The sequence below is a fragment of the Boleophthalmus pectinirostris genome, unplaced genomic scaffold (assembly GCF_026225935.1).
Source record: "Boleophthalmus pectinirostris isolate CB_2022bp ecotype Guang Dong unplaced genomic scaffold, ASM2622593v1 HiC_scaffold_4, whole genome shotgun sequence".
Taxonomy (NCBI): Eukaryota; Metazoa; Chordata; class Actinopteri; order Gobiiformes; family Gobiidae; genus Boleophthalmus; species Boleophthalmus pectinirostris.
The window spans coordinates 153405-297583 of record NW_026571353.1 but is presented as its reverse complement, the minus strand read 5'-3'; the positions used below and the strand labels follow the sequence as shown (position 1 = coordinate 297583).

At 40.6% G+C, this 144179-nt stretch overlaps 4 protein-coding genes and 1 long non-coding RNA gene across 13 annotated transcripts in view; 1 reads left to right on the top strand and 4 right to left on the bottom strand.

Moving 5' to 3' along the window:
• Positions 1-29679: 29679 nt before the first annotated feature.
• On the bottom strand, positions 29680-57346 carry LOC110172467 (SEC14-like protein 2). Of its 2 annotated transcripts, XM_020938339.2 has the most exons (12): positions 57203-57346; positions 54639-54714; positions 52544-52587; positions 46364-46426; positions 43266-43454; positions 42754-42849; positions 41100-41160; positions 40939-41022; positions 40308-40414; positions 32267-32406; positions 31235-31404; positions 29680-30261 (listed from the first exon to the last, which is right to left on the bottom strand). In XM_020938339.2, exons 1-12 carry the CDS (start codon positions 57254-57256, stop codon positions 30164-30166), a joined length of 1182 nt encoding a protein of 393 aa, XP_020793998.1. In that variant the 5' UTR covers positions 57257-57346; the 3' UTR covers positions 29680-30163. The 2 variants fall into 2 exon arrangements, with proteins under 2 accessions (XP_020793998.1, XP_055017784.1); XM_055161809.1 differs by lacking the exon at positions 52544-52587 and having other exon boundaries at positions 57203-57344.
• Positions 57347-60217: 2871 nt separating this feature from the next.
• On the top strand, positions 60218-79032 carry rnf215 (ring finger protein 215). Of its 6 annotated transcripts, none has more exons than XM_055161417.1 (10): positions 60218-60572; positions 61596-61763; positions 66626-66697; positions 66876-66961; positions 67331-67385; positions 67546-67650; positions 67756-67872; positions 75624-75740; positions 78234-78336; positions 78709-79032. In XM_055161417.1, the coding sequence occupies exons 1-10, from the start codon at positions 60354-60356 to the stop codon at positions 78729-78731; spliced, it is 1065 nt and encodes a 354-aa protein (XP_055017392.1). In that variant the 5' UTR covers positions 60218-60353; the 3' UTR covers positions 78732-79032. The 6 variants fall into 6 exon arrangements, with proteins under 6 accessions (XP_055017392.1, XP_055017390.1, XP_055017388.1 ...); XM_055161415.1 differs by having other exon boundaries at positions 78234-78414; XM_055161413.1 differs by having other exon boundaries at positions 67546-67644; positions 78234-79032.
• A 935-nt stretch (positions 79033-79967) lies between these two features.
• Positions 79968-81900, bottom strand: LOC129411233 (uncharacterized). 2 transcript variants are annotated; one of them, XR_008633213.1, is made up of 3 exons: positions 81787-81900; positions 80836-81532; positions 79968-80710 (listed from the first exon to the last, which is right to left on the bottom strand). It is a non-coding gene; the product is annotated as an uncharacterized LOC129411233 (long non-coding RNA). The 2 variants fall into 2 exon arrangements; XR_008633212.1 differs by having other exon boundaries at positions 79968-81212; positions 81415-81532.
• A 1346-nt stretch (positions 81901-83246) lies between these two features.
• ascc2 (activating signal cointegrator 1 complex subunit 2) lies at positions 83247-102464 on the bottom strand. The gene is given in 20 exon segments (XM_020938320.2): positions 83247-83658; positions 84411-84502; positions 84913-85006; positions 85544-85750; positions 86367-86486; positions 92383-92573; positions 93002-93221; positions 94032-94106; positions 94180-94248; positions 94944-95048; positions 96010-96084; positions 96159-96271; positions 97834-97947; positions 98656-98723; positions 98805-98934; positions 99416-99589; positions 100136-100252; positions 100254-100295; positions 100628-100736; positions 102355-102464. Coding segments are annotated over 19 exon segments (2262 nt in total). The 5' UTR covers positions 100712-100736; positions 102355-102464; the 3' UTR covers positions 83247-83486.
• A 22423-nt stretch (positions 102465-124887) lies between these two features.
• The window catches only part of slc39a14 (solute carrier family 39 member 14), a 46069-nt gene continuing 26777 nt past the window's right edge, over positions 124888-144179 (bottom strand). For both annotated transcript variants that reach the window (XM_055161764.1, XM_055161763.1), the window contains one exon: positions 124888-129699. In XM_055161764.1, the coding sequence (XP_055017739.1) occupies positions 129547-129699 (153 nt within the window). In that variant the 3' untranslated portion in view covers positions 124888-129546. The remainder of the gene's footprint in view (positions 129700-144179) is intronic.

The window sequence follows — 144179 nt, the reverse complement described above, 5'->3', positions numbered from 1 at the left end:
GCTTCTATTGTAGCCACAACTGCCCTGGAGCAGACTGACAGAAGTGAGGCTGTCAGTCTGTGCCTTTTTAATGTAACCCTCCAATTTAAAGCTGTGTACATTTATACAAAAGCCAGAGTCATGAAGACTTTTAGAAAAACAAATACACTAAATAATAAACTCTGTACTGTCCCCTTTAGCCCTGTGTCCTCATGAACAACATCCAGCAGGTGCGGGTGCTCCTAGAGAAGATGTTTGAGTGGATGGGAGCCAAGCAGGTCAGTCCACATATACACACATACACACACATAGAGAAACATAAAGAAATACAATAAATCATATTTTACCTTATGGAACTTACAGATTAACTGTAACCCTCTATTATATTTATATATTTAAGTGTATTTATAAACAAATAGGCATAAATATTAGCATGTACATGGTCAGAGTGTGTTTGTGTGTGTATGAACATCGACGTATATTTTATTTTGTTCTGTATTGTGTACATGTGTACTAAAAGATTTAGGGACATATTCTTTCCCGCTCTCATAAAAGCACATACATACACTCAAAGGCACATATACACATACGCACACATACTCATACACGCATACGCATACACATATACATACACTCAAAGGCACATATACACATACGCACACATACTCATACACGCATACACACATACATACACTCAAAGGCACATATACACATACGCACACATACTCATACACGCATACACACATACATACACTCAAAGGCACATATACACATACGCACACATACTCATACACGCATACACATATACATATACATACACACACATCAACAGAGGGGACATGTGCACCAGTGTCCTGCATTAGAAACGTGTATGAGAAACACAGAGGGGGTGTGGTCTATGTGTATTAGACAGAGGGGGTGTGGTCTATGTGCATTAGTCACAGAGGGGGTGTGGTCTATGTACATTAGTCACAGAGGGGGTGTGGTCTATGTACATTAGACACAGAGGGGGTGTGGTCTATGTACATTAGACACACAGGGGGTGTGGTCTATGTACATTAGACACAGAGGGGGTGTGGCCTATGTACATTAGACACAGAGGGGGTGTGGTCTATGTACTATGTACATTAGACACACAGGGGGTGTGGTCTATGTGTATTCGAGACACACAGGGGGTGTGGTCTATGTACAGTCGCGACACAGAGGGGGTGTGGTCTATGTGCATTAGACACAGAGGGGATGTGGTCTATGTGCATTAGTCACAGAGGGGGTGTGGTCTATGTGCATTAGACACACAGGGGGTGTGGTCTATGTACATTAGACACACAGGGGGTGTGGTCTATGTGTATTCAAGACACAGAGGGGGTGTGGTCTATGTACATTCATGACACGGAGGGGGTGTGGTTTATGTGCATTAGACACAGAGTGTACTGCAGCTATTTGTGACTCTGATGGCAGAGCAGCTGCCCTTTAACCAGAGGGTTTGCAAATGGCATCCAGCTCGTCTCAGTGGATAGTGATGATGTGTCCATGGGCATAACCCTTTACCCTTTCAGTCTCTTGAGTGGTGTTCGGAAGGGGGCACGTTGGCTCAGAATGGTCAGGGTAGTGCCCATCACGAGTTTCACAGAGGAGTGAATGAGCCATGGTCTACTGCAGCGCTGTGAGACCCGCATCTAGTGCAAGGGTGTTATCATAAATAATAAATCGTAGTTGAGAAAGTTAAATAAAATATAAAATTTACATAGATTAAAAAAATATGTCTTTATCAACGCGGGGGTTTACCCAGTGAAAATAAAACACTTCCAGTACTTGCTAACCATAATTCATGACAAGCTCAGGCTGTTTGTTGTTATTCTAAAGACTTTTAGACACATTAATTTTGTGAATATTGCGTATGTACATACTTAACATTGGTGTTGGGGTGAGGTGGAGGTTTGAGAGATAAGCCCCACCAGCCTCAGCTGCTCCACACACACTGTTCTGAAGTGCTCCTCTGTGTGTGCAGCTCACAGCTGAGGAGGAGAAGGTATGTGTGCTCACCTGCTCCTCACCTGCTCCTCACCTGCTCCTCACCTGCCCCTACACCTCTGTACCACAGACTGTATACACAAGTGGACTGAGTGAGTGTGACATCACCCACAGTGTTTGGTTCCAGTCAAATGAAGCTCACTGAAGTTAGGGGAATGAATTTGGAGCAGAGTTCCATATTAAGAATTTATTTACAGATAAAATAGCAAAACAAAAAAAACAGGATCAAGTCGAACACATTAATATGAACATTATAAGAACAAAAGGAGGAGGCACGTTGCAGTTTTTCACTGTAAAGTGATTTGGAAACTGAGTTGATGGAGCCAAAAGCACATCCAGGCTCACTTCCTATTTGGAATGTGCCGGTTAGAGGGTTAGTTTCGTCCATCGATGTATACAGTCTGTGTTCTGTACAGCTGTTACGTTCTGATGTCACTTCTGCACATTTCTGTCTGTAACCCGGACCCAGGAGTGACATCACACTCTGTGCTCCACTCTTGTGTACACCAAGTTTGTTGTGGGTAGGCCCTTGAATAGAAGCAAAAAAGTAGTGTTACCTTACTACTACTACTACAAGTAGAAGTAAAAAGTAGTGACTAGGATAATTAGTAAGTGATGAACTGTATGAACATGGATTTTGTTATTGAAATGTGACAAAAATATGAAATAATGTAATGTGATTAGAGCCCGACCGACTTGCTGATAGGGGCCGATATTTCATGTGGGCATGTTAAACGTCGTTATAAAGCTTAGACGCTCTACATTATGTTCATTTAATCAAATTTACAAATATATAAATGTCCAAATATGTGGCTCCGCATCAGTATTTATCTGCGGAGTCATTTGTCTGCGTGTGTTCGTACTGCCCCTGAACACACTCCCAGAGTCACGTGCGTTTGTTTACATCCACAGATATTTATCCAAACACTGAGATTATATTCTTTTTATGGACAATCGGTTTGAGTCTGGATTATAAGGACATTTATTAGTGCAGACTTGTGATGTGAGGAGGAGCCTGTGTGAGCGCTGAGTGTTGGAAATACATCGACTTTGAAGCTAGTTTTTGGTTAGCATTTAGCTGCTGTAGCTCTCACACATAAACAGGCTGTTTTCTATTGGTCTATTGTAAAGTGACTATATTGGCCGTATATTTGTTACTGGACCTGCATTGATATGTAAATGAGCTATGAATAGAGGTGTGAATGATGAAATTTGCGCATAATTAATTACCGCGGCGCACAGCATTTACGGCTAAAGGCTAATAGCGATTGTTTATTTACTAGCTAGGAGTTATGAGTCGGTCGCGAACGAAGCGGCTCTTAGAGTCGGCTCTTTGAAGCGAACGATGGGAGCCTGATCCTTATTGGGAGCCGTGTTTTCTCTTTCTCTCACTTTTTTCTCTTCACGCCGCGTGCAGACTCGTGGTAGTTTGACGGCGGCTAAAAACGAAACTTTCAGAAATCTGCGTGTGCATAGGATAAAAAAAACGTGCATAAATATATTCAGGATAAAATAAATAAACCAGGACTAATCTTGGGGTCAAGAGAGATAGAGACCGAGTCCCGACACTCAGTCCTGGTTAAGTTCTGGTTTAGTCCTGTTTTACACATAGTTTAGATCTGTTTTAGTCCTGGTTTAGTCCTTTTTCAGTCCTGGTTCAGTTCTGGTTTAGTCTTGCTTTAGACCTGTGTTAGACCTGCTTTAGTCCTATGACATATCATGTAAAGAGTCAGAATAACAATAAATGTTGCCTAAATAAACCCAGTTTAAAATCCACCAGAGCCAAACCTAAGTTTTTTTTTAAATAATTCAAGATTTACAGTGAATTTTTACATCACTAAATATATCGGCGATTATATCGGCTATTGGCAGCTCCAACTTCCATTATATCGGTATCATATCGGTAACAACAAAATCCATATCGGTCGGGCTCTAAATGTGATTATATAAACTATAAAAAAGGAGGAGAAAATGCACATAACATTTAACAGGTGCTTCTTGATTTGTCAAGACAAGAAGAGTAACACACAGTTCACGGCAGGAGTTTCCAATGAAAACACCCCACAAATAGCTCATCATTTGCACTTGTAACTGGCTTAGCCCCTTACTCACAGTGACAGGTCTAACCAAACTCTTTCCATTTATAATATGGTTACTTACGTTCAGAGGTGGTTAGAGTAGCCAAAAATTGCTCTCAACTAAGTGTAATATTTCTTCAAAATTATATTACTTGAGTACAAGTACAAAGTAGCAGTCCAAGAAATTACTCAAGTAAGAGTAAAAATGTATTTGGGTTATATATAAATGGAAGGACAAAACATTTAATGATGCACAAAATCCTTTTCAAAGAATAAACCCAAAAATGAGACAAACTAAATTATATCTGAAGGAGCAACAAGAAACAAATGTTCAAATCATTTCAGATTGTCACAGAAAGCTTTTGTCACTTGTAGATTTATTCAGAGTGGGAAGAGTCGCCATTTTTTTTCCTTTTTTTTTTTTTTTACATTAGTAAAATATTACTTAAATAGGAGTAAAAACATTCGGCTAAAAGCAAAATTTCTTTTAAAAAAGGCTACTCAGGTAAATGTAACTGAGTATTACCAACTTTTGGTTTACTATTATGTGAAAGTAAGCACTCTGGTCTACAATTAGTTCACTGTCCCCTTCCTTCTGAGCTCTCCCCTTCCCTTTATCTCTCGGGCACATGAAGATGCTCTTGTAATCATCTACTGCTGTTGTTGCTCAGATGGAGGAGGAGGAGGAGGAGGAGGAAGACGAAGAAGAGGTGGGTCTATTGAACTTCATGAAAGGCTCAGAATGTACAGGACATCAGAGGAAACTGGCTTTCTTTATGATGCTCATACAAACAAATCTTTTCTTTAAATGTCTTTGAGAACTAACAGCAGTGAACTAACAGCTAGAGCAATTCATTCAATGGATAGAATAGAAAGAGTGACAGAGATGTCCTGTAGAGGGAGCCCTCTACATGAAGCAGGTCAGATTCAGACTGTGTGTTCCATAATTGTTCACCTTCCCCCTGTCCTCATAGCTTTATTAGCTCAGTTTAGAGCATTTGGATTCTGATCCAACAGGTTGGCACAACCACAAGTGAGACACCTCAGCTGCTTGCCTGTGGACAGTGGTGGTGGTGGTGATTATTGGCTCCTTGATATAAAGTGCATTAAGTTACGGCTGTGTGATAAATCTTGAACATCTTAACTGAATGTAACTTTTGTCTCCATGGAGATGTTATTGCTTTGCTTCGAATGTCCTACAGTGTGGCATCAGAGTTAATATGTGCAGCTGTTTTCTTGGTTAAAAATACTTTGAAGATATGTGAGCTCACTGTGAGCTGAGTATCCACAGGTCTGATTTGTAACCTGATTTAGTGACGTCACCTCAAGTTCTCTCTCTCTCCTGTGTCCTCTAAGACCCCTCCCAGTGTTCTTCGGAGTAAGTGAAGGGGCTGTGCAGCCAGTACTTCCTTTTTCTGTTCTGTTCTGCTTTCTGCTTGTTGCTTGTTTCTGTTTGAGGTCAACTCTGAGATGAATCTATTACATTTTGGTCTGTCACATATTTATTTTCCATATGATCGTATTCTGTGATTCCTTCATCGCTGCAGGCTGCTAGTGATCAACAAGAGGATGGAGACAAGGACATGGTGAATGTCCCCACATTGTCCCCTTCACTGCCAGTGTCCTCTTGTGTTCTCTACTATCCTTAGTCTCCTGCATTGTTCCCACTAGTCTCCTGTGAAATGTTTCTCCAGTGTCCTTTAAACGCCACCTCTAGAGACCTGTAAATGTCCTCCAATAAAATATCCTATAATTGCCCTTTCACTGTCCGGTATTTGTCTCCCCAGTAACCTGGAAATGTCCCTCTACCATTTACAGTCACCTATTGATGTCCCCTCCACTGTTCTAAATGCCTCTCCACTGTCTCATAGCTGACTGTCCTGAATGTCCCTCCACTACCAGTAGTCTCCTGCAGACGTCCCCTCCGCCATCTACACGTCACCTCCCACGTCCTAAACGTCCCCTCCCCTGTCCAATAGCCATCCCTCTTGCAGGTCCTCTGTCTGACTCCAGATCTTTGTGTCTGTCTCACGCTGTAGCAGAGTGGCTCAGACTCGGAGGACTCGGAGGTGAGTCATGTGGAGATGTTTCAGGGGAGGATTTGGTGGAGGTGTTTAGTTGTAGAGGGTTTTCAGTTTTCATACATCTGAGCACTTTTCTTCTTTAGACTGACAACAAGGAAAAGGAGGAGCAGGTTTGGTCATCACACTAGATATTTGTCTTGTGTTGTGGTACAAGATGTTAGTTGCTGTGGGAATAGGTTGCATTCATATTTTACAACTTGATGTTATCATTTCAGAGTGAGGACAGGGATAATACAAAATCATAGGGGACTGTTTTTGAAAGAAATCTTCAAACATCTGATCCACAAATATTGAACCAATGGGAAATTTTTATATTCATTTTGGCCCTTCAACTGTCAACAATCACATCTTTGGGGTTGAATAATGGCACCACTTTCTGAAGCAATTTTGAAAAAATAAAATAAAATTTAAAAAAGTTGTCTATTTGCTGACAGAGAGATGAGCTTATCCACATGAAACAAAAATGGGAAAAGAGATAGAACCAGGTCAGTAAATTTGACAGGTAAACAGCCCATTCCGTAAACACCGTAGAGTTTTGATCTGTCCTCCAGATCCATTTAAAAAGCCACATGAAGCTGTTTTCTGATCTCTGTAGTAAATCAAAAACAAACCTGGGGTTGTGTTTTGTTTCATTCACATGTTTAACACCCTGCAAACCCTGCAGATTTAGTTCTCTTCTAAACTGGACGCACTCTGTTCCACTTTGTGATGTCATGCGATAAAACAGGAAGTGTTCCACTGTGTTTTTAAACTCCATGCACCTTGACTAGAGTCATTTGGATAATTTCAGCCCTGGAATTGCCCATCTGTAATCAACAAAATATAAAAAGTAGCTGTTGAAAACCATTTCATGACATCAAAATATGGAACATATAGATTTTGAGCTTTGCAGGTGTAGCCAAAGTAATAATAAAGTGTTACTCAATGAAACAAAACACTAATATAGGATCTTTAAACTATAGGGATTCTACAATATTGTAATGTGAACGCAACCTCATGATCACTGTGGTTGGCTAATGTTGGCTAATTTTTATTTCTAAGTATTAACCTACCACTGATCATGCCACTTTACAGCTTGTACTATTATCTGGAGTGGTCCTCCAATACGAAGGTGCATTTGCAGCAGTAACTCAGTTGGTAGAGTGCATGTCCTCTGATCTGAGGGTTAGTGGTTGAAATCCTGCCCTCTGCATAAGCATAATTTGTAAATCTGACTGATCCACCGTTGTGTGTTGTGTGTTGTGTGTTGTGTTCTTGGGCAAGACACTAACTCAGTCCAGGTGTGTGTACACTGGTGTGTGAATGGGTGAGTGGCTTCTTGGTGTAGAGTTCTTTGAGTGCCTTGAAGGTAGAAACGCTGCTCTTGAAATATAACCAGTGACTTTGGACCCACTTTGTGTCCCCAAGTCCGGTATCTGAGACACAATTCTACACAATCCTGTAAAGTGTGTGTGTGTGTGTGTGTGCGTGTGTGTGTGTGTGTGCGTGTGTGTGTGTGTGCATGTGTGTGTGTGTGTGTGTGTGTGTGTGTGTGTGTGTGTGTGTGTGTGTGTGTGTGTGTGTGTGTGTGTAAGCAGGAGGAGAAGGAGACCAGGGACATACAGGAGAAGACTGAGCTCGAGAAGCAGGTGGGTTCAGATCAAAGTGCCTCAGGGAGCATTCCACTGTCACAGTGGTGCAAAGACAACAGTAGAGCTGTAGAGCTGTAGTCCTTTTAGTAGTTTAGTGAATTACTTTACCAAAATGTATATTAGTTGACTAATTATTATAATGATTTTATGTAGATTCTGACTAAATGTATGAAATAACAGCAGAAAACTGGAGGAATGGAGTTAGTTGAAGATTTTCGAGTGCAGTTTAAGTCAGATATTCTGTGACTACAGGGTTCCAGGAGACAAATCAGAATATTTGACACACATTTCCTTTTTTAAAGGTCCTATATTACACTAAATTTACTCTTGTCAACTAAGCCATGTATATATGTTCTCCTCAAAAACAGACTTGGAGTTGTGTTTTGTTTCATTCACGTAAGTTTGAGTAACTCTTTATTATTAGTCTGTCTACATCTCCAAAACTCAAAATGCTCTATTCCACCTTGTGATGTCATGAAGCGGAGTTTTCACGTTAACCAGCTGCCTTTTAGCTTTAGTTCAGTAGCGATGGGAAATTCCAGAGCTAAAATGATTTAAATGATTCTAGTGAAGGTGAAAGGAGTTTAAAAAGACAATAGAGCACTTCCTGTATTGTCACATGACAACAGAATTACCACACGGTGGTGTTTTCTGTTTGAGAGAAGAATTGCAGGGTTTATGTGTTAAACATGTGTGAATGATACAAACACATCTGCAGGTCTGTTTGTGCTAAGGAAACAACATTATAGACCAGAACATAGAGTCATATGGACCCTTTAAGTTCATTCATGTGTACTGCCTTGTGTCTTCCTCTGCTTCTCTGGACCACAGGACGGTAAAAGTCATCAGGTATGTGGTCAGCTCGCATATCAAACTTCAACTTAAAAACAACAATAAAACAGAAGATAATTTGCTGGTAACTATGAAGAGCTGGGCCTCTTCTGGGTTATTTTTTCTCAAAGGGTCTTTGTTGGATCAGCTCAGACATACCTGGAGCTATGGTTTCTACTAACACTTTCTTGAAGGATTTGGGGTCAGCAGTGTAAAGCAATGTACGATATTGAATATGTTTGCATATAACTAGTTGGTTGGTGATGAAATAGTTCATTCCCTCAAAGTGCTTCCTTCCTCTGGAAGATTTGAAAGAGAAGGTCAGGTGGATTAGAGGAGAGGATCAGATGGAACAGAGGCCTTTTGGAGCAGCATGTTTCTTCCTTTGTCCCTAATGACCTCTGAATGTGTGTCACAGATGGACCAGGATGCCGCCAATGTTCTGAACCAGCTGCAGCTCCAGCTGAGCACAGTCTTGGACAACTTCAGCATCATCTTCACCAAAAGGTACTCTTTTGGTGTGAACCTGAATTTTGTCTTAAAATCCTGAAAAGCAGAACTAGTTTATTTTAAACTCTTTGCAATGGTCCAAAGTTATTCTTCGCTTACTTTATGCATTCTGAACATCCTAATTATTCACCACAATGAGTTTATGAGCACTGGCAGTATAACAACAGCTAGCATGCTAACATGCACTTCTTGATTACTGGACAATCATCCATATGAGCTCCACATTTATTTGTCCAAAGGGACGTGCAGTTTAACGGCTCTAAAGTTTAATGGCTGTGATACTAAAAGTCTTGTAAACCATTGGCTGAGCAAAGTTAATATGAAACCCCCATTTCAATCAACAAAACTGTGACTATGTCAAATGTGTTGCATAGACAAGTGTCCTTCCTCTAAACAAGCAGCAAAAATGTATAGCTTTCACAAAATAGTTGTGTAAAATATAAAAAACTTTTGGTGATATAGATGTCTGTAGCATACAGGCACATTTGCTGTTGCTCCCCGTTTCCCCTGTGCTGTATGAACCAACCTGAGCAATCAACAGCTAAACAGCTAAAGTTCACATATAGGCTGAGTTATATTATATTTATATTATATTAGGCCCAATTTTTCTCTATGTATTTGAGCAAAATGTATATTGCCCCAGAGCAGACATATTGCAAAAGTTATAAAAAGTTACCAGCACCTGGCTTAATGCTTCTTTTATTGCATACAGAAAGGTCCAGCTGAAGAGAAGACATAACTCTCCCTAAAACAGTTCCTCAGAAGCACTTTGGCTAGAAGCTGAACTCACCATAACACAGAGCATTATACTTCTCCATTCATTAGCCTAAACTAGTCAAATTCTGGGCTGTTGGGGCTGGGTGGGAGAGAGCGAGCAGGCTGAATTAAAATAGGTCAGGCGTGCGATAAAGGAGGAATTTCCCTCCAGACCTACGCCCCTCAAGATGTCCTTCAGGACTGCAATGTAAAGGAACTGGGGAGAAGCGTTGGATTTGATGTTAAAAAAAAAATTTAATTTCAGGTTCTTCCCTAAAACTCTATTGTGTTCGCTCCAACCATGGATCTATAGTAAGAAGTGGATGAGACAATTGAAAAAGAGATTGATTAGTGGCTGCTCTATAGGTACTGCAGCTCCCAGGAGCTCCAGCCCAGAAAGTGTGTGTGTGTGTGTGTGTGTGTGTGTGTGTGTGTGTGTGTGTGTGTGTGTGTGTGTGTGTGTGTGTGTGTGTGTGTGTGTGTGTGTGTGTGTGTGTGTGTGTGTGTGTGTGTGTGTGTGTGTGTGTGTGTGTGTGTGTGTGTGTGTGTGTGTGTGTGAGAGAGAGTGGTTTCTTGATGTGAAGTGCTTTGAAGGTGGAAAAGCACCATATAGTCCATGGACAAAATTTCAGTATCACTCAAGGTGGAAAGGTCTACCAGTGATTTTTGAAAAGTTACATATCTAAGCTTTATATTTTGGTGTGATAGACCGCTGCAACTCAGAAAAGTCAGATTTTGCCCATTGTAAGTGAGGAATAAATTTGGACCACTGCAATGTGTTTAAAATCAAATCTGTTTTTAATTTTTTTTTTTTAACTGCTATAAATAGACTAAGATGTTGTGTGCTCAGCTTCCAGGGCCGCCTTACTGGCTGCATGAGGCAAATGGCTGAAGTCCTATACCAGATGAGGGGCCCTCCAAACCCCAGCACCCTGGAGGCAGACGCTGACACTGCCCTCCGGCCCGTCATGGAGTTCCTTGACAGAAAGTAAGTGCTGCCCCCGGTGTAGAGAGCATGTGGCTGTGGGAGTGTTTCTGACAGCAGTGTCTGTTCTCCTGTAGTCTGAGTGTGTTTGCAGATGTGTGTGAGAAGGCCGTGCTCAAGAGGATTCTCAAGGACCTGTGGAAGCTGGTGCTGAGCTGTCTGGAGAAGACCATCATCCTGCCCCAGAGCAGCGATAGCCTGGTACACCACACAGAGCTTCTACACTCTGCTTACAGGAGACAGATTATGCAAACAACAGTTAGCAGCTTTTTATCTTGTAATGTTTCCCTTATCATTCGCACACTCTGACTTGTATTTTGAGTGGTTCATGTGGTTATGTCTGAGCATTTTTGATTTTGTACTGTATTGTTTTATTGTTGTACTGTCATTAGAGACTAATATTGGAGTTTAATATGAACTAAATATTTAAAGTCACAATCTACATATTAAAGTACACTTTATTAGGAAATGTGTCATGTGCATTTGACCCATCAATTTGGGTGAGGAGCAGTGAGCTACTGCAGTACAGAGCTTGGGGATCCATCCCCAGATCTTGCCTTGAAGAAACCCACCCAGACAGAACATGCAAACTCCACAGACTATACAGTCACTGTGCCGCTATTACATATGTAAAAGGTTATCACCAAATAAAACATAATATGTCTTATATAGACAGAAATTATTTAGAAAACAAAAGTCTGTTGAAAAGTCACTTTTGTTTCCACTGTGTGCAGGGTGCTCAGCTTCTCACAGCAGCTAAAGGACTGTCCAACCTCAAGGTAAGTGCCCTGCTCTGGCCTGAGCTGGTGTGGTCAGCAGCTGAGCAGATGGCTGAGTGTGCGTGTGTTCACAGGGCGGAGCAGAGCCCAGGATGCTGACGCCCAAACAGTGCCAGATCATTGATGCCAGCCTGGAGACCCTCAAGGTGCGAGTTTAGTGAGGGAATGTTCATAGCATTTGTGTCCCTGTGTTCAGCATTTATTTTTTGTCCACTGCACTAAAGTGTTGGCCAGTTACTCCCTGTTCATTACCCATCTTAACACATTCGATTTGATATGCGTAGGATGCATAGGGTAGCAAGTATATGGTTAGTTGTGTATGTGTCATGCGTGTGTGTGTGTGTGTGTGTGTGTGTGTGTGTGTGGTGGTGTGTGTGTGTGTGTGGTGTGTGTGTGTCTGCAGAGCTTCTTCCACGCAGGGGGCAGTGGGTTGAAGAGGACTTTTGTGGAGAAGAGTCCAGAGTTGGCCTCACTGCAGTATGCCCTGTCCCTGTACTCTCAAAGCACTGACGCACTCATCCGGAACTTTGTTAGCACCCAGAGGTCACAAGGTACTACTAGTATTCACACAACTACTCTCGCTACTACTCACACTGCTATTCTACTCACACCACTACTCACATCAGCTTTTCCATCAGAATTCTATTTCTACTCACTGTACTCCTCACAGCAGTTTCACTCTGGTTTGTTTGTGTCCCCAGTTCATGACGGCATGGGCATCCGGATCACCACCAATGAGAAGACCAGGCCAGAGCGAGGTGAGCCTGACCCCTCACCCCCCAGGCCAGAGCCAGTTGAGTTTGACCCTTCACCCTTCAGGCCAGAGCGAGTTGAGTTTGACCCCTCACCCTTCAGGCCAGAGCGAGTTGAGTCTGACCCCTCACCCTCCAGGCCAGAGCGAGTTGACTTGACCCCTCACCTTCCAGGCCAGAGCGAGTTGAGTTGACCCCTCACCTTCGAGTCCAGAGCGAGTTGAGTCTGACCCCTCACCCTCCAGGCCAGATCGAGTTGAGTTGACCCCTCACCTTCCAGGCCAGAGCAAGTTGAGTTGACCCCTCACCTTCTAGTCCAGCGTGAGTTGACTTGACCCCTCACCCTCCAGGCCAGAGCGAGTTGAGTTTGACCCCTCACCCCCTAGGTCACAGCGAGGTGAGCCTGACCCCTCACCCCCTAGGTCAGAGCGAGGTGAGTCTGACCCCTCACCCCCCAGGCCAGAGCGAGTTGAGTTTGAACCCTCACCCTCGAAGGCTAAAGCGAGTTGAGTTTGACCCCTCACCCTCCAAGGCCAGAGCGAGTTGAGTTTGACCCCCCACCCTCCAAGGCCAAAGCGAGTTGAGTTTGACCCCTCACCCCCCAGGCCAGAGCGAGTTGAGTTTGACCCCCCACCCTCCAAGGCCAAAGCGAATTGAGTTTGACCCCTCACCCCCCAGGCCAGAGCGAGTTGAGTTTGACCCCTCACTCTCCAAGGCTAAAGCGAGTTGAGTTTGACCCCTCACCCTCCAAGGCCAGAGCGAGTTGAGTTTGACCCCCCACCCTCCAAGGCCAGAGCGAGTTGAGTTTGACCCCCCACCCTCCAAGGCCAAAGCGAGTTGAGTTTGACCCCCCACCCTCCAGGCCAGAGCGAGGTGAGCCTGACCTCTCACCCCCCAGGCCAGAGCGAGTTGAGTTTGACCCCTCACCCTTCAGGCCAGAGCGAGTTGAGTTTGACCCCTCACCCTTTAGGCCAGAGTGAGTTGAGTTTGACCCCTCACCTTCCAGGCCAGAACGAGTTGAGTTGACCCCTCATCACCTTCCAGTCCAGCGCGAGTTGAGTTTGACCCCTCACCCTGCAGGCCAGAGCGAGTTGAGTTTGACCCCTCACCCTTCAGGCCAAAGCGAATTAAGTCTGGCCCCTCACCCTCCAGGCCAGAGCGAGTTGAGTTTGACCCCTCACCCTCCAGGCCAGAGCGAGTTGAGTTTGACCCCTCACCCCCTAGGTCAGAACGAGGTGAGCCTGACCCCTCACCCCCCAGACCAGAGCAAGGTGAGTCTGACCCCTCACCCTACAGGCCAGAGCGAGTTGAGTTTGTTCCCTCACCCTCCAGGCCAGAGCGAGGTCAGTCTGACCTCAGAGCGAGGTAAATCTTAAAATGTACTAGTTCTTTTTTTTGGGTATGTTTTGAAGACAGTAAAAATCAGGTATGGCACCGTAAATGTGACATAAAGCAGATAAAATGTATAGATTGTACTGAAATTACTTAATTAATTGATTTTGCTTCTAAAATGCTCCAGATTATTTGAATTCTTATAATTCCACTGTGATTTGAAAAATCCTGACTATGGATTCCGTTACTTTGATTCTTACTTTGATGTCCTGACCGAGGCCTGTTGTGTTGTGTGCAGGTTCTGGTGTGGAGAAGCCCATTGGAGAGGTGAATCTGCAGATTGACATCCTCAGCAAAGAACGCAAGCTCAACGTCAAAGGTTGTCCATTCTGAGCACACTGCACAAATATCATTTTAAAGGTCCTGTATTACACAAAATTGACTCTTGTGAGCTTTAAGACATATTATAATGTTGTTACCTCCTCAAACATATACCTGGAGTTGTGTTTTGTTCCATTCACACATTTGAGTAATCCTGCTTTATTAGTCTGTCTGCATCTCCAAAGCTCAACATGCTCTATTCCACCTTGTGATGTGATGAAGCAGTAGTTTTCAGAGATTAGCAATTCCAGGACTGAAATTACTAAATGATTCTAGTGAAGAAGTGAATGGCGTTTTAAAGCACCATCCAGCACTTGCTGTATTACCACATCACAAGATGGAAGAGAGTGTTTTCTGTTTGAGAGAAGAACCTAAATATGCAGGGTTTGTGTGTGAATGAAACAAACCACAACTCACAATGTTTGTGATGAGGAAACTACATTATAACATAGATCACAAAATAGGCCCTTCAATTTAAAAAAAAAAAAAAATTAAATTTGTTATGTGCTGTCCTTATGACACACTACTATGTGAAGCTAGACAGCGAGCTAATAAAGAAATCTCTGTGCACAAGGCATACTTTTCTTGTTTTTATGGAGATCTCTTTTATAAATTTGTAACTGAAACATCCAGAAAAAAGAAGACCATGTAATACAACAGTAGTTAGCTCCGTGAAACAACTACAAATTTACAATTTACATGTCCAAAATAAAATGCAATATGTGAGCTCAAAGTGCTTGTGAACATATAATACTTATAAAGATGAAAGTTATCTGAGGTTCAGATGTTTCAAACACAATCAACACGAACAAGACTGATATTCTCACTTCATTTGCCATGGAACTAGCTTAACGTTTTTCTGGAGTAGCAGCGGTGGACAGTCTTACCTCAGGTGATAGATGCGGGAGCGGAACTGGGACAGATGGGAGCGGGTGCGACCAGCGGGAGAGCAGCGACCAGCGTGTCTGCTGTGGGATGGGGAATGCATGAGATAGACACTGGTCTGCTGCATAATGGGAGGAAAATGAAATAAGGAACGCAGAGAAATCTAAAAGGGTTTACATTCTGTCACGGCCCATCCAGAATTCTATATTCCTGGTGCCTCTGCTGGTGCATACTTGCATCGTGAGGCTGTGGAGCTGTTTGATTGTGCCCACATATCATTTTTTCCTCACACTGCTCTGTGCTGCCTGTAATGAGGCAAAGACTGCAGACTTTACCCACACTGGCAGTGCTTTCATATGCCTCAGAGGTCACAGACTGGTTCAGATGCCATCACCGTATATGTACTTGTACCATCCCACTCCAGCCTCCCCTTACTCTCTGCACTGAGTCACTCCCCCATCTGATATAACTTGTTAGTTTAAGGTAGCACTTCCCCTTGATCTGCCACCTTGCCCTGGTGGGGGAGTTTGCAAACTTGAATGATCCTAGAAGCTACATTGCCTGGGGCATTATGACTTTGCACAGTCATTCACAGCAAAAAGGTCAGTCAAGTCAGAACCGACAGTGAACAGTGTAATAACAAGGACCGTGTTGCTATGGTGCAGGTTGGGCCCCATTCTGAAGCCAGGCCTGAATCACCATCTGCAAAGGGGTTCATAGGAGATGGGTGCAGTGGGCAATGGGCAGATATAGAACATCACCATGCTGGGGGAAAAGGAGCCTGAGCTTGTGCACGAGGTTGAGTGGTAGATATAGTCGAGCTCACCTCCACACACAGCTTGGGCCTCGAGAGGGGTTTGACTCTCCATTTCTCTGGCGGTGCCCGTGGGGACAGTTGTGTGAGTTCAACCCAGTGAACAAGAGGGTTGCATCCTTGTGTCTTTGGGTCACATCCCCGACTTTTGTGTTATTTCAAGCACCAGGATGTCCATCAGTGCATGTGGTACGAGGACACCCTAGGCTAGAGAACTAGGAGTAGAGCCGCTGCAGTGTCCAGGAGGCATCTGCTCCAGATGCTCCCTGGTTGCCTCCCTGGGGAGGTGTTCCAGGCATGTTCTGTTGGAAGGAGGCCCTGTGTAAGACCCAGGACACTCTGGAGGGACTATGTCTCTCAGCTGGCATGGGAATGCCCCAGGATCCCCCCGGCAGAGCTGGAGGAAGTGTACAGCTGTTAGGGAAGTCTGGACCTCTCTGCTCAACTGTTGCCTCCACGAGGCCAGTCTGGGATAAAGCAGAAGAAAATGGATGGATGGAGTGATGGATGGAGTTTAAAGTGCACTATATTTTTGGGGGGGACTCCTGCTTGTCTCCATGAAAATGTTTGTTTGTTCTTTGGCCTTATGACATTAAACATGCTCAAAACACTTTGAAAACCTTACTCTGACTGTGAGTAAGCCCATCACTCCACAGATCTGATGGAATGGTGCAAGAAACACAAATCTTCAGACAATTTCATATTGTCAACATAAAGCTTTTGTCACTTTTAGACTTAATCCAAACTCTAGTGGGTAACAGGAGCAGTTGGTAGTGTTGGTAAAGGAGTGTAAAGTAGAGCACTCTGGTGTATGAATGTGTGTGTGAATGGCTGAGTGGTTTGTTCCACTGTACAATATATTATTGCTGTAAGTGTAAAAGTATGGTGTATGAAAACTACTCCAAGATGTACAATTTGATTAAGTTACTGTAGTAAAAGTAGACTAAATGTACCTAACTGAATATGGTATCTTTGTGAAGCTGCTGTTTGTGCAGTGGTTGCCAGAGCCAGTGACCCTTGTGTTCTGGTTGTACGTCTCTTTCAGTGATTGCTGTGACTGACCTGAAGTGGCAGACGTCAGGCATGTTCAGACCCTTTGTGGAGGTGACTCTGGTGGGACCCCTCCTCTCTGACAAGAAGCGAAAATTCACCACAAAATCCAAAAACAACAGCTGGACAGCCAAGTTCAATGAGTCCTTCCAGTTGTAAGTCCTCCACTAGAGTTCCATTCTCTATGGCCAGGGATGATGAACCTTTATCTCGACGTTTTGAGGAGATTAGGATGATTTTGAATAGTCTTGACTTTGGATTTGCCATTTTTCCCACACATTTTAAGGGCTCATATCAGGCTATTTTCTCATCACTGTTCTACTGCTGTTTCCTCATTACAAACATGAGTTGTGTTTTGTTTTATTCATGCAAAATCCTGCATATTTTGGCTGATAGAGAAATATACTGTATGTAGTTTAAGAACACACTAGAATCATTTGAATAATTTCAGCCCTGGAATTGCCAGTCTCTACTGAACAAAGGTAAAAGGACCTGTTAACATAAAAACTATCTATTCACTATTCATGACATGATAAGGTGGAACAGAGCATTTTGAGCTTGACTAACTACAAAGTGTTACTAAAACGTGTGAAGGAAGCAAAACACATGCAACATGCACTGGGACAGTTTGCAGCAGAGTGTGAAGTGGCTGGGATGAAGTTCATCTCCTTTAAATCCAAGGCCATGGTTCTTGGTCAGAAAAAGGTGGTACTGGAGACTCTCTGCCTCAAATGGAGGAGTTCAAGTATCTCAGGATCTTGTTCATGAGTGAGAGGAGGATGGAGCATGAGACTGAAAGGTGGATCAGTGCAGCATCTGCAGTGATGAGGTCACTGCATTGGACTGTTGTGGTGAAGAAGGAGCTGAGTGGAAAATGGATGGAAAGATAGTTGATTTCTAAAAATAATTGTGAGCTGCAGTCCTATTCATAGTACTACTCCACAGTTCCCCTCTACAATACTGCTCTACAGTCCTGTTATTCACAGGGCTCCACTCAAAATACCAATACAGCAATCAATGTGTTGTGATCATTTTAAACCAGAAAAATCTATTATAAATTAAACACTTGTACACTTTTAAGCCTGCTGACAACTGCATGAACACCAGTTTTATGTGATATCAGTGTATCAGGATGAGGGTTGTCAAAAGTATCAGATACTAGTATCAAAACTAGATACTTGATCAAGCATCAACCCTAAAAAGTCCCATTCACAGGACAGAAATGAACCTTTACTGAATGTGTTTAGAATGATGTTGAGTTGTATCAGAACACGTATAAGAGCACATAGACTAGTACACACACATGGACCAACATGAACCTACTGCACCACTGAGGGATTACACACATTATTGATTACAAGGCCTCATGGGAATAGAAAAGAAAGTGCTACAATTTAATGTGGAAAAACATATTCTGTTGTCTAAAGAAAGAGCATTTTTTTGTTTTTTTTTGTTTTTTTGTTTGTGTTTGTTTTTGTTTTTTGATCATTGTGGTATCAGAATTGATATTGAGTTTTGAGTCTGTTCCTTAGTATTAGAGCCCGACCGATATGGATTTTGCTGTGGCCGATATGAAACTGATATAATGGGAGTTGGAGCCGATATAATCGCCGATATATTTAGTGATGTAAAAATTCACTGTAAATGTTGAATTGTTTAAAAAAACTTTGGTTTGGCTCTGGTGGATTTTAAATTGGGTTTATTTAGGCAACATTTATTGTTATTCTGCCTCTTTACATCATATTTACAGACAGTAGGTTGGTTTAATGGCATTTTTGCATCACATTCTAGACACTCGTGATGGGTATTCCAGTTCTTTTTAGAGAACCGGCTCTTTTGGCTCGGCTCACTAAAAGCTGCTGGTTCTTTTGGCTCCCAAGCGGCTCTTCAGATTGTTTTGTTGCAAGCAGGTCTAAAGCACGTCTAAAGCAGGACTGAATCAGGACTGAACCAGGTCTAAACCAGGACTGAAAAAGGACTAAACCGGGACTTATTTATTTTATGCTAAACTACAGCCAAATATGCTCCTTTTTTTATCCTATGTACACGCAAATTTCTCAAAGTTTCGTTTTCAGCCGCTGCCACTGTCAAACCACGAGTCTGCACGTGGTGTGAAGAGAAAAAAAAGTGAGAGAAAGAGAAAACACGACTCCCAGTAAGGATCAGGCTCCCGTCGTTCGCTTCAAAGAGTCGGCTCTAAGAGTCATTTCGTTCGCGACCGACCCATAACTAGTAAAGAAACAATCACTATTAGCCTTTAGCCGTAAATACGTGCGTGCCATGGTAATTAATTATATGCGCAAATGTCATAATTCACACCTCTATTCACAGCTCATTTACATATCAATGCAGGTCCAGTAACAAATATACGGCCAATATAGTCACTTTACAATATGCCAATAGAAAACAGCCTGTTTATGTGCGAGAGCTACAGCAGCTAACCCATAACAAATGACCAAAACTAGCTTCAAAGTCGACATATTTCCAACACTCACCGCTCACACAGGCTCCTCCTCACATCACAAGTCTGCACTAATAAATGTCCTTTTAATCCAGACTCAAACCGATTGTCCGTAAAAAGAATATAATCTCAGTGTTGCGCACCGCTGCGGGTGTAAACAAACACACGTGAATGGACGAGACTCTGTGGTGTGTTCAGGGACAGTATGGACACACACAGACAAATGACTCCGTAGATAAATACTGATGCGGAGCCACATATTAGGACATTTATCTGTCTGTAAATTGGATTAAATGAACAGAATGTAGAGAGTCTAAGATTTTTAAGGATGTATCACATGCCCACGTGAAATATCGGCCCCTATCAGCCTCCAGGTGCCCATATCAGCCGATAATATCGGCCAACCGATATATCGGTCGGGCTCTACTTTGTATCGATATCAAGTTTGAAATTTTTGTATCATGACACTATACTACTCATAGTACTATTCCCTTTATACCACTCATTGTCCTGTTCTCTGTCTCAGTGTTCTGGGGAAGGAGAGCCTGGACTGCTACGAGCTGCAGGTGGCGGTGAAGGACTACTGCTTTGGGCGAGCAGACCGCGTGGTGGGACTGGCCGTGGTGCAGCTGAGGGACCTGGCTGAGCGCCGTAGCTGTGTTTGCTGGTGTCCCCTCGGAGCACGCATCACCACTGACCAAACCGGGACCACCGTCATACGCATCCTGTCCCAGAGGCCCACTGACGAGGTGGCCAAGGAGTTTGTCCGCCTCAAGTCTGAGAGTCGCCCAGCTGAAGAGGGACGATGAGGAGGAAGAGGAGGAGAAGGAGGAGGGGCAATGAGGCGGAAGGATGATGAGGAGGAAGAGAGATAATGAAGAGGAGGTCAATGAACGTGTGCCAAAAGGAACGTGCAGCACATGATCAGTTCTAACCACTCAGAGTGAAGAGCTAGAGAGAGAGGATTTAAACATTTTAAAATGATGTGAAAATAGAGAACAATCCTACAAAACCTGCCCTTTGTGAAAGCTGTGGATGCCCTGTCTGAGCACGAGCAGTTTGATTTACACAAAAATGCATTATGCACTAGAGTTAGGTACCCTAACCCTCTGTTACACTGTGCTCTATGGTCAGCTCAGAGATCAGGTACCCTAACACTAACCCTCTGTTACACTGTGCTCCGGATTCTGTGGAGGTCAGAGCTCCTGGGAGCTGAAGTACCTGGAGAAGCCACTAGGGGTGCAACGTGACACAATTTTCACAAGATTGGGTGCGGCTTGGGTTCCCGAGAATGAGACCAGACAACATTATTTACAATGAGTAACGAATAATGCAGTTAACGAATTTGAGCCTGTAGCTCTGCTATTTGGAATTTCAGCTTCTGAAAGCTTCTGGGGGGGGGGCACAGGGGGGCTGATGAAGCCACAACTGCTGCTCCATCATATACATGACCTCAGAGTTTCTGTCTGTGTTTGCATCACTAGTATTTTTGCTAATGAAAACTCATAAAAAAATCTAAAAATATCAATCAAAAAATAAGTATGTAATAAATATATTTTTTTTTATCATAAAGTAATAAATTGGTCAGGTGAGAACAAGACCCAAGGTAAACAATATAATTTGAATTTTTATTTTACTCATACAAACTTGAATGAAAGATTCTGTTACACCGAGTAGAAGGTCTTTAAAGAGGGGGAGTTATAACAAATAAATATATATCATAAAAAATCCATTTTGTACAATGTTGCTTCCTCGTCAGAAACATGCCTGAAGAGGTTTCAGATGCATGTCAGAGTAATCCAGCGATCTCACTGGCCCTGTAGGGTTTCTCCTGACAGTTAGCTGTAAGATTGTGTGCAATGCTCCGTACACACACTCTTACACACTGTACATTTATCCATAAGGTTTGAGTTCAGAAGAATGGATAAAACTAAGAGCACTTTAAAACGTGTTAATCATTTTGAAGAGTTTTTTTTTTTTTTTTGTATTGTTAGGTATTAAAATCAAAAAGAATTTATTCCCTAAACAATACAATTCTAATACAGAGCTCTGGGTCAGATAGTTGTCCCTAACTGCCTATGGTTACAGAGGTCATAAATCAGGCAACCTGACTGCCTCTGGAATAACTTAACCCAGTTTTTATAAGACAGCCATATGAATATGCAAATAATATACTGAACAGGTAACGCCTTGAATCTTCCCTGGAGTAGCTCTGCATTCCTTTAGGTTTAGGGGGTTGACAGCCGCCCAATGTAAATCACCAGATTTTTTGGATTCGCCCCCGGCCGAACCATCCCCACAGCTGCTGCTCTGCAATGAAATTCCTTAAAAGGACACAACCTATATCTGCAAAGGATTACCTCAAAAGCATACATGTTTCACATAGTGGTACCTTTAAACATACATAAGATTTCAGTGGTTAAACAACTCGATGTGTAATAGTCAAACAAATATATAAATTCAGTGTTTAATATGCCCATGTGATGCACTCAAGAAACTTCACCACTTGGTACAGCCTTCAGTATAAAAGGAATTAAATGTATAAATGTCGCCTACTGATCTGATCGAATGATGAAACTAGGACTGTAGCCGTGTCCTCGACTTTTACTTCAACTATGAACTCTCATCTTTTGAAACTGTAACTGTCACATTTGCTGCCATACAGACTAAATAAATTAAACTGGATCTCATGTTTTTCATTCAGTACTTAGGTTGGTGGAACACATGGTAATATGTATCACAGCTTTACACTACCCAAGCAGGTGTTCGAAGAGAAAATATGAAAACAATTTTTAGCCCGTTTTCTAGAAGTTATCCAATCTATGTAAAATTGCAAGGTCTAAGCATTATTTTTAACAAAATGAATGTGGTGTTACATTTTTTACTTGTGAAATAATAACTACTGTAAAATAAGAAAAGTGTTGACCCTTGTTTAAAGTTTGGTGAATGACTGGAATGATGATTTTTCTGTCATATCTTCTGTTTATGTCCAAGCAGGAAATAAAGTTATGTGTGATGTCACCAGGTACATTTCACACACAAAGCTGTACCTAGGTTGTACTAAAATGACCACACAAAAAAAAGACTAGGAACAGTCTTGAATAGTATTGTTCAATATTATTCAAACACCATGTTCACAGTTGTGGATTTAGTGTTTAGAAACCCATAAAACTTCTAAATTCTGCATTATTCATTGGCACTGAATCAAGATGAAGGTGTGTGGCCTTTATCACAGCGAAGCTTCATGGAGATCTGACATATATACAAGGAGGGCAAGGACTTTGACAGAGATGGAAAAAAGAGTTTACTGAAACAGCCATTAATGACATGTTTTTGTATGAAAATAATAATAATTTTAAAAAATAACTCGGCATACATACTCCACATTTTTTACTTAACAACTTCTTTTACTGGAGCTGTAAATGTCACGTATTGGTCAAAAACTGAGTCTGAGCTACTGTAAGTTCAATTAAAGGGTGTGTTTTTGACAGTGAATATTTGTGTTGTGCAGTTATTCAAACTAGAGTGGAGTCAGTACTTCCCATACATTATTATTATTATTCATTATGATGATGATGATGATTATTATTATTATTATATATATTACACTATTTTCTGATCTATGTTATGAAGTTGTTCATCACAAACACTCACGGAGTTATCTTTTGTTTCATTTAACACTCAAACCCTGTGAGTTCTTTTCTCCAACAGAAAAAATAGAGCAGCTCTTTTCCACCTTGTGATGTTGTGTGTAATACAGGAAGTGCTCCAATGCTTTTTAATCTTCATTCACCTTTACTAGAATCATTTGGATCATTTCAGCCCTGGACCTGAAAAAAAGGTAAAAGTTCATTTGAAAACTACAACTTAATGACATCACAAGATTGAACAGAGCATTTTGAGCTTTGGGGATGTAGACAGATTAAAAAGGGTTACTTAAATATTTGTGGATGAAACAAAACAACTCCAGGTATATTTTAGATGAGTAACAACATTCTAACTCTGCTAAAAGCTCACAAGAGTCAGTTTTGCATAATGTAAGACCATTAAAGGGGTGCTGTTTATGTTCAGGATGGAGGGCAAAGGCCAATGTAACTCTGGAATGAAAAATACACTACTGTTATATTTGTCTGTGATTGGGTCCATTAACTGCTGTGACGTACCATCTGATGTATCATTTGAAGTTTATATCATAGGAAGGACAAAGCATTAACCTCCTAAGGCCTAAGAGGTTTTTTATGTGCATTTTTAATTTCTCTTTGCTATTTGGGATTATTGGAACCTAATTAGAATAAAAACTAAGTATCAGATTTTGATATTGTGTACTTTTGGAGAAAATTAATGTCCACATATGTGGACTCTTGGTCCGAATCTCCATAAAACACAAGAAAGTCCCCTTTGAGTAATGGAAGGAAAAACTCTTTATTTTCAGTTTTGTTTTGTTTTTTCCTGATTGATTTTGCATGTATTTTTAATATACATACATAACATTAGAGCATTCTGCAATCATTGCCATCAAATCTCTGTCTAGTTCTGACCATAGTCTCGTGGGGTCCCGTCATGTCTGTCTAGATCAGTTTCGTCCTGATGCTGATACTCTGCAATGTTTGCGGTCAATGGAGTTGCCTTCCAGCTAATTCCATGTCCTGCACAACCTGATTTAGGATAAAATATATGTATTTTTATATTTATTTATGTATTTATTTATTTATTTATTTATGAATGTATTTATTTATGCATTTATATTTATTTATTTAGTTATAAAAATATATGTATTGTGTAAATAATACTCAATTAAATTAATGATAATAAATACTTAAAATAAATACTAAAAGACAAAAATAATAATGATTACCCTGTTTGGACACTCCCTTTTTCTTGGTTTGGCTTGGTCCTGGTGTTTGCTTGCCCAAATCTTCTGAGCTATCAGTGTCAATCTTTTGAGTTTGACAGTGACATTTGCAAGTGCAGGATGAACCTGTAGCTGTCTCTGCCCCTGTTTCTGTCCCTAACCATGAACCTGTCAACAAGTGTTGTTAATTTGCATTTGCTGCCAGTTCTTCATGTAGCCCTGAGGCCCTAACTACATCAAATCAAAATATATACTGGGTCTTGGCTAACCATTATCTGCAACACACAAACGTTTAGGTCTGCTGTGCTGAGTGGGCTCAGGATTGGGGTCCTCATCTTCACTGCTGCTTTGCTCCTGTGATGGTGTTTGGTAATTTTCATCCATGATATAATCATCATTGTCAGACAAGTCCAAATCCAAGTTCTCTCCATCAAGTAACCCAAGTAGCTCTAGTGCTCTTTGTACAGAAAAACGCTCTAGAAATAAAAACATAACCCTAACCCTAACCAGATGAAATGTCATTTATGTATGTAGTTATGCATTATTTATATCAATGGTACAATGTACAGTGTTTTATCTGCATCAGAGTTAGCTGTAAATTAGTAAGTAATTGAACTAACATTTTTTTACTACCGTATAAAATTTTCAAGCCAACTAATCTATGTATATATGTATGTATTTAGTGATTTGATTGTTATTTATTTCACTGGGACAATGTACAGATTTTTTGTTGCAAGAGAGATAGCATTTTACTTATTGTACAAATGTAAATGTGGATTAGCATTTTAGTGTTTTCAAGGAGCTTCAGTCCCTAAGTACACATATGTGTACATCATGTTACCTCACATACTAAGCTGATATTTTTACAATATTTTTTTTCAAATTTGCATGTCATGACAGATGTACAACACTTTCATAAATATCAAAATCAGAATAAGCCATAAAATATGACAGCACCTCGAACCTGATCGATGTTTGTGTATGGAGGTGCCACTTGAATATTACCATGTGTTCGCCGCTATATTGAATTTTGACAATAGTAAGTTAGGCTCTTCTGACACGACTGGATGGCAGAGTCACTGTCCACACATGTCTATAATACCCCCAGTTCATCACTGAACATGATTGTGGACATAAGAGGTAAAAAGTGCTGTCCACGTATGTAAGAGGTTAAATAATGCACAAAATCTAATATGTTCAAAGGATAGACACAAAACTACTTTATATCTGAAGGAGCAGCGCAAGAAGCTCAGACATTCAAATCATTTCATATTGTTAACTTAGTCTTCCAGTGGGACTATAGTAAGCTTTTTTTTTTTTAAGTTAACTCAAGTAAATGTAACTGTGTACTATCCGCCTCTGGAATTCCCATGTTAGAACAGTGAGATAGATCAGAAGAGGTGGCAAAATGCTGTTTTCAAGCCTAAAAGTAGAACTTGTACCTCATCAAAAATATCAGACAAATGTGCCATCCATCCATTTTCTCTTCCATCTGGGGCCAGGCCATGGAGGCAGCAGTGTCAGCAGGAGGTCCCAACCTTCCTTTCCACACACGTCCTCCAGCACATCCAGGAAAAGGCCAGCGCAGCGTGTCCAGAACATTTATGATGAAGTTAGACACTTGGCTTATAAACTACTCGCATAACATCTGCCCCCATCTGAGATGTGGTGTTTTGCTAAATGACACAATGACACCATTAGGGCCAACTCCAACACTAATGCCCAGTCATCATTACACATAAACTCACATATACAGTGGAAGAGTAATTTGACTCAAAAGTCAGAGCCAAAGCATTACAGAACACAAAACACACATTGGTATCTTGCCAAATGACACTATTAGGGCTGTAGCTAATGATTACTGTAGATGTCAACTATTACTACCACAGTTATTTCTGTTGTACATTGGGTCACTGGGTCATGTGTCAAACCAACAGCAGGTGGAGACACAGAGTCTCTTGTAATGTTCCACACCAACAGCGTCAGCTCAGCTGTGCAATACAATGTCATTACAACACTCTGAGGTTACTTAATGTGTTACAAGTCTGAGAAAACAAGCCTACACTATAACCAACTTCCAGTTCATTATAGGCCTGATCAAACTAGATGAGGTTTACATGTGGGCTAGCGGCTACATTTCTTAGGCCCTAAACAGTGTTTAAAACCTAAAAGTCTATTTTTATGGCTTTTCTCCTTGTATATCCAGCTTCTTTCAGTTAAGGCTCCTCACTAAAGTAAAGCCCTACCTCCCACTGGCAGAGTTCGAAAAAGCGATCCATGCTTTCGTGACATCACGTCTGGACTATTGTAATTCTTTGTATGTAGGGTTAGACCAGAGCTCCTGTCAACAACATGTCCAGAACGCTGCAGCTCGTCTGCTGACAAATACTAAAAAACGTGAAAACATTACACCTGTTCTGTGTGACCTGCACTGGCTCCCTGTCTTATATCGGGTGCAATTTAAAATGTTATTGTTTTCAAATGTTTGCACTCTATAGGTCCAGTCTATTTGAGGGAGTTACTGCAGCCCTGTCCTCCGCCCAAGAGCCCTGAGATCAGCTGACCAACTCCTGCTGGTCGAGCCCAAAACTCGGCTCAAGACAAGAGGTGACAGAGCTTTTTCTGTGGCAGCGCCCAGACTGTGGAACAGCCTTCCTCTTCCTGTCAGATCCTCTCAGTCTGTAACGCAGTTTAAGGCGAGACTGAAAATTCACCTCTTCTCCCTGGCATTTAGTACGAGCTAGTCAGGTTATCTTGGTGTTTTTATTGTAGTTTTCACATGTTTTCTGTATATATGTGTATATGTAACTGTTTCTTCTATGTTGTTGACTTGTATGTGAAGCACTTTGGTCAACTGAAGTTATTTTAAATGTGCTATATAAATAAACTTGAATTGAATTGAATATGCTCACAATAGTTCCTCTCAGTGGCCTGTTACCTCCTGCAGATGGAGTGCTTGTATTTGGTCTCATGTGAAGGATATAAGGAGCACAAGAGCGCACATGTATTTAAATAAACTTACTTTAAACATGATTTAGACTTTAATAAAAGACAGTTTAACTTAACTAGTCATCCCACATGGACTGATAACAACAGTCAAATCATTTTTTCCTCACCAAAGTAATAGTAGTGGAAGTGAGCGGGTGCTCACAAATCTGAACTGATGTGTCTGTTGTGGTGCTGGAAATATGTGCTAGGCAACAGGTTGGCCACTCCTGATCACCTACAAAGCCCTCCACATCCCTCTTCGTACCTCACAAACCCCAGGGCCCCTCCCACTGCCTCTGATCAGTCGACTCCAACCTCCTCACTCCCACAGTCAAATCAAAGCACCAGACTTTACAGGTCTGAGCAATCACCACTGCTGCCCCGACCCTCTGGAACTCTCTCCCACTCCACATCTGAAACTCAGACTCACGTAACACCTTCAAAAACAGCTCAAAATTCACCTGTTCCTCAGTCTATAAACCCCACACATGACTGCTTTCTCAAGATTTGCTTTGTTTGTCGTGTCTTAGTTTTTATTGTAAAGCATCTTTGAGTAATTGTGAAATCACTATATAAAAACAATCTATAATTATTAGTAATATAATCAATAATAATAATAATAATAATAATGATGATAATAATAATAATAATAATAATAATATCAGCAGCAGCGCACACACACACACACACACACAGAGCTTTACATACTTTAAAAATCATGTAATAAAACATGAAAGCAAGCATTAGTCTATATTAGGCCTTTAATAATAAAAAAAAAAAAAAGAAAAGTCGCTGGTGGGGACGAGGGGTTAGACTTGAACACTCTTTACAGTATAGACCTATAGACCCTCTACACACGTCTTTTTATTTTAAATGTCATGTCTATGTTACACAAAATTGACTATTGTGAGCTTTGACCCATGTTAGAATGGTGTTACCTCCTACAAACAGAGCTGGAGTTGTGTTTGTTTCATTCACACACGTTTCACACACCTTTATTATTGTGATGCAATGTAGCAGTATTTTTCATATGTATAGCTCCTTTTAGTTCAGCAGAGATCAGTCATTCCAAGTCTGAAATAATCCAAATTCTTCAGAAGGTGTATGGAGTTTAAAAATACATATCACAAGGTGGAACAGTGTGTTTTCTATTTGAGAGAAGAACTTAATATTCAGGGTTTGTGTGTTAAACATGTGTGAATGAAACAAAACACAACTCCAGGTCTGTTTGTGATGAAGAAAAAACATTATAACATGGATCAGAACAATAGCGCCATATGGGCCCTTTAAGCAGTTTCCCCCCCAAAAAACTACCACTTAACTGATGTAAAATATGTGTATCGCTAGTAGATCTATATCAGAACCAGCAGAGCACCTAACATCAGGATATGGAATGCATAAGTGAGGAATAACTTTGAAGCTCTGCAAACCGTTGAATTTGATCAGTGAACTAGTTTTGTTTCACATTTTTAAGGCTGTAAAAATCAGGCACTGAACAGTGTTTTAAAGACGCTTGCATTCCGTTGTCTACCATTCTATGTTCTTATAATCAGTGAAGCCTTTCTCTTTGGATCAAAATCAAGTGAGATTTAACTGACAGGCACACAGTGTTGGGGAGTAACAGATTACATGTACCAGAGTTACGTAATCAGAGTACAAATTATGAGTATCTGTATTCAATTACAGTTACTGTTTCAGTGAGTGGTAATTGGATTACAGTTACTTTGTTGAAATAAATGGATTACAGGCGGTATTTTCCTGTTTTTACATTTTGGACTAAATCCAGGATTGAAACCAGGACTAAACCAGGACTAAAAGTAGGATTAAAATCAGGGCTAAACCACAACTAAACCAGGCCTAAATCAGGACTAAACCAGGACTAAAACCAGAACTGAAACCAGGATTAAAACCAGGACTAAATCAGGACTAAAACTAGGTTTAAAACCAGGACTAAACCAGGGCTAAACCACAACTAAACCAGGACTAAATCAGGACTAAAACTAGGATTAAAACCAGGACTAAACCAGGGCTAAACCACAACTAAACCAGGACTAAACCAGGGCTAAACCAAGATTAAATCAGGACTAAATCAGGACAAAACCAGGACTAAAACCAGAACTGAAACCAGGATTAAAACCAGGACTAAAACTAGGATTAAAACCAGGACTAAATCAGGACTAAAACCAGGACTAAAACTAGGATTAAAACCAGGACTAAACCAGGGCTAAACCACAACTAAACCAGGACTAAACTGGGACTAAACCAGGGCTAAACCAAGACTAAATCAGGACTAAATCAGGACTAAACCAGGACTAAAACCAGAACTGAAACCAGGATTAAAACCAGGACTAAATCAGGACTGAACCAGGTCTAAACCCGGACTAAACTAGGACTAAAATCAGGTCTAAACAATATGACACTAATAATAGGTGGACACAATTGAAGGCAGCAGTGATCTCATATAAAAATCATTTCTCCATCAATAATATTTTTAATACGGTTAAGTAAAGACTGGGCTTTTTATTTTTCTTTTAACAGACAAAACATCTTATGTTAAAATATTCTAGACTTTGCTTCTCTACAGCAAACAGTTACCTGTTCATGGAGATTTGGGCTCAACAGACAGTTTGAAGAGAACAAAAAACAATTTTCAGGATGTGGTTGTTACATTCATGTCATTTTAAAAAGTGTGACGATATCAAGTAATCCAAAGTATTCAGATTACGTTACTCACCTTAAGAAATTTAATGGATTACGTTACAAACTACATTTTGGGGTATGTAATCTGTAATCTGTAGGGGAATACATTTTAAAAGTAACCTTCCTAACACTGACAGGCACAGTCATAACAGAGATAGACAGTGGAAGAGTGACTGAGTGTACTAGTGTGCAAACATGAGTGGAGTAAGGCATCAGACACATGGGGCACATTCATCGCTTTCCTTCTGAGGCACAGTGGGTTGAGGGTTTATCAGATGCGTTGCTCATGGGCCGGGGCAGTTGTCTGGAAGTAGAACTTCAACAGTGAGACGGATGGTTTTGGGCTGCAGGAGGCTATAGGTGTTGTCGAAGCGCAAAACATCTGTGAATGGAGCAGGTTACAGAGTGATTACACAGATTATTCTCATACTTTATGGTGCATTAACTGCTAACACATCACATATGTTACCTTTTCTATATTTGCTGAAAACTACATATTAACATGTTTAATAAGTTTTAGTTTTGTTTTTGATGATGCCCCTCTTTGCTCCCCATGCGAAGTTACTCCCCTTCAGAGCACTATCACAACACAATTAGTGTGTGTCTCAGTAATGAAACTACTGCACATCACATCAGGTTTGTCAAGTTGCAGTGTACAATTTTGTATCATGTTTTGTATATTTATGGAGAATGGTAGTGTGGGAGCATGGGGGACATAGGCTTGTGGGCGGAGCATTGGAGGGAATGCTGTAATTCCAGTTAAACCAGCCAACTGTGAGGAGGGTTGGAAATGGGCCCGAGAGAGATCACTAGATTACTGAAATATGCCTGTATAACATGTAAAACCTCTTCAGGCATGATTTTGATGAACATGGCCACATTATAACAAGGTAGAAAGCTTTAAAAAGTCAATGAATATTAATTATTAATAATCTCCATGGAGATAAGCAGGTGATGAAGCATTCACAAGAAAGATTACAGTGTTAATTTTGATAAGATAACAGCATTATAACATGGCATAAAGTTATGTTAAAATAATGAGTCAATTCTGAGTAATACTGGACCTTTAAAGCTCGTTGCATTGTTTACTTGTCAGTCACATGAACATTGTACATTTGACATAAAGCAACCTACTTTATATCACATTTTAGATGTTTTTTTTCTTCAAATTCTCCACTGAAATTGAAATGTTAAATGGACCACAAAGAAAACATGGTTTAGTAGCATTTATAGGCAAAAATGGGTGGGCTGGATAAGGTTAATAGTTCAAAGTACTCAAGTTCAGATTCTACATTCAAGCCACTGAACTTGGTTCAGTGGCTTGAATGTAGAAATGCCCGAGACACAGTACTCACAGACTCCAGGCACTTCACACGTCAGAGATCCATCCTCGGGCACCAGGTGGGCATTGTAGCGCTGGCTGACCACCACTTCCCTCATCTGGGATGCTTTCTGACGATCAGCCTTTTGACTCTTCAGGAAGACACCAAAGCCAATGTCACCACTGTCACTGCAAAACTGCCACCTGCACACAGCACTGGCTTCAGGGCTACCATCATGGTTCATTATGGAAAGTAAAGACGCCAGAGTACTGCGTTCTGAAGACTTGGAACACATATGGAACAGACTGAGTTGCATTATATTAAGAGGCATATACAGTATACAGTTGATGTATGCTAGATTAAAAATTTCATAAACATGACCTGTGCCCAGAGCTACGTTGGATTTGGATATTTACTGTATTTTCTATTTTCAAACTGTTTTCACAAATAAACCGCACTGGACTTTAAAGGAAACACAACAGTGTGATGGGTGAGTGGTTTTGTTTGTTTGGCACGTTCACGGTGACTCTAAGCTTTGTTCAGTTGTGGTGTGTAGGGAGGGTGCTGTCTGGGGCCGCTGGATTGTCGGCGTGTTCACAGTGACTCAGTTGTTCAGTCATGTCTAGAAGTGGCACACTGCACTCGCTTTTTCGGTTCGTTCCTCCGTTCCGTTCCTCGTCGGCGTGGAGTGATGAGTGTGTCTGTGGGTGTTTTTGGCTGTGCGGTCGCTGTCTGCTCCGTGTGTGTTTGTGTGTTCTGCAGGGTGGTGCAGCTTTGTAGTTTACTGAAGTTGTGCTGGGACACTCGTGTGGATTCTTGTATAGGGCGCTCTGAATTGTGGCGTGCATTCGTTTTTTGATGGGGTTAGAGGCTTAAGCCCGGAAAATACGGTAAATCCAGTAAGACCCTCTTTGATCTGAATGGTCAGTACCTAAACCTCAGCACCTGCACCAATCATGAGTCAGTGCTACTGCAGCCTCTGCGGCTCAGGGAGGGAATTCTGGAAGTTCTGAACTTATGCATATCTGTGTGTGTGTGTGCATGTGTGCGTGGGCAAGTGCATACCTGAGCACACAGCCGGGCAGCAGGATGTCGTAGTCAAGCTGTCGTGTGGAGCGGCGGCTCACACTCAGGCTCTGCTCGTACTCCACCTTCACATGGTCTCTGACGTAGTAGGAGCGTGGCACAGGGCCCACGTGGTTAATCTACAGAGAGAGGAAGAGGAAGAGGCCTATTAATACTTTGTAGTGACATCATGCTGAGGGTGTTCTGCATGTATATCTAAGGTGGAATGTTCAGCAGTTACCATGGTGGCACAATGCAAACACAATTAACAAACACTCTCTGAAATGTTTTAGAAGAAAAAAATACAGCTGTGATTGAATTCATTTTCAGGAGCCTGTGATCAGTCCAAAGTGTTCATGGTCCAGTTTAGGAATTTGATTTTCAACAAAAAGGTGATAGCGACTCACTGAAAAAAACTGTTGGCTAATGTTAGCTAGCTTGTGACGGTAGTCTTACTCGAGGGACTTGTTTAAAAGCACAAATCAGATCACCTGCTGTAATTCCAGCTAAGTCAGTCCAAAGCCTCAGACGCTTCAGTGCTTACAGTTAGCATCACACTCCCAGCATCACGAGGACGTCAGATGTGTTCAAAAGTATCAAAATGATGCCATTTTCTGATCTGTTATGTTTATCCATGTTTCCTCCTCACACACACACACAGACACACACACACACGCACACACGCACACACACACGCACACACACACACACGCGCACACACGCACACACGCGCACACACGCACACACACACAGACACACACACCGACTTGTGTTTTGTTTCATTAGGATGACCAAACGTCCGTATTTCCCCGGACATGTCCGTATTTTGGGTCATGTCCGGGGCGTCCGGGTTTTTTTTTTTTTTTTTTTTTTTTTTTTTTTTATAAAGTGATGCAAATGTCCGGGTTTTCATTACCGCTCATTAAACTGAGCGTCTCTTGTACCGTCTGTGACTCAGAAGGAGCGAGACACAAACAGTCGGTGAGCCTGCAACATGCCGAAGCACAAATGCGCATTAACAATGACTTGTACAAGAAATTCTCCGTTTTCCGTCCTGGTCGAGACAAGTGGGAGGTCATGTGCACAGGTTGTGAGTGAGAGTACAGTGTCCCTTGTTTATCGTGGGGGTTACGTTCTAAAAAATAACCCGCGATAGGTGAAATCCACGAAGTAGTCATCTTTATATTTGACAGTTATTCTATCTGTGTTAAGGCTGTAAAACCCCTCACCACAAACTTTATACACTTTTCTCAGAAAGGACAGCTACAACCCTTTTTACTTCCTTCTTAAAACTTATTGCTGCTGTCGTCTTTGTGTTATTTTCCTCCTTCTTTATGTAACAAACTGAAGATTCATTTATTCCATAATGGAGCCCAACAGCGCAGAGTCCCGCACGGGTCCATTTTTGGAGACCCCCAGTACAACACCGCACCCGCCAGTACAGGACCGCACCTGCCGGTTAACCCGAGATTATATCAAATTTTTGCGCTGCCTACGCCACGGATTGAACCAATACTAAACCAGGACTAACCCAGGACTGATTCCAGGACTGAAGAGGAGGACTAATCCACGACTGAACTAGGACTAAAACAGGACTAAACCAGAACTGAAACAGGACTCACCGTCAGGACGGGCTTTGAAGTGACTCAGGAGAATGGACCGGCTCAGCTCCGCACCTCACGGAGGTAAGTGCCCGATCGCGCTTTGCGGACAAACTGCTCGGCGTTTTCTCTTAAGTCCAAGATTAGTCCTGGTTTAGACCTGGTTTAGTCCTGACCCACCCGTGTGTCATTACTACCCGCCTGTAATACACAATACGCGTTCATACGCTGTAAAAAATTGCACACACAAAAAAAAAATCCGAGAAACGCTGAGACCCCCCTTACACCCTTGTCATCAGAAAGCCCCCTAGTCAGAAGGCCCTGTAGTGAGAAGGTCCACTAGTCAGAAAATCATTCCCTCTTCTATTGGTTTGTCAGCAACATATCTCTTGAACAACTGAATGTATATTTGATGAAAGCAACAGGGAATAATTCCTGGATATCAGGGAAGAATTTGTAAACTTTTGGATGTATACCAATTAAAAATGGCTGCAACATCAACATTTTTTGAGATATTGACAGGAAAACGCATAATCATGCTTAACAGCATTAGCTAAGGCCAGCATGACTTAATTTGTTGGTTTACAAACCCACTAATGCTATATTAAAAGAAAAAGATTTAAAATAAAATTGAAATGAAGGTTGTAGAGCTCCAATTACTGAACATTTTGCAAGTTGTTGCCTGAAAATCAGACAATTATTAACCCTGTTACATTTAAGACAGACATTTGCTGTATTTTAAGGGTTTAATATATTTATTATTTTTAATATTTACTTTTTTAAATATTTAAAACTTGAAATACAATTTCATTTGTAACAATTTGTAACACTACAGTACCTGAACATGGATTTGTTTTGACTAGAGGGCCTTATGATGATAAGGCTGACTCCGGTAATACAGCAAGTGCTCCACTGTGTTTTTAAACTTTATACACCTTCACAAAAATCATTATAATAATAACAACAACAACAAATTCAGACCTAGAAATTCCAATCTATACTGAATTTAAGGTAAAAGTTAACTTCAGAACTTTAACAGTATTTGAGTATTTTGAGCTTTGAGGAAGCCTAATAATAAAAGATTATTAAGAAATGAATAATCTTATGAATGAAACAAAACTCACCTCCTGGTATGTTTGAACTTAACAACATTCTAACCATGGCCTTAAAGCTCACTAGTCAGTTTTGCATAATATATAACCTGTAAAGTGGAACTAAACACTACTAAACTGTGTATATCGTTTTAACAGCATTGTGCTGCCTTAAGAGACCACTGCAGTTTCAAGTAGTTGATGACATCACAGAAGACTGCCCTAATTACAGCCAAGCCTTCCTGAAATATGTATACTTGTTAGACCAGTCATACTGTTCTTTATAACACCGTCAGACTCCGCTCCTCCTCCTCCGTCACTCTCACTTTTAGTCCTCCAGGTACTGCTCAATTAAGCAGCTCTGTCTGAAGAATTGCTATGTGACATTTTACCAAGTGCATGACTCTAGGTTTGAATATACTGAAAAAGCAAGTTACAGTCCAGTGGGCAGGGACAGGGGGTACGGGGACACTTCAAGAAGCACTCAAGCTGAAACAATGCAGGATTACTCAAACATACAAGAAAGTGATAAAACAGAAATCAGACTAAGCTAATGATAAGTTAACATTGATCTAACATATTTAATATAATGCTCCCTTTTGGCTGTAAACACTGTGATAAAATTACTGTAGGTTAAATTGTTAGTCTTTTTTGAGACTTGTTTCAGTATTGATTATTGATCTAATGAGTATGCAGTTTAAATATATTAGTATGTGAATTTACACTACATTATTATTTATTATCTTTTATTTTATTTATATGCCTGAGAAAGAACTGAAACAAGCCAAAAAACAACTTACCTCAGTCAGTGCCACACACCAGCACATTTCACCACTCACTTCAACAAACATTCAGCAAGCAGCCAGCAGAGGGAGCTGCACTTCCCCCTCTGGCTTCAGGGCTGACAGCCGACATCACAAGTAACACTTTCACAAACATTTTATTGAAGACCATACAAAAGGAGCAGCCCCAAAGGCAAACACACACATTTCTCTAAACATCACGAATTCTATCCTGTCACATTCTAGAATGTGATGATGTCATCATTTTAGATGGAGGGCAGGAGCTTAAATGTATGTAACTCTATGAGAGATTCAGTTTGGAAAAACAAAAAACAAAAAACACATCTGATCTACAAATGTAGTTTGATCTTGCCATATTGATCTTATGGCTTAAAGTCCTTTCAGCTGACAACAGTTATGTCTTTGGGGTGGAGTAATGGCACCACTTTTATTGCTGATATCTCTGTGTATATCTTATACAGAGATAGTGGAACAGAGTGTGGGCCCTACGCCCTGTCACGTCTCGAACCAAAACCGAACATGAGCGTTCAGGTGGCTCATCTATCATTCTGAACAAAAACCTTTCTCTCCTCAGCTCAGATTAACAGAGTTTAGTGCTTTGCTCATTGATTCTGCCCCATGTTATTTCTTCTCTTTTTTCCTTGTAAGCAGCCATATTTGTTTTAATACTGACAAACTATATGTGTCCCTGACCAGATAATTCACCTGTTAATCACGCCCATATGAACTCAGGGAGACTCACATTTTCACTAAGTACTGAAAAATAGTGCATACTGGAACATTCTTTCAAGCAACAAAATAACATATTGCTGAAGATGATTTTGTGGATAGGCCATGTAATTACACAGATATGAAGATACAGCCATGTCATTAGCAGATTATAAATATATACACGCGGCAACCGCAGAGCCAGAGACTGGACCAGGTCTAAACCAGGACCAAACCAGGACTACACTAGCTCTCCTTGGGGTCACATTGACCCGAAGAAAACATTTTTCCTTCCCTTCCTTTCCTGTCCTTCTTGGGGTGGGTCAATCAGACCCAAAAATTAATTTTGAAATAAATTTTTGCCAGGCAAAAAAATACATTTTTGGATCTGATTAATCCAAGAGAGCGGGAAGGATATATATTTTTTCTTTTCTGTCAATGTGACCCCGAGGACAGCGTGAGGGCTAAGAGCGCAGCTGCCAAGCCGATCACCTCCACTGATGGTTTTATGTAATAAATACACTAAAGTCTCTCTCAGCCAGGTCTCTCATCGTTCCCGGGAAACCGCCGCAAAATGAGTGCGTCTACGTGCACATCAGTATCCCGGTTATGATCGGATTTTTGAGTATCCCGCTCCTGGTTTAGACCTGATCCTGTCCTGGTCCAGTCCTGGTGTAGTCCTGGTGTAGTCCTGGCGATCGGCTCTGTGCCCCCCCCCCCCCATCCCTACCCCCAGCATCTCTACTGTGTGTGTAAGGTCGGACTAATGGGCTTTTCGGACCAACAGGCTGATCCCGCAGTGATGTGTACGACATTTTAGCTATAGAAAGTTGCAACGATTTAGCTAAAACATGTGAACGAATGAACTAAAACGTGGTGTAGCGACAATTTTACTCCTAACCTTTTGTCGTTTCTGGGTGCAGAGGATCCAGGCCTAACGCACTACCAGGTTGGTACAATACATTATAAAGCAGAAAGGAGTAGAGTGGGTGGATAGATGCAAAGTAATATTATCTAGTTGAATAGTGAAAGTTTGACCACCAACCAGAAAGAGAGCAGTAAAAACCATGTGACCTCCTGTCACCCATACACCCAGTACAGTGGCACCTGTGAGTTCATGGGGTTTGACTCCACCCTGCCCTCTTGTGGCCAAGCCGAATATAGGTCACCCTGTGCCCAGACATAAACAGCGACCCAAATTAACCCCAGTCTAAACGAAAGAAGAACACGTGGCAACGATTTAGCTAAATCGTGGGAACAAATTAAATAAACGTAGGAACGAAATAATCATTTGAGGTCGATTTAGTATCTTATGTACGTTATCAGGAGAGCTCCAGAGAATTCTGCCAGTGCAATGTCATCACCATGTTTAACTCTACTTCCTCTAATTCTCTACATATTTTTCAACTTTTCTCCACAAATTGCTTCTTAATTGGTGTACATTTATAATTTAAATATAAATAACATTATCAACAGAGAATTAAGTCAAAATGAGACAATCATCAAACCCTGTCATCTACACTTTTAACTCCATTTGAATAAAATATGTTGTCCAATCTCAAGTCATGTGCACTTTAAGCTCTAGAGCAGGGGTGTCAAACTCATTTTGGTCCGGGGGCCATATCCAACCTACTTTGATCCCAAAGGGGCCGGATCAGAAAACTCATGGCATATAAACCCCAGAAATAACAATAAGTACAAATATTTGTGCAGAGAAATGCAAATCTATTACAGAAATCTTTTTTTTTTATTGATGAACTCTTTCTTTTACAAAATATTATAATATTAAGAACAACCTGAAACTTTAAGAAAAATGCAATTTCAACATTAACAATGTTTTAACATTAACTTGTATGTAAATAGGAATAAGTCAAATTTTCTTGGAAAATCCTGCACTTGGTGTCCACTTTTCTAATTTTTGACATTTTGCTGATGAGGGTGTCACGGTTAAAAGTCCAAACGATCGTCCTTTAAGAGCGTTTGGAAAGAGGTAAGTCTTCATTTGTGCTGCTCTGGTGGGAGGGGCCACGCACAGAGGCGCTGGAGACGCTGATATGCTAAGCAGTGCGGAAAATTACCAATATTTTAATAGAAAATATAATTAAAATATTTTTGTAGAAAATCAGCTGAGGGCCAGATTAAAGGTCTTGAAGGACCGGATCTGGCCCCCGGACCATATGTGTGACACCTGTGCTCTAGAGATTGTACATTGTGCTGTAAGATGTGATTTCCTCGGGTCTTCCACACAACACAGCCCAGGAGAGTGCACCTGCATGGGCCACACTCTACAGCAGAGGCTGGCTCTCTCTGGGACAGTGCTGGAACTCCTTTGTCTCCTGGGGCCAGTTAATCTGAGGAGACGCCACAGGGAGAGTCAGTTTGAGGGGTAAACCCAGAGCAGGGCTGAGGTAGAGGGTAGTGTAAGGGCATCCTATATATATCCTATAGGGTCTCTGCAGGCAACCAGAGGTGGGTAGAGTAGCTAAAAAATTTAGTCGGCTCAAGCAAGAGTAATGCTACTTTGAATATTATTACTCAGTATCATGTGTAGTGGAATGAGAAGAGTAAGCAAATTGTATTCAAGTAACACTACCTACTGTTACTTCATTACCCATGTAGTTAAAATCATGATTTCCAAAAAGCACTCCTGGAAGTACAATTTCTTTCAAAACTTACTCAAGTAAATGTAAGTAAGTACTACCCACCTCTGTACATGACAACAGGCTCCATTCTCACTTGGGGGCTGGGTCTCTACAATGTATCAGCTCATATTGTTGTATACTGTTTGTTGCCATTTTGATCATTAGGATAACAACTCTCATGGCTGCAGTATTTGAAGTTTTATAATTTTCTACACAAACAGCAAAATATCCTGTCTTTTTTGCTGCATAAAGGCTGCAAACCCTGTAGTTTAGAGCTGCACAATATGTTCTGAAATGCGATTCTTGTATTGGTTTGTTAGTTCAGATTTTAGTCTTTTTTTGTCAGTTCTTCTGGGTGCATCTAAAATGTGAATTTTGAACAGAATTCTCTAATTAAAACATACATTGCAAATCTGATCACAAACACAATGCTTGTCAGAAAACTCACAATTAGATATTTTTTTCCCAGATCATTCAGCCCTAAAGTCTCTCCGTTTTGGCTCTCAGACACAGAGCCATATTGTTGAACATTCAGGCCATTTACCTACATATATCTACATCTATATATCTACATAGATCACACCTGCTGCTTGTGTCCAACCAGAAAGTTACAAGATTTGTAATTAAAATCTTAAATGGGATCATGTTTTAGTGAAATTAGTAGACTAAGCTGTCATATGCACTTTACTGTCAGTACCCAGCCCCACACAGCAAAAAGGGACATAACTACTTCAGCTACTGCAATTACAACAACTACTACTAAAACTATTGCAATTACAACAACTACTACTAAAACTACTGCAATTACAACTACTACTACTAAAACTACTGCAATTACAACAACTACTACTAAAACTACTCCAATTACAACTACTACTACTAAAACTACTGCAATTACAACAACTACTACTAAAACTACTGCAATTACAACTACTACTACTAAAACTACTACAATTACAACAACTACTACTAAAACTACTGCAATTACAACAACTACTACTAAAACTACTGCAATTACAACAACTACTACAACACCATCCAAAGGTTTAAAAAGAGAGAATGGCAGAGTTGCAGTCACATAAGATAATTAATTTCATTTGCAAAAAAAGAGGAGATGCCTTTTAAACCTTCTTGTTGTGATTCAAACTGTTCTGTGTCTCTGTTACATTATGGAGGGGGCCAAGCCACACACTCACCCATGTGCGGCAACGGGGGTCTCCGTCAGGGTCCGTCCTCGTGCCTCCGTAGATGGCAGGGAGCTCTTCTACATCAATGTATTTCAGCAGCACTTCCTGCCAATTTGCTAAACCAACAAACATCATCAGAGCAGTAGAAGGTAACCTGGCGTATATTACAAATTGGACTGTCAGCATTGAAAAGCAAATAATAATCTATACTAAAAGTAGTATTGAAACTAAGTACTAATTTGAGCAGCTATCAATACAGCTATCAAAACAATGTTTTGTTTTGTTTTTGAACAAAATGATCTTTCACTCCCCTCAGATGAACAGAGTTTAGTGCTTTCATCATAGTACTCTTTTCTATTCCCATGTGTCTTTATATGTGTGTAATCCCTCAGTGGTCCAGTAGGTTCCATAGTGTCCATGGGCGTGTACTAGTCTATGTGCTCTTCTACTTGCTCTGATAGAGCCCCAGATCATTCTAAAGCTGTTCAGGAAAGACTCATTGCTCAAATGAGTATCTAGTTTCAATATTAGTTTTAATATTGATTAGTATCAGATTTTCGATACATTTAACAACCGTATTCACAAGCAATGTCAATGTATACATTGTAAGAATTGTGAACAGAAACAGCGTGGCGCTCACCTCCGAGGATGTGGATCTTGTGACGCGTGTTCTCGCTCAGGAAGTGTTTAACCAGGTTGTAGGCCACAGGGAAGAGCTTGGGCGCTGAGCAGACAAAACACTCATGCTTCATCCCAATGTCTGAATCCTATCTTATTTCAGACTAAACCATCTGAACCCACCTTTGATGACGAACAGACGCTTCAGACCCTCTGGGTAGTTGTCCTCAAACATCTGCAGGATCTACTCACAAGAGAGCAAAAGTGGGTAGTACTCAGCTACATTTACTCATTACATTTAATGAAGTAACATTTTAAAAGGAAAATGTGCTTTTAAGAGTACCATTCTTCAAACATACTTTTACTTTTATCCAAGGAACTCTGACTGCATTTAAAGTCCTTTAATATATAAAAAGGGACTAGCCTAGGTGTTTCAGCAGCATGGGCCTTTTTCAGGCCATACAAGAAAGAAAGGTGCCAGGTGCATTTAAACAGAACCGGCAACCAGCACTGTGACCATTGAGGGAAGCCACAGCACAGTGGGAAACATGTCACGCCCTTGCCTGAGACCTGAGTCTTCATTGTTGTGTGTGTGGACGTGGGCAGAGTCTGCTGGGAGGACCTGCTCTCACTCTGCACTCAGGCCCCATGCTGCCGAAACACACTGGCTAGTCCTGTTTTATATACAGTATTAAAGGACTCTGAACGCAGTCAGAGTGCTTCGGATTTTTTCTTTTTAATGTTTGTAAATGAAGTTTTTCCACTGTGATCTTGATGAGCATCTGACCTGAGCATTAATTGACCCACTCAAGCACTCATCTTTCTCTCTTATACTTTTACTCCCATTGAGTAAAATTTATTTTTGAAGAACATTTACTCAAAATGCTGTGGTTCCTCTTCCCACTGTGACTAAGTCTACAAATGACAAAAGCTTTATATTGACAATATGAAATTGAATGTTTGTGTTCCTTACAGCACTCCTTCAGTTATGATGTAGTTTGTCTCATTTTTGTGTCTGCCCTTTGGAAAGACCAGATTTTGTGACTTATTTAATTCATGTTTTGTCCTTTCAATGACATTAAAGAGAGGGTATTAACTTCTATGATGAATTTACTGCTAACACATAACATATCACCATGTCACCTTTTATTGTTTTTAAAATGTTTTTAAAATGTGTGTATCACACTAATGAACTACTGCACATTCCATCAGGTCAAGTTGTTGCGTACAATTCTTTATCATGTTTTTGTATAATTATGGAGAATTGTCGTGTGGGAGCATGGGTGATGTAGACTTGAGGGCGGAGCCTTGTACTCTTACAGGTAACTGTAAACAGAACATGTTTTTGATGAGGAAACAATGTGACATGGTAGAAAACTCCAAAAATCAATTGCATAATACTCCCTCTTTAGGCAATAAGATTAATGTAAGATTTGGGGTGACATTGACTCAGTGGTTAGCGCAATTGTCCCCCCAACCCGAAGGTCACAGGATCAATTCCCGTTCAGACCAAGTCTTTAGGCAAGACACTTACCCCACATTGGCCATGAATGTAGTGTGTGTGAGTGTTGGTGGGGGAAGGGCGATGGCTGGGCCCAGGGCAGCTGTGTCTACAATAGTATCTTAACACCATGAAGTGTGAAGTGAATGAATAACACTGTGCTTTGGGTGTCTTGAAAAGCACTACTGTATGTATGTATCCATTACATTATAGTGAGAGAGAGAGAGCTCAGGTTGGCATACGCCCCAAAACTATTTGTTACCATGGAAATCCCTCATGTTTGAGGTGGAGGCACCTGGATAGTGCTCAGTATTTCTCTCTACATAAGTGACATACCTCTCCATATGTTTCTATGGCTGGTTTCCATAGATGCTTCAGCCCCAGACCCTCCACATCATAGATCATAGTGATGGACTCCACGTTTCTGTTGAGCTGTGCACAGACACATGTGAGCCCTATATGAACACAAGTGTGATGTGTAGACGCTTTAAGAGTGTGAATATTCAATAGAGCAGGATGGAAGCAACTCGAGGCAAAATTACTATAACACATTTTCAATAATTACCTGACAATACTACTGGCTTTTAGTGTCAGTTTTCTTTTCTGTTACAAGGCATGGAAAATAGGCTATGCTAAAAAATAGTATTATATGTGGTTAAGTATGTATTAGTTAGTACTAATTCTACCTAATACATAGTTAGAGTTAGGGTTACACTACATTCAAATTACACTACTAAATATAATGTTCAGTCAATGGTAAAAGTCTTTAAACCTTGCTCTGATATCAGTGTTTTTAGCCTTTGCAGAGTGACTTGACTCTGACAGACAGTGCTGTGTATGTGGCTCACTCTCTCAGACTGCCGGTCGCACTCTTGCTGCAGCTGCTCACAATCGCGGATCTTGGACCTGATGAAGTCCTGTTTTGAGGCAGACAGGAAGAGGCCCTTGGGGTCCATGGGGCCGATCACATCGTACCACACCGGGCTGCCCTCGCGGTCGTAGCCACACATGCCTCCAGACAGATACTTCTCTATCACCTGGGACCACAGAGGGAAAGCTGGTCATTACAAGTACTCATGTTACTGTAGTACATTTTGAAACGTGATGTTGCGATAACAAACAATAACGAACCATAATATTGAAACTCATTTGTGCCACTGAAACAATAAGCCTAAAGCAGATTAAAACTTCAAAAAACTGTTCTTAATGTACAATACTGTTAAAAAATAAGAATGGGCTGCAATAGATAAACACTTACTAACTAGAAATTACTTTGCATCTGTAATGAGTCATAAAAGTTAATTAAAGCTTTTACGGAGTAAATCTTGTATAGCAAAAAAATAATCAAAAATTCTTCCAGTAAAATAAAAATATTGTTTCATATATTGAATGATAAGTCAAGAGTAATTATCATGACAGGTTTTTGTTATTGTAAATGAGTAAAATTAAGTCCATTTGTCTCATCTTGTCATTGCTAAGTAGTCTATATCATCCAGTGTTTGAATAAAAGTTTTTATGTTATGGTTGATGTGTGCCTGTATTCTGTTTTGTGCTTCTGTTTTATGCTGCCTCTTGGCCAGGTCATCATTGCAAATGAAAAGATGTTCTCAACTGACTTACCTGGTAAAATATTGAAGAAATAATATAAATAAATAAATGTTCTACACAGACTACTAGTTACTAGTTAAATTTTAACCGATTTATTAGTATTAGTTTGGAACTGTATATATAAATTAAATAGTTTAAAGATGAATTTAGTCATTTCAAACCATAATCTGCATCAGTGCAGGTGATGCTGTTACACGTTATTTATCTGTTTGGAGAAGAGCAGAGGCAGCCATCAGCAGCCTATGTCTGTTTGGATCGCCATCACCATTCTGTCAGTCTGTATCTGGAAGTCCCACAGGATCTTGGCTCGGTCGTTCTCCACAATCTTTGGAGGTGTTTCCCACCGTGACCTTGGGGTCTCCAGCTCGTACTCTGCACAGATGTTTCTGTATACTATGCCTGCCACTTAGTTATGTCGCTCCATGTATGCGTGCCCTGCAGCATCTTACACCCTGCAGTTATGTGCTGGATTGTCTCAGGAGCCTCTTTGCACAGTCTACACCGTGGGTCTTGTCTGGTGTGGTAGCTCTGGGCCTCTATTGCTTGAGTGCCCATGACCTGCTCCTCAGCAGCCAGGATGAGAGCTTCTGTGTGTCCTTCAGACCAGCCCTCTTAAGCCATTGGTAGGATTTCTTGATATCAGCCACTTCAGTTATGTTCCGGTGGTACGCCCCGTGTAGGGTCATGTCCTGCTGATGATGGTCCCTCCAGCACCTCTTCCTCTGGACCCCACTGTCTGAGACATTCTCTGAGCACCTCATCTGTCGGGGCCTTGTCCTTGGTGTACTCAAGGAGCTTGGATGTTTCATCCTGAACAGTGGTTCCCACAGTCACTAGTCTTCGGCCTCCTTCCTTCCGGCTTGTGTACAATCTCAGGGTGCTGGATTTGGGATGGAACCCTCATGGTCAGGAGCTTTCATGTCTTAACATCTGTGGTCTGTATCTCCTCCTTTGGCCAGTTTACGATTCCTGCGGGGATCTGATCACTGGCAAGGGCGTAGCTGTTGATTGACCTGGCCTTAGGACTTGCCTCACTCTTTGCAGGTATTTGGCCGTAGCCGCTTTCCTTGTTGCCTCTTCGAGGTTGCCATTTGCTTGTGGGATACCAAGGTACTTGTAACTGTCCTCAACGTCTGCTATTGTTCCCTCTGGGAGTGAGACCCCCTCTGTGTGGACTACCTTCCCTCTCTTTGTCACCATCCTGCTGCATTTCTCAAGCCCGAATGACATTCCAATGTCTGTACTGTAGACTGGTGGGGTGGATCAGTGAGTCGATGTCTCGCTCACTCTTAGCATACAGCTTGATGTCATCCATGTAGAGAAGTGAGTGATGGTGGCCCCGTTTCTGAGTCAGTATCCGTAGTCAGTGTGGTCGATGATTTGGCTGAGGGGGTTCAGACCTATGCAGAACAGCAGTGGGGACAGTGAGTCTCCTTGGTATATGCCACATTTGATTGACACTTGTGTAAGTGGCTTCCCATTGGCTTCAATGGTGGTTTTCCACAACCACATCAAGTTTGCAATGAAGGCCCTTAGAGCTGTGTTGATATTGTACAGCTCCAAGCACTCAGTGATCCACGTGTGTGGCATTGAGTAGGCTTTCTTGTAATCAATCCAGGCAGTGCACAGGTTGATCTTACAGGTTCTGCAGTCACAGGCATCTGTTCAGTCAACCAGGAGTTGGTGTTTGGCTCCCCTGGTGTTTTTGTTGATGCCTTTCTGTGCTGCGCTCATGTATTGATCCATGTGCCCATTTATCTTAGCCGCGATGATGCCTGACATGGGCTTCCATGTTGTGGAGAGACAGGTTATTGGCTGATAGTTGGATGGGACTGCACCTTTTGAGGGGTCCTTCAGGAGGAGCTACTAGTTGTTAGTTAGCTTGGACTGTGAGTATCGTAATAACCATTTCTTCCACATCCTGTTCATGTAACCCCTCTGACTCAGGTTACTGTAGTAGTATTCCAACAGAGCCTTGTTCTTGCATCTCGCCCATTTCCTCCATGTTCCAGTAGCCCATTTTTCATCAATGTGCTCTGGTTCCCCAGCACCTGATGCAGACCTTGTCTGGCCGGGCGACGCCTGAGCCGGCATCTTGTAAGTTTCATTGTCTCTCATTGTTGTATTTGAACCCTGGTCCCCCAAGTGAAAGTCCAGTGACTTACCAGTTTAGCTAACCAGATAGATAGATATATCTAGATAGATAGATAGATAGATAGATAGATAGATAGATAGATAGATAGATAGATAGATAGATAGAGAGAGAGAGAGAGAGAGAGAGAGAGAGAGAGAGAGAGAGAGAGAGAGAGAGAGAGAGAGAGAGAGCGAGCAGTTTTACCTCGGGGGGGCGCCACTCTGTGAGAATAACGTCTACACCCATTTGCCTTCTGAAATCCAGATGCTGCAAACACAAGTACAAAACATGAGGCCTCATTCATGAAACATTCTTACAAACAAATTGGTACTTAAGTCCTTCTTACAAACAATTCTGGCATTCACAAAACTTTTTCTTAACTAAAAATGTTCTTTTGTAAGAACAAATCCTACGAACAGACAAGAAAACTCATAAGAACAAAAATTCTACTGTTTTTGAATATTATTAGTCTCATAATGCAAAAAAAAAAAACTGAAATTCCTCCATGATTGTAAGTTATATATTTTATTTATTTTATTAAATGAGTTCCTTTAAGCATATTACTCCAATAACATTTATGAGGGGTTTCTGTTGGGTCTAACCAACTTTCTCCAGGCTGCAGTGAGCCTCACTCTGTCCAGTGTCCCAGTGCCTCCATATGGGCCTCTGTCACAGCTCTGCGCCTGGTCACCCCGCTGGACTCAACACCCCCATCACTCCCATCACCCCCATTCACCCCCCATCACCCTGCCTGTCTCCCCCTGACCCGAGCGCACTTTGAGGTGCCCCATTCCAGCCCCCCTTCCTCGCTATTTACCACAGGTCTGCGGTCACAGAAAGCGTGATAAATATGATAAAAGCGACCTCTTATTTCAATAAATGTGTGACTTAAATCTTCCCTCCCTCAGTGTATTCATGTGAGTTTGGACATTAATTAATTAATTAATTCATTCATGACTGGACCTCTTTATTATTAGCTTAAAGGGCCCATATTAGGCTATTTTCTAATCTATGTTATAATGTTTCCTCATCACAAACAGACCAGGGGCCTCATTTATAAAAAACTGCGTACGAGTTGTCGTAAGCTCGAACGTACGCCTAGTGGTCAAGAGACACGTGCGGCACGCAAACTCCATATTTAGGAAACCCACCGCACGAACTAAACCACGCAATCTTTGCTTTATAAATCCCACCTACAGCTAGAATCAGCGCACATAAACTACGTCACGTCACGCCTTCTCCACACCTCCACCTCACCATAAAGGAGCAGGTAAAGTGACTGGTGAATGATATTTCCCTAAACATGAGCCGATAATCAGTGGGTTTGACGGACACACGCAGGACAGAGGGAGGAGGACGCACCACGCAGCACCACGTGATCACGACAAAGCCTTAAATAAGGTTGAACAAATAAACACAAAAGTGAAAGTGACAACAACGACTCACCTTTTCATTTAATAATATTTCATAATATTTAGGCAGCACATCTTTGCAGTAAAGCTCATGTGTTTTCTTGCTGTTTAAAGAGTTTTACTGTTATATTTTTAAGTCTGTCTATGACGTGTGTGGGGACTGACCTTGCATATATGTGTATAAAACGCGCTGTTGTAGTCGCCATTTGGACTGCCCCATGTTCCCTCTAGTGGCCACTATAATGGTTCGGTCTTTTTTGCGAGCATGTTTGGTCTAGTCCTGCCCAGTATTATGTTGAGCGGCTGTTTCGAGTGTGATGTGTTGGACAAGTACTACTGTGTGCGTAAATAATGTGTTGCCGTGTATTTCTGTTTATAATATGTATATCCTTATTATGTGTATTTGTTCAGGCATCCAAATGTAGCCAATATTTTGAGTTCAGTTTAATAATATAATCCTGTTTGTGATTTATACCTGGTGTTTATCCTTATGTAAGTATGCAAGCTAGTATTATTGTTTTCACCTTCATATCTTACTTCTACATCAAATGTTATAATCTTAAGTCTTAAGTTTTTTTCTTTGTTCAAACCTTGCAGTACATTTTTCTAACCAAAAGAGGGCGCTGTTCAGTCACTTTTAATCTTTGTTACTGTCACATTATTTACCTGTGTATTTACCTGTATAATATTTGATTTTAATTATTTCCTTTATGCTGTTTTTGTTACAGAAAGCCACACACAGACAAATCAACACATGTATGCACATGCTGCTACTGTTCATGTTTAAATTGGATTAAAGTTCATTGTCACTTATCAAGTCTCCTGTGCCTTCTAACCAAGGATAGGAAAATCTAGCTGCAACCCCTCAGTACTTTGCACACATACATGTTCCCAACAAGTGGTCCTTCAAGCCAAGAGGGTTGACAGCTTTTCCTAATGGAGACATCAAGGCAGTATGAAGAAGACAAGCAAGTTATCCGTCCAAGGAGGCTCCATTGGCTCCTGGGACATCTGGAGGACTTTGTTCTGGCCTATCCTGTCCATCAGCCTGATGCAGTAGTTTCAGAGGCTAATATGAACATTTCGAGCAGTAACATGGTACCGGCATATCCAACATCCACTCCAGTACATCCAGAAGTCGGAATCGATAGGACACCAGAGATGGAGAAATTGAGAAGGATGGAACGGTGTGTATCACAAGTGCAAGACCAAGTGAGGGAGTTACAGAGCACATTGTGAGCATCTCTAAATCTTGGCAGAGTGAGATCACAAGTGCCGCTGTTCCCACCAGCATGGAGCTCTATTATGCCTCTACTAACTGTTGATGATGCTCCTTCTATCAAAGAATCTGCTATGGGCAGTCTGGAGAACATTGCCCCTCTTCCTTCATTATCACCTGGTCCTGAGCAGACAAACTGTACAGCAAGCCTCTCCTCCCACAGCTGTGCCTCCCACTCCTCAGTTCACAGCGCCTGCTTTCAGTGGAGTGGGAGCTACAGCTCAGCAGCCTGTTTATATTATCTCTTCTATGCAGTCTACAGCTAGATCAGCACCAGTGGTATCCTGGCCTGCAGTGCCAGCCGCAGACCAACCACATCTGCCCTGGCAGCAGCAGCAGCAGCTAAGAGACTTAAACTGCCCCCCCCTGCTATTCTGCCTGGTCTACACAACCCAGTGCTGGACAGTACAGTTACCCGAGACCAATGCAGAGCCAGCCTTCTGTATCTTTCCCTTCTCCCATGCCAGCTCCAGGCTTATTACCCTGGACGTCAGGCCCTGATGTGCCTCTTCCCACTATGAGCTCACAGTACATGTACCAGAATCCTGCTCCCTCCCTGCAGCCTCCTGTCAGCTCACAGCCTGCTGTTCCCCAAAGCACATCTTCCTTCCTGCCAGCAGCTCCTTTGAGCTCCTAACCTGATGGAAATGGCTATATCCTCCTCCTATGGTATTTCTAAGCCTAAATTAGTCACTTTCACCACAGGGAAGGAGAGCGACTTTCTGTTATTGAAGAAGGGACTGGATGGAGTATTTGGGCCCACATCCACATCTTTCTGAGGACTATAAATTCCAAGTACTGTTGGATCATCTTAAGTTTCCAGCTGCATTTGAAATTGCAAAGAGGTACGTTCATGACCCCATGCCATACACCAAAGCTATGCAGGCTCTACAGCAGCACTATGGCCAGCCACGACAACAAGTCCAAAGTGAGATTAACAGCATTCTGAGAGCACCTACATTGAGAGCAGGAGATGCACAAGGGTTTGAGGACTTTGCTCTATCAGTCAGTAACTTGGTGGGACTGTTAAACTCCCTTGAGGGAGCTGCAAAGAGTGAACTGGTGTGTGGCTGCTGAGTAACTCCCTGCTTCATATCAGGACAGTTTTGCTCAAGATTGCCTGACAAGGGGCATCCTGCAGAGTGACTCAGCTGACACGTACACACTACCTGACTTTGCCAGATGGTTAGAGAGGAAATCACAAGCCACTCAGATCTCAAGACAAGCCACTGATAGCTATACGGCCGATAAACCTCGCTTAGACCACAGAGAGAAACAATCTAAGCAGCAAAGGTTACCCTCCTCATCCATCTACTATGACAATGACAAATCTCCCGCACCTGCTGTCATTAACACCTCTGCTCCTACAGAGAAAAAAGATGTTCTTAAAGGAAAGAAAAGGGAGAAATTCAAGCCGTGTTATAAAAGGCTTAGGGAATGTGCAATTAAAACTGCACATAGGCTTAAGGAATGTGCAATTAAAACTGCACATAGGCTTAGGGAATGTGCAATAATTATAATTAAAACTGCACATAGGTTTAGGGAATGTGCAATAATTAGAATTAAAACTGCACATAGGCTTAGGTAATGTGCAATAATTATAATTAAAACTGCACATAGGCTTAGGGAATGTGCAATCAAAACTGCACATAGGCTTAGGGAATGTGCAATAATTAATAGAACAGAAGAATGCAAGGGCTTGCCTGTTAAGGATAATTTAAGGGTCCTGTTGGTGCATCACTCGTGGTCAGACTTGGCCTCATATTTACTTTGTTTTATGGTGTTTGTTGATGTGGTGCTTTGTGTTGTGTTGTTGTCCTGTTTTTTGATAAAGCATGTTACCCCCTGTCCCAAGACAAATTTCTCCCATGGGAGACAATAAAGGATTATCTTATCTTATCTTATTATTTGAGTTTCTGCCCTGACTTCACCAAGCTGACTACCCTACCATCAGATTGTTAGCTGGATAAATGACAATAAAAGATGCTGGAGATGTGGTAGGGGACACCAGCCTGACAGCTGCACTCTAAAAAAGCCCTGTGTCACCTGTGGAGGGCAACACAGATCCTCCATGAGGCCTCCTCCTGCACCAACAGGAGTGTTCTGACTGTGAGTACAGCATCCAGCATGTTGTATCTAGATTAGGCTACACACTCAGGCAGAGTCATGCTCAAAGTAGTCCCAGTTACACTCCATAGTGAGGATACATCTCTCACTACACATGCCATTCTTGACAATGGCTCAGAAAGAACTATTGTTCTGTCTGCAGCAGTTATTACCTGCAATTAAACAAGACTGTAGAATCCCTCAAACTAAGGACTATTAGACAAGAAGTCTTAGAGTTACAGGAAGCATCTGTAACCTTTGACACAAGTGCACCCAGATGCCCAGAACTAAACATCACATCAGCAAAGCTTTTACTGCTAAAGAGCTGAGTCTAGCCAAACAATCCTGCCCTATGGGCACTCTCGCCAGAAATATCCTTGGTGATGTCCCATTTAAAGCATTCAAAGATGTGCAACCCATGCTGCTTATAGGCTCAGACAATGCCCATCTTATTACTCCACTGTCACCTGTCAAAGCTGGTCCTCTGGGCAGCCCTGTCACTGTGAACACATATACATATACAGGGTCCTGCCACCTTTTTGCACCAAACAACTGAGGCCTCGTGCCTGCACATGTCGCTGCTCCCAACTCCATTTCAAGTGTTAATGCACAATGTAGAAAAGCTAGGGCAGTTAGATTTTCTTCCCTGTTGGTCAGAGAAGGAGATCACTTGGTCCAAGCAGGATAAAGAGGCACTGGAACTACTGCAGAACAGAACTGAGCATGTACAAGTAGACATCCAAGTGAGTGTGGGCCTGGGTTTGGGAGGGCACGCGCATTATTCTGTTCTTCGTATTATCAGAGGGCAGCTCTCATGTGCAAGAGCTCTCCTTTACACAAAAATGTAGGGAATATTTTGGTTCGGGTCAGGTTCGGACAGCAGGGTTTGTGTCGTGCGCAGACTCGGGTCACTCTGACGCTTGGTGCGTAAAGACTAAAGTGTTAAAGTTGCGTTCATTAAATCAAAAGCCTGGCTCCTGCAGCGTCCAAGGGAAGAGTTTTGTCTCAGGTCGGGTCATTATTTCATCCTCTGTGTTGGTCACAGAGTGTGTTCTATAGAAGTCTATAGTCACGGTGGAATAAACAGCCCTTCTCCAGGTTTTGGCGAACTAAACACTTAAATGCACAAATCTGAAGGTAATTTTTTATATATGTGGATTTTCTGTTAAGCTCCTGAACAAACACTTCCTCAAACTCTGTTCACTTCTGCTCTTTTCCACGAGTTTCGCTTTTTCCCTGTGTCTCCAGACTTTGCATAGAGCTTACAGGAGGTCCCAAGTTGGTGTAGAGATAAGCAAAGCGCCACACTTAAGACGAGTTTCATAAGTCCTGTGGTTAGCATAGAGAGGATTTGTGTGTAAGCAAGCTTTATAAATGAGGCCTCAGAACAGTAAATTATGGGTAATATATGGTCTTTAAGATTAGGCTATCTGGAATTCCTCCACTGTGGGACAAATAAAGGTTGTCTTATAGTTACGTTAGATTAAGGCAAGAATCTAAGTCCTAGTAATGTTCCCAAAAAGCGTGTAAAGTCCAGGTGTGAGTGCGTGTTTGGGAGGGTGGGGGTAGGGTCTGGTTCTCTGTTACCTTTCGCAGCATGGCCTCAGACTTCTGAACACTGAAGTTTCTGGCTGGAACAGATGAAAGACAAACAAACATGTGCTTTGAGCAGTCAGAGATTGGGCCTGTGTGCTACTGTGTGACTGGCCTGCACAAGAACAGTATTGTTTAATAGTGTGTCTAATGTGCTTAGCTCTGGTGCACATAGCCCTACTCAACAGTGTCACAACACCAGTGTGGATTACAGCTAAAGCCCCAGGGCCCACACTCCAGACGGGGACTTCAGCTCAGAAACATGAGGCCTGCTTTGACTCCAACGCTTAGTTGCAAATAAAAGTCTTCTTTAATAGCTGACTAATGTGTGACAGATCATGTGAACAGGGACGTAGGCCATGGAATGAGGTTATTGGAATCAGATACTAATCAATATTAAAATTAATATTGGAACTACATCTACATTTGAGTAGGGATTGGTACTTAAAAAGTCCTATTCACAGGACAGAAATGCACCTTCCCTAACTAGTTTTAGAGTGATTTTGAAATGTAGTACTTTCTTTTCTGTTCCCCTGTGTCCTTAAATCTGTGTAATCCCTCAGTGGTCCAGTAGGTTCCATCTGGTCTGTGGGCATATACTAGTCTATGTGCTCTTATACTTGTTCCCATACAGCTCATTCTAAAGTTATTCCAGAAAATGCTCATTTCTGTCCTGTGAACGGGACTTTTTTAGTATCAACATCCACTCAAATGAGTATCCAGTTATGTTGAAAATTCAATTGTCTAAATAGAAAGTGTTTTTTATTAGCAATGTGATATCGGAATTGTATCGAGTTTATCAAAATCGAGTTTTAAATCTGAGTATCATGATAACACTAATGACCATGTAATACAACAGTCTTCCCCACACGGAGGAGAGTGTGGGCCTGGTGCATCTTTAATACGATTAGTCACATATGGATTAGGCTGATGCATGGTGAGCTGAAGCAGAGCAGTACTCAGCAGTGTATCTGGTATGGCATGTTTTTATTTGTACATGGGCAGTGCACAACAATACATTAAAGGTGCAATGTGTAACTTTATAGGTGGGGGTCTGTCACCTGCTTGTCTTCATGGAAATATGATTCCTTTACCTGGAATATTCCACAACATAAAGTAAAACTTTAATTTTTTGCATTTACTCAATTAGCCATGCTTTTTATCGCTGCATTACTGCATTTTTATGTAAGCATAGTAACCTATGAACAGATATGAATTTTAACTTGGCCTGTGCATCACCTGCTTGTCTCCATAGATATATATAAGTGTAATTCCATGCTGTGAGGAACATTACCGACAAAGCAATAATATTGCCATCCCTGTGTAATCTGGTAGAAATACTGAAAATACTAAAAATATTGTTCTAAAAACAACATACAGCCATACACATGAGCACATACATTCTCATCTTCTCCCCTTAGTCCCTCCATCAAGTAGAACTGGGAATCACAGGGTCCCTCACAATTCAATACAATACACGATACTTGGTTGACGATATGATATTATTGCGATATGGCAATCCGTGTGATATTTGATATGATGCACATGTTACTCTGGGATATATTGCTATTTTTGTAAGAAGTGAAAACATTTTAGTAACAATATTTCTTTGTTAAACCACTGCTTCTGCCAAGTCAATATGACTATTTAATCATCAAAACAGTGAATATGTCAAGTGCATTGTGCATAAATAAGTTCCCTTCCGCTAAATAAGGAACAAAATTATAGTGCAGTAATAAAATCGTTACTAAAAGATGCAGAAAATGCTCTTGACAATACATTGAAACAGCAGTTAATGATAATGATACTGTATCACCAAATTCACTATTACAATATATATCAGTATTCAGTATTTATTATATTTATGAATTCTTTTGCACACCCCTACCATCAAGGCTCTACATATGCACATGTACATTCCACTTATCAGTCAAATCACACTTATGCCTAATGTGTAGATATCTTTAGGTATCTTTTTACTTTTTTGGTTAGCCATGCAAACATTTGAAAACCTGTACAGGTTAGAATGGGGGGCCATTTCTCAAGGAGCGTGCATTGGCTCACTTCCTTTCTGTCATCACAGACCCACCTCGCAGCCAGCGTAACAGGAAGTGGTCATGCTGGGCGGGAAGGCAGGACAGGATGTCCTGGATTCTCTCTCGAAACTGAAAAAGACATAGAGACAGCACAGATGACATGAAAACATCCACAACAGTCCTGCTAAAACACCACTGATACAGGCCTAAACCAGAGCTAAGCATAGACTAAAATGACTATGAAAGTCATTCTAAATCATCAAAAGATCAGGAGGTTTACATGTATTTAGGGGCAACAAGCTGTACACACATTCAGCAGGGTATTAACTGTTATCACAAAACATATTTAGATCACAATTTTACCTTTTATTGTTTTGAAAATGCTATATTGGCCAAAAACAACCCCTCCCCCCAATGGCAGAGTCAGTCATTTGGGGACCCTAGGCGAACTTTAGTTTGGGGCTCTCATTATAATGCACAATTCTTTTTTTTTTTTTTTAATCTATATTTTTATTGTCTGTTTTCCCCATTGTTCTTGACACATGCACATCTTTATTTATTTGAATTAGGGTGAACTGGAAACTCATCTTATTAGTTCCGTAGCCTATTAGCCAGAACTGAAAGTAGTTTTATTTTTTTGCTAGTACAATTACATTTTTGTTTCCATTACATATGATTATGATTATGATTTATTTTAATGATTATTGTTTAAAAGTAAACTACTCTCATTTAATGTCATATTGAGAGAAAATCAAATTGCTTTGAGGCCTCGGCCATTAATGGCACTGAGGGCAAATTGGTTGGGGGCCCCTCCAGGTTTGGAGGACCTAAGCAGCCGTCTACTTTTGCCTTATAGCAGAGTACATTACAAAAGACAAGTATTTCACTAATGAATCTACTGCACATCATATTAACTTTTTTGAAGTTGTAATTCACACATCTCATATACTAATGGTCCTTATTTAAACTGTGCACTTCACACACTCTCTTCACATGCAGCAGTAAGAAGGTTGTGTCAGTATTGCACCTGTAATTCAACATGTTCAGAGTGCGTGGCTCAGTGGTTTGAGTGCAGGGGCAGACTGGGACCAAAAAACGTCCCTGGACTTTTCCCCCACAAATCAGTCCACAGCAGAAACTGAGGAAAAGTCCAGAACCAGTCTGACCATACAGATTGCCAGTCTGCCCCTGTTACAGTGTTGAGTCAGCACAAATATATAGGGAAGTATCAAAAATCTGATAATAGTTTAGATACTAAACTAGACAGGCCTACTTATTTGAACAAGTATCCATTCACAAAACAGAAACAAACCTTTCCTGAATAGCTTTAAAATGATCTTGGCCAAAACATAAGGACACATGGTCAGATCAAAGAAACTATTATTTAATTGTATTTTATTGTCTGTTTCTATGATTGTGGCATCAGAAATTCTGAATAGATATTGATTATCATGACTACTCCTTTTAGTATCGTGACAACACTAGTGTGGTGCTTAGAGAGAAAACCAGTGTACACCATTATTACTGCACTACAGATGTGTACTCATCCAACATTGTTAATAAGACATTGTGAAATCAAGTCCAGAGTTTTGCAACCTTTATGAAAAGTGTTTATATACTAATATGGTTTATAAAGATGTGATAGATAGAACACTAATGATTTCAAAATATTGGAAGCATGCAGCGTTCTAGTTTGGAGCTCTTGGGAACCACTGTGAAGCTTTGTGGACTTTGGGAATCAGTAATGGCAACATCAGAGAGAACTTTATGCTTCAACACAATTCAGTAATAAACAGTAAATGTGGGCAGTACTCAATTACATTCACTTGAATAGCATAATGTCACACCTACCTGAGTAACATTTTCATTGAAGTAACAGTACTTTTACGTGAGTAAATGTTTTGGTGACTCTTTTACTACTTGTCTGCAAGTGACAAAAGCTTTATTATGTTGACAATATGAAATGATTTGAAGTTTTGTGGTTCTTGCACTGCTCCTTCTGATATGATTTAGTTTGTCTATTGTGTTTGGGTTTTTTTGTTTTTGTTTGTTTGTTTGTTTTTCAAACTGTAAGTCAAATGTTAGGTCCCAACACTCTCTACTCTTTAAGTTAGTCTAAGGCTACTGGAGTAGAACTTTTTTAGTTTTATTTGAGTAATTTCTGGTACTTTGTATTATATTTTTGTAATATTATTTTTAAGTAATGTTACTCTCATTTGAGTACATTTTATATATATATTATATATTATCCATCTACTCTTTATAGACAGATCTTTAGGCCTAGCAGCTTGTGAATTAAATCTATGTTACTGAGATGAAGAATATTTTCAAACGAAAATAATTTCAAGACAGGTCAGCTGGGTGTCAGTGGAATTCTTGTGCATTCCAGCTGTAGTTAGTTGGTCCATTTCAGCACACTGGACAGCACTCCATTTCTCCTGTTTCACACATCGCCTGATCATAAGGCTTTAAGAACCGTGCCTATGGCCAAATCTAACAGTGTGACTGTCTCGGATCAGCTGACCCATGACGTGCTGTTATGGTGAATAGCGGCAGACTGACAGCTCCAGCGGAGGAGTAGCCTACATATCTTACATAGGTGAAGGAGAGTACAGACCTGCTCCAGCGCCTCGGCCTGTCGCGGGCTCAGATCCCCCACTCTCCCGCTCATGTCTGCGCTCAGAACCCGGCTCAGCACTGCTCGGTGTGGGGTGATGATGAAGCGCGCATTGACCACTGCCCTCACGGCGCTGGCGATACGGATTATGTCACTCGATATGAGCACAAGCCCCGCCCATTATCTACGGACAGCCAATCAGTTCCGTGCGCTTCATTTGGCTCCTATGTTAATCTCATAAATTTATCACATTACATTATTTTTTAATCTATGTTATATTGTTGTTTCCTCATCAGAAATATTAGTGGAGTTGTCTTTTGTTTCATTCACACATGTCTGAGTAACTCTATTATTAGACTGTCGATATCTCCTCAGCTCAGAACACCTTGTGATGTCATGAAGCGGTAATTTTCGAGCGAAATGTTTAATTTGCTTTTAGATCTATAGAAACTGTCAATTTCAAGGCTGTAAATAACCAGATGATTCTAGTGACAGTGTATGGAGTTTAAAATCACAGTGGAGCACTCTCTGTATTACCACATGACAACAGCTGAGTGTTTTCTGCTTGAGAGAAGAACTCGGTGTAAATGTGCAGGGTTTGTGTGTTAAACATGTGTGAATGAAACAAAACATAACTCCAGGTCTGTTTGTGCTGATGACATAACATTATGACATACATCGACATCAGTGCAATATAGGCCTTTTAAAACTCACAAGAATCCATTTTGTGCAATGTAATACCTTTAACATCAACATTCCTTCCATAATGACATGTAGCAGACTGAGTGATTGTGGTAAGCCTAAAGTTGAACTCAGAGTTCAAAGTTCAAAGTTAGCTTTATTGTCAATTTCTTCACATGAACTAGACATACAAAGGAACTGAAATCACATTTCTCTCTATCCAAGACAGGACAACATTTATATGCACAATGAACAAATAACATAATCTCTAACTAAATAAATGAAGCTAAAAACAGTAGTGTATAGTTCTGGTGGATGAAGCTCTTAGTCAGTCTGGTGGTGCGGGAAAGGAGGCTCTGAACTGAACTGATTATTAAACCCTAATCTAATCTTATCTGTCTTCAGTTATTGCTTTGCGTGTAATATTCCTGGGTATTTCTGGCGTGACATTTTCTAGGTAATAAAACCTCCATTAGAGACAAGCAGTTGGCATGGCCCACTGCCACCAGAAAATTACATTTTAGTGTCTTTATGAGAGGAATGAGGCACCACCAAATGTTCTTTTTTGAATAAAGTAAGCTCAGTGTGTGTGTGCTTAACTACACACAATCACAACATATCCAGAGTTGTGTTTTGGTTCATTCACACATGTTTAAAAAACAAACTCTACATATGTAGGCTGTAGGCTTAAACAGAAAACACCCTCCTCCACCTTGTGATGTCATGTGGTAATACAGGAAGTGCTCCACTGTGTTTTTAAACTCCATACACCTTCATTAGAATCATTTGGAATTTCGAATCTCTACTGAACTAAAGGTAAAAGGTAGCTGTTAACTACCACTTCATGACATCACAAGGTGGAACAGTGTATTTTGATCTTTGGAGATGTAGGCAGACTAATAATAAACGCTTACTCAAACATGTGTGAATGAAACAAAAAACAACTCCAGGTCTGTTTTTGAGGAGGTAACAACATTCTAACATGGCTTAAAGCTTAAGAGTCAATTTTGCATAATATCTTTTAATGCTCCGCAGGAATGTGGTGGAGTAACATTAGGCTACTTCAAAATAATATTACTCAAGCAGAAGTACAATGTAGTGGTCCAATAAATGACTTAAGTAAGAGTAAATTTCAGGAAACTACTACTCATGTAAAAGTAACTTTAAGGATAACTGTTGGGACGTATCTGATTATAAGGTTAAAGTTAATGTAGGCTACTTGGAAGGAGAAAACATTAAATAGCCTAAAGCATAAAATCTGGTATTTAGGATAGGCACAAAAATTTGACATTATCTAAAGGTGCAAGAAAAACAAGTAAAAGTACTTTTACTTCAATAGAAACATTATTCAAGAAGGAGTACAAGTATATTGCTAGAAAAGTTAAGATGATGTTTTGTTAAAAGTCCTATATTACACAAAATGGATTCTTGTTAGCTTTAAGCCAGGTTATATACCTTTCCTAAAAGCATTCCTGGAGCTGTGTTTTGTTTCATTCACACATGTTTGAGCAATGTAGACATCTCCCAAGTCTCAAAATACCACCTTGTGATGTCATGAAGGGGTCGTTTTAAAGTTAACTGCTCCTTTTACCTTTTGTTTAGTAGAGATTGGAAATTCCAGGGTCGAAATCATAAGAATAATTCTAGTGAAGGTGTCTAAAGTTTAAGTACACAGTGGACTACGTCTGTAGCCTATTACCACATGACATCACAAGGTGGGGTGTTTTCTGTCTGAAAGAAGAACCCATCCTAAATATACAGGGTTTGTGTGTTAAACATCATAACATAGATCATAAATAAGTAATATGGGCGCTATGAGTATAAGCATCAGACTTCAGCATTTGCATGCGAGTGAACATTTAAAACATTCCAGGGCCTTTTATTTTAGGGCTTTGTCATTATTTGAATAGATCCATGGGCTCGGGCTTGGCGCGACCTCTACTGGACATTTTGTGTAACTACAGGTTAACACATCCTGCTAACACTTAGGACGGACAGAAAGAATAGTGCAATATAAGGCGTCTGTGAATATACAAAAGGGCCACGTTTGTTTAACTGACATTTTTGGAGCAAATACAACAGACAGCTATCGCATATGTGATGTATCCGCATCCTCTGCCTCTCCATGTGACGCTGACCTGAGCATCTATACAGATTCATTATGGCATGCATTCATTAAGCCTAAGTTTCTTATGTCCGTATTTAAGTAAACACAATTTAATCAATGTATTATGTTGTAATGGTGTATTTATATTTATACAACAAAATATTATGAAGAAGACTTATCGAAGCCTTGCCTGCCTGATGTGTTTTGTTTCCGGGACAGAGCGGAAGTGGAATGTGCTTGTTTACATCCTCACTTGATGGAGGCTCGGGACCATGGAGGGCTGAGACTGTGGCGATCTAAAGCTCCCACAATCACACATGTACACAGATTTTAGTGCAGTGTACTTGCGTCCGGGAGCGGGGCATGACTGAGGCTGCCCGCTGGTACTCCCTCTGCCCGCTGCTGGGGCTTCTGTGCGGAATGTGTGGGGTGCTGGCGGCCGCAGAGCAGCTCGCCCTGCTGGAGGTATTGGTGGAGCAACGGCCTGGGATCAGCACCCTCCAGGGACAGCTGCTGCACCCGCGGAAAGGCTCTGAGCAACAGGGACGTGAGGCGGAGGGGCTGGAGGGCGCGTTGGTGTTGGTAAGAATCGGAAGCCGCATGATGGTGCGGATGAGTCATTGTGTTCAGTATAATGAGCTCAGCCTTTGGTTTGGTGTCTGCCTACTATCTGAGACTACAACTAGTGATGGGAAGAAAATACTTGTAAAATATATTTAGTTCCACAATACTGAATACCCCAATTAAAATGTATTTTGTAACATATATCTGTTCTGAATATTTAAAATACTTTTACATCGAGTCGCACTTTATCTGTCTGTCTGTCTGTCTGTCTCTATTTGTATCTGTCTATACTGTTGTCCCTGTCCTGTCTGGACGTCCTTTGTTTTACATGCTTGTTTGTACAACGTAACTATGAATTACTGTTTATTATTATTATTATTATTATTATTATTATTATTATTATGTTTCGTATCTCTGTCTATCTATTTTTATATCTGTGACATTGGAATGTCATTCGGGCTTGAGAAATGTAGTAGGAGGGTGACAAAGGGAGGGAAGGTAGTGACACAGAACAAGACACAAGTACCTTTGTATCACGCAAGCAAATGGCAACCTCGAAGAGGCAACAACCCTGCCAGTGATCAGATATCCAGCAGGAATCATGCACTGGCCAAAGGAGGAGATACAGACCACAGATGTTTAGTCATGAAAGCTTCTGACCATGTATGAAGGGTTCCATCCCAAATCCAGCACCCTGAGACTGTACACAAGTTGGAAAGGAGGACTAGTGAGTGTGGGAACCACTGTCCAGGATGAACCAAGAGATGGGAACAGGAAAAGAGGAACATGACAAACTAGAGAAATACCAGGGCTCAAGAAAAAGCTGGAGAAGGCCTGGAAGGTGAAGGCATCAGTGGTGCCCATGGTGATCAGAGCACTCAGGGCTGTAATGCCCAAACTGGAAGAGTGCAGTATTGTATGTATGTATGTATTTGTGCGTGTGCGTATATATATATATATATACACACACACACACACACACACACACATATATATATATATATATTTATATATATCATCCTCTGATCTCTGATCCTGCAGGTTCATCATGATGAGCTGATTCAGGAAGCTCCAGAGAGCACAGGGAGCAGGGTGGCACCGGAGAACTCACAAGACACAGAGCTGTGGATCGGGGTAGTGCCTGTGGACCTGGACCAGAAGGTCTCCACGGGAAACCAAGAGTCCTTTGCTGACGCTGTTGTCCAAAAGGTGAGTCTTAACATACTATAGGCAGCCTGTGAGCAATATGCTTCAACCAGGCATCCACTCACTTGTTACCACTAGGCCTATTTGATAAATTTGTCTAAATTTGCACCTGTTGTTTATTTATCTCATCACAATATATAACATTGATTCGAAAGGCCTACAACATGGCAGCTTCTTCTACAACTCAGAAGAACGTTTTATGTATAGTAAACTTATTACCAATAGTCTACAATAGTCTACACAGATGGCAGTTCTGAATATTAAAACTTTAAAATATTTTACTGTCCTTACTTAAAGTAAGTAAGTAAGTCAGTCTTTATTTATATAGCGCTTTTCACAGACATATGTTACAAAGACGCTTTACAAAGCATTATTCTTTCTCTCCATACCCGGTGATGGTAAGCTACTATTGTAGCCACAGCTGCCCTGGGGCATACTGATGGAAGCACGACTAACATGCCAAGTGGCACCATCGGCCCCTCCGACCACTACCATCACTCACGCACACACCACTTTCATACTAGGCAATGTGGGTGAAGTGCCTTGCCTAAGGCTTTTGTGACTGGCGCCGCCATGTGGGACCTAACCTGTATTTGGTGATTTTTTTGATCTATGTTATAATGTAGTTTCCTCATCAAAAACTTACCTGGAGTTGTGTTTCTTTTCATTCACAGATGTTTAACACACAAACACTGCATATATAGGCTCAGTTCTTTTCTCAAATGGAAAACACTCTGTTCCACCTTGTGATGTCAGATAATAGAGGAAGTGTTCTACTGTTTTTTTAAACTCCATACACCTTTACTTGAATCAATTGGATGGTTTCAGCCCTGGAATTTCCTATCTCCACTGAACTAAAGGTAAAAGGTGTTATTACCTTGAAAACTACCACTTAATGACATCACAAGAGGATTTAGAGTTTGAGTTTTAGAGATGTAGACTTATAATAAGGGATTACTAAAACATGTGTGAATTAAACAAAATATTACTCTGGGTATGATTTGAGAAGCTGACAGCATTATAACATGGCGTAATTGAAAAAGGTACTGAGTATAGTTATAGAATCCGTACTACAGTCCCTGACAAAAGTCTTGTCGCTTATCCATTTTGTAGAAACAAAAGCTTATAACCTGACTTTAAATTAATCGATTGGTTTTAGAAATGTCTCATATGAAAGCTAAAACCCTCCCAAATTATGCTCAATATACTAAAATAAATTTGCTTCACTGAAGAAAGATTGATCATTTAATGAACACAGAAAGGTCAGATTTTGGCAAGACAAAAGTCTTGACGCCTTGTCATATGATGCACTCAATCCTAGATTACAGCCTCATCTGTGATCAGTTACTGATCAGTCAATTAGTGGGTGTGCATAAAAAGCACCCAGGCACACCAGACCTACACATCAACTGCAACTTGACCTCTGACAACATGCCTAAGATCCACCCTGAGACCAAAGCGTTAATTATCAAGAGGCTGAAGACCAGATCCACTGCTGAGGTGGCTGACACCTTCAATGTGTCTCAGCGTCAAGTACAAAGAATAAGAAAAAGATCTGAAATGACTGGAGATGTTTTTGACAAGCCCAGGTCCAGCAGACCCCGCAAGATAACTGCTCGGGAGGACCGTTTGTTGATTCGAAAATCCAAGGCCAGCCCCTTTTCCACTGCAGCAGAGCTCCACCAGGCCTGGTCACCTCAAGTCCCTGTGTCAACCACAACAGTTTGTAGAATTCTGTCTCGAAATGGCCTCCATGATCGAATCAGTGCACAGAAACCAACACTAAACAAAAGGCAATTAAAAAACCGTGTGGCATTTGCCAAGGCCCACAGCCTGCTAAAAGGATGGACACTGGAAAAGTGGCAGAAGGTGGATTTCTCAGATGAATCCTCGGTTGAATTACATCACAGCCACCGCAAATATTGCAGGAGACCTACTGGAGCCCGCATGGATCCAAGATTCACCCAGAAAACAGTTAAGTTTGGTGGCGGAAAAATCATGGTCTGGGGTTACATCCAGTATGGGGCTGTGCGAGACATTTGCAGGGTGGAAGGCAATATCAATAGCCTAAAATATCAAGAAGTATTAGCTATCTCTTACATTCCCAACCATAAAAGGGGTCAAATTTTGCAGCAGGATGGTGCTCCATCGCATACTTCTATCTCTACATCAAAGTTTCTCAAGGTGAAGAAGATCAAGGTGCTCCAGGACTGGCCAGCCCAGTCACCAGACATGAACATCATTGAGCATGTCTGGGGTAGAATGAAAGAGGAAGCATGGAAGGCAAAACCAAAGAATCTTGATGAACTCTGGGAGGCATGTAAGACGCTTTCTTTGCTATTCCTGATGACTTCATCAACAAATTGTATGAATCATTGTCGAACCGCATGGATGCAGTCCTTCAAGCTCATGGAAGTCATACAAGATATTAAATATGGATCTCACAGCACCACTACTTAATTCACTGACGTTATGCAACATATTTTTGTATTTGAAGTAAATTATTTGTTCAATTTTCTGTAGGTGACAAAACTTTTGTCTTGCCCCCCCCCCTGCCCCGTCAGAGGGGGGATTTGAACCCAGGTCTCCCATGTGAAAGTCCAGTGACTTCCCAATTGAGCTAACCAGCTGCTCATGTCAGGCATCATTGCAGCTAAGATAAGTGTGCACATGAATCAATACATGAGCGCAGCATAGAAGGGTATTGGCAAAAACACCAGGGGAGCCAAACACCAACTCCTGGTTGACCGAACAGTCGCCCGCGACTGCAGAACCCGTAAGACCAACCTGTGCACTGCCTGGATTGATTACAAGAAAGCCTATGACTCAATGCCACACACATGGATCACTGAGTGCTTGAAGCTGTACAATATCAACAGGACTCTAAGGGCGTTCATTGCGAACTCGATGCGGTTGTGGAAAACCACCCTTGAAGCCAAGGGGAAGCCACTTGCACATGTGTCCATCAAATGTGGCATATACCAAGGAGACTCACTGTCCCCACTACTGTTCTGCATAGGCCTGAACCCTCTCAGCCAAATAATCGACCGCACTGGCTATGGATACCGACTCAGAAACGGGGCCACCATCAGTCACCTCCTCTACATGGATGACATCAAGCTGTACGCTAAGAGTGAGCGAGACATCGACTCACTGATCCACACCACAAGGATCTACAGTACAGACATTGGAATGTCATTCGGGCTTGAGAAATGTAGCAGGATGGTGACAAAGAGAGGGAAGGTAGTCCACACAGAGGGGGTGTCACTCCCAGAGGGAACAATAGCAGACGTTGAGGACAGTTACAAGTACCTTGGTATCCCACAAGCAAATGGCAACCTTGAAGAGGCAACAAGGAAAGCGGCTACGGCCAAATACCTGCAAAGAGTGAGGCAAGTCCTTAGAAGCCAGCTCAATGGCAAGAACAAGGTGCAGGCAATCAACAGCTACGCCCTGCCAGTGATCAGATACCCTGCAGGGATTGTAAGCTGGCCAAAGGAGGAGATACAGACCACAGATGTTAAGACACGAAAGCTCCTGACCATGCATGGAGGGTTCCATCCCAAATCCAGCACCCTGAGACTGTACGCAGGCCGGAAGGAAGGGGGCCGAGGACTAGTGAGTGTGGGAACCACTGTCCAGGATGAAACATCCAAGCTCCTTGAGTACATCAAGGACAAGGCCCCGGCAGATGAGGTGCTCAAAGAATGTCTCAGACAGTGGGGTCCAGAGGAAGAGGTGCTGGAGGGACCATCATGGCAGGACAAACCCCTACATGGGGCGTACCACCGGAACATAACTGAAGTGGCTGATATCAAGAAATCCTACCAATGGCTTGAGAGGGCTGGTCTGAAGGACAGCACTGAGGCACTGATCCTGGCTGCTCAGGAGCAGGCCGTGGGCACTCGAGCAATAGAGGCCCAGATCTACCACACCAGACAAGACCCACGGTGTAGACTGTGCAAAGAGGCTCCTGAGACAATCCAGCACATAAATGCAGGGTGTAAGATGCTGGCAGGGAAAGCATACATGGAGCGACATAACCAAGTGGCGGGCATAGTGTACAGAAACATCTGTGCAGAGTACGGGCTGGAAACCCCAGGATCAAGGTGGGAAACACCTCCAAAGGTTGTGGAGAATGACCGAGCCAAGATCCTGTGGGACTTTCAGATACAGACTGACAGAATGGTGATGGCGAACCAACCAGACATAGTGGTGGTGGATAAGAAACAGAGCAGAGCCGTGGTGGTGGACATCGCAATACCAAGCGATGGTAATATCAGGAAAAAGGAACACGAGAAGCTAGAGAAAATACCAGGGGCTCAAGGAAGAGCTGGAGAGAGCCTGTAAAGTAAAGGCATCAGTGGTGCCTGTGGTGATCGGACACTCGGGGCTGTAACCCCCAAACTGGAAGAGTGGCTACAACAGATACCGGGAAAAAACAATGGACATCTCAGTCCAGAAAAGTGCAGTACTGGGAACAGCAAAGATACTGCGCAGAACTCTCAAGCTCCCAGGCCTCTGGTAGAGGACCCGAGCTGAATGAGGGTGAGAGAGACCTACCACCGTGGAAGGTGAGAAACACATTTTTTATATATATATATATATATATATATATATATATATATATATATATATATATATATATATATATATATATATATATATATATATATATAATACACACACATACATACATACATACATACATACATACATACATACATACATATACATATATATATATATATATATATATATATATATATATATATATATATATATATATATATATATATATATATGTGTGTGTGTGTGTATATATATATATGGGTAAATATGATGTTTTTGCTGGTTTCTTTCAGATGAAGCGTGCCTTGGTCCTGGGTGCGTCTGCTCTCATAATCCTCGCTCTCAATCAGAACACTGTCAGTGAGGTTAGAGCATTTAGCCCACAGGAAAGTTCCTGTCAGCTCCTGTCAGCTCTTATCTGCTCCTGTCTGCTCCTGTCTACCCCTGTCTGCCCCTGCCTGTCCCTGCCTGTGGCGCTTGTTTTAATAAAAGTTAAGTCATACTGTTGGGAGTCCGAGTATGTCTGTGCTGTGTCTCTTCCAGATGGACCTGTCTCAGGTCTTGGTCAAACCCATCATTGTGATCCAGTCTTCTGAAAACGTCACACGCCTGTTCGGAGCTTTACTTAGGTACTTGTCCTTTGTGAATGGGCTCTAAAAGCAGTTAACTCTCTAGCTTTGCACTGTATAGCACTGTGAGGGATTTCACATACGCGTTTGTAGCCTACTTTCCAAAATTAGCCTGGTATTGGTCTTCCGTGGTATACTAATAAAAAGCATATAGCCACAAGGAGAATTCTTCAAGAATGAAACACCCCATTTCAAATCCTATTTCAATATTGATTACAAAACAAACAAAAAAAAAAACACATGCTCAGAACCTGAACCTGGACCATACTGAATGACTTATTCTTGACACTTAAGAACAATTTACCAACAGATATTTTGAAGGTCGGAATAAGGTAAAAAGTGAATACTGACATGTACCTCGCTCTGCAGGGGTTTGCAGGCCACTGTGAAGATCACATACCAGACCATCCTGCAAGATGACCTGGTAGGCCACATTTTAATTGCATGTGTTTCCTTCCTAAGCCATGCACAGTCTGGGCTGCTCTTCCTGTGTGCTGGTTTACACTTCATGATTGTTAAAGCTGTTTCTGTGTGCTGTTTCTGTGTGTACACCTAATGAGTCTTAACTCTGTTTGTGTGTCCAGGGAGCGACACTCACCCTGTGGTCCAGCTGTGGGCGCTCTCGAGACAGCCGCTATGGGGAATGGCTGGGGGTCATCTGTACCGGAGAGAGCAACTCACAGGTCCAGGTCTGAGCCTCTGTAGGCACACTGTAGCCTGTAGACCAGTGCTGTGTCCTGTGTTCTGAATACTAGGGCTGTGAGGGATTGTGATGGTGTGTTGTGTGTTTACAGAAGTATCTGCAGCAGCTTTGGGACACAGTGCTCTTGGTGGTCCTCATCCTCAGTACAGGTGTCCTGCTCCAGGCTCACCTGCAGGCTCAGGAGCAACCCCGGGACAACCAGCGGCAGGTGAGCCTCCCCTTTAAGTTCTGCCAATGCTGTGACCTTCAAACTACAAACTGCTGGTTCAGTCCATATGAAATCAGCCGTTTTCAAGGAATCTCCCCTATGAGCCATCTCAGATTTGGCTGAAAAAGGTTTTAAAAATTTCTAAAATGACCAAATGAAAGAATCTCAAATTTTAGCTCAATCCCTTCAGTTATGGCCTGTTGAAATTTTGGGGCCATGCTCACTTTTTCAGAAGCCTTAATTTATAAGCATGTTTGAGAGACCATAACTTCATAAAAAATAGAGATAGGAAGCTAAAAATTTGTATTATTGTAGATTCTTGGTAATAGATTTAAAATCTATTGTATTAATATTGTGTATCTTTATTAAGGGGGGTGCTGTGGGTCCCCAAAATCTCACATTTGGTTGCCGCTCAATTTTTTTTTTTCAGTTTTTGAGGTCCAAGATCTATTTACTCCAAGCAGATATTTACAAACTAACTGTTGAACCTGAATATTTGAGAGAATGACCATTTCTGACAACAATCTCACACTTTTCTGAGCTTTCATGTGGATGGTGTTGAGCCCCAAATATGGTCACAGACCAAATGTGATCTTTTTAGCCCCTTCCCCATGTTGTCACAGTTAGATGTTGATCATTTTTTTACCAGAGAAACTTTGGCATATTCTGATTAGTTTAAAGTAATAAAAACATCTACTATTAAAGGTTGTATAGAGGATTTTCCAAGGAACGAGAAATCCAGCGACTGTTTGTCCTTTTTCAAATGTTGCGCATGCGTGAAACCACCCCCGCTCCCCTACGGCTCCCTACGTAGAAACGCCTCCTCCCGCCTCCTCCTTACGCCAGAAACAGGTTTGTTTACAGCCGGTTTGCTGCACATGACTTGTAAACAACTAACTACAGTGTTGGTTAGGCAAGACGGAGAAGTGAGGAGCGGGGGGAGCGGGTGCGCGGACATTCGTGCGCGGACGAGAAGTGAGGAGCAGGGAGAAGAGCGGAGCAGGGAGCAGGGAGAGGAGAGAGGAGAGGGGAGCGGTGCGCAGAGATTCCGTGCCCGGAGAAGTGAGGAGCAGGGGGAAGAGCGGCTCGGGCAGCGGGGAGAGGAGCAGGAAAGGGGTGCAGAGAAGAGTGCGCGGAGATTCAGTTCGAATGAACTAGCTACAACACGCAGCAGCAAGCGGACTCTTTCTTTGCCTTGAAAATTACGTTTTCAGATATAGGATATCGCTTTCGTGTCCTGAAAAACGTTTGACTAGCTCTTGGAAATAAAGTACGTTTTCATAATAAGCAGAAGTTACCTGTCCAGGAGTAATTTGGCGACCAGTGCGTCAATCTTTAGACCCTGCGTCTGCTTCAGTTGCGCCATCGCTGGAATGAATCTTCAAGAATCACCTTAGTTTGGCTTCGCTGCTTTTCCCCTTGTCTTCTTCTTTCAGTGACCTCAAAAACGGACTTTCTTTTGCGGCTAACTGCTCCTGGATTCTTGTCTGCCATTGCAACAAACTTTGTGCTCACTGCAAGGAAGATATAGGTCAAAAAAAGCCGCTAAGAACTGTTGCGTTAGTGGAGTAAACAGCGTCTGTGCGGCTTGCGTCTGTGGACTGCGTGACAGGCGTATGTAAACCACGTACCGGCGGCGCGCAGGCAAGTCAGTTACACCAGAAACGTAGGGAGATTGATTGACAGCCTGTGAGCTAACAGATAACGAGGCAGTGTCGTTATCTATTGGCAAATGTTTAGCTGGCCCCACCACGTCCAGAGTTGATTAATTTTTATTCTCTTTTTTTTGGTCATAATAATTACAAGGCTACTGCACCTCTATAATGCTATCATTGACAATTTGAAACAAAAAAAAATCCTCCATACAACCTTTAACTTCCTTCATTTCAAACAAAATTTTTGAAAATGAGCTCTCATGGGTCATTTTTGGTGGAGTTTAGGTACTTTTCCACCTGTTAGAAAGATTAAATTATCTTTAATAGACTTAAACACTATTTGCTTGTTATAAGGGAAGACAATTGGAGATTATTTGTGGTACTCGCCCACTGATCTGAAGGTTGGCGATTCGATTCCAGCTCTCGACATAAAACATCACAGGTTGAGCGGTCAGATCCACTGACCCACAGGTTGGCTGGTGTGATTCCAGCTCCCACAGATGAATGCTGCCATTGTGTCCTTGGGCAAGACACTTAACCCACCTTCCCCACAGTGTCTGTGTACACTGATGTGTGAATGTGTGTGTGAATGGGTGAGTGGTTCCTTGTTGTAAAGCGCTTTGAATGCCTTGAAGGTGGAAAAGCGCTATAGAAAAATGTGACCATTTACCATTGACCATTTACATTGCTTGGAAAAGTGTCATTAATCCTTTGAGAAAATTCAACTATTGACTTCATACTAAATTATGAAAAAAGGTTTGTTTGCATTATTTTTTCTATTTTTATTTGGGGAAGATAATTTGTTTTCTCACAAAGAAACAGCTTTTCATGATGTATAAGTGAAGCAACAAAAGTTAAGACAGGACTGATTAAAAGGCAAATTGCAATTGGAATACGCATTGCCTGTTAAATCACAAAGTCTCTGATTCTATAACCATGGCTTTCAGTACAACCATATGTATATTATTTTTGCACAAAAATATTACAAGAAGGCAGTAACATTAACAAGAAAAAAATTGATACTGACACAAATGTTACCAAAATACAGTCATCTGATCTATTATTTGTTCAACTGCTAGAAAATGTTTAAAAATCAGTGTGAAAAACAATCTCAGTGGAAAATACCAACATACTGGAAAAATCTGCCCATTCTGGTCCCTTTACCACCTGCATGTAGATCATGTGTGTTGGGATCTTGCACACTAAGTGTTCCTAACTACTAATGAACTTCAGAAGTAACATTTGGATCCTGTCATAATCTGCAGGGTCAAGGCAATAATTTCATGCTTTACTTGAATGCTTTACTGAACTTCTGGAACCTTAATACAACAGATTCTGTGCTGAAATGGAACCCAACATGGTTCTGTCGATGTTCAGGAGGCCAGATGAGGGTTCTGTCGTCTCCATTCATGAATCTCACACAGACATCACAGTGTTCATCTAAACACTCTGAAATATTCCCAATGAACCACCTGATGTCATAAATAGATGCACAGTATTGACCTGCTGGTACAGAGAGAAATCTGCACAATTTCATTTTGTATTTCAGAAACTGACACTTCAGTTCATAAATGATCTTGAGATATTCTCCTCATTTCTAACTTACCATTTGACACTGGAATGAAACTGTGGTATGATCTAGCACCATTCACAGTCTTTGTCTTGCTGTAGCGCTCTTCTAGTTTGGAAGTAATTTCATGGTTTGTAATGTCTTTAGAGCTTGTCAAGAAAAACTTTACATTCTTTATGTTTTGTAAAGCTCACTAAAACATCTGGAGTGCGGTCAATATTTGATTGCTGTCAGTTGTCTGAAGACTGGTCCTTGTAGCCGAGCGTTTTACTGTGCCACCAAAACCATCACAAACAATGTACCACAAATAATCTCCAATTGTCTTCCCTTATAACAAGAAAATAGTGTTTAAGTCTATTAAAGATAATTGAACCTTTCTAGCAGGTGGAAAAGTCCCTAAGCTCCACCAAAAATGACCCATGAGAGCTCATGCTAGCGTTGTGTCACGCTAGCGAGCAAGACATGGAGTAGGACACATATTTCAAGGCTCCTACAAAATCCACAATATTATTCCATAAAACGGCTACTTTTGAACTGAAACTTGTGCAAGAGAATGTGGAGCAACATCAGATGAAGTAGGAGAACGGATGGTGTCAGAGTTGATGGCGGAAAAGTTTCAGAATTACAAATTTTGCTCAAGCACTAGAAACCAAGCTAATCCAGCGAGGTCAGGGCCTGTAACGAGGACTACCATGAGGTTAGCTGTGCAGGGCGATGCACATACAGATACAGACCAACCCTCACCCACCCCGAGTAAAAGTCCAGGTATGGCAACTGAGGATTTAAAAGTGGAGATTTTGGCGTTCCTGAGAGATGACATTAAAGGAGTAACAAGAGAGGAAATCAAATCGGCATTAACAGATGAGCTAAATGTACTCAAGAACGCAAGTACTTTAAACAGCAGTGGCTAAAGATACCAAAGCTATCCATGATGACTTGGAGCTCATAAAGGGAGATGTGCAAGATGTGAAAGGGGGGTTATCAACATGGTCCGATGAAGTGTCATCACTGCAAGATACAGTGACCAACCTCAAGAAGGACTATATTATGGAGTTAAATATAATTTCCCAGATAAAACATTCTGACCATTCTGTGGGGTATGACCAGGTCACCCCTGGTGGTGGCTCGTGTGGTTCTTTCTGAGATGCCTTTTTGTTTGATGTACTCCTTGGTGGTGGTGCGAGGGAGTGTATGACTTTATAAGTTAAACAAGCCCTTTTAAGTTTGATCATATTGCTGAAATCCAAAAGCCTGTGCTTTTTCAGAATGTGACAGTGGTGGTGGGAAATGTTTTTTTTATCCAGTATTTCTAGACATCTTTAATAGAGGTGCTCAATGGTTTTAAGTGTTGTGGGGCAGGCAAAAGACAAAGTAGTTAGACAATAATCTATGTGAGAAATGATCATGGAATAAAAATAAGTTTTAGCAGCGTTCATGTTTCGGTTGTTCCTGATGTGATGAAAATTCTGATTATGGAATTGGATTATCTGGGACACTTTTTTAACATGACTTTTGAAGGACAGTGTATCCAACACTGTCCTTCAAAAGTCATGTTAAAAAAGTGTCCCAGATAATTAGAATAACTAGAATTACTCCAAGGTATTTAAATTCTGAGACCAGATCAAGTTCTACTCCATTAAGAAAAAACATTTGATTGCTTCAATTCAGTGTGACATTTAGAAGAATACATACAAACATTGTCATTCCAAACAAATTTAAGATAAGATAAGATATGCCTTTATTAGTCCCACAGTGGGGAAATTCCATGTTGCAACGCGCAATTTCAGAACAGCAGGAAAAGGTAACACAGATAATAAATAATAGCTTAAAAATAATTAAAAAATAGACTTAAAAATAAAAAATTTCTTCAGGTATTTACAAATAAGATCATTTTTGACATTGCCTGTCAATCTCACGTTCCGTCCTTCCCTCGTGAACACGTGACACGTCTTGTTCATGAGGGAAGGACGGAACGTGAGATTGACAGGCGGATCGGTGCAGCGTCTGCAGTGATGCGGTCGCTGTATCGGACCGTTGTGGTGAAGAGGGAGCTGAGTCGAAAGGCGAAGCTCTCGATTTTACCGGTCAGTCTTCGTTCCTACTCTCACCTATGGTCATGAGCTCTGGGTAGTGACCGAAAGGACGAGATCGCAGATACAAGCGCTCGAAATGAGTTTCCTTCGCAGGGTAGCTGGGCGCTCCCTTAGAGATAGGGTGAGGAGATGTTTTTATTATCTTGGACCTCAAAAACTGAAAAAATAAAATAAAATTGAGCAACAATCAAATGTGAGATTTTGGGGACCCACAGTGCCCCCTTAATAAAGACACACAATATTTGACAACAGATTCAGAATCTATTACCAAGAATCTACAAGAATACAAATTCCTAGCTCTATTTTTTCTGAAGTTATGGTCATGCTAAACATGCTTATAAACTAAGGCTTCAGAAAAAGTGAGCATGGCCCCAAAATTTCAATGGGCCATAACTCAGGAACGACTTAAGGTATTAAGCTAAAACTTGACATTCTTTCATTTGGTGATTTGAGAAATGTTTAGAATTCTTTTCAGCCAAATTTGAGATGGCTCATAGGGGAGGGCAACTGATTTCATATGGACTGACCCTACTACCTTTAAACTACAAAACAGACATAGCAGCCCTATGACCTGTGTCTGTCGTTCCCACGTGTACATTTTAAAGCAGTACCGGTTCATAGGTTGTTTGGTTCCACGCCGCACAGAAAGAATATATAACTTACATTATTTCTGTTTTATTTATTATCCAAGTCTGAACAATGTTTATTTAGAAAAATTTCCAAATTCTCTCTGCTACATCCATCTATGACTCACTCTTGACTCACGTCAAGATGCTTGTTTCGGTCATGTGGTACATTAACACTACTATTAAACCCACAAGCTGCAAAATTAGTGAAAAACAGAGATCTTTAGAAACGTTTATTATTATATTTATATGTATGTATGTATCATATTATTTTGTCATATTTGTCTGCCACACCTTAAAGGCCGGTCTGTGAAACTATTGTCTAAAGGCCCATATACAGACATGGACAAAACTGTTGGTACCCCTCTGGTAATGAAAGAAAAATCAACAATGGTCACTGAAATAACTTGAAACTAAGAAAAGCAATAATAAATAAAAATGAAAATCAGACACTGTTTTTGAATTGTTGTTCAATAGAATCATTTTAACAAACAATCTGGCCTAGACAAAAATGATGGTTCCCCAAGAAAAGATTGTAAATAACTGAACAATAGGGACATGTTAAACTTCAGTGTGTCTCTAATCTGCATCACAGGTTCTTCAAACTTGTCCTCAGTCAGTCTGTCTGTTTAAAGGGGGACATGTGTCATTGTGCTGTTTGGAGACATGATGGACACAACACTGAACATGGACTAGAGAAAGAGAAGAATAGAACTGTGTCAGGAGACTAGAAAGAAAATAATAGACAAGCAGGTTAAATATAAAGACAATAAGACCATCTCCAAGCAGCTTGATGTTCCTGTGATTACAGTTACACATGTTCTTCAGAAGTTTAAGGTCCACAGGACTGAAGCCAACCTTCCTGGAAGCGGCTGCAAGAGGAAAGGTGATGACAAATACAAGAGATAGATCATACAAATGGAACCAAAGAGTCTAAAACAACCTCCAAACAAATTAAATGTGAACTCGATTCTGTATAACCACAGGTGAAAAGCAGTGTTTGAGTTTCGTTGGACGATTTTCAGTAAAAAAAAAATGTATTATTGCTTTTATGAGCTTCAAGTTATTTGAGTGACGATTGTTGATTTTTCTTTGATTGCCAGAGGGATACCAGCAATTTTGTCCATGTCTGTAAAGCTATTTTCTGATATATGTTATAATGTTGTTTCCTCACGGACCTGTTGAACCTACAGAACTAAAAGTAAAAAGCAGCTGTTAACTTCAAAACTTAAAAACAGAGTATTTTAATAAACCAGGATTACACAAATGTGTGATTGAAACACAGCACAACTCCAGGTATGTTTTTGAGGAGGCAACAATGTTCTAATTCACAAGTGTCAATTTTGCATAATATAGGGCCTTGCTGTGACATTCCCATTTAAACACTCCCTGCAAAATATGAATATCTGTGTGTTGATGACACGAGTACAGTTTAAGACCAGGTGAATATGAATAATATTTAATTTCCAACAGCAGAAGTAATTTAACTATGTTTTCAAAACTAATGTCGTGTGTGTGTGTGTGTGTGCGTGTGCGTGTCTGTGTGTGTGTGCGTGTCTGTGTGTGTGTGCGTGTCTGTGTGTTTGTGTGTGTGTCTGTGTCTTTGTGTTTGTGTGTCTCTGTGTGTCTGTGTATGTTTGTGTCTGTGTCTTTGTGTTTGTGTCTGTGTGTGTGTGTGTGTTTGTGCGTGTCTGTGTGTGTCTGTGTGTCTCTGTGTGTCTGTGTGTGTCTGCGTGTGTCTGTGTGTGTGTCTGTCTCTTTGTGTTTGTGTGTGTCTATGTGTGTGTGTCTGTGTGCGTGTGTGAAGCTGTTCACTAAACAGGATGTGGTGAGGAGGGTGTCGTCCCTGCAGACCAAAACCTACAGTGAAGCGGTGGAGTCGGGCCCCTGTGCTGTGTGCCTGGAGCCTTTCTACAGCAGCCAGGTACAACATCACTTCACAGTTCAGGATAGACTCATTAGAATAGTGTGGTATCAGCCCATGACGTCTACAAGTACCAAATGCACCTATTCCAATATTGCACTTTGAGAATGAAGTGTTTAAGCCTGCTGTCCTTTAGCAGATGCAGGAAGAAAACAGTTCTGTGGCTAAAACCATCTTTGACAATATTCCAAAAGAGCACACTTTAAACTTGTATCCAGTCTTTTTACTTCAATAAAGTTAGAGAAAGTCAGACCGTCTGCTGCTGGGGTAAGGGGAGACCAGTGCAAGGCAGGAGTCTGGAGAGTTGCATACTTTTTACTTCTGATGAATTTTCAATTTAAAGCAAGAAATCCACAGAATGGGAAAGTCTGAGAAAGTTATTTTGCTCTGTAACTATTCCAGGGTACAGGCCTGGAACAGGGAGGACTTTGACTTTTTCAAATCAAGGGTATTACTTTTTAAACTGGTCCGATACATTTAACAACTGATTTTGTCCTGAAAAGCTCTTACTTACATCTCTTTTGTTCTCAATACAAACTAGTTAAAAGAGCAAATCTATCAGTACAGTTCAAGCTGAAGCTCTTCCAGAACTACTCCTACATCTTCATTGCATTTTTATGCTTATGACATTCTAATGAAGTCAAATACAGCTTAAAAGATTGAGATTCTAGGAAGTCTATAAGACTTAAATCAGTACTAAACCAGAGACTAAAACAGAACAGATCTTACTTCAAATAAACAGAATAGACTAATAGTGCAGAAGACTCCAGAGTATCATCAACGACGTCCATCCCACTGGGAGGGCTTGAATGCAGTGTGGGAGCAGGGCGTAATGTAATGTACATGACCAGGCTGCAGTTTGAACACACCTTTTCATTCATGTTTCTTTATTTGCATGATTATTTACATTTTAGATTATCACTGAAGGTATCAAAACAATGAATGACACATATGGAAACTCAAAACAACTAAAAAAAAAAGTCTTCATCCTTTGCTTTGACTCTTGTTTGGACTTAGAACATCCCTTAAACCAGATAAGGCACAGCCTCAAAGTGAAATTAATTTCAGGAAACTTCATCATGAGGCTTATTGAGAGAAGGCCAAAGGTTTGTAGCTGTCGACAAGGAAAAGGGTGAATACTTTGTTGCCTGAATGGCCAGTCCCTTCTACGTTCTGTTCGAATCTAGAAGCGCCTGGACCCGGACCATAGATTGTGAAAAACATCCATCCAAACTTGAGACAACCACAGCTGCTCATTTGTATCATGTATCTCTCAAATGCAGAAAACATCCATCCATCCATTTTCTTCTGCTTATCCGGGGCAGGGTTGCGGGGCAGCAGTCTAAGCAGAGACTCCCACATTTCCTTCACCCCAGACACTTCCTCCAGCTCCCCTGGGGGGACCCCAAAATGTTCCCAGGCCAGTCGAGAGACATAGTCCCTCCAGCTTGTCCTGGGTCTTCACCAGGGTCTCCTTCCAGTGGGATATGAACACCTCAATAGGGAGGCGCCCAGGAGGCATCTAGAACAGAGCCTGAGCCACCTCAGCTGGCTCCTCTTGACGTGGTGGAGCAGCGGCTCAACTCCGAGCTCCACCTCTGTGACTGAGCTCCTCACCCTATCTCTAAGGGAGGCCCAGCCACCCTGCAGAGGAAACTCATTTTGGCTGCTTGTATCCGCGATCTTGTCCTTTCGGTCATTACCCAGAGATCAGTACTATTGGTGAGGGGAGGAACAACGATTGACCCGTAAATCTTCACCTCAACAGTTCCATCCACCTGTCTATCTCACGCTTCATCCTCCCCTCACTCATGAACAAAACCCTGAGATACTTGAACTCCTCCACTTGAGGCAGGGACTCTCCACCCACCCAGAGAGGACAAGACACCTTTTTCCGGTCGAGAACCATGGCCTCGGACTTGGAAGAACTGCTCCTCATTCCGGCCACGTCACACTCGCCTGCAAAATGCCCCAGTGCACATTGCAAGTCCTGGTTTGATGAAGAGATCAGAACAACATCATGTGCAAACAGCAGAGATGAGATCCTGTGGTCCCCAAACCATACCGCAAAGAAAACATCTTCCCTTGAAAATTCTCGTAACGTTCCATATAAAATATACAACTTCTTTTACCTGAAATAAGAAATAGCTTGGTGCTTTGACTCTTGATCCCTTGGAAACTGCCATGTTTGTTTTTGACATGAATGGAGCATGCGTTTCTCTGCGCTCATTGGTTAATCCACTTGTCAGTCATTCCCTCTGAAATAAGGGAGACGGGACACAGCTCCAGATTTGTGTCTGTAAAGTTTTGTCAAAGCATGTGGTTTTGGCTGGTCAGGTTGATATAATTCCACGTATCTTGCATTATATATTTAATTCTTCTGTATTTATATGAAATGGAAAGAATAGAAAACACAGGGAGAAGACCCTTGAATGACTGACTGACTGACTGGTAATGTATGTATTGTTCTGTATTGTGTCGTGTTGTACACAGTGCCTGCGCGTGCTGCCCTGTGGACACGAGTACCACCAAGACTGTGTGGACCCCTGGCTGCTGCTGCGCCACACTTGCCCCCTGTGCAAGCGCTGCATCCTCGGTCAGACCTCATCTGTACACCACTGCTTCTCCTGCTCAGTATGGAGCTCAGCAGTGACCACCTGTTCCAGTTCAGGAAGTATATTTTCCATTAATTTTACCCATAGACTTTTTTTATTTTATTTTTTTGTATTTCAATACATCGTGAAGGCTAGCCAGCTACGTGCTAACTAATATCCATGGTTGTTATAAGTCCAAAAAACACATTTAAAACGCAACATTTTTCCAAGTCTATGGGAAACATGAGAAATTTACTTCTGGGACCAGGGGGTGGGTGGTCACTGGTGAGTTCCAAAGAGCTGTTGAATTAATCAAAATCATGGAAGGTGATACAAAAATGGATCTGTTCATTCACCAAACCATCTCATTACAGGTGCTGCATGTAGAGACAGCTGACAGTGGACTTCATGGCTGCGCAGATAGCCTAAAGATTCCCCAGGTGAAGATGTCCTGTTTGGGGCATGGAAGTGTTCTGGAGGCACTGGGCTGTGTAACATGTTTAAACTAGATTTGTGAAATCTCGTGAAAACAACCCCAAAGAGGCATCTGCCGCTCAGGGATCCTTGTCATACTTAAAGACTTTTTATTAATTCATTAATTGTTAACGTTAAACCCAAACATGTTAAAAGGTCCTATATTATGCAAAACTGACTCTTGTGAGTTTTAAACCATGTTAAATTAAATTAAATTATACCTGCATGTTTTGTTGCATTCATATGTTTGTGTAATACTTCATTATTTGTCTATCGCCAAAGCTCAAAATGCTCTGTTCCATCTTGTGATGTTATGTAGTGGTAGTTTTCAAGTTAACACCTACATTTTATCTTTTTGTTCAGTAGAGACTGGCAATTCCAGGTGTATGGAGTTCAAAACACTTCCTGTATTATCGCATGACATCAAAAGGTGGAGCAGTGTTTTCTGTGTGAGAGAAGAACTCGGCCTAAATATACAGGGGTTGTGTGTTAAACATGTGTGAATGAAACAAAACAACTGATGGTATGTTTTTCATGAGGAAACAACATTATAACATATGTCTCAAAACGGTGATCACCTCCATGCTACGGCACATTGATGTCAAAGGAGGCCCAGCCAACTATTGAGTGCATAGAAATGAACATATTTTCAGAAGTCTGACATTTCTACTTAAAATTTTTTTTTTTTTTTATTGATCTTAACACAATATTATTATATAATTGGCTCTTAAATGAGATGAAAAAATATTGGAACTTTTTCACTATATTATTTTTTGAGATGGTCTGTAGATCAGAAAATAGCATAAAATGGGCCCTTTAAACTCTTTGAACTGTACATTTGAAAGCTTTTTAATGATGATTTCCTTTTCATTTCTTCATAACTCATGGACTTCTCAATGTGAACAAATGCATTAGTTCTGCTTTGTAAAATATGTGGAGACTCGTGGCTTCTATAAGCAGTGATGGAAAGTCACTAAATACATGTTCAGAAAATACGTATTCAGAATACTAATGACTGTATTCCAGTTGTGACAGTCAGAGGACATTTACTTTGCTAAAATCAAGGGACTACAGAGTGAAATGTGGTTGTAAAATTTTGCCTTTAAACTGCACAGATAAAGTGAGTAAAATGGAAACACTGCTCTTGTGATGACAGCTTTATTCTCCAATTAGTATGTTTTTATTTACATGGCTCGTTTCAAAGACATATGTCACAAAACGCTTTACAGAGCATTATTTCATTCACTCCATACCCGGTGGTGGTAAGCTACTATTGTAGCCACAGCTGCCCTGGGGCAGACTGACAGAAGCACGGCTGCCAGCCAATCAGCGCCACAGGTCCCTCCAACCACCACCATCACACACACACACACCACTTTCATACTAGGCAATGTGGGTGAAGTGTCTTGCCTAAGACAACGACAGTTTTGTGATTGGCGCCCCCCTATGGCACATGATTTTCCCTGAGGTCTCCCATCCAAGTATTAACTAGGCACTGCCTTGCGCTTTTGAGATCAGACAGGATCAGGCTTTTACAAACCGGTAATTAGTGATAAATAATTGCAACCCTGTCATCTTTTTACACTTTAATATAATGTAACTCTATGTGAAAGTATTCTAAGTGTTCAGAATATAGTACTCTGAACATGTTACAAAATGCATTTTAGGGTTAGGGTTTTACTCAAGTAAAAGTAAAGTATTTGGGAAGAGTATTACTCAAGAGTAACTTAATGAGTAACTTTCAGGATGTAACATTGATTTAAAATTTAAGTGAATCTAATTAAAGATAGACGCAAAAATTTGACAAACTGTAGCAGTCCCTCAGATTCAATAAAACACAGAGAGCTTCGACTGGTGCGAATATTTTACAGATTTCAGCAACATCAAACAGCACAGTGAAAACTACACGGAAAAGAGAAACAGAAAACATGAATATTTAACAATAAGATCAAATATACTTACATTAATGGTAAAAAAAACTAAAATTCACCACATTCACTAATACATATAAACAAACAAACAAGTACCTCGCTCCGCTGTCTGAGGGCTGCAAGTATTAAACAAAATTTGATGGTGGTATGACACATGTCTCAAGCTGACAAGTTCTGCAGCTATTTACTTCTGGAGGGGTGTGGTTGAACAGGTAAGGTTAGGGCGCCATCTACTGGACTGGCTGATATTTACACAAACTAAATCATAACTGAAGGAGCTGCAAGAAACACAAATGTTCAAATCATGTCATATTGTCACATAAAGCTTTTGTGACTTGTAGACTTACTCACAGTGGGAAGAGTCACCAAAACCAAAACAAGTAAAAGTTTCTAAACATGACGCAACTTAGTTCACAGCCCACATGAAGTTCTGCTTCCTGTGATTTTCATCAGAAGTGTCGTGCTGAATGTCTCTATAAAGATGGTGAAACAGTCTAAGAGAAAACCTACTGATTCTTTTAATAAAATCTGTATAACACCAACTTATTGTGTCATTTATTTTAAAGTGTATGAGAGTAGCCAAAAATTTTACTCAAGCAACGTTACTTCAAATGTTATATTACTGTGAGGTACTGTGTGCGTCCAGAATGCACTGATTACTGATTCATACTCAACTGAGTCGTCCTCGGTCAGAAGGCAGGAAACTCCACTGATACAAAAGGTAGATGTTTATTGAAGAGGAGGGAACAGGTGATATTTGACGATGTTTGTTGATGGTTACATGTGTGGTTATCTGAAAAACAAAAAGAACAAAAATACATACATTAGAAAACAAACAAACAATATGAAATGAACAGGGGAAAATGACTGCTATTATACAGAAAAACCACAAGTGGGAGCTCCAACACAATAAATAAATTGCACATGGAGCCCTGTAGACCACGATCAATCTGTGCGCCGCACAGTGTAATAGCGATAGCGTTAACATGTTATGAAATTAACAACTACACATTTCAAATAAACTAACAAATTATAAACAATACTCACCCTGCGTGAACGCACACGGTACATATACACACACAAAAAAAGGCACAGGTGCTCGGGACCAACACGAGGCTCCGCTACTTATGCAACAAGAGCCCGAGCGTACCGGAATTACAATCAGGTGCATTATGGGTATCGTAGTCCCATGCACATCGGACTTTTAACAATTACTCAAGTAGAAGTTGTCAGCTTCTCCTGGAGGCAGCCTAAACAGAGGATCTTAAGAAAGAGACTTGAAGAGTTAGAAAAGGTCTCAGACATGTCTCTTTATTAATTCAGGCAGATTCAGGTCTCAAGATTCAAGTTGATTCAGCATGATTTTGCCTACGCGGCGTCTCTCTGTGCGTCGGTCGTCCCTCGACAACGCAGTCAGCGTTCCCCCACTGATGCACAGAAAAACTGGATGCCTTTTATACCAGCATAACTGTTGAGTTAACATCTTCATGGAAACATACACAGCACTTTGTCCCAACACGTGTCCCATAACAGATTGGCATATGCTAAAGGTTGGAGACACACCCCTTATCTGTCCTATATACATTCACAGTCCATATGACATCATATCCCAACCCCATTGACACTCCAAAGTCCAAAAACATACACAACATGTCAAGGAACACAGAGATTAATTACAGGGCGTATTAACATATGAATGAAACTTTAAAAACACAGGGTAGAAGCCCACAAAGTACAGAGTAGTAGTTCAAGAAATTAGTACAAAAAGTATTTCAGAAAACTACTACTCATGTAAGTGTAAGTGAAAGAGTAACTGTCGGGACATAAACATGTGATTTGCAATTTGAAGTTCCAGTAATCCGATATTTTCAAAGTACAGACAAAAAAAAAACAACCAAAAAACGACATTATATGGGAAAGAGCAACACAAGAAATGCAGAAGTGACATAAGGTTTATGTATATACCATATGAAGACTTATTTATAGTGGGAAGAGGAAACTAAACTTTTACGTAAATATAAATTATTCAAAAAGGAGTAAAAGTATGCTGCTAGAAAGGTACTTTGAAAAGTACAATTTCTTCAAAGAAATACTGAACAAATTAAAACTGAGTAAATGTAACTGAGTACTAACCACCACTGATGAAAACTGTTCTATAACCTCTCATTAAAATGTAGTTACCCTGATTATATATGAAGGGTTTGTTCTAATTTGCACAATTTTGCTGAACTTCCTGAACACGGGCATCAAATATGACATGAGCAAAAGCTCATCAAAATTATGCAATAGTGATTATTTGACAAATAAAAATACATAACTACAACTTTATGTTGTTAAATCAGTGTTTGAAATGCCAAATGTGTTCCTTGCGAGCAAAGCTTATCCCTGCATTTGTGGATGGAATTCTTGTTTGTGTTGATGGCATAGGAAGAGGGATTCCAACCACTTATCTTGATGTAAAATTACACAAGTACTACCCACCAAATCAAGTGAGAATTAGAAAAACATGAAAACGAGATGTACTTTAATCAAGCCCTAGTGGTGCAACCCAAGCCTATAAGTGCAGCAGTGATTTGACAACATGCATTTCATTTTATTGTTAAATACAATTTAGTTTATTATGACCATTTTTAAACATGTGCTGAATGTGCTAGTCCTTTGACCACAAGCTCAACAATTGCCAGAGCTCTGTTGGTTTGCTTGAGTGGTGACACTGCCATAAGCCCTGGAGTCCCAGAGCCCAGGGCTCACATGGGGATCATGCCCTTGTTCTTCTTGCGGTCTGCCAGCATGCGGCGGTTGTGGTTGGCTCCGCGGCTTTTATTGGCCTCTTTCTTGCGGCGGTCCAGCACTGTCTCCAGGCTCTGCCCCTGCCCTCTGAGCTGTCCCACCACATGGCTGGGTCGCTCTTGTCTGTACCTGGAAAACAGTGAAAGCTCCTATATTATTCTTTACTCTTTAGCTTTTAGCCATGTTAAAATGTTGTTACCTCATCAGAAACATATTTTGAGTTATGTTTTGTTTCATTCACATGTTTGAGTAACTCTTTTTAAATAGTCCGTCTACATCTTCAAAGCTCAAAATGCTCTGTTCCACCTTGTGATCTCATGAAGCTGTAGTTTTGAAGTTAACAGCTACCTTTTACGTTTTGTTCATTCCAGCACTGAAATTATACAAATTATTCTACTAAAGGTGCATGGAGTTTAAAAATACAGTGGTACACTTCCTGAATGGCATCACAAAGTGGAACAGAGCATTTTCTGTTCGAGAGAAGAACTCATTTTGAGTCCCAAAATGTATTGTTCCAGCTTTCAAATATCAGATGAAGATAATCTACAAATTACTGTATCAGGCCTACTGTCATATTTATTTTATGACTTAAAGTCCTTTCAAATGACAAATATCAGATCTGAAATTATTATCTCAAAGTACAACAGATTCAAGACATGTACAAGCACTCAAGTCTGAAATGCAAACAATGCAAGATTACTCAAACCAGCATCGATCAAATGATGAAATATTATAATGATTATAACATTGTCAAAGTTCAGAAAGGTTAATGTTAAACAATATGTCCCTTTAAAGATTGCTCACTATCTCCATTAGGACTTGTATAGAGTGTATAAGTGGAGCCCTTGTGCATAGAATGGCTGTGTGGTTTGGTGACTTACCCTCTCCTCTGCTGCATGGCGGCTCTCCGAGCCTCAGCTCTCTCTCGCAGTACTGCCGGATCCTGCACAAACTGGTCACCCTGTACATTGTTCTGAAAATTTGTAAAATCCCAGGTTATATTTAAACTTTAACATACACATGAGGAAATACAAAAACATAATTCATGAGATTTGTTGAATAACTTACCATCAGGCTATGAAATTCACATTTGTGTTCAACAGAGATTGAGATGCCATCATTTATAAATCATCAAGAATCACAGCCAGTCTTGAGCCAGTAAAAGCATGTGGTTTGGAGCAGAGTTCAGACTTCTCTTAATAGCCAATTATTAAACATTTGTCATGTTTATGTTTAGGAAATGGGTATTTATGTCTTTAAGACAAAATAAACCGATGATCAATAAAGATGCATACATACATATGCATATATACATATATTTTAAGGCGAGCTCACATGTTAAGTCAGTGGTGTTACTACAGACTAATGTTAGAGAAGGATCACCTGACTGTGTCCTTGCTCGTCCTCAGCATCTTCCTCACTCTCCTCCTCCTCGGCTTTGTGTCCCTGACGGAGGATCTGGGGCATGGTGAATGGTCTGCAGGAGAAAACATTTTTATCAGGTCCCCTTTCCCCTCAAAAATATAAAAAAAATGAATAAAAATGGTATTTGAATAAACTTAAGAACTGCCAACATAGCCAATCATCTTTGTGTCACCAGACAGCAGAAAAAGTTACCTATGCATTAGGACTGTGGATTAGTATTGATTTTTACTATACTTTTGACAACACTAACTGCAGTTAACAATTATTTTGTTTGATTGTCCGACTACTAAAATAATTATTTGAATTGTACATTTTAATCAGATAAAGGTTAGTCAAACTTACAAATAGTTTCATCCTTTTTTATTTAATAATGCCACTGTCTCTGATGAATCATTGCGGCTTTTAATATTCAATTAACTTTTAATAAACACAATTCTGTAATAGCTGTTTAAATTAATATCTAGGGTTGACAAAAAGTATTAAAAATAATTTAATCAATACTAAAACTAGTATCGAATCGAGATGCAGTACTCATTTGAGCAGGTATTAATCCTAAAAAGTCCTCATGGCTCCTCCCTCCCAGGTGTACCTCCATTTGAGCAGGCTGTCCTGATCCAGATCGTTGGCCCCAACTTGGTTCATGTCATAGGTGTCGTCGTACTCGTCCTCATAGACCAGACTGTCTCCAGGCTCCGGGCTCACCACATCCACCACTGTGTCATAGGACCGGTACCGTTCCCTCTGATCCGCTATGTGCCGCTTGTCATTCAGCAGTTCTTTGGCGCTTTCTGCTTTTCTGTGGCAGATGTTATGTTAAAGGTCCTATATGACCTAAAATTGATTGTTGTGAGCTTTATGCCATGTTATAAAGATGTTGCCTCCTCAAAAACAACAGTTGTTTTGTTTCATTAACACATGAAGTGACCTGGGACTGCAGATAATGAATGCATTAGACTGCAAAATGAATACCAGTCTACAGTAGTTGAAATGGCTTGAACTGAAACACAATCTAGACCAGAATTCACAGCTGGTTGATAAGGACTTTGTTAATAGTTTCAAGGTATGTTGGACAGCTGTCAACACAGTTTGAATTGATATTACAATTACACTTCTATGGGGTATTAACTGCTAACACATAAGATATTTACATCACCAGCCTTTTATTGATTTAATTTTACTGCCAAAAAATGTATTAAAATGTGTAATTAGTTTCAGTTTTGTTTTTGATGCTCTGAGTCCCCTGGCTGGAATACAGGAGAATAAAAGTTACTATGACATGCATAAATCATGCTAAAAACAACTTCATGTTCAAAGTGAAACAACTATAACATGGTAAAAGCTCTGAAAAGTTTATTGTGCATATTAGGTCCATCTTAACACTTTGCTACCTTCCACATGTGTATCACTTGTACCTTCTGCCCTTCCAGATGCGAGACATATCCACCTCGTTTCGTCGGAATATGTCAAATTCATCATCGTCGAACACATTGGACCTGTGGTCAAGGACCTCTGGCAGTGGGTCTGAGGGAGCTCTAAACCACAGAGAAGGATAACACTGTTATGCCTTTAATCCGACCTTGGTTTTAACACAATCTGATAAACGTCTAACAGAGCTTCAGAGAGCAGTGCCTCCAGTTAGCTTCAAACTCATAGAATGTATAACAGAAGTGGACTAAGTGAGTGTGATGTCGCCGATTCACATAATATACAGTCAAGCCCAAAATTATTCATACCCCTGACAAATTTTGACTTTGACTTTTATTCAACCAGCAAGTTTTTTTCTTGATCAGAAATGACACAGGCATCTCCCAGAACATAATAAGATGATGTACAAGAGGCATCATTGTGGAAAAAAAAATTTTCTCAGCTTTTATTTACATTTGAACGAAAAGTGGCATGTTCAAAATTATTCATACCCTTCTCGATAATCAATAGAAAAGCCTTTATTGGTTATTACAGTAATCCAATGCTTCCTATAATTGCTGATCAGTTTTTTGAATGTCTCCACTGATATTTTTGCCAAGTCATCTTTAGCGATGAGCTCCAATGCTTTCAGATTGGAGGGTCTCCTTGCCATCACCCTGATCTTTAGCTCCCTCCACAGATTCTCAGTTGGATTCAAGTCAGGACTCTGGCTGGGCCACCGCAAAACGGTAATGTTGTTGACCAATAACCATTTCTTCACCACTTTTGCAGTGTGCTTTGGATCACTGTCGTGCTGAAATGTCCACTGTTGCCCAAGTCTAAGTTCCTCTGCAGCTGCTTGATGTTGTTGTTGAGAATCTTGATTTATGGCTCTTTATGGAGCCGTTTACTGTGATTAGACTCCCTGGACCATTGGTTGAAAAAACATCTCCAAAGCATTAGGTTCCCACCATCATGTTTGACAGTGGGGATGGTGTTCTTAGGGTTGAAGGCTTCTCCTTTTTTATCATCAATACATCATTGTGGCTAAACAATTCTATTTTTGTTTGGTCTGACCATAAAACAAAAGACCAAAAGCCTTCTTCTTTGTCCAGATGAGCATTTGCAAAGGCTAAACGGGCTTTTGTGTGCCTTATCTGGAGAAGTGGCGTCCTCTTTGGTCTGCGTACCCAGCGTAACCCAGCAGTATGTCATGTCTGTTGCATTGTCTGCCTTAAGATATTCCACCTTCAGAGCCCAGATTCACCTGGATGGCCTTGGTGGTGATCTGTGGATTCGTTTTCACCTCTCTCACTATCCTCCTGGCCAGCACAGCACTTTTTGGCTTCCGATAACATCCTCTGAGATTTTCCAGAGTGTGGAACGTCTTTTATTTTGTAATAATTCTTTGCACTGTAGCCACTGGAACTTGAAAACATTTAGATATGGCTTTATAACCCTTTCCTGACTTGTGAGCAGCCACAATACGCAGCCGTAGATCCTCAGAGAGCTCCTTTGTCTTAGCCATGACTGTTCACAAACCAACTGCAAAGATCTGCTGTTTTTCACCTGTTCAGTTGCTTAAAACAGTTCTTCCCAATGAATCAGGGCAATTAGGAAGTTTTAGAACAGTTTGTGCTGTTTGGAATGGTATAGTCCTTTGGATTTTTCCATAGACTCTGACAAAGGGTATGAATAATTTTGGACATGCCACTTTTTGTTCAAATGTAAATAAAAGCTGAGAAATATTTTTCCACAGTGATGCCTCTTGTACATTGTCTTATTTCCTGGGAGACGCCTGTATCATTTCCAATCAAGAAAAAACTTGCAGGTTGAATAAAAGTAACTTTAAGTCAAAATTTGTCAGGGGTATGTATAATTTTGGGCTTGACTGTATATGTTGTCCTTTAAGAACAACAATATGCCACCTCTTTTTCGTGGAAATGAACAACAGGTGCACTAGAGTGTCAATTTTGCATATGGAGGTAATTTAAAGTTTCTCCCTCTTGGTCTTTTTTGGCTGGTTTTCCCCTAATGCTGCTTTCGCTAGAGTGATTATCACTACTGGGAGTATGAGGTCATTCCTTAACCCTACAGAAAGTTTGATTATCCAGCTTCTCCAAGATGGCACATCCAGACGTGGTGTTGCAAGAACATTTAGGGTCCATGCATCTGTTCCACTGTCACAGCTCTGAGCTGTCAGTCAATGCACACACAGTGTCCGGCCGCAAGAATGTGAGGAAATCTGACATCGCAGTATTAGGACCGCAGACCGAATAAGAAACCAGACTTCAGGACATCGCTGTAAACGGCCGCATGTGAATGAGCAGCTTTTGTACAGATCCAGACCAAACCAAACTATAGAGCAGAGCTGAACTGATACAGGGAGCGGGAGACGGGCTGTGCTCTGCTGTGGGAGAGCATCTGGACGACTCCCGCACAGCACACGAACATGTTATGAATTTTAAGTATTTATCATCCTAATATATTTCCAAATAAAAGAAGTCTTGAGCATGTTACACGTTGTTTTTCAGCTGACTCGTCTGATATTTATTTTTACGATTCTGGCAATTCAACGCCAGACGCGCCACACCACACCCTCAGTCTGCTCCACTCCACCTGATATTCAGCCACGACACACCTCCTATTTAGAACTCCACGCCCCACATTTTCGCTAAGCGCTAAGACTGGGGGCAAGATACGGCCCTTAGTGTGTTTCCAGTACAATGTCCAGAACACAGAGATTTCAGGAGACGGGCAGTTACTCTAGGAGAGCTGTACAGAACTGTAGAAGGTCCTCAATCCATCAGTGGGACCAATATCTGCTCCTTTGTGCAGGACGAACAGGTTGAGCACTGCCCGTGCCCTACAGAATGACCTCCAGCAGGACACTGGGGTGAATGTTTCTGCCTAAACAATCATACACAGGCATGAGGGTGGCTTGAGGAGCCCACGTCCTGTAGTGGGCCCTGTGCTCAGCACCCAGCACCATGGAGTTTCATTGACATTTGCTAGACGACGCCAGAATTGGCAAGTCCACCACTGGACCCCTGTGCTTTTCACAAATGAGAGCAGATTCACCCTGTGACAGACGTGAAAGAGTCTGGAGAAGACAAGGAGAATGCTATGTTGTCTGCAACAAAGGTTCAGCGTGAGTGGTTTGGTGGTGGGTCAGTGATGGTCTGGGGAGGCATATCCATGGAGGGACACGGAGACCTCTACCAGCTAGAAAAGACAAGACATACTTCACTGCTGGTGCACGTCAATACCCGGGCAAGTGGCAAGAGTCTGCAGGCAGTACCTGGAAGATGAAGGGATTGATACATCTGAATGGCCCTCACGATCACCTGACTAAACCCGATGGAACACCTCTAGGACATTATGTTTGGGTCCATCAGACACCGCCAGGTTGCTCCTCAAGACTCTACAGAAACTCAGTGATGCCTTTACACAGATCTGAGAAGAGATCCAACAAGACACCATCCGTCGTCTCAAAAGGAGCATGCCACAATGTTATCAAACATGCATAGAAGCACGTGGGGGCCACACAAGATACTGACGAAGCATTTTGAGTTGCAGAGTTTGAGTTGACTCCATTTTGCCTAAATGTAATATTTAGGCAAAATGGACTAGCCTGCCACATCATTATTTCACTTTGACTTTCAGGGTGTCTTCAAAATTAGGCTGCAGGCTGAAAATGTTACTCTATATATACATATACAAAAAAAAAAGAAAAATGTTCCTCATCTTCCACAGTGGTTGGTCTCTCTCACTCTCATCCAGCTCGGCTCCTCTACCAGAGGCCTGGGAGCTTGAGGGTTTCGCGCAGTATCAGCAGTTCTTAGTACTGCACTTTTCTGGACTGAGATGTCTGATGTTTTTCCAGGGATCTACTCTAACCACTCCTCCACTTCGGGGATTACAGTCCAGAGTGCTCTGATCACCATGGGTTCATTGCAAACTCAATGTGGTTGTGGAAAACCACCCTTGAAGCCAATGGGAAGCCACTTGCACAAGTGTCCATCAAATGTGGCATATACCAAGGAGACTCACTGTCCCCACTGCTGTTCTCAGACAGATCATTGACCGCACTGGCTAAGGATACCAACTCAGAAACGGGGCCACCATCAGTCACCTCCTCTACATGGATGACATCAAGCTGTACGCTAAGAGTGAGCAAGACATCGACTCACTGATCCAAACCACAAGGATCTACAGCACAGACATTGGAATGTCATTCGTGCTTAAGAAATGCAGCAGGATGGTGACAAAGAGAGGGAAGGTCATTCACACAGAGGGGGTCTCACTCCCAGAGGGAACAATAGCAGACACTGAGGACAGTTACAAGTACCTTGGTATCCCACAAGCAAATGGCAACCTCGAAGAGGCAACAAGGAAAGCGGCTACGGACAAATACCTGCAAAGAGTGAAACAAGTCCTGAAAAGCCAGCTCAATGGCAAGAACAAGGTGCAGGCAATCAACAGCTACGCCCTGCCAGTGATCAAATACCCTGCAGGAATCATTAGATGGCCAAAGGAGGAGATACAGACCACAGATGTTAAGACACGAAAGCTCCTGACCATGCATGGAGGGTTCCATCCCAAATCCAGCACCCTGAGACTGTACGCAAACTGGAAGGATGGAGGCCGAGGACTAGTGAGTGTGATAACCACTGTCCAGGATGAAACATCCAAGCTCCTTGAGTACATCAAGGACAAGGCATCAACAGATGAGGTGCTCAGAGAATGTCTCAGACAGTGGGGTCCAGAGGAAGAGGTGCTGGAGGAACCATCATCAGCAGGACATGACCCTACACGGGGCGTACCACCGGAACATAACTGAAGTGGCTGACATCAAGAAATCCTACCAATGGCTTGAGAGGGCTGGTCTGAAGGACACACAGAGGCTCTCATCCTGGCTGCTGAGGAGCAGGTCATGGGCACTCGAGCAATAGAGGCCCAGATCTACCACACCAGACAAGATCCACGGTGTAGACTGTGCAAAGAGGCTCCTGAGACAGTCCAGCACATAACTGCAGGGTGTAAGATGCTGGCAGGGCACACATACATGGAGCGACAGAACCAAGTGGCTGGCATAGTGTACAGAAACATCTGTGCAGAGTACGGGCTGGAGACCCCAAGGTCACGGTGGGAAACACCTCCAAAGATTGTGAAGAACGACCGAGCCAAGATCCTGTGGGACTTCCAGATACAGACTGACAGGATGGTGATGGACCAACCAGACATAGTCATGGTGGAGAAGAAACAGAGCGGAGCCGTGGTGGTGGACATCGCAATACCAAGCGAGGGTAATATCAGGAAAAAGGAACACGAGAAACGAGAGAAATACCAGGGGCTCAAGGAGTAGCTGGAGAAGGTCTGGAAAGTGAAGACATTAGTGGTGCCTGTGGTGATCGGAGCACTTGGGGCTGTAACCCCCAAACTGGAAGAGTGGCTACAGCAGATACCGGGAAAAACAACGGACATCTCAGTCCAGAAAAATGCAGAACAGGAACAGCAAAGATACTGTGCAGAACTCTCAGGCTCCCAGGCCTCTAGTAGAGGAGCCGAGCTGAATGAGGGTGAGAGACCTACCACCGTGAAAGGTGAGAAACACTTTTTTTTTTTTTTAAACATATATATATATATATATATATATATATATATATACATATATATACATATGTATACATATACACATATACACATATATACATATACACATATATAATGACACATATATATGCCAGAAGTGACAGCTTATTAGTTTTTATGTCAAATTCAAACTCCCAAGCTCAATGTACTTATGCTGTTGCAACAATACAATCTCTTCACTGTGAGACATATACAGTTTGATCATTTCATCTGATGTCTGCCCCTTGAACCCTCGCTCATGTTTCCTCTGTGGTTTCCTTCTCTCACCTAATATTACATATTTGACTCACAAATGAAAAATTGAGGAGAGGGAGCAAGGAAAGAGAATTACAATAAAGTAGCATTGTTAGCAGCAGCAGCCATGGTTACCTCGGCATGGAGCGGTCCAGCGAGCTCAGACTGGGGCTAAGACGTTCCTCTAGGATGTTGTTGATCACTACTTCAGAGTTGTAGTCGTATTCTTCTAGGCAGGCCAGTAGGAAGCCCTCCCCCAGATCAGGCAGCAGATCTCTGACAGTGGAGAGCAGCGAGTCCACCTCTGCCGTGCTCAGTGGACACACCTGACCACATGAATGAAAGTGGATATCATGCACTGGTTTTTGTACAACAGCAACAGTGCCTGAATGTTTAAGACAGTGTTGTCTTTTTTTTCACCAAGTGCCACACGTTGATACATATTTGAAGTGGCAGTCCACAGACCAGTAGTCAATTCAGTGATTCCTTCAGATGGGTGCATTTTACATAGTTTTTGAGTCACTGTACCTTTAATAAGGCTTGGATAATGTTTAGCCCTGTATCATACTGCAATGATATTGAAGTAATAATGGTAGAATTAGGATTGCAGTAAAAGGTAGTACCTATGATGGGTATAAGTGGGCCATAGTTTGGACACCTCTATTTTAAGACATCTGTGGCTCTGTCCTAATACACTTTTGATCTTCATTGGGAAGCCTTATTCAACTTTCAGCATGACTCAGCAGTTACTCACATGTTTCCTTTGGGGCCCTTCTGAGTTCTGTGCTGCTGGCTGCCCCCCTTCTTGTTGTCTTGGTTGTTCCCCTGGTTGTCCTAGGGCTTTTTGTGATTGTTGGGTGAGTGTCCATAGGTTGTCCTCCCTCTTTTGGGCTGGGGCCTCCGGTCTTCTTGTCCCTACACTATCCACAGCACTTTGTACACCCTGAAGCAGGTATGATGTCCTTGTTTCATCACTAAACACATCTGGCTCAGGAAATATTTTCATATTTAGTGTTAAAAGGAAAAAGTAGGTTCAGATTGGCAGCCTCACTTTAGTCAGTCTACCCCAGAGCAGGTGTGGCTACATTAGTGGCTTACCACCACATTGTGTGGAGTGAATGAATAATGATTACAGTGTAGCACTCTGAAAGGCTTCAACAAGCATATAAAGCACATAACAAGCGGAAGGCTTATTAAAGTAATTAGAGTCTTTTTTATCTTTGGTGGTTGTAGGTGTAAATGGTTTGAACCACCCATTGTTTTATAGGCAAAAAACACTGATATTCTTTAATATGTTTCTTCCAGGAGGCTTCTTTGAATCCATGCAAGTCCATGCACTTTCACCAAACTTGCACTAATCATTTAAATGCTTGAATTACCAATACTGCAATAGTAACAGCTTCATACCAACTTCACTTTCCAATATACATCTTAGCACACCATATCAAGCTGGCATTCTGTGACAAGTCTCATTCCATTAACAATATTATAGTGATTCTACTGGAAATATCACAATGGTTTGGCAACTAAACTTAACTTACGTTAATAAAGACCAATAATTTGCTATACGTGCAGTTGTTTCCATGGGAATGTTATTGCTTTGTCTGCTTTACTCCCCAGTATGTTAACGAACTTCTTTATGTTGCATTTATACGATGCTGAGGTGCTCTTCTGAGTTGTTTATCCCAAGGAATAGATCATTTTTCAGCCGACTGTGGAGTATTCCAGGCAAAATACTAACATGACATAGCGTACATTCATCATGCTTGAAATGAGGAGGATACATGAGAGGAAGGGCTTGCTGCAGGAGGCTGATATCATCGACAATGGGGAACTGCTCATTGTAGTCACACAAAAACCTGACAAAAACAAAACGCAATACTGCTGCAAATACTTCACTTTGATGTCATTTAGTGAGCCTTGGAGTGGTACCTTTTCTCGGGTAAAAATGAGGTGAAATTGTGGAGGAGCTCTTCTGCACACTTCTGTATGTTGTCTCCCCTGTGTAGGCAAAAAAAACCTTAAATTTCCCTCAAGATCAATAAAGTATCTCTAAAATGCAAATGATCTGAGTTATACCTACTTATTAAATTGTCATACTGTTTATTTCTACTGGATTAATATGTTCTTGGGAAACAGTACTTCTGTTGAGGTTCAGTCTGTGTGCATACTGTTGAACTATAGTTGTTTGCATACACTGAATCAATGTGTGTGAATTATATTTGATGTATAGTACTTTGGGCCCAGAAGATATTTATAATGTCACTTGAGATTATAAACTTAAGGTAGTTTTCTCCCAGCAGTCAATCAATGCCACACTCTAGGTTGAATCAATGTGGAGAAAACCACCTGGAGCTGATGCCCATTAGCCCCACTGCTATCTCTGGTGTGAGTCACAGTCACTAGCACAAAACCTAGAAGAAGCTACTAGATTAGCAGCAAAATACTGGTTGAAAATGTTTGGTGATTCAATTTCGCGAGAATATTCTAAATAGTGTTTTCTATGATTGTGATGATTGTGGTATCAGAATAATATCAAATATCAAGTCTATTCCTTAATATCAGAATAGAGTTTGACATTTTAGTATTTTAGTATTATGACAAAACTACCATAATATAATTATTATCGAAACCTTGTGGGGGGCCAAATGCCCAGGTCTGTTGTACAGGATGACTGTTGTGTATGTGGAGCTCACCCTTCCAGAATGGGCTGGAGACAGGTGTGGTGCAGCAGCAGGTGAACTGTGTCCACCATTCTCCGGCACGAGTGGGACAGTCGCAGCCACAGCTCCATCTGCAACCTGCAACGAGCACAGTACCAAGGACACATGTAGGACAGTACCCAGGGCACATGTAGGACAGTACGCAGGATACATATTGGACAATACCCAAGTGCCAGGTTAGGGTAAGCCCAGACATAAGTGCACCTGGTCGTAGCCTGTGTGCTCACAAGAAAACAGGGTATTCTGTTCCTGTTGTTTACAGTTGGAATACCAGAGACCTTTATTCTAAGTGCCAGGGGAAGTGTTTAGCCGCTATTAGTGGGACTTCCACACATAGCAGAGTAACTTGAGTCTTCTTTACACAGCCCTGTTCAATCAGCCACAGCAGCGGGGGCATATGACCAGGCAGAGCAGGGGGCACATATGAACAGACAGAGTGGGTGTACCACGTAGAAGCCTGGCTGATGCATTAGTCGTAAGGCTTTCACTTTCAGATTTAAGAGGGTTAAGCCTAGTCTTAAGACAAACTTCAGGACACATGAAGGAGCAGTGCAAGAAAAACAAATCAAATCATTTAATCCAGAACCCAGACCCTAAATCATTGAAAGAAAATAAAGGTGGGTAAACTGGGAAAATATAAATAAATAATTCCTAAATATAAAACTAAAAGCTTTCTGGGAGGGAAAAGGAGACAAACTTTTCCCCACCCAAAAAGCGTATTATAAAAGGATACCTTTCAGACAAAAATCAGATGAGTACACAATGTCTTTAGCTAAAACATTTTATTTATTGTAAACTTTAGCCATTTGAGTTTATGAAGTTTTGGTGTGAGAGCTGATTGACTGTTCAAGAGTGTTTTAAAGTTGTACTGGTAGCCATGTGAATACTAGCGATGGTCCAAGACCAAGCGCTCAAAGAGCTAGGAACTACTTACATAGATTTCAATACAAACTTCATTTTTCACAGCAAATTCCTAGTTTGCATATAACCGTCTTTCTGATAAGGGAGTGCGGTTGATTAAACCCATATAGGTACTTACCCTTTGTCATCAAATGTTGTTTTCCTTGCTGCCTTTTCCAGTTCGGGCACAGCACTTTCATAGAAGGAGCTCAGCCTATCACAAAGCACAAGCAAATCAGAATGTGGCATGGTGGTGGTGGTGGCTGTGGGGATGGGGGCTGTGTGCACCTGCTGAGGAAGCCATGGGAGTAGAAGCTGGAGCAGGCCTGTGGGAAGATCTCCAGGAAGGCGTAGATGGTGCTGGTTGAGTCACAGAGGTACAGAAGCAGGTCAGACAACTCCTGCACATGAACATAGTAATAGGGTTGTCACAAGTATTAAAAATCAGATACTAATTGATACTAAAACTAGTATTGAAAATAGATACACATTTGATTAAGTATCGATATTAAAAAAGTCACATTCACAGTACAGACTGTATCCTGTATCAATGGAGACTGCAAGAGGCAAGAGGCTATATGGCTTTTTACACCATATGTGGCAGCACAAATGTGGCAGATGAAATACTCCCAGACTTTCTAGAGGAAACACTGTGAGGGAATGAACCATTTCATCACCAGCTGAAACACCAGAGCGGACTGAAGCCTCTTCCTCTCCTCAAACTGCCCTGACACAGATCTGCTGACTCTACCTCACAAGCGCAGTGGAAAGTTTCTGGAAAATTGCAATAGTTTGCTGCACTTGAAAATTCCCTGGGATCAATAAAGTATATAAAATCTATCTAATCTATCTCTCATCTCATATGAACTAGAGATTGAACAATTAATTTTTTTTTCATGGCCAATACTGAAAGTTTAGTATCCAGAGCAGCCAATGGGCAATAAGCTCTGTCTATATTTTTGGGCTGATATGTCGGGCCAATTTAGGTGCTTTTTGTAATATTAACTAATTTAAATTTACTACAAACCCACGCACAGCCCTTCTTTTTTTTTTTTTTACAACAAACCTCAGTTAAACGATATATTGGTATATCTCTAATATGAACTCTTGTCTCTCTGTGTATGTGTCCAAGGTATCTTGTACTCCCGCAGCTCGGTCCGTGTGGAAACTCAGATTTCAGTGTAGGGTTACATTTTATTTTACACTACCCATTCAATTTTAAATACCTACACTACCAGTCAAAAGTTTGGACACACGTTTTTATTTTGTTATTCACATCGTAGATTCTCACTGCAAGCATCTAAACTACGGATGACCACATATACAATCAACTTTCTTTTGTGTTTTTTTTAATAGTCCCCATTTGCTTTAAACCCTTAAACACTGTCTATTCTACATTCTATTCAAAGCCATAACATTTCAACATCACCATTAAAGCAGACCTATTATGCAAAATCAACTTTTCAGAGCTTTTAACTATTTTTTAGTTGTCCCCACCCCCACCATTTACACTCCAAAAGTTGTATTTGGAGTGATTCATGCATGTTTGAGCTTTCTTTAAACTGCTTACTTTCAAGAAGCCACAATATTACCCAACCCCTGCTTTCTCTGCCACCGATATATGCCCACTGCTCTGTACTTACTTTGTTTTCCCATTTTATTTTCCTAATCGGTGTAGGATTTGGCAGCGTTGTGTATTCATTTTAGTACAAAAGAACAAAAAAAATCCACTACACTCTAGCATGATTTTCAGAAATTCATCAAAAGTGCTGACAGCTTCACAGCTCTTTGTTATGATGACGTTTACAGCGACATCAGCTCCCACTGAGTACTGCAATTTTGTAACATGGAAGTCAGCAGATTTGTTTCCTTTATTAAGTAGTTTTAGATGAATATTGAATATTATTATTTAAAAAGTGCAAATAATAGCATAATGATCCACAGATGTTATAGACCCCCTCACCTGCTGGTCCATGCTGGAGAGGTCTGGCCCTCTGTGTGCACTCAGCTTCATGGGCTCCACGGCTGCAGCGCTTTCCCTCTGCAGACCACAACGCTCCAGGATGCTCTCAAACACCTACAAGTACAAGCACTCTCTTTATACAGCATAAAGAGTGGAGATGGACCAACATAGACCAATGCATCCGACTATGGCCTGTATGTTCACAAATAAACATAGCTTAATTGACCATGAGAAGGAAAGAAAAATTAAGGATTTCACAGTTTATATTCACAGGACAAATATTATGAATCATTGTTAATGTATGTCTTTTCTCACATATAATGGTGTTAAAAGGATTAACTGAGATTCAAGAGTAGGAGTTCGCCTCCTCCTGCTCCTCTCCAAAGAACCAGAGCTCACCTCAACCACACCTCTAATTACCCTGAAGCCCTTTTGTATAAAAGTCTATCCCAACAACACCGTATGTCAACACTCTCTCGACCCCTCCATCCCACCCCATGTTTATCTTTCAGCCGGAAGCCTCAACATCAAAGGAAGTGGGCCCTGAATCGGCTGGGCTAACTGCCTGAGACAGACCCCCCCACCTTGAATCTCTACCCAGGTACCACATATATTCATATCATCAATAATCTTTCTATCATATACCATTGTTGTGGCATGGTTCTTGCTTGTGAAAATGGCAATGACAGCACCATCTTGCTGAGCGACTCAATTTCTATTTTACTTACTTGCCCAAAAGTGGCATCCCAGGTAAAGTGGCAGTTGTGCCAAGTTAAGTTTATGGATGGTTGTAGTATTTTGGCGGTGGGACTAATAATATACCTGTGACACAGTGGGCATTGCTTCTTCCAGGTCATTGTAATAGGATGGCTGCTGGGTGAAGATGTTCTCTGCCAGCACAGTGGGTTAGGGGTTAATGTTAGGGTGATGCTTCTCTGAAGGCTTTTCATTTAGTATGTTCAGGACCTTACCAATCATTTTGTGCAGAAGGTGGCTGTTTCCCTTTCCAAAGAGAACACACAGATCCATGATCTTTGGAATGTCAAACAGAAAGTTGTCATAAATTATTTCCTTAAAGGCAGATGAAGTGAGAAAGTGTTCCTATGGGGAAAAAGAGCACAGATGTTGGCTTATGTTATGTGATGCTCAGGGAAATGTTTCTCATAATGATATGACAAAACATGTCAAGAAAATACATGGGTCAAAAAACCACATGGGTCACACACATAGAGGAGTGACAAGAATCTAGCTCAACAGTGGCCACCCACCCTCACAGTTCCAGAAGTAAATTTATTCTTAATTTTTTCCATATACTTTTAGAAGTATAATCTGATTTTACTAATTACTATAATCAATACTAAAACTAATATTGAAACTAGATCATTAGAGCATGTAATGATACAAAAAAGTCACATTAACAGGACAAAATGTTTGCTTTCTAGAGAAGTTTTTGCATTATTTGAGCTTTATCAGTATGAATATAAGGCCTCATGCAAAGATAAAGAAAGTACAATTATTTTATCTATCAGTATAGAGTATTAAGTGAATCCCTTAGTACTGAAATCAAATTAACACTACTCACCTTTGACTCTTTGTAAGTGGCCATTCTGAGAAAGGTCATGAAGACTGCTCTGTGGAGAGCACTCTGGACCTCTGCCAGGGCAGGAGACGAGGGGAGGCCAGGTACATCTGAACCACGAGGGGCTAGCTGCAAGTACGAATCCAGACATCTCTGCAAGGACTCATCAAACACCACCTACAACAGGGACACAAGAGAGACTGAACTGGAGAGGCACACATATAAGACTGAAATGTCCACCAGTGGAACCAAAGCTCACACTGGCCTTAGGTCCTAGGTGGATGGAGCCATGCACGCTCTATGCTCCACCACAAATGGACTAAAAGACAGGATTTCATGGAATATTTGTTGGGACAGAGCAGAGGTTGCCGCTGATGGTGAGTCTGGAGAATATATTTATTCTCTTCTGTGCATGGGCGTGTGCTGAGATGTTGGAGGTGGTCATGTTTACAGGTACTATGCACAAACACCTGGGTCATTTATGTACACTGTCATGCTGAAATTTGTATTAAAACTAAAGCCGTGGAGGAGAATGAGAAGTTCTTATTGTAGTCCGTTTTGAGTGTTGTAGTTTTTTTATTTAATGGCTCTAAGGTCACGTAATGTCTCAGTTATTCCCGCTGGTTATGATGGTCAGACTCTGTAGCTCTGTGTAGCTGCAACGGTAAAGGAGTTAGGGGCTAGGAGAAAGGATTTGATGTATTTGGAACTAGCCGGGAATACCTGACACCAGAAGAGGTCATGAGACAGGGCCAGCAGCCACTCCAGATCTTCAGTAATGAAACGGGCCTGCTCCAGGAATTGCTCTAATTCAGCCACAGAGCCCTCTGTTGGTGGGGGGGGTGTAAGGCAGAAAGAGACGCTCAGCTATCCTCTTGGGATGCTGCCACACATGGGACATGACACTATTACAGTCAAAATTCAATTACTCTGGAACCAATTATCTCACTTTTGGCTTTTCTAAAGACTTGTGTAAATGTTTTAGTAAAAAATGACTTAATCTTGTGCATATTGTGTGTTGGCAATGTGTTAAAGTGGTAATGTAATGATGTGGTAATCATGATGATGTGATGGTATAATGTGATAATGTGATGGTGTAATGTGATGGTGTAGTGTGATAATGTGACGAGATGATGTGATGTGACACTACGATGGTGTGGTTTTGATGTAGTGACATGATGATGGTGTTTATGTGAGGTAATATGCAGCACTTACCAAAGCGGGCAGTGTGCGTTCCAGACCTGAGCTGTCAAACTCTGTCACCTGCTGCACGTCTAGTGGTACGGGGAAACCTGCCATGCCCCCCTTCAGCTGTGTGTCTCACCTAGCCAAACATCAAAATTTAACTCAACAAATCAGTAAAGGCTTTTTTGGGGAAAGGGGTGTGAGCCTTTAGTCATTTAGATGATAAATTGGTAGATGAAGTCTTAGTCGAACAAAAATGAGTCGACCAATAATTTTATCAAGATTGTAACAATTTATATGGGACAAGAGCAGAAAGTTGAAGTAAATCAGTTGGTGAGTTAGCAGAAAATCTTAGTACTCATGATTCACAAGTGTAATCCTTGTACTTTCAAATTAGTTTTCTTATTCCATAACTGTTAATAAACTGTTATAAATGACAACATCTTTATTCAGTTAAATGAAGGTTTAAAATGCCTTGTGTAAATTGTTTCTGCATTTTAGATAGAATTTTCTACATTGATGATATATTTAAAATAACTAAAGTAACCTGCTTGTTTCTATGGATATGCTCTGCCTGGAATGTTCCTCAGTATGACATTAAACAGCTCTGCCTTACAGTTATTCAGGCTATGTTTACACTGAAATTAATCACCGTATCACCATATCGGAAACGATCTGCATCCAGACATGTTATTTCTGTGTCCGCAAGTCTTCCCTATCCACACAGCTTTGAGCATATTTGTTTACGTTTTACAGAAACAAAACTTAAACCCGCATGGCTAATTTGCATAAACTAAGTGCTCAAAACAGCTTGCTATTGTGCTCTGAGGTGGTTCAGCTTCTGTCGGACTAAAGGACACGACTCAGTGGATTATATGTGTTCTTTCTGTGATAGAGGGGTGTTCTGCTAATGATGGGTCTGTTCTGTGCTTCTATTGCGTTGAAGATGGTTCATGTTAAACTTTTCAGAGATTATTCGTCTGCAGGTGATAACATAGACCGTTTATATGAATGGACATATATTCTAGCCTCTTAGCGTTTTGACGGTGAATTACTTTGCGGTGCACAGACCTACATCAGCTATCAGCGTTTTCAGGCGTCCACAAAGTGCAAGATCAGATCATACTCAAATGAATACGTGGGAGTTGGCGGCACCAGATCGTTCTGTCTCTGGAGCCATTTTCAATCGGATTAGTGTGAACGAACACTGCATCCACAACCAAAATGACTCGAATAGTACTAGTGTGGACAGGGCCTCAGTTACAGGTGGTTTTATAGCTCAACAATACCTAGAAAAACAGGCATTCTGAATGTGAGCGGGGTCGCATCTCCACAAATCTGACCTGTAACTTGGTCTGGTTTGGTCTCTATGAAGATAAAAAGGTTTAATGTCATACTATGAAACATTCCAGAGAAAACAATAACATTTCCACGTAGAAAATAATTTGACGAAACTTCCACCAGAAGTTACACAATGCACCTTTAACTGATGTAAAGCTATGATAAATACTGACCACAGGCACTATCTCAGCAAACAAGTTAGAATTATAAATACCATATGAAAATCATATGTCATACGCACAACTGAACAGAGTAACAGCAAGTGAAATGGGCTCATGGGATAAGGTTGTTGTTTGATTTTATTAAGAACAAATATTTGAAGTTAACACGAAACCATTACTCTTATTCATGGGAAGGACGCAGATCACAAATGTGAAAGAAAACAGAGTGAAATGTATAAATAACGCTGCGTTTACCTTCAGTTGTGAGTCTCACTGCGTAGACGTAAAAACAGGAAGTAGACCCTTGTTTTCACGGAAGTACAATACAATTAAAAAAATAAACTTTACGCCTCTAGTGGACGGTGGGGGTATTCCATCAAAGTGGCAAGCCAAACTGTTAACATTTACGCCTATTTTTAACGCGTTAACACCTTACTTGACGCGTATTATAAGCTTATTTGACGCGTCAGATTGTTATTTGACGTGTCAAATAATAAATTATGGATATGATAATGAACTCCTCCCACTGATTTTCCCAGTCAATGAAAAGGGTCCAGAACAATCCAACACCGATCTCCCAGTGAACATTCTTTACTCTAATCGTTATGTCCCTTTTATTGGTGCTGCTCCCCCAGCAGACCACAGTCAAGTATAGGGCGCTGGCCTCCACAGACTGGGAGAAGATCAAACTAGAAGTTGGAGAAGATACAACTTGCACTCATGATTTTACAAAGGCATCCTTTGATAATGATTGTCATGATTATCAGTGGGACATGGAAAGGACCATATCTGCACTGTCTCATAACAGTGGAGTCTATTGAGATTTTCATTGTCCCACTACAGCAATTAGGTTGATCTGTGATGGCCTATGCACAGCACCAGAGAGAACATGTGTTTTTATTTATTTATTTTGCACATATAACATGACAATAAAAAGAAACATACTAGATAAAAAGTAGGTGCTGGAAGAGACAAAAAACCCAATAGGGCTTATATTAAAGTCTCCACCTTATGAATACATTAAAACTTTTACATTATCATTGTGCATAAAAATGTGTAATATATATATATATATATATATATATATATATATATATATTAAAAACCATGCATTAAATTCTTTTGATTCAAACATGGATTAAAACACAATAAGAAAATCCACAATTGAAAGATTATCAAACACTAACATGAAATATCAAACATTTCCTCAAACTCTTTTTAAACAACGCCTCTGATCTGCCGTCACTAACCAGATGTGAAAACTGACTCCAGAATTTACAGCCTCTGTATCGTAGACAAAACTGAGCTCTTGATGTGACAAATTTTGGAACATGAAAATTATGCATTTGACGAGTTTTGTAATTATGAATCTCTGCATTAGTTTTAAAATAAGATGTGAAATGTTCGGGGATCGTTGTTGAATTGTAAAGAATTTTATACATAAAAATACAAATTTGATAAACATTAATCTCATAAATATTAAGAATGCTAAGTTTAGTAAATAAATGAGCAGATGATGTTAGTGGCATAGAATGAGTTGCAATTCGAACAAAACGTTTTTGCACCAATAATATTTTTTTAAGAGTAGTAGTGAAAGTGCTTGCCCAGACTATATTACAATATGACAGGTAGGGATAAATTAAACTATAATATAATGTAAGTATAGAATTTGAGTCCAGAAACTTACAAACTTTTCTTATAATACCAAGAGATTTGTTAATTTTCCTAGTCACCCAGTCAACATGCTCTTTCCAAGATAGATTATCATCGATAATGACGCCCAAAAATTTGGTGGATGAGACACGAGTTATTTCAATTGAATCAATTTTGATTTAAGGGTTAGTTAGAAATGATTTTTTTACCACAAAAAATCATATAATTAGTTTTTTTGATATTAAGAGATAATTTGTTAATTTTGAACCATTTGTTATAAGCAGATAAAGCAACATTAGTTTGGTTTATTAGAACGTTAAAGTTTGAATTAGATATAAATAAAGTTGTATCATCAGCAAACATTATTGGGGTAAGATCTTGAGATATATAAGATAAATCATTTATGTACAATAAAAATAATAAAGGACCTAATATGGAACCCTGAGGAACTCCACAATGTATATTAGCTTTATCAGAATTGCAACCATTGATATAAACAAACTGAGATCTATTACAAATATAATTCTGTAGCCACTTAAAAACTGTTTATGAAAACCACATTTATATAACTTTGCAAGTAAAATTGTGTGATTGACTGTATCAAAAGCTTTTGACAAGTCCAAAAAATACTACAAATAAATTGATTGTTTTCTAATGCCAACGTTACCTGATCAAATAATTGAAGTAAAGCCATATAAGTACTGTGATTTTTACGGAAGCCATATTGATACTTATAGAGAATTGAATTATTATTTATATGAGAAAATAACCTTTTATAAACAACTTTTTCTAATACTTTTGAAAAGCAAGGTAAAACAGATATGGGTCTATAGTTATTGAAACAGGCTCTATCCTCTGCTTTATATAAGGGCTACCTTGAGGTCCTCTGGTACGGCACCTGTGTTTAAAGACAGTGAGATAATATAAGTAAGTGGCTTCAAAATGTAATGTTTAATTTGCTTTACAAGAAAAGCAGAAATGCCATCATGTCCAGCAGAGGATGGTTTTAATTCATCAATGATTTTACTTATTTCATTGATATCGGGAGGCTGAAAGGACATCATTTCAGGATAGCTGGATTGAATGTATTCCAAAGGATCTTCATTATAGGTTGAAATATTCTTTACTCATTTTAAACCAGAATTAACAAAAAAATTTGTACATTTCTGTGCTATCTCAGAGTTTCATACGTAGTTGCACCATCCACAAACTGAAGGTATATTATTGTTTGTAGATGTAACATCCTTTTGTAGTAGTTGGTTGATAACCTTCCAAGTACCTTTAATATTATTTGAGGCCTTATTTATTTGGCCAAAGTAATACTTCTTTCTTGCAGACCTTAATAAATGGACATAGATGTTTCTGAATTTTTTATAAGTATGAAAAGTAAGAGGAGTTGGATTGGATACATACTTTTTATAAAGTTTTTTTTTTTTTTTTTCTAAACTTTCTCAACAAATCTGATGTAAACCAAGGATTATTAAGTCTCTGACTTTGATTTTCTCTAATTTTTTTAACTGGAAAGGAATCACAAAAATTTATTTGGATTTGCTGAATGAAAAATTTGTATGCATCATCCACATTTGTCTCTAAATACAGTTTATCCCAAGTAATATTGCTTATCTTGAGTTTAAACTTTTCTATATTATGTTTGCTCATATTCCTCATTGATATTATTTTATTTTCATAATGTAAACTCTTTACCTTAAGTGAGCAGTATTGGAATATGGGAAAGTGATCTGACAAATCTGAGTAAATAATCCCAGATTTATTTTCATGATTTAAATTGTTTGTAATTATATTATCAATCAAAGTTGAAGTCTTATCACTAACTCTTGTTGGTTTGTTAATTAATGGAAAAAAATAATTTGAAAAAAAGAGTATTTATAAATTCATCAGAATATGAAGATGTTTTATCTTTCAAAATATTTATGTTGAAATCTCCTAAAAGATTTTTTTCAGAATTTAATGACTCCAGAGTTTTACATAAACTTTCAATAAAATCTTTAATGCCAAAATCTGGACAGTAAATAACTCCAACAATTAAATTTTTTCCCTCACAACCAGAAAGTTCTACAATTTCCCCTTTATCAGAAGTAAGCCTTAGGTCGTTCCTTAGTTTGAATTCATAATTGTTCTGAATAAAGAGCGAAACACCACCCCCTACTCTATTATTTCTTACAAAATGACATGATTGATAATTAGTCAACTTAAAAAAATCACATGTATCTTCGGTGAGCCATGTTTCTGATAAGGCGATAACAGTAGACATATATTTTAAATAGTAAAGGGAATGGGTGAATTCATCGTAATGTCTAGATAAACTTGAAAACACATTAGGCGGCGTTTTTAAAAAAAGGATTCGTTAAACTCCTTTACACTATAATAATCACACAGATTAGAATCATTATAATTGAAAAAAAAGTGTACATCAGGGTCAATTTCACAGCTATACAAATCAGTAGAATCAAAAGAATCAAAGGGTCTGTTAGCAAAGATAGGTCTGTTAGCCATAGGTAAAATAGTGATAAAACAATTTTAAAAAATGACAGAAAACAGTGCAAAACATTATCCTCTGCTTGAAGGACATATCACAATAAACCTTAAGCATTAGAATTAGCTCGGTGAGGTAAATTTCGAGGTGGGTGAACAATCAGTTTATCATACTTTAAATAAGCTACATCACCTCTTTCACAGGCTGCTTTCAGAGCTGGGAGAAGTTCTTTCCTTTTCTGCCGAATAGCTTCTGGAAAATCCTCATTAATGAAGATCCCTGAGCCTTTCAGCCTCTTGGCCCGTTCCAGTACAGCCATTTTGTCCTTCAGTCTCAGAAATCTCACCACAACAGGACGAGGTCTCTCTGAGTTTCCAGGCACAGGCTTCCCAGCTCTATGAACCCGGTCCAGTTCAATTTTAAGATGATCCAGTTGTAGCTTCTCCATAAAGAGTTTTCTCAATTTGTCTTCACATTCACTCACATTTTCTTTTCCAGACTCCTTGATGCCCTCAATAACAATATTGTTTCATTTAGATTGACCTTCCAAAAGCTCCGTCTTATCAGAAAATGCGAGAAGACTTTTGCAGATTGTGTCCAGATCAGATCTGAATTCATTGCAGTTCTTTGACAAAGCAGAGTATGAAGCTTTGTAATCATCAAATTCCTTTTGAGTCATTTCTAGACTTTGTTTAAAATCATATATTTGCATTGTCTGGTCATCAATTCTCTTGTTTGATGAATCCACAAACACTTGAAGAAATGTTTTAAAAATCCTTTCTTGCTGTTCCAGTAGAGTTTTATAAAAAAAATCTTTTTGCTGATCCAACAATTCACGCACCTGAGATGTGGTGACATAATCCTCTGTGTTGTGGTTAGCCTTAGGTGGCATGGTGGAGGTAACAGAGGCCTACAAAGGCCCAAGCCTCTCTTAAACAAAGACAATAAGTCTCACTTGGAATTCAGGCAAAAGAGTTGTAAAATATTGATCTTTATGTTCTTTAGAGTCTAAACTGTTGAATAAATGCAGTGTTTTTACCAAGATTCTCTTGATATTTGTTGGATTAGGGAGTAGTAATTCCCCCACACTAGCAGCACAGCCAACCATAGAAAATTTATCCCAACCATAGAAAATGTATTTTCTATGGTTGAAAATGTATTTTCTATGGCTGGGATTATCTTATTGTGTCATACTGGGCTAAAAATGCAATAACATAAAATTAAGCACCCGCAGACTGAGTTCGTGTGTTTAATATTCTCTTTTGACATTTGTATACGGACAGTTAAATAATCAGTTGTTTAATGGCCGACATACTGAAAAGATAAATACGTTGAGGTGCATGACACCGTTTTAAATTTGACAGATGGCAATTTACACAGTGTAAGGTTTATTTTTTAAGAGTAAAGATTGTGTATAGGGACATCGGTGTTGGACTGTTCTGGACTCTTTGTCTTGGTCAGTGATTGGCTGAAAGCACTTTAAATTCATTGACTTCATTGACTGGGAAAATCAGTGGGAGGATCATTATCATAATGTATAATAATTTGACTTGACGCGTCGTAAATGTGAACAGTTTGGCTTGCCATAAAACTGTGAGCTCAATCTTGCTACATCTGCAGTTCAAACCACTGGTCACCTTCAAAATTAATTAGGTAAAGTTTTTCACCTTGGGGACCCTCGAGGGTTCTCATTTTTGAATGGCCATAAAATCCATAAATCAAAATGGATTCACTTTTTTTCTACTTTCAAAACTCAGACCTCTTTGTCTGCTTCGACGCTTTATATATCTTATGCTTTTATAGGGCTATTTTACCAATAAAAATACACCCGAAGTAGACTATGTAAAAAATATATATTTTCATAATTAAATATGTACCCATTTTAATGGCTAGAAAATCCACAGAAAGAAAGCAAAGTAGAAAACTTGAGCAAAATTTATTAGACCCTATAGTATATGTCAATAATTCATGGTGGGGGAAAAAATGATGGATTGGTGCAACAGAAATCAGGAAAAAATGGTCTGTTGTTTTGGTCTGAAGGTAGGTCTGTAAGACCAGCACAAACCCTGTGACCCGCTCACTCTGCTGTGACCCGATGCAAGGTAGTCTTTTTACGTTATAAGACTGACCTGCTGTGCAAAAAAGTAGCTGTAACGGAACTCTTACAAGTAATGAGAATCCGCACAGACATGTTTGCAGTTTGACAGGGGGTGAGAAACGGGAGAAAAAAAAGAGAGAGGACAGACTCAATGAAGGAGCGCACAGACAGAACCCACTGTTCATCCTCAGAGGCCAAACCAGCGTCTGTGTGTGTGTAAAAACTGCACTGCTCCTCACAACACACACATGCGCAACATCACAGGAGTGAAATAATGACCAGAGGCTTTTATATTAGTTGTGCCTTTTTGATGAGTGCAGCGTCCACAGACACGTGTGTCCAGTGTGTCGGAGCCTACAACCGGTGTCCTGTCGATTTGAGCTACCTAGCGCTACTACGCATGCGCACGACCCCTAAGCGCTGTTCCAGTTTAAAACCGTCGATATAAGCCCCCGAATAACAAGTCACATTTTAAAAGTGTATTGGCTTTATTGTATGTTTTGACCAGTTAACCAACGACATGTGCGTGTTAGATCTACAGCAGAATAACTACATTAAAAATGGGTTGGATTTTATATTTGATTTTATTGTTTTCATTTTCATTACATCATATTTTATTTTGTTTCCATGTGTAGAAAATGTTGTGTAATGGGAAAATACTTCTCCGTGCAGTTATTCACAGTTTTCATTGTGTCTGTTTTATATCCTGTTTTGAAGAGAGCTGCTCTTCTCATTTTAGGGCGTAACCGTCCTTGCATATGTTTTGGGGCATCATAACCCAGCAGAAATGCAGATGTTTCCTTTCTTTTGGTAATATTTGTTTTGACACAACTATATATGTTTTCTGAGTCTGATGCTGGTTCAGACAGAGTGACAACCCTGAATTGAACAGACTTGTCCTCTGTCTCTCTTTGCAAAGATATTAAATACATTTTTACTTTGTTGCTTCAACTGATGTTTATTAAGATAATTTTCCATGACAGTTGTAACTTTTGGAAAATATAAATCAAATATCACTATACTATAATAGGAAATTCACACTAGTCTATGATATTTAATATAAAGATTTCAATGTTTCCAGTAATTTCTTTCTCTTATATAGTGAGAGCCTTATTTGATAGATATAGACCTGTCAAAATTACCTACTTCCACCCAAATTCATATAAATGAGTGAATAATTGTGATTCTTCAGCAGGAGCATTATTTGATGGCTAAATTGTCCTGTTGATATGTGCATCCCTTACATCTTGTATGTAACACATACAAGACACATACATCATATGTGTTCCATACACGTATGTACGTATGACATCTTCACTTCCTCCTCTAACATGGTGTTCTGCAGCTCTGACAGCACTTCAGTAACAGATCTTTGGGTTAGTGAATGAACACTGGCTTGGGATCTGGATATACTGCGGTGAGAAACTACTGAGCCTCAGTGTGATTGTATTATGGTCTCAGATGGTCTCAGCACAGGGAGCTCTGGGGCAGCTGCTGCATCCTCAACTGTAGGTACCGGTGCAGGCTGGATGATCTGAGGTAGGTGGATCTGTAACTGTAGGATAATATCCAAGTTCAAAGTCAGTATTCTTTCTCTCCACACCCAGTGGTGGTAAGCTACTATTGTAGCCACAACTGCCCTGGGGCAGACTGACAAAAGCACAGCTGCCATGCCAATCGGCAGCATCGATCCCTCCGACCATCAACCACGCACACACCACTTTCATACTAGGCAATGTGGGTGAAGTGTCTTGCCTAAGGACACAACAACAGTTTTACGACTGGCACCTCCCTGTGGTACCTGATTTTCCCAGCAGTCTACCATCCAAGTACTAGCCAGGCTCAGCCTTCCTTAGCATCTGAGATCTGACAGGATCAGACTTTGATAAGCCAGTATGGCCACAAGAGGACACCACACAGAGAAAGCAACCAGTTCCAGGGTTCCAAAGTTGCTATGATAAGCTGTTTGTTCTTCTAACTCTTGTATAATTCTTCTATGACCATGGGCTTATGGACATGTTCCTCTTGACCATGGTGCATCACTGGCTCTTCTTCAACTGTGTGGTAAAGAAGGAAGATGACTACCATAATTCACAAAAACTGGGATATTTTGAAGATTAAGAATAAAAAAGTGTTTATATGTTACCCATATTCAAAAGCCATGCATTCTAAAAAGCACGACTTTTGATCCACAAGGAAAATTACTTGGACACAGTAGTTCAGAAATTAAAGTATTAAAATAGTTGTCAGATAATACACAAATACAGATTTATCGTTATAAAAACAGCAATTTAAGGGACCCTGCAAACAACTTACATCTCCACTTTTTGACCGGCCAGAACCTCCTGCTGCTCACAGAAAACACAGAGGGGGCGAGCTCTGGCCTTTCAGCATCCACTGAAGCTTCTCCTGTAGAAATAGTGAGATGAATTTAGCAAAAATAAAAGTTTACATCAGTTTACAGAAAAACAGATAAATAAATATGTGGAGTGGAGAACAGTGCAGTAGAGCACATCCTTCCTTCTGGTGTAGAAGTAGAATTAGTAGTTTAACCATGTTGGCTTGTTACTCGAATTATTATTGACTTTTGGATTGCTTGGGGTTTTTTTTTTCAAGACAGATTTTATGTAATCTTTCTGAGATTGGCTAACTATAATTAGCAAATGTGGATACATTTAAAACAACTGCACAAAAGATGGCACACACAACACTGTGTTGTTTATTAAGTTAACTTTACACTTACTAATGCACTAAGGTTTGATTTGTATAGAATAAAACCAACACATCAGTACACATCTTGAACATACATGTACATTGTTGAAGACATCGTCAACAAACCATTTTTAGAGCAAACCATTGTCCCATCCTGCTTCAAAGCCGCCACCATCATACCTGTGCCAAAAAAACATCCCCATCCTGCTTCGACGACTAATGCCCTGTGGCATTGGTGCCCATCATCATGAAGTGCTTTAAACGGCTGGTCATGACTCACATTAAATCCATCTTTCCCTCCACCCTGGACCCCTTCCCATTCACATAATGAGCCAAATGTTCCACAAAGGATGATCTGCTCTGCCCTCCACCAGCCCTCACCGATCTGGACAATAAAGACTCACATGTGAGAATGCTGATCAGTGCTGACTTCAGTTAAGCATTCAACACTATAATACCACAACAGCTCATCTGCAAACTTGACAAACTGGGTCTCAGCACCTCCCTCTGTAACTGGCTGCCAGACTTCCTCAGCCAAAGACCAAGCATCGACGGTGCTGCTGTGGAGAGAGTGAGCAGCACTAAATTCCTGGGGGTGCACATCAGTGAGGAGCTCTCCTGGACTACCAACACGGCATCACTGGTGAAGAAAGCCAAGCAGCGCTTCTCCTTCCTGCAAAAACTCAAGTGGGCAAGTGCCTCACCACTCATCATGACCACTTTTTTTTTTTTTTTTTATTAATTTGGAAAGAGCAAGTGTTTGCATATTACAAAGTCCCAGTTCAAATGCGGTCTTTCCAATTTTGATATATACAATAACAAGAAAAAGAGGGAAAAAAAGACTGAAAAGAAAAACTAAACTATTTACAAGAACAGGGGAGCTTACAGAAACAAAACTGCCATCAAAACTATTGTGTTATAGAGTGTCAAATAAAATATAACAAATCTTCACCAGAAGTGGAGAAATTACAAGAAATCTTTTATTATATGGGTGATATATTTAATCCATTTATTCCAAATACAATAAAATTTGTCTCTTTGAAGGTTTATCGTATAAGTTAGCTTTTACATCTTAAATATATCAGATATTGTGTCAATCCAGCCGTCCAGTGAGGGCGGGACAGGAGTTAGTCATTTTTTTGGTGATATTCTTTTTACTTGCCACCAAGACAGCTTGTAAAAGCTTCTTATCACTTCTCCTTTCCAAAAAAGTAACCATACCTAAATACAGAGTTTCAAAATCAAATGATATATTCACTCCAAAAACTAAATTTAATCTTATGTGAATCTCACTCCAATACATTTTTAATTTGGAGCAAGCCCAGAATATGTGATAATGATTCCCTGCGGTGATTCCCTATGGTCCCATATGGAAAAAAACAGGAAAAAAATATAAGAATTTACCACTGTCTTTGTAGTAAATCTTTATATAAGGTTAATATGTGTCATGTGTGGTTTACTCCTGAGAGTGGCCCCTTTTGCATTTTTCTCATACAACTATATTATGAAAAACTTGTAAAGATAAAGTGAACATTTTGCATGACATTTACAGGTAATGTGCATGATAACATTTTCTTTGTATGTTCCATGTAATGTTTGTATTCTTTAATTATATGTTGTGGTTAAAAAAACAAAACAAAACCTGAGTCAGAAGGGGGATTTGAACCCTGGTTGCCCATATGACAGTCCAGTGTCTTACCAGTTAAGCTAACTAGCTACTACCTATAAAGAGAACTATAGTAGATGTTGAGGACAGTTACAAGTACTGTGGTATCACACAAGCAAATGGCTCCTCGAAGAGGCAACAAGGAAAGGAGCTACAGGATTTTGCAGAGTAAAAATCTTTTTACAGCCTGATGTATGTTCACTGTGAGATCAGTGGAAGAGTGTGTGTCTTATGTTTTTAAGGTTGTAATGCAATATTTGTATTACTGTGTTTACACCCATGCTGCCCAACACACACACACACACCAACATACCCACACACACACACACACACCAACATACCACATACACACAAACACGCATACAAACACACACACACACAAACACACACACACAAACAAACACACCCCCACACACAAACACACACATATAAACACACACACACACCCCAACACACAAACATACATACAAACACACACACACACGCATACAAACACACACACACACACACAAACACACACACACATATGAACACACAAACACACACATACATACAAACACACACACACATACAAACACACACACACACACATACAAACACACACACACACACATACAAACACACACAGACACACACAGACACACACTGTGATAATTTTCTTTCTCACTCTCATACACACACAACACATGACCTTTGTCCAACACTTGTGAGGATATTGTGTGTGGGATTAGTGTCATATTCAGCCCTTGTAGGTTAAAAAGTTTTATATGTTTCATGCTGCACATATTTACCAAAGATTTTGTAACTGTTTTCACTGTCATATACAAATCTTTTAAGATTCAGATAAAACATGTTAAAATGGTGTATGATTTGTCTATACCTTTTCCATATGGGCAGAACCGCACTGCCTCCAGCATGTCAACTTGTTGGTTCCCTGAGCCGGAGTTTAATAATATCTAATAACATTCTTCCGGCAGTTCTCCCTCCAGGACAGGGAAGCAGTTGACGACCACTGAAATGACCAGATTCCTTCCCATTCATCCTCAGTCATTTCTATTGCCGCCTTCCTTTCCCATTTCTGTTTCACATATAGTGTTTCATTCTTGTAAATAGAACATTGTATATTTTAGATATCATTTTTGGCGTAGATAGTTCATATACCAATTTCAGTACTTTAAAAAGTGCTTCTTCAGGTCGAGTCAAATTTGATATTTTGCAATTGGAGGTAAAGTTATGTCTGACTTGTAAGTATCTATAAAAGTCAACTGTCTGCAAGTCATACCGGTTTTGCATTGCCTGAAAGCTGAGAAAAAAACTTTCTTTTCTGTGAATGACCAGACGCCTTTCTATCTAAAACTGAAAAACACAGTCGCTTTCATTGGGAGAAAACTCAGAATCAAATAACCATTTGAATAATGTTATCATTTACTGGATTTGAGACACATTTACCACTTTTTGCCAGATCTTAAGAGTTAGATTCATCCAGCAGTTGCCCATTTCACTCATTAGTGACCACAGATTCTTATCAAATATTATGGCCTGCAGGGGTAAATTTTTTATCATTTTAAACTCCATTTCCTTCCACTTTGCTTTATAATCCTCACTACACCAATAAAGAAGTGGAACCAACTGGGAAGCATAGAAATCGTATCTTAAACAGGGAAGGGCCATCCCTCCTTTCTCTTTTCTTAATTGCATTGTACTATAGAGGCTTTGCACCGTCACGTGACCCCTATAGCAACAGTACCTACGCTGACATGACACTGGGCACGCTATGTCATTGACTTCAGTAGCATCGGAGAAAGATGGGCAGGTTTTGTTGTGTATTTGGTTGTTCTAGACGCTCTCAACGGGATAAAATGATTTGTTTCTTCACTGTTCCTCTGGAAATGACTCATCAGGATCAAACAAGGGAATTATTGAAAAAAAAAAACAGGAATTATGGCTAGAGCACATAAACCGCGAAGAGATTTCCAATGGTACCATCAAGACACACTCACGTCACTTTCATCAAGGTATTTGCTATTTAAATTGTTTCATAGCTTATTTAATAAGAGAAGCACATTTACTGAACTAGAATGTAAAAAGAAAACATTTGCAGTGTGAGTGGCAGTAGAAACTGTATCTTCCAACGCACATATAAACATGTCACTCGTCGTAGGACCCATGTTTTCTTTACTGTCTTGCTTATCCACAACTATGTCTTCTAGAATTAATCACTTTTTGTGAGCGAATCTTTCTAACATTCGCAAGGATCTTTTCATGGCTGATTCTTTGGAGGTTCGGCTCACAGACTCTTCGACTCGTGCGCCGTGTTGATCACAGGAGCCCAGTGTGGGTTTATTGAATCGTAAAGTAGTGCGGGTTTTCCTGGATAAATTAATGACATTTTAGTTCAGTAAATGTGCTTTTCTCATTAAATAAGCTATGAAACAATTTAAATAGCAAATATCTTGATGAAACTTCAGGTGTCTTGATGGTACCATTGGAAATCTCTTTGTGGTTTATTGTTGCTAGCCATAATCCGCGTCTTTTTTTCGATAATTCCCTTGTTTGAGCTCCTGATGAGTAATTTCCAGAGGAACAGTGAAGAAACAATTCATTTTATCCCTTTCAGAGCGTCTAGAACAACCAAATACACAACAAAACCTGCCCATGTTTCTCTGATGCTACTGAAGTCAATGGCATAGCGTGTCCAGTGTCATGGCGGTGTAGGTACCGTTGCTATAGGGGTCACGTGACGGTGCAAAGCCTCTATACTTTACCCTAGGGTTCTTTCCTTGCCAAATAAAATGCGGTATCTGTTTGTCCCACTCTTTAAAGTAACTGTCAGGTACCTCTACTGGAAGTGTTCAAAACAAATATCGCAATTTTGGGAGTATTGTCATTTTAATTGAATTTTCTCTGGAGGTTAAACTTAAAAATGGGATAAAATTCCATCTATACAAATCCTCTTTTATCGCTAGTGACAATGGTTCAGAGTTTGTTCTCATTAAATTTGGTAGATCTTTAGTAATTGTGACCCTCAGGTATTTTATTTCTGGAGCCGCCCAGTTCAGATTATATCTTTCCTGTACATTTGCTGAGACAGTGAAATTTAAGGCCATCACCTGTGTTTTAGAAATATTAAGCTTATAACCTGATAGATTTCCAAATTCCCCCAACATAGTCATCAACCCATTAAAAGAATTCTTCAGTTTCTCGATATAAACTAGTACATCATCTGCGAACTGTTAAAGAATCACTGGTCGGACCCAAATATGCAGAGGGAAAAAAGTATTTTATTAACAAAAATAGTCTGGCGGGGGGATAGATTCTAGGGGAGGCAGGACGGGTTCGGGTTGGCTGCAGATGGGAGGTCTGTGGAGATGGAGGCTGACCGGAGGCTTACAGAAACTGGTGGTAACGGGATGAGGCTGGCTCCAAAACGGAAGAACTGGGGAACGGATAAAAGAAAACAGGTAAGTGTAAAAAATCTTCAAAAATGCTCAAAAACACAAAAAGCCTGAGTTGTTCACCACTTGGTTGATGGAAAGATCTGGCACTGGAGAGCAGGTCAGCAGGTCTTTTATTGCAGGAGATGATTACTTGACGAGGATCAGGAGTGGAGCTCAGCAGGTGAGTGATTGGGGTCCGCCCAGGAAAAAACAAATAGGGTAAGGAGAGAAAGAGCAGGGAAGGGAGGGGTAGGAGGGGCAGGATGAAACCCTCACAGTATCCCCCCCTCAACGGGCGCCTCCTGGCGCACCACCAGGCCGGTCAGCGTGAGTGCGATGAAACTCCTTCAGCATGTCTGCGTCCAGGATCAGGGCACGACCAACCCAGGACCGCTCCTCGGGACCGTACCCTTCCCAGTCGACCAGGTACTGGAGCCCACGTCGACGGACATCCAGAATCCGCCAGAAGCGGGGGCGGAGGGGGCTCGGAAGGAGGGCACAGATTACTAGAGTAGACAGGTTTAAGTTGGGATACGTGAAAGGTAGGATGAACACGTAGTGCTTGTGGGAGTTTGAGGCGAATGGAAACAGGATTTATCACCCTTTCAATTTCAAACAGCCCAATGAAGCGGGGTGACAGTTTCTTGGATTCAGCTTTTAAAGGGATGTGTTTTGAAGATAACCAGACTTTCTGACCTGGGGTTTACTTCGGTGCTGGGCGGTGATGACGGTCACCCAAAGTCTTATTTTGAGATGAAGTCCGCAACAGGGCCTTCCTGGTCTCCTTCCAGGTCTTACGACACTTCTGCATGTGGGCTTGGATGGAGGGTACAGCAACTTCAACCTCGTCTATGGACAAGAGAGGAGGTTGATAGCCAATAGAGCACTGAAAAGGGGAGAGACCAGTGGCAGAGGAGGTTAAAGAGTTATGTGCGTACTCAACCCAAGGTAGGTGTGAACTCCAGGATGCAGGGTTGTGACTGGCCACACAGCGAAGGGCAGATTCCAGGTCTTGATTGGCCCTTTCGGTTTGACCATTAGTCTGTGGATGGAAACCAGAGGAGAGGCTGACGGTGGTACCCAGAGATTGACAAAACGCCTTCCAAACCTGGGAGATGAATTGGGGGCCCCGGTCAGAGAATGTTAGTAGGGATGCCATGCAGGCGGAATACGTGCTGTACCATGAGGTCGGCAGTCTCAAGCTGAGGGCAGTTTAGGGAGGGCCACAAAATGAGCTGCTTTAGAAAATCTGTCTACAATTGTCAAGATGACAGATTGACCGTTAGAGAGGGTAGTCTGGTTACAAAATCCACTGCGGTGTGTGACCAGGGACGATTGGCAAAAAAGGAGTTATGGGACCACTGCAAGACCTCACTGCGTACAGCGGATGGGACATAGAGTCTGTTGGGTGGTCCACCTCCTGGATCGGGGTCTGCTTCCTGCGCCTTTTTCACATTTACTTCTACCTGCCAACAGAGAGCTCCAAGAACACAATGGTCTCAGGATCAGACTGCTCAGAAGGGTCAAACTGGTGAGAGAGAGCATCGGGTTTTATATTCTTGGAACCAGGGCGGTACGTAATGGAGAACTTGAACCTCCCAAAAAACAAAGCCCACCTGGCTTGGCGTGAGTTCAGCCTCTTAGCAGACTGGATGTAGGCCAAATTCTTGTGATCAGTCCATACAACGAAGGGCTGCTCTGCTCCTTCCAGCCAATGTCTCCACTCTTCAAGTGCGAGTTTGATTGCTAAGAGTTCCCTGTTGCCGATATCATAGTTGCATTCAGCAGGAGCTAGCTGCCTGGAAAAGAAAGCACAAGGGTGGAGTCGAAAATCTGAGTCAGAGCGCTGGGAGAGAACAGCTCCGACTCCCACATCTGAGGCATCAACCTCAACAATAAACTGCTTTGAGGGGTCAGGATGAATCAGGACGGGAGCTGTAGCGAATAGCCTCTTAAGCTTATTCAGTCCATTGGAATGGGTGTTTCCACTGTTTCGTGGAAGTTAGACGGGTGAGAGGAAGTGCAACCTTGCTGTAATCTCGAATGAATCTCCTGTAAAAGTTGGCAAAGCCAAGAAACCATTGTAGTTGTTTGCGATTACAGGGAGGGGGCCACTCCGAGACTGCCTTGATCTTCATAGGGTCAGCCTTAACTTGTCCACCTTCAATTACAAAACCCAGAAAAGAGACAGAACTGGCATGGAACTCACATTTCTCACTCTTCACAAATAGTTTATTCTCTAGAAGCCTTTGTAGGACTTGGCGGACATGTTGGCGATGTTCCAAAGGGTCTCTGGAAAAAATCTGAATATCGTCCAGGTAGACGAAAACAAAGCGGTTAAGATAGTCCCGAAGGACATCATTTACCAGAGCTTGAAACTCCGGGAAGAAGGTCTATGGCACAGTCATGGGGCCTGTGTGGTGGTAAAGATAGCGCCTTCTCCTTACTGAAGACCTCACCTAGGTCATGGTATTCTGATGGAACTGAGGTTAAATCCGGAGTAGACACAGGTTGCTTGGAGTTAATCTTTTTTTTGCCACCATGTGTTCAACTTCCACAATTGTCACATCTTTAACCTAGGAACTTTGTCTTATTAACTGTCCAAGAGACTCGATAAATAGAACAAATAAAAGGGGAGAGACTGGGCAGCCCTGTCTACTTCCCCTTTCCAGCTGAAATGAGTCTGAGAGATCCTCACTGATCTTTAGCTGTGCAATTGGTTTCGAATATGTTGATTGAATCACTCTGATAAACGAATCATGGAAAGCAAATTTGCTCATTATTTTATAGAGAAAAAGCCACCTTACAGAATCAAAGGCCATTTCTGTGTTTAGCCCTACTCTTATTGCTGCAGTTTTTTGTTGTGTTACACGGTCTACAATATGGGTGCTCAATACGTCAATCGCGATCTACCAGTCGATCGCCAAGGTCATGTGTGTAGATCGCCGTGTCTTAGTACTCGTCTCGGACTCGATCACGTTTGGACTCGGTCTTGTCTCTCACTCAAGGTCTGACACTCGACAAGTGCGATCATATTTCATTACGGCCGCTGCTGTTGGTAATAAACTTGTAGCGGGGTGCAGGAGCGTGTGGGGCGTCTCAGTGCAGCCTGTGCGCTCATTTGAAATCCACGGAGATTCTACGGCACATCACAAACACACACGCTCCCTATGCACGGCTCGTCTGCAACAGCGTGTGCCCTCGTGTACCAGCGTGCATCACAGGGCAGGTTAAACTCCTAAACATCCTACCTGTCCATCTGCCTCACGTCAGCACACTGCCCCTCGCCTTTTCACGCTCTCGCTCCTTCCTGCGTACAGCGAACACAAGCCCCTTCCACAGTGCATGCTGATTAGAAGAACAAGACGAAATGTGAAGTAAAAACGAGTCTAAATTTATGTTACAGTGTTGGCACAAAGCAGGTCTACAGCATAGAGCAGATCTACAGAACAGACCTACTGCCACATTTGGCTGAAGTTTGTCTAACAAAAGTGCACAAATGCATCTGTGTTTGTCATGATGTGCGTTTGGTTTGGTAAACATGCAGAGGCTGGTAAATATCACTGCAAAACCAGAAAAGAATGAAACTCCAGTTTGGAACTTTAAAAAACAGGTTTAAAAAATCTTACCTACTTCCTTCACTTTTTTTCATAGTTTTGTGTAAAGTGCCAGAGGAAGTTCTCTTAAAGAAGGGGTTCTCAAACTGTGGGTGAGGGTCCAAAAAAGGGGCACAGAGTGTTTCAGTGCAGTTTGCTTGGCTTTGTATTAGGTAGATCTTTATGACTTGGACATATGGAGTGACCTCCTGATATTGTCCAGTGTTTGTCTTTGATGTATAAATCCTGTCTGATATAGACTGATTATCTCTGGCAAAATCTTTTCTAATCTACGTGCAAATATGGAAGTAAATAATTTATAGTCAACATTAAGGACACTTATGGGTCAATATTTTCCACATTCTTGTTTGTCTTTATTTTCTTTTGGGATAACTGAAATAATGGCTTCACACCAAGAAGGGGGTATTTCACCAGTTTGTAAAACCCAATTAAATGTTTGCAATAGCAGTGGCGTCAGGTAAATTTTTAGGCATTTATATCACTCTCCTGTGTACCCATCAGAGCCTCGAGATTTACCTGATTTCAGCTTTACTATGGCTAAATTTAATTCTTTAATTGTGATAGCCTTCACTAACATTTCATTTTGTGAATCTTACATTTTAGGTAGCTCAGGACCATTCAAGAACATATCAATACACTTCTCATTAGCTGTTGATGGTTGGGTATATAAAGCTTCATAAAATTTCCCAAAACATTCTTTAATCTTCTCCCTTGAGTCTTCAACTTCACCAGTAATAGGATTTTTAATCTTATAAATTGTATTCTCCATTTGTTGTTTTCATAGTTTATAGGCAAAGATTTTTGCTGATCTTCCACCCACCTCAGAATGTTTCTGTATCTTTTTTTTTTGCACTTCTAGATTATAAATCTATTTGTTTTTGCACCATCTTTATTTCAGATCTCATTTTCACGGTAGTATTTTGGCTGTCCCTATTTTGTATCTGTTTTAATTTTGCCTGCAGATTTTCCAGAATTTGACTCCTACTTTTTTTCATAAATACTGTTAGGGAGATAAGTTTCTCTCTCAAGACCAAACAATTGTGGGCTTCATTTTCCCATTGTTATTAATTCCCAAATATTTGTTAATATCCTTGTTAATTTCCTCTAGTGTTGTTGAGTCATTAAGAATATATGAATTGAGATTCCACAAGGTTCTCTTTGTGTCTTTTTTCAAATCTGCTACCAGGATTATTGGGCTATGGTCTGATAAGTCAATTGTTAATATTTGAGAATCCATTATCTTAATTCTCTCAGAAGCAAAGACAAAGAAATAATCTCCTCAAATAAACTGAGTGTGGGCTAGAAAAATGGGTATAATCTCTGGCTGTTGGGTGCATGTCTCTCCATACATCTATAACACCCAACTCCTCCATTAAAGACCTAACCTTTTTAGATAGCAGTTTACTCTGGCTGATGACTCTAGATGTGGGTCTAGCCTGATATTGAAATCCCCACCACATAACGAATCCTTGGGACATAGCCATCGAATCAAAAATGCTTTTACAGAAGAACCAATCACTCCCTGGTGGAGCATAAACATTTATCAAAGTCACCTCAGTGGCCTCTAATCTACCAGTAATCTCAATAAATCTACCTACGTCATCTACCATTTCAGACCTAGGTTTATAAACCAGCCCACTGGATATTAATGTGGCAGCTCCTCTTTTATATGTGTGGCAAGGTAGCTGATCATGTAGTCTCTGCCATGTGACACAGGTGTCACATGGCAGAGACTACAAAGGTCAGAGGGGAACCAGGTGACTTCCTCTTCCTGAGCAGGCCTAACACACGGCTATTTCTGGTGAGCCAAACAAATGTAATGTTTGTACATTTTAATCTTGTTAGAAAACAAATTTGTAATTTTTGTAAACATTATTTTAAGGGTTTTAACAGTCCAGATGAGAGAGGTATGCTTTTAACTTTTATCTTATTGTTTAATTTTAATTGATGTATTTAATTAACTGCACTGTGTTACAGGCTCAGTGCTGGCTGCCGTTTTAGAGTTTTAGTTTTTGATTGTTAATTCATTACAGCTCTGCAGTGGGTGTGGGCTGGAGGTAGCTGGGTGTGGAGGGGGCTCACATAGAGGGTGACCTTATTTATAGTTATTGGTGATGGTGGCACTTGTATATGGGTGTTTTCAGTTGTGGTAACGGTTTTCTTTGTATTAATCTTGTTTGTTTTCTCACTTTATAGCATGTCTCCTTCACCCCAGCTTTAGGGTGAAGCCGCACCCCTGCAGTAGTATCCTCACCTGTTAAAAGCACCTTTTAATATTTTTTGTAAATAAAAGCTGCCGTATGGCTGTTAGACCCATACACTGACTGGCTTGCTTTGTTATTAAAGCTACCTGTAAACTTCAGGTGTTACATATGCAAGTCTATATGATGAGGCAAACACAAATTTAAAACCTTGCTCTATCTTAGATACATATGTGTTTCATGGAGGAAAGGTTTTTGGGCCATTTCTTTCTCTTTAATACCCCATTGACATTAAAAGAAATGCATTTCAGTACACTGCTATGCATATTTCCCCAGTCCAGAAAAGTAATCAATTAAAACCACTATAAAGCTCCCCTTTTTAATGTAACAGTGAACACAAAACTACAACTAAACACTGTAGTTAGAAGAATTAAACTAACATTCATGCCCACTTCCAAAAATGAGGTCCAGACCCTAATGGAGGGATATCCTCTTTGGCCTGCTTGGCATCAAGGGCCTTTCACTATTGTCCGTGACATTAATTAGTTCACATTTGGCATCCAAGTCCTTAAGCTCTTGTCAAAATATATCCACTCCGTACATGTCCATTTTGCTTCATCAGATGCTACTCGTGGATGCATCCCACCTAAACGCCTGTAGGTTTTCTTTAAATCCCTGTTTGTGTCGTCCTGGTGCTGACGTCTAAGTATACCGCTGAAGTTTCACCAGAGGGGAGACCAGGTGCTCTCGTTACCAGCAACTTCTTATCCGCCAGATCTGACGCAGCTCCACTGAATCATATATCTTTGTTTCATCATTCAGGAAGACCTTAAATCCTTTTGGGGACAGTGTTTAGAATTTTGTGCTGCTTGCCTTTAGGATCCTTCTTATTTCTCCATATTCCTTTCTTGCCCAAACATCAGGCATGTAATTGTGATCCAAGTTGACTTTTCCATCCTTCCATGTGAAACCCTTCCTTTGCCAGCTCTGAGCACCTCGTCTTTGATCCGATAATTCTGGAATCTGATGACTATAGATCTGGGCTGCCCACCAGGGCCTCGGTGTCAATACTCGATGCACTCTCTCAATTGTCAGATCCTTAGTAATTGGGAGATCCAGATTTTCACACAACAACTGCTCCACAAACTGCTGACTGATGAAGCCGTAGTCCCCTCAGCTCCCTCCGGAACACTGTATATTCTGTATATCCCTATGGGAGCCAACCTTCAAGTCAGATAGTTTTAATTGTAGCACTGGTTGTTTCATTAATTCAGTGATGATCCTCCGCCCCCTGCACACAATCATCAATAGTAGCAAACATTCTTTCCACTTCATCCAATCTCAGGTTAGTCTGTGTAATTTCTTGCTTTAGGTCCCCAAATTGCTTTTTATTCTCCCCTCACATCTCCCTGATCTCCTTCAGGATCAGTGACAGCTTGTCCTCGCTTCCAGCCTCAAAGCTGCCATCATCTTAACAGGACCCTGTTAGCCTCTTCATCTTCAGTGTTCTTCTCGAGTATCGGAACAGACTTCATTTGACTTTTCTTGGATGTCAATCCATTCCCCTTTCAAAAATATTACTAGTTTAATAAAGACTGCTACTTAAATTGACTTGTTTTTTAAATAAATTTGTCAGTGCAGATTTTTCACGCTGCCATCTCCAGTGGCGACCCGGAAGCACCTCTCCATGACCACATTCTACAGAGGAACCATTGAGAGCATCCTTTCCAGTTTCATCACTGGTGGGGTGGAAGCAGGCACTGACCACGACAGGAGAGCCCTGCAGCACATAGTGAACACAGCCAGGAAGATCACTAGTGCACCACTCCCCTCCCTTCAAGACATATGCACCAGCCGCCTGTCCCGCAAATCGATCACAATTGTGAGTGATACAAGTCACTCCACACACAATTTGTTCAGCCTCCTGCTTATGGGAGCAGGAGACTTCCCTTTGGTAATGTTCCCACACCACCAGACTCACTAACAGCTTCATCCACCAGGCTGTTAGGATGCTGAACTCTCTCCCCTCTCTGCCCACCAGGCTGTCAGGAAACAGGAATCTGCATGTCCACCAGAAAGGAATTCCCCAAAATAACCCATTTATTATTTATACGCATGGAAGTGAGAAACACAATTTTGATTCTTTACTTATGTTTTTCGTATTGAACATGAACTTTTTTTTAACTTTGAATATAACGTCATTTCTTTTACCGGATATGAAGATTGCAAACGGAAACACTGTTTTGTCTTTGCCCCTCTCTTCGCCAGAATTGCCTTTGTTTTTATATGTGAAGGAATGTCTGCTGGTAATTATGTGGTAAGACTTAGTTTTGTGCCATATGGGGCATATGGGGCTAGTTTTGCGCCATATGGGAAACTACATTTTTGTGACATTTAGCTTCAGTGTTCAAAAACAGGTGTGAAATTTAGTTACTTTTTTGCACATTCACAAAATGTAAATAGTTAAATATTAAATTACAATTATTAAATAAATATTACACCTAAGTGTTAAATGTAAATGTTAAATATAATTGTTAAATGTACATCTAAATTTAAATATTAAATCAAAATATAAATATTAAAGTATAAAAGTTAAATATAAATATTAAATTTAAATGTTATAGTGTTATAGTGTCAAAATGACGAGAAAAAAAAAAAATCAGGGAAATGGGCTCTTGGTCGTGGATTATTGTCATAATATAACAATCTAAAAGAACAAAAAACATTTGGAGTACCTTTAACTGAAGAGTCTAGTCTTGAGTTTTTAGCATGGGCACCATTTTGCTTTATGAACACTAATCTTATGACCTGCACTTAACTATAAGCAGATGTGGGGTGGTTCACTTTGAACAGAAAAATTTTCTCCAGCCCTAGTTTGGGTATCTTTCTTCATATAGAGAAGTAACATAATGACACTTTATAACACTTTTTTAATCACCAAAAGAAAAACAACTAAACAAACAACATATTTTATAAAGTCAATTAGTTATTTAATTCATTTTTCATTTATTCTAAAATTTCATAATTAGATAACACATAATACAAAATAGGTTTAGGGCGCACACAAACAGGGCCTGTAGAATAGAAATCTTATATGCACTTGTATGAAATGGCCATCAGATCAGTATAGTCCTCTTTAACTGGATACACTTATTTACAAAGCTGTGGCCCCTGAAACCTCCACCTCAATGCCTGTCTGTCATCCACACTGTGAAGGCAAGCACATATGAAAGAGCTTTGATACACAAGATTTTGACATTTTGACAAGTGTCAGAATGAATCATTTTGTAGGGTAATGAGTAGCAAAAACAATAATCGATCCATTCAATATAAAAACAACCAAACATCTAATCCATAAATATTTAAATTTTTTCACTTAAAAGCTCCTTTGGTCCCATTTAGTTTGATTAAAATGTCTACAGCGATACAGAAATAATTTTGCACAATAGTGATAAAACACCCAGAATGATCTACTTTTTCGCCAGGGAGAACTGGCTTAGGGATGGGTGCAATGCCAAAACCTAGCTTAGATCAGTTTTATTACGATTTAAAGTGCATATGACAGGTTAGACTCCTAATTTCACCAAATTAATTAATAAAATTTTAGTTAATTAATTTCCTTTGGGATAATAAAGTATTTATAATGTAATCCAAGTTAACATCGTTATCTATTTCAGTACAAATCTTCCCTAGTTCTGTTTTAAGTTTAAACATTTTGGTGCAAGTTTTGTCATTTTACTTCCTAGTTGGACATGAGCATCAGATGTGACCATAGACTGTATTAAGAGGTGGACTAAGGGAGTGTGACATCACCCATTTGGCACACCACTAACTTGGCTCCAGTCAAATGAAGGCCAGCAGTTATGGGGTGAATCTGAAGCCAAGTTCTGCATTAAGAATAGGAATTTATTGACAGACAAAATAGCAAAATAAAAACACCAGGATCATGTAGAGCGGGTCAATATGAACATTTCAAGATCAAAATGATAAGGCTCACAGCAGCAGATACAGGGATGACAATTATTCAATGTAAAGTGAAAAGGAGCTGGGTCTGGAGACACTAGCAGGTTAGCTGTGTCCCTTTCTATCTACAGTCTATGGATGTGACCTTTGCAGGGGAATTCTGCTACCCGTCTGTTACCTAGCAACCATAATGTAATGTAAACAAGGGACAAAACCAGTCTAAATTGCACAATAGTTATGAGTAGACTATTTAAAATAAATGATGACACCTTAAACAGAAAAATGTGCGTAAATTGTGCGCAAATTTGTGGTGGAGAGCCCGTCACTTGCGGTTTCATTGGAGATATTATTGCTTCAGCTGGTTCTACTCTAAAGAATACCATTACATCTAATCTTATATTTATTCAGTGAAAATGCATTCTTACTGTGAGAGGGGTTACCTCTCCATAGTTTTGACATAGCATTGGTCACATATATATATATATATATATATATATATATATAATATATAAATGGACATAGCAGTGTCACCCTGTTCCAAATAGGAAGTTCACATGCAGCTCTTCCAGCTCCTACTAACCCTTGCTCCAATTGACTTACAGAAAGAGGGGTGACCATATTCTAAAGTAACTGCTGCTCTGAGCCTGGTCTTTTTGGTCTTACAATATTCATATTAACCCGCTCTACATGATCGCTATTTTGTCCATCTAAAAATCCTATTCATAACATAGAGCCTGGCTCCAGATTCACTCCTGTAACCGTTAGCATCGCACGCTTCATTTGAGTGGCGCTGAATGCTATGGGTGACGTCACACTCGCTTAGTCCACTTCTTTATACAGTCTATTTAATCTATATTAAGCAAAACACAGATCTGAGCATCTAAGCATCAAAAACAGACCTGGAGTTACTTTTGTGACATTCACAAATATTTGAGTAATGCTTTATTAGTTTGTCTACACCTCCAAAACTCAAAATGCTCTCTTCCACCTTGTCCTGAAGCTGTAGTTTTCATGTTAAGAGCTACATTTTTTTTTAGTTTAGTAGACTGCCAATTTCAGGGCTGAGTGTTTTCAGATGGTTCTAGTGAAGGTGTATGGAGTTTAAAAACAGAGTGGAACACTTTCTGTATTACAACATGACATCTCAAAGTGGAAGGTGGAGTGTTTTCAGTTTCAGAGAAGAACTAAGCCCAAATATGCAATGTTTGTGTGTTAAGCATGTGTGCATGAAACAAAACACAACTCCAGGAATGTTTTTTGATGGGAAAACAACATAGATCAGTAAATAAAATGGGCCCCATAATGTCGTACTATGTAACATTCCTGGCAAAGCAATAACCAGAACCTCCACAAGAAAAGTTAGAGGGGGGAAAGGGTGTGTATGTGACAATATCATCAAAACCAGATTGTCACAGAATTCACAACTGTTATCACCATGGCTCAAGACCTGTCACAACACATTTTGAAGTGTGATATATTGCTGAGGTAAATATGGATGCTAAACAATAACCCTAAAATATGATAATCAAAAATATTGTATATGTACCATAGACCGTATAAAGAAGTGGACTAAGGCAGTGTGACATCACACATAGTGTTCAGCTACAGTCAAATGAATCTCACAAGGCTATCAGCTATAAGGCAAATTTGGAGCCAAGTTCATATTATGAATTTATTTACAGACAAAATAGCAAGATAAAAACATTAGGATCAAGTACACTGGGGCAATATGAAGATTTTTTGGAGCAAAACCAATAGCCTGACAGCAGCAGTTACAGAGGGACGACATTTTTTTTCAATACAAAGTGAATTGACTGAGCAGGAATATTATATTAATATAATATAATATAATATAATATAATATAATATATATAATATTTTGGAAGGTTAGTTGTGTTCATTTATACAGTCTATGATATGTACAGTAAATAAGATGAAATAAATTAACGGCAGATATGAAACGCTTCTCTAGCTTGTGGCCATACCGGCTTGTCAAAGCCTGATCTCGTCAGATCTCAAAAGCTATGCAAGGCCATGCCTAATTCTTGGATGGGAGACTGCTGGGAATTGTAGGTGCCACAGTGGGATGCTAGTGGCAAAAAATGTTGTGTCCTTAGGCAAGACACTTAACCCACATTGCCGAGTAAGAAAATGGTGTGTGTACGAATGATGGCGGTGTTCAGAGGGGCTGATGACTGTAAATGTGTTATAGAAGTTATTCCTCCAACCTTTTTCGCTCAAATATCATCCTAGTACAGAATAATAACATAAATTTCCCCAAATTTCCCCCCTAGTATCCACATGAAAAAGTACCCACAATAAATACTGACCCCCAAAAATTATTGTTCCAGCTATTATTAATTGTATGTTAAGTCAGTATAGTCATTATCGTGACAAGCCTATCGCCCAAACCCTATGTCAATGTAAATAGCATCTCCTGATGCACTATCTTTAAAGTCAACATTAAAGAAAACATGACACAATTTTCTTCATGGCTTTTGGAAGGATTGCACTATGATATAAAATGAGATCCCTGAATTGAAGCAATTGAGCATTTGAATACATGCATACTGGTCCAGTGAAGACTCGCAACATTTGGATAAATTAGTAATTAGGGATAGGACAAGATCATAGACTATATAAAAAAGCAGACTAAGGGTGTGTGATATCAACCAAAGCATTCAGCTCCAGTCAAATGAAACTCACAAGGCTAAGAGTTAAAGGAGTCAATTTGGAGCCAGTTCCGTACTAGGAATAAAAATTTATTTACGAAAAAAAAAACCATAGGATCATGTAGAGTGAGTTTATACGATCATTTTACGACCAAAATGACAAGGGTCACTGCAGCAGTTACAGAGAGAGGGATGATTTTTATTTTTTTTTTATCAATTTAAAGTCAATTGGAGACAAAGAAGCTAGAAGCGTACCCATGCTTACTTCCTATATAGAATCCAGTATATGAACAAGACCTCATGCCACAAGATGTGGGAAGATAAAACTGTGTGGTCAAGGGGGAAAAAAATCTCAAGATACATTTTCTCATGTGTTTACATTTGGATTGGCCAAAAAAGGGGTCAAATGGTAGCCAATTAAATTTCTTGAGAAGCTGTGTAGATCTAAAAAGCAGTGCTACAATCACAGAAAAAAATATTAAAATATATATAAGTTAGTAAAAGTACCACTAATGAGGCCAAAATTGTAAACTAAACCGCTCAGTTGATTTATTATAAACCTTGCCAAAACCTCATCTTGTCTCATTCTTATTGCCCCAACCATGTGTCTTGTCTTGTAGTTGTGGAAATCTTGTCCCACCTCTAATTAGTATAATTTTTTACACAATGTGATAAAAACAGCAAATATCAAGTACGTGTTGTAATTCCAGTTTCTTTTAACTACAGATATTTCCATACAAGTTTTGCATAAAAAAACAAACTAAAAAGATACAAACAGCAAGTATCATGAACACCGTCGATGCTTGGATGCCCTTGCTCCTTCTGTGGCTTTGCAGCACTGACTGATGACATCTGTGTTAACATCCCTCTCTGAGCCGGTGTGCATGCCCGCTGCACACAGCTCTTCTGGGGCACAGGGGGCAGGTCTGTGCTGCTAGCCCAACTGGATGTGTCCGGAGTACATGGTGAGGAGCAGCATGATGGAGAAGCCAGTGAGGAGACCAGCATTCTGAATGGCAAAAGTCAGAAGGAAGCTACTGCTGCCTGCTCGCTCCTCCTCCAGACTCACTTCGTTCATTTCTGGAAACTTCAAACAAGAAAAAAAAAAAATTCATATTCATTTAAATTATTGATAATATTATAAGTAATACAATGTTTGAATGAAAGACCAAGAAAGGTGGCTCCCACCCAGTGATTCCCAATCTTTTATGTTCTGAGTACGGATGCACCAATACTGGTATTGGATAGAAGTGCCAATAATACAAAAAAAATTTCTGGCTTAGATAGATATTGGCCTCCAAAATGTGTTCTGTAGTTACTTGAGAGATAAATAACAGCTACATAACACATTTAGACCAGTTTTGTCTGATAAATAAATGTCTCTAGACTGGTACTGGTTGATAGAATTGGAAGAGAGATAACTGAAAACAGTGGATTCCTAGTCCAGATTACCCCCTAATGCAGTGTTCAAATACAAAGTCAAATTGCACATCACACACCCTGCTAATAATAAAAAATTACTTAGGCTACGTTTTAGACAGGTGTGGTATGAGAGAGCCATAGACTTCATCTGTGCAAATTAATTTTCTTCGTTCATAAATTTTAAAAGAGAATATAATACAATATAAGAAAACCTCTGTAAATCAAAAGTGGATTTAAAAGCAAAACTCTATTATTTGCCCATGTCTTCCTCCTGGAAAACTGAGTTTTGTCCGGTTCAGCTCCGTACTTCCCAGAGCCACACAGGCAGAGAAGTGGGTACTGCACTGAAGACAAGTGAAGAAGTCTGGGAATGAGACTGTGTTGGATCGTGGATGCTCCCTAGTTTGTGGTCTTATCCCTTAAAGGTCTGTATTATTAACTGTCCGCCTGGGACTTTTAGTTCTCTTTATTCAGTAAATCTGTTAAATAATGTCCTATGTTAATGAAATTTTACATTGTATTGTATTGGTTGTTATAAAATTGCTTAAACCAGTATATAATAATGAGAAAAAAAGCAAACAAGAATAGAATTTCTGTTACATTTTATTTTATATAGACACAGACTGTATATATAAATGGACATAGCTAACGTGGTAGTCACCACGTTCCAAATAGGAAGTCCACATATGGCTCTTCTGGCTCCTACTGGCCTTGCCTCCTTTTGAGGAGAAAATTCAGTTTGTCGACTGGACAAAAGTTAGTTTGGTTGAAGACGTTTCGCAGCTCATCCAAGCTGCTTCTTCAGTTCTGGTCAGACGCTGGTGGGCACTTCCTTATATCTGCAGGGAGGAGCTAACTACACTGAAACTAACACACACTTGTTTACAGTGTCTGTTAGGGATGGGCATGATTAATCGATTAATCGATAATTGATCATTAAGAAATTCATCGATTACGTTAATTTTAATCGACAAACCGAATGTAGGTTGATGTGCGTAGCGTGACCAAACAGGGGTCCGTACATGTAGCTCTCTGCACTCAGAAGGAGCGAGCAAACACAAACAGTCGGTCAGTCTGCAACACAAATGTGTATTTAACGATGAGTTGTACAAGAAATTCCACGCTTTCCGTTGCGTTCGGGACAAGTGGGGGTCCATGTGCACAGTGTACAAAGCAGCACATATGTTTCGGTGTCCAGTGGGAAAAAGTTTTACCAGGTGAGAGTCGCGCGATGACGAGGACCCACCTCTCACCCCCCGTACGGTGTCCTGGTTTTGACAAACGTAAATATGGTCACACTAACCTGTATTCCACTGAATCATGTCTTTTAATCCAACAGAAGTTGACCGCATCAGCGCACAAGAGCTGTAGTTTTATCTTCGCTGAGTTTATGCAAATTAGCGATGCGGTTTTAAGTTTCGTTTCTGTGAGAGTTGCGCAAATCTGCATTAAACACATTGTAATCTCAAACGGATTGATGTGGCTCTAGAGTCGTTACGGTTGATATGTCGTAAAGTTGAATTTATTTATGCAGATTAGTTGTGCAGATAGTAATAATAATGATGATCATTTTAATATAAACACGTTAATGATTAATCGATAATCGATCGTTAATTCTTCCGACGATCGATTAAGAACATTTCATCAAATGCCCATCCCTAGTGTCTGTTAGTTCCATCTATTGACCTGTACAGGGTGTGGGGTCTAATTAGCAGAACAATTCATGGCCACAATGGAGCTTCCACATCTCTGGACCTGACCTGACTACTCCTGTTCTTCTCTTGTTTTTTTTTATGTAGGTTTGAGGATGGAGTGGTAAATAGGAGATAGATGGGTCTGAAGCCTCCATTTCCAAAAATGGCTTCTTTCACTCTCCTCTCAAACCAATTTTTCTCTCTGGCTAAAATCTGTACCTCACTGTCCTCAAATGAGTGGCCCGTGGTTTTTAAGTAGAGATGCACAGCAGACTGAGGTCCACTGCTGCTCTCTCATCTGTGTTGGTTCATCCTCTTGTGAAGTAGTTGTTTATTTTCTCCAATGTAGTCTTCACTGCACTGAATGGAGTAGCCCACATTGCCTTGTTTGTGGCTTGGTGTTTTGTCCTTTGGGTTGGACCAGTCTCTGTCTTAGAGCGTTCATAGGTTTGAAATAGACCAGGATCTCATGTTGTCTGAAAATCCTCTGTAGTTTTTCAGAAACACCAGCCATGTAAGGAATAGTTCCCCCCTTTCTCTTGGGTTCTGATTCTCTGTTGTCCAGTTTTTTAGTTCTCTTGGTTTTGTTGAAGGTCCATTTTGGATCTCCACAAACAGAGAGGGCTTCCTGCACATGTTGTTCTTCTTTCTCTTCTCCCTGCTTGTAGGCACCACTTGAGCCCTGTGTTGTAGTGTCCGAATAACTCCAAGTTTGTGTTGCAGTGGGTGGTGAGAATCAAAAAGCAGGCACTGGTCCATGTGTGTGGGCTTCCTGAAGACCTCAACCTGGAGTCGCCGGTCTTCTCCTGTCGTTACTGCACAATCTAAGAAAGCCAATGTGTTGTTCTTGGCATCTTCACGGGTGAATATGATGTTAGGATCTACAGCACAGGTGTCAAACATACGGCCCAGGGGCCAGATCCGGCCCTCCAAGACCTTTAATGTGGCCCTCTGTTGATTTTCTACTGAAATATTTTAATTATATTTTCTATTAAAACATTGTTAATTTTCTGTGGTGTTTATCACAGCAGCGTCTCCAGCGTCTCTGTACGTGGCCCCTCCCACCAGAGCAGCACAAATGAAGACTTGTCTCTTTCCAAACGCTCTTAAAGGACGATTGTTTTGACTGTTGACCGTGACACCCTCATCAGCAAAATGTCAAAAATGAGAAAAGTGGAGCCGAGTGCAGGATTTTCCAAGACAAATTGACTTATTCCTATTTACATACAAGTTAATGTTAAAAAACTGTGTTTGAAATTGCATTTTTCTTAAGTTTCAGGTTGTTCATAATATTATAATATTTTGTAAAAGAAAGAGTTCATCAATTAAAAAAGATTTCTGTAACAGATTTGTGTTTCTCTGCACAAATATTTGAACTTATTGTTATTTTTGGGGTTCATATGTCATGAGTTTTCTGATCCGGCCCCTTTGGGATCTACAGCATTAATATGTGGAGTTCCAAATCTTGAATTTTGATTTTAGAAAAGTTATCATCCACATAACGATACCAAAGTATGGGTGGAGTTCCTGGATAAGAGGCCAAGGCCCTCTGTTCAAATTGTTCCATACATAAGTTAACAATGACAGGAGAGACCGGTGAGCCCATCGCACAGCTGTGGATTTGTCTGTAGAAGTTCCCTCTGAACTGAAAGTAGGTGGTATTTAAACAGATTTCCAGCAGTTGGCAGATTTGATCCGGTGACAGTTTAGTTCTCTCTTCTAGTTTGGTATCCTGCAGTCTCTTCCTTGCTGCTTCCACCGCTACTGATGTAGGGATACACGTGAAAAGAGACGTCACATCAAAGGAAACCATTGTCTCGTCCGGGTCAAACTGGAGACGTTTGATTTTGTTCACAAATTCGGCTGTGTTCTCAGTATGGTGCTCCGTTTTACCCACCAAAGGGGACAAAATGCTCTTCAGGTGTTTGGCCACATTGTATGTGATGGAGTCTGTGCTATAAACAATGGGTCTGAGAGGTACACCCTGTTTGTGAATCTTAGGCAGGCTGTAGATAAACGTAGATCCCTACAGGCAGATCACTACAGGCAAATCCACAGCTGTGTGGATTCTACCTTGACGACTGAGGGATTCTTCACACCTTGCCTCCTTTTGTCATTAAAAAATATTTTGTCAACTACCCCCTGACCTGGTTTGAGCAGAGTTTTCCGAGGAGCCACTTTGAGATTGCTGTATCTGAAACTATTTAAGGTCAGTCCTTTAAATTTTCAAGGGTTAAAATTTGACAAATGTACTTGTAGAATATGGACTTTTACACATGTGCTTTTGATTTATCACAGATTTCTGGGGGCTTGAATTTGCTTGAAAATTTTACTCTTCAAATATGAGGGCATCTTTGAAGGACTGTGGAAAGTGCAATGTTAAAGACAGAGGTTTGATATTGAACATACACCTTCCCACACGTGCTGTGTACTTTGTATTTTAAAACTGAGCCTCTGTGATGAACACTCTACAAGACATTAAGTGTTATAAATGGAAAAAATTAATTTGGTGCCATCTTTACCATGTTATACCAAAAAAATGAAGCACCTATCAACATAAAAATTTACCATTTTAGAAAGACTAGATGTCTGTCTTCAACATATCCAAAATTTGTGATGGTGGTCTGCCTTATTTCTGCAGAATTCTTGAAAATGTGGTGTTCGCATTAATGTACGTCATTCATGGACTATAAAGGCACTTTCAGAAGATAAGAAAACACCCTGATTTCATGACACATAACTTAAACTCAATAAAATATTCCATTTAATTCTTAATAAACTATACTTGATGTATAACTTATATGTAGTCTTTAAATATAGAAATAGAAATGTGTCTCTTACAATCCTGTGCAAAGATGCAACAAAAAAGGGAGGGGAGGGGTAGTATACTTTTATTAACTATATAACTAAAAAATCATACACAATGTGGTGGGTTAAAGTCATCAGTAATGTGTGCATGTTGTTTGACGTGAGAGCAAACAAGCATCAGAGAGACATCTGAAGCCCTGCAAGATGTTCAGATACAATTCATGCATCCAGACGGCCCAGCAAAAAGTTTCTTCTGGCCTAGAGAGAAGACTTGTGCTGGAACCTTTACAACACATCATTTCTAAAATAGATGTTTCTAGCACTACAACAGCATGCTTATATACAATTCAGGAGTGTTACACCAAAACATCTGTTGGTTTCCTCAAAGAGTTGACATCATTTACAATAGTAGAGTAATCAAATAAAGCATTTTGTTAAGTTTAGCCTGTGTGTCATGAAATCAGGGTATTTTCTTAGCTTCTGAAAGTGCCTTCATATGCATATGCATGTATGCGGACACCACATTTTCATAAATTCATTTTGCGAAAATTTTTGCTAAGTGATTTTGTGAAAATGTTAATAAAAATATATAACCCCCCGCTTTTTGTTGCGTCTTTGCACAGGATCGTAACAGACACGTTTCTATTTCTATATCTAACTGCATATAAGTTATACTTCAAGTATGAAACATTTTGTTGAGTATAAGTTATGAGTCATGAAATCAGGGTGTTTTCTTATCTTCTGAAAGTGCCTTCATAGTCCATGAATGACGTACATTAATGCCAACACATTTAAAAAAAATCATTTTGCAAAAATAAGGCAGAACACCATCACACATTTTGAATATATTAAAAACAAACTTCTAGTCTTTCTGAAGTTTGAATTTGACACTAAATTTATTTTTTTGATTTTTAACACAATAATGTCTTGTAGAGCGTTCATCATAGAGGTCAGTTTTAAAATACAAAGTACACAGCATGTGTGGGAAGGTGTATGTTCAATATCAAACCTCTGTCTTTAACATTGCACTTTCCACAGTCCTTCAAAAATGCCCTCAGATTTGAAGAGTAGAATTTTCAAGCAAATTCAAGCCCCCAGAAATATGTGATAAATCAAAAGTCAAAAAAATGTGTAAAAGTCCATATTCTACAAGTACATTTACCAAATTGTAACCCTTGAAAATTTGAAGGACCGACCTTAATTTGTTTTTAGATACAGCAATCTCAAAGTGGCTGCTCAGAAAACTCTGCTCAAACCACGTCAGGGGGTAGTTGACAAAATATTTTAATGACAAAACTATAAGGAGTTGGGAGCTAAAATTTGGGACTTTTCCTATTGGAAAGTGTGTGAACCTCCTAGAATTTTTTTCAGTCAAATCTGAGATGGTCGAGCGGGAGAGTTAGCGTGGAATGACCCTATTCATAGTATAGAGACATGCTTCAAATTCGCTCCTATAACCGCTAGCATTGCAAGCTTCATTTAAGTCTTGCTGAACTCTATGGGTGACGTCACATTCGCTTAGTCCTCTTTTTTTAGACAGTCTATGTTTCTAGATCAAAAAATGCATGTGTACATGGAGAGTGAGACATTTATAGATTATTCTTTTTGACAAATTTATCCTTTGCTATCATTTATTTGTATTGGATTTTCACATTTTAAAAAGAAGGTATTTTACATCTAAGGGGATTTAACTGCTAACATATTTAGAACAGGTTATCATTCAAAAATCCTATATTTACTGAAAACAAACTTTTTTAAATATAAGTTTCACTTTCATTTTTGACACTGTGAGTCCCCTCCCTTTGCTCCCTACATGAAGTCACTCCCTCCTCGAAGCGCTCTCACAACACAATCAGTGTGCATCCTGCTAATGAAACTATTGCACATTGCATCAGGTTTGTAAAGTTGCTGTGCTTATTTAGAATTGTTGTGTGGGAGCATGGGTGACATGGGCTTGTGTACGGACCATTGCACAGAATCTTAGAGCTGCGAATGCAAGCAACTGAGCGAGCCAGCAAATAAATGAGTGAGTGTGTGTGTGAATCAGTGAGGGTGAGTGAGTGAGTGATTGAGAAAGAGCGACAGAGGGAAAACAGGGACTGCAATATGGTTAGATGTGGAATAAATTATATCAAATATCTGAAACGTCCTACCTTAGAACATGAACAAAGCAAAAATGAATAGAACAGTTACAAAAGAGATAAGATAGGGTTAGATAAGAAAAGGGTTTCTGTAAACTTAATGTCAAACTTGGTGTCAAAAAACGCTGCTAGTGTTAAAACCTCTCATACACGAGAGCTTTCAACACTGGCAGCATTTTCTAAAGCTATAAAACAGTGGTTCTTCAGTGGTCAAATATGGTATATGTCACCACGTTTAACACACATGGTGACATATTTACATTTTAAACGTTCATTACGATGTGCTGTGCCTTTAGAAATAAATAATAATTTTGTATAATACAGGACTGTTAACTTCTGCTCTTAATGTTTATTCGTTATTTCTCTCCATATTAAAATGTTGCTAGCTCCTCAAAAACCCACCTGGAGGCGCGTTGTGTTTCAGATAATCTCAAATGTTTGGTCTTCCATACTCTTATTGTTTACAAGCCACAGTAAACACATCTTTGTTTCAGGGCTGTAGTCGATTAAAGACATGTTCTGTCAATATTGTCCGGTTCCTTATTGTCATTTTTTGACCTTAGTGGGAAGTTTTTGGGGATTTGCTAACCTATATATTTTTGGAAAGGTTATAGTATATGGAGTCAGAAAATCAGTGTTTGCATTTGCCCACATGTCTTTATGGCGGCCATATTGGATTTTTTTTTAAATGGCCGCCAAAAAACCCTTTTTGGAATATCTCAGCCTCTGAATAAGTTGAAATGTTGATTTTAACTGCTAAACCCACATTTTCAGGGTCAGGGAATCAAATGGTTCTAGTTACAAACCTGTAAGACCTACCCAAATTAACCCTTAGATGAATAAGTGGGTCAAAAATGACCCACTTTGGTTGTTTTCTTGCATTTTCACTGTAATATTCACATGTAATACTCCATGTTCCTCCAAAAACATGTTTTTCTTTTTTTTTTTTATTATTATCCTGCTGAAATACATCAACAATATGGGTAAAACAAATTATAAACATCACATGCAGCTGGTCAGAAAACTCAAAGAACATAAAATTTGGATGTTGGATGTAAACACACACATTTAGACACAATATGATTACACAACTTTTTTATGAGACATTTTCTATACATCATCATTATCATCATCATTTTCATACAACCATAGACCATATATATGAGTGGACAGATCTAACGCTGGAGCTGCCGTGTGCCAAACAGGAAGTTCTCCAGGATTCTCTTCTGGCTCCTTCTGACTCTGGCTCCAATGGACTTACATTAGGATCTTGTGGCTCCTCTCTCTGTACCTGCTGAAGTGAGCCTCAAACATTTTGGTCTTAAAATGTTTGTATGAACCCACTCTACATGATCCTGATTTTTTTTTTTTTTTTTTTGCTATTTTGTCCATCAAAAAAATCCTATTCATAATATAAAGCCCATGGCTAGATGAGATCCATCCTGAGTACCTTAAGTCTCTGGAGGTTGTGGGTCTTGGCTGACATGCCTCTTCAACATCGTCTGGACTGGCAGACCGGGGTGGTGGTCCCTCTGTATAAGAAGGGGGACCGGAGGGTGTGTTCCAACTACAGGGGAATCACACTCCTCAGCCTCCCCGGTCTGTGCCAGGGACTGGAGAGGAGAATCCGACCATGGTTTTCATCCCGGTCGTGGAACACTGGATCAGCTCTACACTCTCCATTGGGTGCTCGAGGGTTCATGGGAGTTTGCCCAACCAGTCCACATGTGCTTTGTGGATCTGGAGAAGGCATTCAACTGTGTCCCTCGTGGTGTCCTGTGGGGGGTGCTCTGGGAGTATGGGGTCCGGGGCCCTTTGCTAAGGGCTGTCTGATCCCTGTATGACTGGAGCAAGAGCTGTGTTCATTGCCGGCAGTAAGTCAGACCTATTCCCGGTGCATGTTGGACTCCGCCAGGGCTGCAACTGTCACCGGTTCTGTTCATTGTATTTATGGACAGAATTTCTCGGTGCAGTCAGGGGCCGAACAGTCTGGTTTGGGGACCACAGGATCATCTCTGCTGTTCACAGACGATGTTGTCCTGTTGTCTTCATCAAACCAGGACCTGCAGCACTGGGGCAGTTTAACCCGTGTGTGAAGCGGCTGGTATGAAGATCATCTCCAAATCCGAGGCCGTGGTTCTCGACCGGAAAAAGGTGTCTTGCCCTCTCCAGGTGGGTGGAGAGTCCCTGCCTCAAGTGGAGGAGTTCAAGTATCTCGGGGTCTTGTTCATGAGTGAGGGGAGGACGGAACGTGAGATTGACAGGCGGTTCCTTTTTCCTGATATTACCATTGCTTGGTATTGTGATGTCCACCACCACAGCTCTGCTCTGTTTCTTATCCACCACCACTATGTCTGGTTGGTCCATCACCATCCTGTCAGTCTGTATCTGGAAGTCCCACAAGATCTTGGCTCGTTCTCCACAACCTTTGGAGGTGTTTCCCACCTTGATCCTGGGGTCTCCAGCTTGTACTCTGCACAGATGTTTCTGTACACTATGCCCACCACTTGGTTATGTCGCTCCATGTTTGTTTCCCTGCCAGCATCTTACACCTGCAGTTCTGTGCTGGACTGTGTCAGGAAACTCTTTGCACAGTCTACACCGTGGCTCTTGTTTGGTGTGGTAGATCTGGGCCTCTATTACTCGAGTGCCCAGGGCCTGCTCCTGACCTCCAGAATGAGCCTCTGTGTGTCCTTCAGACCCTCTCAAGCCACTGGGATGGAACCCTCCATGCATGGTCAGGAGCTTTCGTGTCTTAACATCTGTGGTCTGTATCTCCTCCTTTGGCCAGCTTATGATTCCTGCAGGGTATTTGATCACTGGCAGGGCAGAGCTGTTGATTGCCTGCGCCTTGTCCTATCTATATCTATCTATCTATCTCTATCTATCTCTATCTATCTATCTATATATATATACACACACACACACACACACACACACACACCACAACATCTTGTGAATACCCTGTTATAGCAAATATAAACGAGACCGCAGTGTCAAAAAACAAGCAGGACACCCCTATTTGGACGACAGAAGAACTGGAGCTCAGAGTCCACGGCCAGACCAGAGCTCGGAGCCCGGACAGCCGTGGATCTATCCATCTTGTAGAACAGTAGCTAATGTTTATTAAGCAAATATATGCAATAAGTGCATGCGCAATTTGCTTCATTTAGTTTTCTTTAAATAAATGATGTCATGATAGCAGCAGTTAGTCCTAATGAAGGCTCAGGGTCCAGGTCCACTGTTCACCACTGCCAAGTACAAAGGCGACTGCAGAACTGCACACCAGAAACTAAAGGTTTATCCTGTACTGACATGTGTCAGTGCAGCAGCCAGTGCCAGAATGATGATGATTCCGAAGCTATGTTGTTGCATAGACTGTGTAAAAGAAGTGGACTAAGTGAGTGTGACCCACAGAGTTCAGCGTCGCTCAAATGAGGCTTGTGATGTTCACGGTTACAGGAGCCAATCTGGAGCCAGACTCTGTATTATGAATAGGATCATGTGTCGTGGGTTAACACAAACATTTTAAGACCAAAATGTTTGAGGCTCACTGCAGCAGGTACAGAGAGAGGAGCCACAAGATCCTAATGTAAGTCCATTGGAGCCAGAGTCAGAAGGAGCCAGAAGAGCCTCCAGGAGAACTTCCTATTTGGCACATGACGGCTACAGCGTTAGATCTGTCCACTCATATATATGGTCTATGGTTGTATGAAAGTGATGATGATAATGATGATGTATAGAAAATGTCTCATAAAAAAGTTGTGTAAACATATTGTGTCTAAATGTGTGTGTTTACATCCAACATCCAAATTTTATGTTAGCTACTTTTAACTCTGAGTTTTCTGACCAGCTGCATGTGATGTTTATAATTTGTTTTACCCATATTGTTGATGTATTTCAGCAGGATAATAATAAAAAAAAAAAGAAAAACATGTTTTTGGAGGAACATGGAGTATTACATGTGAATATTACAGTGAAAATGCAAGAAAACAACCAAAGCGGGTCATTTTTGACCCACTTATTCATCTAAGGCACAGGTGTCAAACATAAGGCCCGGGGGCCAGATCCGGCCCTCCAAGACCTTTAATCTGGCCCTCAGCTGATTTTCTACTAAAATATTGTAATTATATTTTCTATTAAAATATTGTTAATTTTCTGTGGTGTTTATCACAGCAGCATCTCCAGTGTCTCTGTACGTGGCCCCTCCCACCAGAGCAGCACAAATGAAGACTTGTCTCTTTCCAAACGCTCTTAAAGGACGATCGTTTTGACTGTTGACCGTGACACCCTCATCAGTAAAATGTCCAACATGAGAAAAGTGGAGCAGAGTTCAGGATTTTCCAAGAAAAATTGACTTATTCCTGTTTACATACAAGTTCATGTTAAAACATTGTGTTGAAATGTTTTTTTTCTTAAAGTTTCAGGTTGTTCATAAATGGTCACATTTTTCTATAGCGCTTTTCCACCTTCGAGGCACTCAAAGCGCTTTACAACAAGGAACCACTCACCCATTCACACGCACATTCACACACCAGTGTACGCAGACACTGTGGGCAAGGTGGGTTAAGTGTCTTGCCCAAGGACACAACAGCAGCATTCATCTGTGGGAGCTGGAATCACATCAGCCAACCTATGGGTCAGTGAATCTGACAGCTCAACCTGTGATGTTTATGTCGAGAGCTGGATTCTAACCGCCAACCTTCAGATCAGTGGGCGAATACTCTACCAACTGAGCTACTGCTGCCCTTGTTCATAATATTATAATATTTTGTAAAAGAAAGAGTTCATCAATTAAAAAAGATTTCTGTAATAGATTTGTGTTTCTCTGCACAAATATTTAAACTTATTGTTATTTTTGGGGTTTATATGACATGAGTTTTCTGATCCGGCCCCTTTGAGATCAAAGTAGGTTGGATACGGCCCCTGGACCAAAATGAGTTTGACACCCCTGATCTAAGGGTTAATGTGGGTAGGTCTTACAGGTTTGTAACTAGCACCATTTGATTCCCTGACCCTGAAAATTTGGGTTTAGCAGTTAAAATCAACATTTCAACTTATTCAGAGGCTGAGATATTCCAAAAAGGGTTTTTTGGCGGGCATTTTTTTTTTTATCCAATATGGCCACCATAAAGACATGTGGGCAAATGCAAACATTGATTTTCTGACTCCATATACTATAACCTTTCCAAAAATATATAGGTTAGCAAATCCCCAAAAAATTCCCACAAAAGTATATAAGGAACCGGACTAATAGGTTAGTCGACTAAAAAGGGGGCACAGCAAAATCTTCTCTAAAACTTTTCAGTATCTATGATCTGGCCATGTATCTGACCCCAACTCCAAATACAAGACTACTATTGCTTGAGAGGTCATGCAGAACAACTATGTTTTTCTTTTTTTATAGAAAAGTACTAAGAAATGAGGTATTTAAGTAAAACAGGCAGATTAAAGGCATGATTCACTCCCAAATCTTCAACTAACTCCATGCCTTCTCCTTTCAACAAAAAGTGACGAGAAAAATTCAGTTTGTCGACTGGACAAAAGTTAGTTTGGTTGAAGACGTTTCGCAGCTCATCCAAGCTGCTTCTTCAGTTCTGGTCAGAATGCTGGTGGACACTTCCTTATATCTGTCTGCAGGGAGGAGCGAACTAACTGAAACTAACACCTACTTGTTTACAGTTTCTGTTAGTTAATTAGGCCTATTGACCTGTACAGGGTGTGGGGTCTAATTAGCATAACAATGAATGTCCATAATGGAGCTTCCACACCTCTGAACCTGATCTGGCTGCAGCTGTTCTTCTCTTGTTTGTTTTGATGTAGGTTTGAGGATGGAGTTGTAAATAGGAGATAGATGGTGTCTGAGGCATTTCTGTTTAGAGAAGGATTCTCTTTAACAAAAATGGCTTCTTTCACTCTCCTCTCAAACCAGTTTTTCTCTCTGGCTAAAATCTGTACCTTGCTGTCCTCAAATGAGTGACCCGTGGGTTTTAAGTGGAGATGTACGGCAGACTGAGGTCCACTGCTGCTCTCTCATCTGTGTTGGTTCATCCTCTTGTGAAGTAGCTGTTTAGTTTCTCCAATGTAGCGTTCACTGCAGTCTTCACTGCACTGAATGGAATAGACCACATTGCTTTGTTTGTGGCTCGGTGTTTTGTCCTTTAGGTGGACCAGTTTCTGTCTTAGAGTCTTCGTAGGTTTGAAATAGACCGGGATCTCATGTTGTCTGAAAATCCTCTGTAGTTTTTCAGAAACACCAGCCATGTACGCAATAGTTCCCCCCTTTCTCTTGGGTTCTGATTCTCTGTTGTCCAGTTTTTTAGTTCTCTTGATTTTGTTGAAGGCCCATTTTGGATATCCGCAAACAGAGGGCTTTTTGAAAGCAAACAGAAATGGAGGCCTCAGACACCATTTATCTCCTATTTACAACTCCATCCTCAAACCTTATTCAAAACAAACAAGAGAACAACAGGTTCAGCCAGGTCAGGTTCAGAGGTGTGGAAGCTCCATTATGGACATTAATTGTTATGCTTTAACTTCTTGGGTTATTTTTAAAGACAATGCAGTAAAATGTATTTACCTTGTTGACATGTTTCTGCTGCTAGCTGCAAGCCATCTTCAGAATTGTCACCGGTGTTGGTGGTGACGTGTCGTATATCAGCTGTTGTTACTTCCTGTAGGCATGGTCAGCCTGATGGACCTGGCAGGTCGCTCAGACTGACCACGCCTCCCGTCGCCCGGTGTTCTCTGGAGGAGGGTGTCCCAGGTGTGTGAAAGGAGGAACGCGCAGTCATCACGGTTAATGCTGTCCGTGCCTCGTTTTCTGATTTCAATGGCCTCCTTGATCCAGCGTTTGAACTTGTTGTTTTCCGATCCAATGACCCGAGCCCCGTCCCAATCCATAATGTGGTTGTTCCTTTTACAGTGGTCTGATATGGCGGATTTTAGGTTTTCCTGTTCTGCTTTGTCTTTTTGTGTTCTGGTGAGTCTCCCTGAAGTTTCCTTCTCGCATTCCTTTTGGTGTTCCTTTTTTTGGATGTGAAATGCCCGGCCTGTTTCCCCTATGTATGATTTATTGCATGATTTGCATTGAATTTCATAGATGGTATTGCATTTTGTTCTTGTGGGATTTTGTCCTTGGGGTGTATGAGCTGTTGGCGGAGTTTTGTGTATGGTTTTACTCCAGTGCTTATGTTGTGTTTTTTCATGGCTCTCTGGATGGGTTCGGTTATGCCTCTGATGTTCGGTAGTGTGACTATGTTCTTATGGTCCTGCTGCCCTATGTTGGATTGTTGTGGTTTTTTCCGGGGTTTGTTGGTTTTATTGATAACTTGTTGTCTGCCTTTGTTTATGGCCCAGCTGGGATATTGACATTGTTTGAGTGCTTGTATGATGTGTCTCTCCTCTTCTTCCCTGTCAGTGTGGTCTGTAATGAGTGTGGCCCATTCGAATAATGTTCTTACTACTGAAAGTTTGTGTGCAGTGGGATGTTCGGATGTCCA

What these genes read in the sequence shown, in the direction of transcription:
- LOC110172467 (XM_020938339.2), bottom strand. Translation starts at nt 57,256, where the DNA reads ATGAGCGGGAGAGTGGGGGATCTGAGCCCGCGACAGGCCGAGGCGCTG. An exon ending in CCATAGAAACATATGGAGAG is followed by an intron (nt 41,161 to 42,753) that starts GTATGTCACTTA and finishes TCTTGTGAGTAG; the next exon opens with ATCCTGCAGATGTTTGAGGA. An exon ending in CAAGATCCACATCCTCGGAG is followed by an intron (nt 40,415 to 40,938) that starts GTGAGCGCCACG and finishes TTGTTGGTTTAG; the next exon opens with CAAATTGGCAGGAAGTGCTG.
- rnf215 (XM_055161412.1), top strand. Translation starts at nt 60,354, where the DNA reads ATGACTGAGGCTGCCCGCTGGTACTCCCTCTGCCCGCTGCTGGGGCTT. An exon ending in CTGACGCTGTTGTCCAAAAG is followed by an intron (nt 61,764 to 66,625) that starts GTGAGTCTTAAC and finishes GGTTTCTTTCAG; the next exon opens with ATGAAGCGTGCCTTGGTCCT. An exon ending in AGAGCAACTCACAGGTCCAG is followed by an intron (nt 67,651 to 67,755) that starts GTCTGAGCCTCT and finishes GTGTGTTTACAG; the next exon opens with AAGTATCTGCAGCAGCTTTG.